This window comes from Ostrinia furnacalis, unplaced genomic scaffold (genome assembly GCF_004193835.3).
Source record: "Ostrinia furnacalis isolate ACB-3 unplaced genomic scaffold, ASM419383v2 OfSCF7441, whole genome shotgun sequence".
Lineage (NCBI taxonomy): Eukaryota > Metazoa > Arthropoda > Insecta > Lepidoptera > Crambidae > Ostrinia > Ostrinia furnacalis.
Genome location: NW_021137680.1, coordinates 110,347 through 244,731, shown reverse-complemented (window position 1 = coordinate 244,731; position 134,385 = coordinate 110,347). Strand labels below are relative to the sequence as shown.

Here is a 134,385-nt window from a genome sequence, read left to right as displayed (position 1 = left end):
AATTCGGTTGCGTCATTATTTTTGCGGGGTATGCTACAAATGTCTTTAATAGTTGACCATAGCTTTTTGGGATTATTTTTATTGTCTTCTAGTTGTTCATTCTGAAATTTTGATTTAACTCTGTGTAAAAGTTCTTTTAGGAAGTTCCTGTAGCGTTTGTACGAAGTTTGAATTATGTAGTCATGTGGGTTCTTCCTAGCTCGCAGATGCAACTTGTCTCGTGTTTTTTGACACCTAATTAAACCGGGTGTGATCCAGGGTTTAAGGTTACTTTGAGATCTACCCGACTTGACTAGTTTGGAGTTATCTTGTAAGACTTGGTGTAATATTTTAGCGAAGGACTCGGCAGCCACATTTGTGTCGTTACTTACCAGCACTGCAGACCAGTCAGCAGAATTCAGATCAGAGAGCAAGTTTTGAGTGTTAGTAGTACGACGGATTTTTTTATTTGACGTTTGAGGCTTTGATGTAGATAATCCAGCAATGCATATATCGTGATCAGTAATGTTACTACTGCAAACGAGTCCCAGTGCCACGTTAGGCGTGTTCTTTATATAAATGTGATCAAGACAAGCAGTCTGTCGTGTAGGCACTGTGATTGCTGGGATCAGTTGGTGCTCNACGTTCTCTCGGTTCAGGGACTGTGATATTTGTGACCTAGATCATTATTTCTGCCATAGGCATATTTCTTTATTGCGTTAAATTGATTTGTGGAATTATTGGTTTCGGTTATGTAATAAATCGATATCTGCTGGTGCCGTACATTACTTTTAAAAAGCACTCTCACCTCTGATCCTTAAGAATAGTGTAATAAACCAAAGTTACTACGACATGTATACTAAACTCAGTCTGGACTGAGTTACGAGCATTAGAAGTTTGATGATTTTACATACTAGATTGGCTTTTTGCGCGCAAGTTTTGTAAGAAATTGCAACAAAATAGTGACGTCTTTTTTATTGTCACTATTTTGTTCAAACTTCTGATGCTCGTAACTCAGTTCAGACTGAGTTTAGAGGTACACATGTCATAGTAAGTTTGGTTTATTACACTATTTTGTAATCAAAAAATAAGGTTTGGTTGATGGTCGCGCGAAAAAAAAAAGACGCCACCTTCTATACAAAATCTGGCATTGCCATTTGTCTTAGCTACATGGATTACTTGTATATTCGAATAATTCCCTCCTTTCTGAATACCACGTTATCTAAGGCCTAACTTATCTTATTTTTCAGTCACGCAATCTGCGGGTATTTGGTCAACAAATATGGGAAAGATGACAGGCTCTACCCTACAGAGCCTAGAAAAAGGGCACTCATAGACCAACGCCTACATTTTGACAGCAGTGTATTGTTTGTAGCATTGAAGACCACCGTTGTAAGTTCTGTTTATTTAATACTAGCTTTACGATACGTCTAGCGCTTAACTCAGCCAGTGTCTGAAATAGGAGCGGCACGGGAGTGTATTTTCAACCGACTTCAAAAAAGGAGGAGGTTCTCAATTCGACCCGTATGTTTTTTTTTTCTATGTTTGTTACGCGATAACTCCGCCAATTATGAACCGATTTGAACAAATCTTTTTTCGGCGTATAGATAATACCTCAAGGGTGGTCCCATTTAAATTTAATAATAGAAAAAACAACCCCCAAGGGTGGAAAATTGGGGATGAACTTTTTTATACGCAATATCTCCGCCGATTATAAATCAATTTGAACGATTATTTTTTTGTTGAATAGGTATTATCATAAGGGTAGTTTCATGCGAATTTGAAGAAAATATTTCACCCCCAAGGGTGGAAAATTGGGGATGAACTTTTTTATACGCAATATTTTTAATTTTTAGATTTTTTGTGTTCACGCATTTGAAGTCGGTTTTATTTTTTTAAAAAGTTAATTATTGAGACGTCAAAAGTCAGCGAGACTTCAGATATGCTTCAGATTTGTATGCTCTGTCACGACATAAATTATGTCAATGTCACCCCTCCCGTGCCGCTCTCATACCTCAGGCACTGACAGAGTTAACCTCTGCTAGATACATTTACTATAGTCTTTTTCAGCTAAGATGATCCGTATGACACTTATCCATATTACGCATACTACATATGCAGAATATTTTTGAAAAAATATTTGTATTTCATTAGCAATATAATAAAAAAAAATTAACTACTTGTCTTGAAATATATAGTTAAATCTGAGTCTATTGATTATATTTAAATTAAATACGATGTAAAAATATTTTTTATTTAATGTACGCAATGTGTGAAACGGAATAGATTTAGTGCTGGGGTATTTGTTGTATAACAAAATCGATTATTTCCGCGGTTCATTAATCGATTGTAGTGATTACTTAGTTATTAAAAACATCTCAAAAATCAACTATATTTTTCGATTGTTGACTTTAATAAACGCATTGAAAATAAATTAATAGTTTTTAATTTTTTTAAAGAAATAGAACCAGAACTTTTTAGGAATCGTTTTTTTGAACTTCGTGTTCAAAAATTTCCATGTGTCCATGGAATTTGAATATTATCAATAAAAACCGGCCAAGTGCGAGTCGGGCTCGCGCACAAAGGGTTCCGTAGCAGCAAATATAATAAACTTATTATGTCAATTTAATCAACCTATCTCAAAAACTATAAGAGATACTTTGATCAAACCAAAAATCGTTGAAAGAGTTAATTAGCATGCATCACCTCTATTTTTTTTAGAATTTTATACCCCGTAGTTATAAAAATAGAGGGGGGGGGACATACTTTTTACGACTTTGAGAGCTGATATCTCAAAAACCGTTCACTTTAAGAAAAATGTTTTTTAGAAAACTTTATATCATTTTAAAAGACCTTTCCATTGATACCCCACACGGGTATGTACATCGAAAAAAAATTTTCATCCCTCAGTTACATGTATGGGGGGCCCCACCCCCAATTCTTTTTTTTACTATTTAGTGTCATAATTTTGTAGCGGTTCATACAACACATATTCCCATCAAATTTCATAAATAATTCAGGTTCTGTAAGAAAATATCCGCCGTGAAGTTGCAGGAAAATTATTAGCGCGATTTGCTTTCGCATAGTTGCGAATGTAAGGGTCCGGCTGTGAGAGTGCTTATAGTAAAACAGGCATCATTTAAAAGACTAAAATCATATAAAAAAATAAATCCGCATTGTTAAACTCCAGTTTGCATTAATAGTAATAAATAATAAAAAATCATTAATTTATTTGTATGAATTATTTTTGAAGTTGAAAAATTCCCACTGGACACCCTTTATTTCTTCTTCACTTCCCAATATTTCAATATACACCGGAAATAATATTCTACTAAGAATTCATAATTCATTTTTTTGTGTTTTAATGCCGGTTTTCTTTAATCAATCCTTATCAAAAACAACTGTCAAACGTCATTATGTTTTTGTTCAAAACATTAACGGTTTTCGAAGTTTTTACATAATTTCAGATTGAAATTTGAGAGTTGAAGGTCATTTTCGTTTTCGTTTTCGGCCGAAAATGAGACTGCAGCCGAAGCTTCGTTTTCGTTTCCGTTTTCGGCTGAAAAATCCATATTCGGTCGGACACTACTCTTAGGCCAAGATAGGCCCGGTTCCCACTACGCCGGACCGGAAAATTTGCCGGAAACCGGACGCCGGACAGAGTGTTCACATTACGCCGGATCCCACAAGAAAATAAGGCAGTTGACAAGTCTACTTTTATCAAAATGTCGGATCCGGGATAATGTGAATAGTTTCATATAATTGTATTGCCACTAGCCCTTCCAGGGGTTTTACTGGACCGACAGATTTGCCGGACGAGCCAGCGTAGTGGGAACCGTGCCAGTGGTAGGGTTAAAATATACTGGGACGTGTAAAAGTTATAGCCATAAAAATTAGAAACCTCTACTCCATACCTATTCAAAACCAATAAACAACTATTGGTATTCTGACAGTTTTAGACATTTCTAGAATAAAGTAAGAACAATTTCATTAGTGTTTCATAATATCAAACAATCTCCAAACAAACACTATTACTCTTGTTCAGATTCAGCCGTATCCCGTTTATTTGCAGTAAAATCTTCAAAACGTCACCATCCAGTTGTTTATTGCCAAAACCGTTGAATGCTTTAAGTCCATAATGGCCCTTATCTGCAAAGATAACAAAATTTGGAAGTAGGAAATTGGAAAACATGAATGAACTTGAAAAGGTTAACGTTTGTGAACCTTACTGTGTTGGGACAAAGCAGAAAATTGGAAAAGAACAAATTATAATGATACAGCTAAGGGTCTCAGCAGAAATGCTACTTTTAGCTTCTACTTGTAGTGTCGATGCTGATTTACGTTTTGGCGACTCTCTGCGTTCGACGATCGCAGTATCTGTTAACTTCTATCGAGAATATTCTAAAACGTACGATTCCGATGCTGCATCGATATGCAGCATCGCAATTTAGCGACTTCTTGCGTTCGGACGCGGTATCGGTGCTTTTGTTAGATCGGCAACACTCATAGCACACTAAGCCATCTTCGGGTGCCTAAAAGATAATGACAGAATAACATTACAATAAATAGATGTTTTACATAATACCCAAATACAGATGCCAAATCGATGCGATCGGTAATCCGAATGAGTGCGGAGTACTGCGGAGTGTAACATTCAGGTGTAGAGCTGCGTGTCGCGTTTAGCGTTTATAAGCATTTAGCCGCTTTTTAGAAGCATTAATTTTTAGAAGATAAGTCGCCGCTCGCCGATGCTTAAAGCAGCATGTCTGCGGTGGCCCTAAGGTGAAGGTTGTATTTCTTTTAATTTATTTTCAGATACCCGAAGCTAACAGCCTGGTTGAAGCGGTGCTCGGAACAAGAGTTCTACCAAAAGGGAAACGCGAAGAACATCGTTCTGTTTCGAGAGATGATTAGGAACAAGCTGGGTGCTAATTAGCGAATATTATTGTAAAACATGAATATTGTAATATTGTAACATGAAATAAAATTGTCGCATGTTATTGGAACAAAATGAGAAAGTTCGGTGTGTTCGCTAAAGGTGCAGTCAATTTTCGACCCAATGAATTAAAAGTAATAACGCTCAATATCACACAATAAAATAAAGTAAGTGAATAATGTTTTACGATATAATTTCGATTTCATTATGGTTTTAACTTTTTCTTTATGGTTTTAATTTTTTCCGTTAATAGCACCCATAACACAAGCATAGTAATTGCTCACTTTGGGGTTAGATGGCACTGTGTGAAATTTTCCAAAGATAGTAAAAATAATCGCGGGTCAACACACGTGCTCTACTATTTTACTTTTGACCTTCATAATGGAAGTGTTTTTACACAATTTTCCTCCTCGACAACTTTCAGCAATTAATAAAAATTTACCATACTAAAGTTACTTTTAATGATTCGATTAGGTTTCCAGGGGCTCAGATGAAATAATAGCATTATAGAGACTATATCATTAATTTAGATAACGTAGAAACGATTTGTCTCGTCCGAACTCATTTATTACAATTATTAATGATGCGAGGCTTCCTTCTAAAAACAATGATATTAATGATACAAAGTACGGACAACAGGTATTGGCAGTGTAGTTGGTTGATTAATATCTACTTTAGAATATTCTTGTGCGATTCTAAGCAAGATAAATTGGACTTAAAACACAATCGATGAAGGTAGTCTACATTCAAGCTTAGGTACCTTAGGTAGTGTATAACCCACGTTAGGTAGAACTTGTGCTTGGTGGATTTATGTTTTTATTTCTTACAATTATTAAGACTGAGTTACACCATTTTACTTTAACCGAAGCTGCAACCATGACTGGTGTTTTTTGTATGGAGTTTGACAGACTTTTGACGTTTTTTACTAAGCCTAAGACATTTTTGTTTGATACTACTAACCCCTTGTCAGAAAAACATAAAGCTGTAGGTGCAAGCAGGAGGCAATATTATAATCTTTATATACAAGTAAACCAGACTACTCAAATAGATGGAACACATTCGCTTTGAAAATGATTTTTATACTATTTAAGGTTCTTACGATGATGGGTAGATACCCATAAAGATTTATAGCAATAGGTAAATATAGACAAACATTGTGACATTTGCTATTGGATATGCCATAGTGGTTGGAACATACTCGTACATATGACTCAGAAACAGAACTTCATGAGTATTACGAGTAAAATTATGTTATTTATGCACAATACTTCCAAATTATCTATCATTAGCAATTAATTAGGCAAAACAAATACAAAATGAACATTTATCACTTTACCAGAACTACCAGGTTAGCATAAATCACCAAGAGATCACATGCAAATGAGCGAGCAGCTTCTAACTACAAGTTTAAACAGTCTGTGTCATTAACTCGATGCTAACGGTTGCAGCTAATGAATGATCAATTCTAACGGTTAAACAGTTGAACCGGGTTAATTTGGTCTTTTAAAACCATTTTCATTTATTAGAAGTCGGTTAAGAGAGGCTGCGGATATTTCTATTCTTCATTCTAAATAGTGATTTGAATTGGCAGAAATATGACGTCATAGCTCAGTTTTTTTATAACAGGTTTTTGTCTGCAATCACACCTGATGTTGAGTGAGATGCAGCCTAGGATGGTACACATCTGCCCTGTAAGTGTCTATTCACTCTCGCCTTGAAGAGGCCCGGATTATAGTATTCGGAAAAGGCAGCAGCAAGCAGTGAATACCAGTCCCTAGCTATTCACGTTAAAAAAGAGTTAATACGTTTTAGCGAATTTGCTATACAATATAAATGAGATATTTATGTTTTGAAAGCTCATAAAAAGTTTGTCAATTGACTGTGGTATCAAGTACCTAATTATAATGCTCTCTAATTTACCAAAAGCAAATTGAGGAGTTGGCCTACATTCTCAGTTAGGAGTTGCCACGAGTTGAGGAAAAAATAAAAACGGAAAAAAGAAAATCCTCAAACTGGGAACCAGAAAAATATTTATAGATGCAAAGTTCCAAATTTTTAGAATCGATACGAGCCTGGTTTCTGAATTGAATTTTTGGCTTGTAGGTATCTTCTAATTAACTATTTCATATTAAAGTCTTTAAGTGGATCAAGTTCAAGCTTGCTCAATCTAAACTCAGAAACCGGGCCTGTAACTTCAATACAATTTTGCAATCTAGTTGAGAACGTTCTTGGGTAACTAAAAAAATGCTCTGCCTCGTTGCTGTTTTGTCCATCATACGAGGTAACATGGAGTGACCAAATTCAAAGCCTATTTGAATTGAGACATCTCACAAGACCACTGGCCCACTCAAGCAATTTGTATGTTAAACCTGTCTTAGGACTGAAACGTTTGTATGTCTGTATTGAAACGTTATCCGGTGCCAGAAAGCGCATCCAAATTGCAAAGCCTAATACTAATCGCTTTGAGACAGTATACGAGTACTACTTTTGTCTCGTACCTACTGAAAATTAAGCTTGGTTTGGGATTGGGAATGAACTTAGAAACATAGACTGTGAAATGCAATAAAGTAATGAGTATTAACTTACGCCCGTATTCATAAACTTCTCGTCTCACAGTGCGCGTGGACGCACAGGGTGACATACGAACCAATCACAGAGCTCTATTCAACGCTGTGCGTTCGATTTGCTGCTTCACTTTAAGCAAGCATCGTTTGTGAATACGGGCGTTAGTGAGTTAGGTATTAGTTATTCTTTCGCTAAATTTTAGCTATAAGGTATTACTTATATCGAAGATAATTTTAATAACATATTAAGTCGTGCAACAGGAATTGAGGCAATCAACACAAACAAAGATTTGTATATCTGTATACGCTCGTCGCGCTGACGTTTTGCGTATTCTGACTGATTTTTGTGTTCTGTATTCAAATACTACATCAGTGTGAGTATATTCGCCTCAACACTCATTGCGCGACCTATAAACTTTATTATTTGAAATAAAGAGAATGAAGTTCCTGAAATCGTTTTGAATATTACGCGTGTTCTGGTTTCCAACTTCAGGCAAGAAATTTAAAGACGAGGCGTGGGTAGTTTATACCCTTCTAAAGAGTTATAGCCAGCTAAAAGTACTTCAAAGTTATTTAGAGGTGATGTTTATTTTAAAGAGCGTTTTCGATACTAAATAACTTGAAATAAATTCAGACCGGTTGTGTTGGAAGAAATAACTTAACTAAATTAAATTTATTTTTGGAAATACAAATGCTCACTCTAAACTTTTTAAGGTGCTAATACTGTGTAAAAATATTCAAAAATCATATTTTTTATGCGTTCAGTGCGAGTTTACTTTACTGCTTTTCATTATTTCGTACACAGTACAAAATTTTCCACAATTACTATTTGAATTAAAACATTTCAGAGGCTTACCTTTAATAATAAACTTACTTAGTTTGTTTTCTCTTTGAGGAAAAATATAAGACAATTCCAAACAAAAAAAATATGTTAAAGAAAATCACTTATCATTCTAAAAATATTTTTTTCTAAAATAATTAATTTATTGGATTTACTAAAAGCGTCAAAATATTGATAAGAAAAGAAGTTTTTCGTGGAATTAACTTTTAACTTTCTCTTCAGACACCATTCACTCGTAATCTCATTAAAATCACTGTCAATTTGTCATTAACGATTATTCAGATTCGGACATCATTAAAAATCGTTCGAAAAATTTTAGCGAACCTGCCAATTTCGTTAATGGCCAATTAATAAAGATACGAAATGCATTTAATGGGTCTTTAAAATTAATTTAATTAATTTATTGTGCTTTGTCCCAAAGGGACCTCAATGGGCTATAAAAAGATATTAATTTGCCTTTCAATTTGCATAATTTCTTGATAATTAGCGGGTAAATATTTTGGAAGCATGCCAGTGTAGTNACAACGAATCTCCTCGTTGATTGGACTAGTGCATGAAGTGGCTAAGCGCTCAACAATTTGTATATGTATAATATGTTTAAAATTTTAAGGAGGCTCTAGTATAAGAATATGTCAGACATGTGTCAGATACGACCGCTTATTTCAATTTAACCCTACGGTGGTCGCGCTCTAAAATATTACGTTAGTGGTCGCGCGGATTACATGCGTAAGCCATTTTATGGAGTAAAAAAAGAAGACATCTCTTTATAAAAACCTGTTTCTTTATTTTTTATATTTATTATTATGTATTAGTTAATGAAAAAATCAATCAAAGAAACGAGCAGTTCCTCTCAGTGTTTATAAATTAACCAAAACATAAAAATCATCATTTTTCATCAAGAAAATGGCAACTTTGGCAGTTCATGAATCATTCAGTACTAATTGCACTTATTTATTAATCATATTTTGAACAGGAGATACAGGCCATCATGGAATGATAAGGACAAATAAATTTGTTGCACGAATTACAAGTATTACCAGTACTTTGATTTCGCTTTCTTCCGCAGTCAAAGTAGCGACCTAAAAAACTCCGTTGTGATGGTTCTGAGTTAGATGGCTAATCACTGGTCTGAGAAACTGGTTCTCTTGTGGAAGAATGTGCACTTCTTCATCAGAAACCGAAGAGTCGCCAGAAGAAACGCTTTCATTGTCAATTACTTCTAGCCATTCTGCAATTTATGGTTTTTGTCTATTGTTCATGATTTTTATCTCAAATACAATGATTTTATTGAAAACATTAATGTAAATACATACCTATGCCGTAGTTATTTATTATAAAGCATTGATTTACACTAATAATGCAAAAACAAACACATTAAGTAAAAAAGGTAACTTAAAAAATACTTACGTAATTGGTCGCGCGGATTACACGGGTAGACCATCGGCATTTACGGGGCTCCTGTGACACATCCACAAGCGACCTGGCACTCACACGTCATTAAGTGTGATCTTCGACTATGCAACTTAAAGTACACGAAGTATCAAAACGATCGCGTTGACCGATTTCAAAATATTCGACAATTTGCACGAGTGGATTACGGGTGTAATCCGCGCGACCACTGTAGGGTTAAAGTTTGGATATTTTAAAGTACTGTTTTCCCTTATTTGCACGCGACAGAAAAAACTTCTTATTAGCATTAAAATCAAATCAATCAATTAATCAAATAGCCACAATCACTATGAAAACAGTGTTTATAAAAATAATGATGCAGAATATTGTGTTTTTAATAGGTAATTGGCGACGTTGGATATGGATTTAACTAAGGTAAAACGAATCAGAGCAGCCCTGAGGCAATCTTACTAGAATACAAAACGCTATAAGTACCTACAAACGTCAAGTCTGTCAAACTGCATACAAAAACACCATTACTTAATGAGAAAAGTTATAGTTAAAGTAAAAGTAAGATAAATCAGCCAAAGTAAGCCTATTTCAGCTCGACATAGTGTGACTAGTAAGTAGGTAGAACATAGGAGTATTTACCAAAAAAGAATTTACTTATTTTGGACCTTCCAAAAGACAGTCCACGATTGCATGCATATAAGATAAGACGGCTGTAAAAGCGAATAAACCTAAGATAAGTAATTTCCGTTGGAATGAATAAGAAATTAGCTTCGAGGACACCTTTAATATTAATGAGATGGTTACAAATGCTTTGTTTGTGATTGTTTTATCAACAACGATGTATTTGGAAGTAGAGCATTAAGTAAAAGTAGAATGTAGACATTTTGGAAGAAAATCATTAATGGATATTTAAAGATGCTGCTGAAATTCTGAAGTTGGAAATGTTGAGTACAGCTGGACAAATTCAGCTTTTTTTTATCAAATAATATTATGCAAAAGTTTGAAAAATAAGAAGATTCAAATTACGAATATCAATGCAACGATTCACCATAAGAAATAATGAAGTTTTCTTATTTATGCGTTCACGAAACAAAGACTAAGTAATATTTTCTTGCATGGTAGTAAAAATTCGTTGCTGATCTTGAAAATGATCAATAAGCATTCTCATTGACAAAAATCCAAAAGAAATACATACGTACTCATAATATGCAGTATATTTTTGCATAAATTGCACAACGCATACCAGCATCAACGTTTTGCTGATTTTGAAAATGATCAATAAGTATTTTGATTGATAGTATAAATACATCAATTAAAATTCACATAGCATTTTCAGGAAAGACTACCCACTAATTGAGCCTATACGCCATTACTCGCAAAAGTGCGAATTCTTTCAGCATTTTATAGCGGAAGGGCACTTAAGTTTCACCATTTCTATGCCATTCGTAAACCCTTTCCAAATACACGCCCAATTCCAAAGGCACCGAAATTTCATTCGGACCAAAGCACCACATAAAAAGCCTAAATGCGACGAAAAATTGCTGCAAAAAGCTTAAATTGAAAACGACTGAATGTAAGTCTCGTTAGTGCCCACTAGTCATACCGAAACCGGTTAAACCCGATTCAGACCGGTTCGTGTACGTTTAATGAAATCAGGGAAATTAAATGTCTGGTCAAAACCAAGGTATAGACGATTTTAGGCCTTATTTTAAGGCAGCACAGCTTACGTTGGATTAGAAATGCAAATTAGATCTGCCACTCGCAAAGATTTTAAAGTCACTCGAAATTAAATGCAAAATCTTTCTTTGCGGCGACGACAGAGAAATTTAAGTTACTGTAGACGTGAGTGCCCACTTTCAGTACCAAAATAATTATGCAAGTTGGCAGCTTCAGAAAAGAGTTTGGAAGAGTAATATCTACTTCATTGATATTGAAATAACGTAGCGATTTGATTACAGTTTTCACCATAGATTGATATTTCGAACTTGATATAAGGGAAGAATTTCTTGTAAACCATTGTTTCACACCATCAAAATTTTCTTTTGAAGTATTCTTATTTACCTACTCGTAATAATGATTGGTTTATACTCTACTCATATGTTATTAAGATATGTTTGTTTACACTTACAAGTGATATTCAAAATGTAGCACGTATTTTTGGTAGCTTATCATTTTCTCCTGGAACACTGCAATCATTCATAGGTGACTCACGCCCGTATTCACAAACATTACTATGAGGTCTCACAGTGCGCGTGGACGCACAGGGTCACATACGAACCAATCACGTTCGATTTGCTGCTTCACTTAAGCAAGCATCGTTTGTGAATACGGGCGTCAGTATCAGACTTCAAAATCAAACTATCTACTTACAGATACTGTCCCATATTATGTGCATTAGATATAACAAAGATGGCTGATATTATCGTAGAAAATGTGCCTTAAATATGTTATACTTAAGTAACTTAAGTCAAAGCCATGCCCTATTTATTGATCCGCCACACGACCAAGCAACTCGTAAATTCATGTAAGTTTGCCATCTCCCAGAAACCAGCGTTTATCGCGAACGTGATCGCTTTGGCTGCATGCATAAAACGCCGTAACTTGCACGTCAAGATCTGACAGGCGCAGCGTGTCTTGCATCGGGCCGCTGGTCTAAGTCATGAAAGGCCGGGGTTCTTAAACTCTTCGGCCTCATGTAAAAAGTGTCCTCTACAGCAAACTTTTCGTGGACATTGTCCTAGACTCGCTGCAAATTATCGGCTGACAAAAATCATAAAACGCCGTAACTTGCACGTCAAAATCTGACAGGCGCAGCTTGTCTTGCATCGGGCCGCTGGTATAAGTCATGAAAGGCCGGGGTTCTTGAACTCTTCGACCTTATTTTTCATGTAACAAGTGTCCACTACAGCAAATTTTTCGTGGATGACCTAAGACTCCCTGCAAACTATTGGCAAAAACCATCAGCTGACAAAAAGCATAAAACGCCGTAACTTGCACGTCAAGATCTGACAGGTGCAGCTTGTCTTGCATCGGGCCGCTGGTCTAAGTCACGGAAAGTCGGGGTTGAAGGGTCTTCAAAGTAAAATTTAATGAAACTCGTTAAATAATAGAAAATTACCCACTCTTACTTGGCCTTCATTGGTTGGGTTTTTAGTTCAAGTAGCAGCAAGGAACCAAGGATTAGGACCAAGAATTTGGATCGTCCTGTAATCTTATCCTTCCCGTGGATGTTTGAGCAGGACCTACGATACAGAAAGTTGAATAAAAACTGCAACAAATCCTACGTTGTCTCTAGTAAATTAGAAAAAGTCATGCTTCTGCACGGGAGACAAAATGACTTGATGAAGTAAGTGATGACTCGTAAATGTCTTAGGTGGCGTGTGATATTCTTTGATCAGAAATCATAGGCAGAATTTATAGGTGACTAAAATAAAAACATAAGTATTAATATTAGGGGGAAAGCCGCGTTTGGTCGTCGGTATAGTATATCGGCCTAATATTCCATTTAAGTCTGGTAAATTAGAGTTGATCGTCCCGCTACAGTGGTGACCAAATTGATGATTTGATGATGCTGTTGATGATGATGAACGTCCAATGTCCACAGAACAGGGCGCATACATTATGTCCTATAACATTCTGTGACTACACAATTATCATTTTGCTCTTTGTAACTTTTGACTTAGACCCCAAGACGCTAGGTAAAGTGAAATAATGAAGCTGCCTGCAACCATCGCCTGATTAAAGGCTGGATTAGCGACACCTGACTAGATCTGTTTGTAGCGTCTTGATCTAGAATCTAGATCAGCTGATTAAGAGCCGCTCGCGTCACGTGTCAGGAGGCTTTAAGTTCGAGTTATTGGCGCTTAGCTAATTTTAAGTATACAGATATATTCCGGATAAGTTTTGAACCTTAGTAGTTGGCAATAGAGTTTAAGTTTAGTCAGAAGTGCAGGATTAGTTTTGTGATGCATACAGTAAGACTTAACTATGCAGGGTTGTGTGATTATTTGAATTCTCGTAGGAGTACTTTTGTGAAACGAGAAAATTGATCCTTTGAAACTTTTTTAGGTGCTTGTGATAAAATATGTTTTAACTTTCATAAACACACAAAATCATTATTGAATCAAATTAAAATGTCTTCACAACACCGTATAGTATTTTAGAGCAGTTTTACTGTCTTATTTATAGATATTTTTGTGTGTACTTTGACTTCGTTTTCGTCATATTGTAGACGAAGGATTTTCCACGTTGTTTGCATCTGACATGATTTTAAAAACTTATCCAATTTTTCAAATTATGAAAACCATGCGGATTTTAACGAATGCCATTTCCGCAAGCAAATGATGTCTTCAAGCAAGAATATGTATATTTTTGTCTGTTTTAGGTATGTAGGTATATTAGAAATATAATGATTTATCAAACTTGCGCCGTCAGTTTCAGTCGGTTTAAGTGACAATAGATATTTAAACCAAATATTACCTCCAAAATCCAAGAAAGCAAATTCAAACGGGCTTTGAATATGGCCCAAACGTCATTCAAACTGACCAATTAGGTATAATGGATTCATCACGGAGCCTTCCAAATCCTAAAGCATATTAATTTGGTATTCCATCAGCACAAATAGACATTTTGCAGGGATTACGAACTTAATAATCGTGCTTAGGAGATAAATTGATGGATTTTGAAGAAACTTTATTTTGGGAATGCTACTTTTGCGTAGAGTAATCTGAGATGGGTTTTTTATATTCTGTGTGGGGACTCAATTTTATACCTACATTTGCCGATAACGTTAATGGATAGAAGATGTTACCTACCTACTTACGAGGTATACAATAATGCTTCTTAAATAATTACGAATTTTAATTTCGAAAAGGGAAAACTGATTTTTCTTTCTAAACCACGATAAGTTTGCGAGTTGATAACTAACAATCAGCCCCTATTTACATAAATCAATTTTAGATTTTTACGAAACTTTTAGCTCCAATCAATCTTATCACAATATCGAGTACACTTGTACTTAACAACATAGCTGGGTTGCACCATCTTACTGTAACCATAACAAACTTCAAAAATCTTTCAAACTCCATACAAAAACACCGTTTATCATTATAGTTACGGTTAAAGTTAGGGGGTGTAATTCAACCTTAGTTATGGCGTCAAAACATAACAAAGAGACAAACGAAACTTACTTTAACTATATTCCCACAATTCAAACGCACAAATTGACGGCGTCACCACTTATCTATATCGTTAGGCAAACAATGAAAAACAATGGCAGGGTGGACAATGGGAGGGGTGGACTATGGGAAACACCAGGTGAAATCCATAGGAATGGGGAAAACGGGATAGTTGCGTTTGACAACCACTAATAGCTTTATGTATGCCCAATGGCGCGTTAAATAAACACGTGAGAATGGATATGATACTTCAATTAGTTTGAATAAAAGATGGCAGTGTTGCAAAATAAATTATATGTGAAATTATCACTTCACGGGATTTATTGCAACAATATCTATTTTAACGGTAAATATTATTTACCCTCCCGACGTTTCGGCTCGGTTGCACGAGTCATGGTCGCGGGCCGCGGGCAGACTGAGGAGATGCGGCGTCGTTTGCTCCGGCGCGATGAGTTTTCTTCACCCACCCGCCTTTGCACAATATTTTCGTCAGTGGTACAGTCAGTCCGACAAACTACACTAACAGTGTCCGGGTTTCTCTGAGACGGCCTAGAACGCGATTTGTACTTCGTTATCACCGGATTCCACTCTGATGATAGGTTAAATCCATCTTCTCGATTGAAATTCTTATGCTTTTTAATTTCAATGGCTTCACGTATCAACCTAACATGGTAATGCCTATCAGTTGAGAGGATTTTCGGGTCATGAAGTCTCAATCTCTTCAGTCTGCCCGCGACCATGACTCGTGCAACCGAGCCGAAACGTCGGGAGGGTAAATATTATTTACCGTTAAAATAGATATTGTTGCAATAAATCCCGTGAAGTGATAATTTTATAGTAAAACAATGCAACATAATAGTTTAAAATATTAAATTATATGTATTTGTCGAAAAAAACCTGTTAGGTTTACCTAAAAAGACACTGGCAGTTAGGAGAAGAACCATGGTCTGTTTTGACATATTTTTACCCGACTGCGCCTTAAGGAGGGTTATGTTTTTAGTATGTTTTGTTTCATAAAGATAAGTAGGTCAGGTACTTTTCAAGATATTGAAAATTTTGTAACTGACCCTTTTCTTTGGGGTCCAATGTAATCTTTTCGGAGTGGTAATACAGAAAAAACTTAAGTAGGATAGCACATCCAGGTAGAAAATTACCAACTTGTGTAAATAGGTACTATTTTAAAATGTATAATCTGATTATATGGTGCTGTTATGTTGTATTTTACCTCGTATACCATAAGATGTTTCAAGGAAAGGTAGGTACAATGTGGAAACGATGGACACTTTCTTAGAAGGCCCTAAGATAACATCGACGCCATTTTTATTAAAATGTGTGTAGTGCAAATTGAGTTTATCGTATTTTATGGAGCGACTTATAATGCGTTTCTTATAAAATGACATTTTTATTAGATTACACTTTTATAATTTTCTTCGATATTACGAGTTTCAAATTCCAGTAATTCAATATCATACTTATGATTAGTTTTTCTTTGAATTTCAGAAGTTTACATCTACGTATACAATTTTATTTTAGCCATAAATTTTTCAATTCAGGTTATCAGAAAAAGCTCGTTTTCCAGGGTTTCATGTAACGTAATTTTCGTAGCCAAAGATTTATTTATCTTTTTATCTGTTCTTCTTGTGAAAATTTTGCAAGCTTATTTACTATCAGATATCACAATCCTCATCACGCGTTGGTTCCCGCTGAAAACCAGCTTCTCGGCATGACGTTTGTGTCATGTCGCGATTTTTTCCGAGCGGGCGCCTGTTAAGCATATTTTTATTTTAAGCTAATTATGTCTACAATTGCTTTGTCCACCATATTGTGCTGAATAAAGACTTCTTATTATTCTAGATATTATATTATATCTCCCAATATATTCCGTTGAGTGATTTAGTTCCAACGGGACACAATTTCAACGGGACACATTTTCAATCAGACACATTCCCACGTGGACACAGTTGCAAACTGACACAATACAGTCAGTCGAATAAATGAAAGTGAAATGAAAAATATGAACATTAAGTTACCCATGAAAGTTCTCGAGTGGCGACCACGGGCTGGAAGACGTAGCGTGGGCAGGCCTCCTACTAGGTGGACCGACGATCTGGTAAAGGTCGCGGGAAGAGCCTGGATGCGGGCAGCGCAGGATCGTTCATTATGAAAACCTTGGGGGAGGCCTTTGTCCAGCAGTGGACGTCATTTGGCTGAAACGAACGAGTTATACCCATGATTAAAGTTACATTATGCCAGCTTTAATGCAACCGTGTTTGTCCAAAACAACTGCCAGTCCCAAAATCCCAACGTTAGTGAAATCAGCGCTTAGCCATGTCAATTTAGCTCACGAGATTAAAGCGTATCTCATTAACCGCTCGTTCCTATGTGTTTGCAGTACATACAGGGTGTTCAAATAAATAGACAATGTTTACTCTATTTAAAATCGGTCTCTTTGTTAAGATCGATGAACATTTGGTGTAGATAATAGCGTGACATTATTAGATGAAGTTCATACATCGGTCTAGCTTTAAATGGGTTGGTGTCAGAGGTATGGGAGTGGTCCGGGAGGGGTGACATTGACATAATATTATGACGTGACAGAGCATACAAATCTGAAAGAAATCTGAAGTCTCGTTGACGCTTGACATCTCAGAAACACCCTCTAGTGTCGCTCACTGACTCAGCAAAAAATTAAATGTGTCAAAGGGCTCAGTAACGTAGCAGACGATGATTTTAAAAGCATTATTGCTATTGTTCTAAAATAGTCTGAAGAGGGATTATTCTTAGAAAAGTTTACGACCAGGAATGAGTTTACTTAACGATAAGTATCATTACTGTTCTCTTTAGAAAGTCCAAGATTAATTACTCGACCAAAAGTTGGTCACAACTACCCTCGTTTATTAAAAACAACAAAGAAAAGCGCAAAGACTTTGCCACTATTTATAAATAACACCTGGCGACATACTGAAACAATGGAATTAAATATCAGTAGGTANTATGTGACTTTCTTTATTTTGTACTTAATATAATATTTCACATTATACCTATTCGTGTTTCATTATTCGTATCCAGGGTCCGATGATGGAGCTGTAAGGGGGCAGATTTTTTTTTCACTATGTGACTGTCTTTATTTTGTACTTAATATATATTTTACATATTATACCTATTCGTGTTTCATTATGAATCGAAATATAAAATACTTAATAAACTCTATTAAAAATTTAAATTAATTTATCAAGTTTGAATACCTCATTCTACCTTAAAATTAATAACTTAAATCAAGTCTTAATACGGTCACGGCTCAAGATGTTTTTGTCCATTTCAGCGTTCTTTTTACTCTTTTGACGTTGCGTTGACAGCTTTTACCTAAATTCGCGCGGAATATTTTTGTGAAATGGCTCTTAACTTACCACAAAACAAAAACAACACAATCAGTCACGAACACGAGTTCCAATCGGGAGCAAATAAGAAATCAATTGGGAGCAGTGGCTGTAGTATTTACTTGCCCGCTAAGCCGCGCTCATAGTTCGAATCCCTTCGTGATTACAAAGTAGATTGAGGGATCGCTTTCCAACTGCCGACACAATTGCACTGTGGAATTAAATGTGTCTGTTTTCAACTATAATAATATTATAGTAAGGGCATGAAATTATGTCATTTCAATCACTGGATACATACAGTAAGATACACCTTTTTTTCATTGCTGAGGGACGGCCAATGGGCTCGACTCTGAACGATATGATACACCTGGTGCAAATTTAGTTAAATAAAGATACTTAAACATCTCACATTTCTAGATTTTAAGTTGAATCAAAAGGAAATAACCCTGATTTCAGCCACTGTTTTAACAACTAAGAAAATAGCTAGAGAATTCTACGAATTTTTACTTTCATTTATTCACGATTGATTTACTTATTTTATAATCACAAATAAATAAATAAATAAATTTTAAAGCTCGATTATAAATTGAGCATACGTCAATCTTCAATCTTGTTGACAGATCCTTATAGGGCACTTAGTGGCCTTAGGCCTACACGTACACACAATCGACAAATACAGTAGAACTAATCAGTCTTGAATCTGTTTGGTAGAAGAACCTTACTCAAAATATTTAATTCTAGGTATAAAAGGCACTTACAGTTGGCCTACACATAGCCCTAGGCCTACACACAATAGACACAGAGCTCCACAGTGCCGACTGAGGCCATTTGCACTAAATCCCACCGACGGGCGCGATCGCACGGATCTGTGTGTGATTGCACGCCATTTTTCAGAGAGGAACGGCGATTACGCTATCAGAGACATTTAAAATTCCGTTCGGATAATTCGATTTAATTATACGAGCTGTAAGCTGTTGGCAATTCGATTGAGTTAATGTATTTGGCTCTTCCCGCGACCTTTACGAGATCGTCGGTCCACCTAGTAGGAGGCCTGCCCACGCTACGTCTTCCAGCCCGTGGTCGCCACTCGAGAACTTTTCTGCCCCAACGCAGCGCAGGACCGCGCATTGTGGAAAACCTTGGAGGAGGCCTTTGTCCAGCAGTGGACGTCATTTGGCTGAAACGACGACGACGAATGTATTTGGATGGATACCATTCGTGAGATTGGAACGAGTGAGGTTTAAGAAAAACGTTGTCAATAAACAAGATGCTCCTAAAACAATCAAGACTGAAGACAAGCCCTAACAAAATAGAATAATCTTTTGTTAGAACAAGTACCTACTTATTACAGCAGTATTTATTCTTCAGAGAAAAGTCTCTTATTACAAAAGTTCAAAAGAGTTTGTCATACAGAATCAGCATTCGACCTAATTGGAAACACCAATGTGAACAAAATAGTCTTCAAAACCAACTCACTTTTATGCTTTAACCTCGTAAGCCCGGATGTGCCTCAGAAGGAACTGAAACTTTGTAGTCAGTAACGCCGAGACATTTTCGGAGGTGAATTGTAAGTATCGCCGGATGTGCCCTCAGAGGAACTAAAACTTTATCGATAATTTTAAGTTAAAAAATTCGCGCTTATTGAATAAAAAGAGTGATAGTCTATGGCTTAAAGTATTCAAAATCAGGTATCCGGACTTATTAATGTAAAAAAAACAAAATGTCACTGTCAAATTATCATTTTTCTTTGACAAGGTGGTTTTTCCGAGAGGACGTGATGTACGATGAATTTTTTTTCTTCACGTAAACGTAGTTTAATTGAAAAACTAACCAGTACAATTTAAGTTAAAATACTGCTAAACAAGCAAAAAAAATATTTTTACCTATTCGAAGAAGTTTTTTAAGATTTTTTTTCGTTTGAAAATAATAGTTCTTTGCAAGGAACATTCGGTCTTGAAGGTGAAAGTTTTATTTTTGTATATTTTTTGTATTGAGATGGATTGAATATTGGACTTTTAAAATTATGATATGATTGAGAAAATTTACCATGAGAACGTTCTGATTTTTAGTTTAATCTATATATATAAAAGAAAGTCGTGTTAGTTACTTCGCTTATAACTCAAGAACGGCTGAACCGATTTAGCTGAAAATTGTCAGGGAGGTAGTTTAGAGCCAGGAGAAGGACATAGGATACTTTTTATCCCGTTCGAAATTAAAAAAAAGTCTGCTTATTTATTGCCATTAAGGCGGAACAAAGTTCGCCGGGTCAGCTAGTAAATATTATAATTAACATGAATATTCACTTTACTTCTTATACATTCTAACCTATCATTATTAGTATGTTATAAAACCGATAGTACTCTTAAAAGTACTAATAATGAAACATAAAATACAATTAAAATACTTGTGTCTTTTCAGTTACATTTATTTATATCATTATTGTATCTTTATGTAGTATTAATTTATTAAGGAGGTTACATTTATGTTTTACTTTAAAGTATAAAATACAATTTATTTACTTTTTCTTTTTAAAGTCTGTAATACCGAATGTTCTTTTAAGAGAAAATTTTTTTTTATTATTTTTTACCTAAAATAAGCTCTATGCACTATTATATAGGGTCCCTGAAAATATGGGTGCAAAAGAAAATCTCTAACATAGAAAATTTTTTACTCGAAGTGCTCGGCGTTTACGACTTCAAATTGTTCGTTCTTCTGAAAGCACATTCGGCGATACTTAGAAGTCGACAAAATTTGCTCTTCGGTCTTACGAGGTTAAGAGAATTTTAGACACCAGAGTAAATGAATATCATGAATCACACAACCTACCTAATAGTAGCCAATACCAAATAATAACAAGCCATTGACCTTCATACAAGTGTGAATAATCTACTCAACTCGACTAAAGTCTGAAAGATCAGAAACTATCTGAACTATTCTATCGATAACTATCGAAAACACTCGAGAGTAAAAGAAAGAAACCAACACAATCTCCGCAAAAACGTAGTAGACAAATTAAAGGTCCATCTGACGAGGATGTCCCATGTTTTCTATTTATTTTCCCATTACATTTCAACATTTTCTTCAAAGATTTTCTTCTCATATTTTCTTCCTGTCAAATGATATCAATAGTCAAGTAAAACCTTTGACAGTTACATTTATGGATGGCTGGTACTGGTTCAAGGAGTTTGTGTTTCCATTTTACATTCACACTGGACCATGGACAATTTATTGTCCTTTAGGAAGGCGTACCAACTTTCAGCAGTAAGATACTGAAAAATATTGATATCCCGCATTGAATAGAGTCAAAGAACGCGCCAATACATTATTGTTACACAATTTGAACTTACGCTGGCTTTTTTTTTTAAATATCAGTGAATACAAGAAGTAAGTGATCAAAATTTCAGACTTACGCCATTATTCACAAACGATTCTTGCTTAAGTGAAGCAGCAAATCTAACGTACATCGTTGAATAGAGCTCTGTGATTGGTTCGTGTGTCACCCTGTGCGTCCACGCGCACTGTGAGACCCTATAGTAATGTCTGTGAATACGGGCGTAAAGTCGTAGAAGTAATAGAAAAAAGCAATACCTAGGTTATAAGACTAAAATTAATTTAAAACTTAATCGGAATATTCTCGAGATTATCCCAAAAACCGTCTGGAATTCAGCCATTGTGCTGGCCCAATCTCATCAGTGCCCGCAGAATTCACCTTTACAAATGAAACTAAATTCTAGCAGACATTCCCATTGTAAAATTCAATAGATCCGCAGACCCGGTTTCCCCGTGCTATTGGATTGTCAAATAGGGGAATAGCCAATGGGTACATTTATGCAAAGTAGGGTTAGGGCACCTTTTTAGCCCCACATCCGTGTACCTTCCTGGAATGACGTTATTGGACTGGTGATTTACATCGGTCAGTTTACTTGCACTAAGATAGGTCTGATAATCACCATGTTTTGATACCTTAACTAACGGCCGCCTGAGACTTCGTACGCGTGGATCCCGTTTTACCTCCTTAGGGGTGGAGTTTCGTAAAATCCTTTCTTAGCGGATGCCTACGTCATAGCATCTACCTGCATGCAAAATTTCAGCCCGATCCATCCAGTGGTTTGGGCTGTGCGTTTATAGATCACTATGTCTGTCAGTCAGTCAGTCACCTTTGAGTTATATACATACATATATATTTACTCGTAGATTTCATCCTATTCCTAACACATCTTTATAAAATCTTCCTCGGATTTCAACCAATCATCATCATCATCATCATCATTTCAGCCACCGGACGTCCACTGCTGAACATAGGCCAATGACTTCCACATCACACGGTTGGTAGTGGCCTGCATCCAGCGCCTTCCTGCTGCCCTTATCAACCAATATTTGAATAAAAAAGTTTTAGTGCTTGGCATAGGTACCTACAATAACATTTTTTTAGTTTTATAACCATTAGAAATAGAAATACCTAGTCTTTTTTATATAGAAATGAAAATTCAAGTTTCGACTGTAGATTGTAAGATTTCTTTAAAAATCAATTTCGCTTTTGAATTACCAAGTAAACGAGCATGATTATATTCAAATTCAAAACGTTTATTTTAAATTAAACGTTTTGAGCACAATATAGTAAACAGGGTCGCATTTTGTTTGACCATAAACGTTTTTTAAGTTCCACAGTTTAAATAGGTAAAATAATTTCAACTCATAATAGCTGATTGGAAATACGTCGTAACCAGCAACTTCATTTTGAAAATGTTTTACACAATTTTTGCTATATTATTATTATGGCCGCCCCATTCTCACGTCGTGACAACTTTTTTCCAGTTAGCTTCCAAAAGGCTAAGTTATTACAGGATTTACATTATTATAACATAGAGTTCAGTATGAAAATAAATTATTAATTAATATGAATTATAATAATTACTAGTGTTCAGGCACACATACTTTCAATGAGCACGGTACGATTGCGCGGGACCTATTTAAATCTGCCGCCAACTCCGTCCCGCCAAAACTTACACGGCGAGCGCGCGCGACTACAGTAGCGCCGCGCCGCGTCCACGACGGAAAACGAACGAAAGCTATGCAGCTCGCCCTCTCGCGTTTGGGCCGGCTCCGCGAGTGCCACGCTTATTGTGTGCTCCAACGGAAATGTGAAATTTGGTGACTTTTTGGAAATGTTTTGTGTGTGAGGCCTCCACAGTACTTTGCTTGAAGTTAGTGACTCAAGTGAACCACCGAAGACACCGGGCGAAGCCCTAACTACCGGCCGGCGGCGTCCTACAGAGTACCTACCAGCAGCGCGGCGGCAGACAAGGTACCTGTTCGATTGTTGCTGTGTTTTGTTGATTGTGTTGTGCCTGGACGACACTGGGAAACTCATATTCGCTATCGAAGTAGTTAACAACTAGCTTTCCGCCCGCGGCTTCGCCCGCGTGGAATTTTGTCTGTCACAGAAAAACTTTATCGCGCGCGTCCCTGTTTCAAAAACCGGGATAAAAACTATCCTATGTTCTTTCCCGGGACTCAAACTATCTCTATGCCAAATTTCATCAAAATCGGTTGCGAGGTTTAAGCGGGAAAGCGTAACAGACAGACAGACAGACAGAGTTACTTTCGCATTTATAATATTAGTTGGGATTGTTGGTACCAGTACTTACTTAGTATTAGGATAAAATGGTACGAGGTTCAAAATAAATTACGGGTAGTTAACCTATTTTTTAAGTCTTAAAATTATCATAATTATTATAATTACATTTTACCATAGCTTTCATGAAACATACGTCTTGCTTTAATCTCCACACACTCTAGTAGGTACATCTGACTACCTAAATTTGTCACAAAACATCGTGATGAATACGTGTATTACAACTGCATGAGAGCCAAAGCATACGATGCGTTGCGGCGGCGGTGCGACGCCGGAGCGGTGTCGCTGCGTCGTCTTACATAGAAATATCTGTGGCGGGCACACGAGCGGTGCTGCGCCACGTCGTATAATATGGCGAAAGGTCATAGCAGACTTATCAACTCTGAAAGGGATCAACACGTCAACACCGTATCACATTTCGCGAGCTGTCAATCGCGAGGCGAGGCGTTTACGTTACGGATTTTTTTTATCCACAACGAGGAAGCTCTTGGCCTGTATCTCACCTGATGGTAAGCGACGATCAGGCCGAAGGTGGAAGCGAGCTTCACCCGAATCCTCAACCACGGAGGAACTGGCTATCTTTCTTATCTCTGACTGCCGGAACACAATAATGCTGTTAACATTGTTGTTAATTAGGTAAGATGGTGGTAGCTAGCCAGGCGGACTTAGAACAAGCCATACCACCAACCAAACCGAACAGAAAAATCTGCCCCTACTGGGAATCGAACCCGGGACCTCTGCGTCTGAAGCAGGTGGTCTTACCACTAGACCACAGAGGCGGTTTAAACGGTGCGGATACGTGTGCGTTACAGTATGGAATTTCATACAAAGAATACTGACCGCCTCGTGTTGATACGGTTACGATCCCTTTCCGGATTGATAATTGTGCTAAGTCCTGAAATCTTTACCGTGTCGCATCACTGCCGCAACGCATCGTGTGCTTTAAGCTCTAAGTTATCATCATAGTTATGTGCTGTCTAAACATGACTGTGGTTTAAAACTAAAAGAAAACGACGTAATTGTCGCACACTAACGTTTTCAAAGTTAAGTTTAATTGGTAATTTCAAGTTGGGTCAACTTTTGTAGGTCACCAAAAGTTTCTAACTACTAGTTTTCTCATTAACAAGGTAAAAGGTTAGAGTGGGTTACTCCTACTTTGTTTTAACATCCTAATCATTTAACTTGCATTTTGATTTCTATGCTTTTATTTTTTAATTCATCATCATCATCATCATCATTTCAGCCATAGGACGTCCACTGCTGAACATAGGCCTCCCCTAATGCTTTCCACTTATTTTTTAATTATGCCCGTTTTGAATACACAGATATAAAACTGAGAAAATGTTCGCATAACATTACATCGGGTGCAGAACATTACAGAAAGTACAGTGTAAAATGTCCCATTATTTGCCTCCAACGGGATTCGAACCTGCGACTGCGGTACATATTATAGTTGGATTGAATTTGTTTGAATCACTAGGTCGTAGAGTATGCGAGTCATTAGGTCGAGAAAAACAAAACACCATTGAAAAAGATTGATAGCCATTTTGACCATGTCTTTTTTCAATACTTTAGTTTGAAACAACATTATTTTCCACAAATGCTTACTAAAAAGGATTAGAAGGACTAAAAAGGAAGAACATTATGTTGAATACTGTAGTTTATAAGTAATTGTAGTCTTAAAATCTTTTAGTTAGAGCATAGGTACATAATAGAAAAGTTAAGTAATTCTGCAAAAGCGTGAAATCCCATCCCATCATCAAAATAATGCTACCCTTTTCTTACGACTGACGTTAAACCTAATCGAATGATTTCCTTCCAAATGGTCATTAATTGGAATCATTTGATTAAGTTAATAAAATAATTTTATCTCACATTCGTAAAATAAAAAAAGAAACTATAAGCTTATAACGCTTGTAAACTCAACAACTGTATTGTCAACAATAATCGTCTAACTATACTTTTGTTGCAAAATATCACCTAATACAACAAAATAAGATGCTACAGTGCTAAACTTGATATGCTGTCGGACTTTGATTAGCGTTTTCAGGAAATCACCTCTTAAGCGACGCAGAACAAGTAGTAAGTATACATTGCTTCCATCATGAATGATGGAAATTCGTTACCTGCGGTCGAAGAGTCAATGTATGAAGTGAAGCGAGGACTTCAGCAGGATATGGTAGTACACGCAGCCTTATAGAGACACTCAGTACGGCCTCAGCTTTCGCGCTGGGCACTCGTGTGTCGTGAGCAGGCGATTTCGCTCGTCAAACTTTCCTCTGGGAAATACGCGAGAATTTTTTTCAAAAATTTGTGATTTTCTCTTGTGATTCGTTAAAAATAAATTAATGAAATTATTTTTTGTTGTAGTGATGTGAATTTGACTGGTGTTTATTTAGGTAATGAGTTTAATTACGGTGATGAGAGGAACGCAGTTTTTGCCGATCTAGCCCCAGGGACTCCAATGAGGCGTTTCCTGGCATAGGTAAATATCTGCTAATTAGTATTATGTTATTATTAGTAATTAACATCCTTGAAGATTATAATATTATGTTAACTCTATGAATGGTTTCGAAAAAAAGGAACCCACTGGGTGGAGATTAGTTTACAAGTATTAAGTATTGTTAAACAACTTCTACCTTTTTTTTTCAATGAAAAATTTAATAAGATGACAAAATAAACATGTTTATTTGACTCTAGATTTTGAAAAAAACAACCCCTGAAAGTTTCAACATAGGTACAACTTAATTATTTAATAAAAAATACTACGAATATTGAATCAATATTGTTATATTTTTTACTATCAAAAATATCAGGGTAGTAACTACGTAATTACGTTTGTTAAAGCTTTAATTAATGCTTTTTGTATACGCAAAGCAGTTAAAATTTAACGATGGATTGTATAACTGCTATTTACTGTAAACCTACAACAAAAATCGTGTTTTTAAAATGAAAGTCGTTAAGCTTTAGGATAAAAATATGTTGAATTATGTAACCTAAATGGATTACACATAGTGGTTCATTTGGATTACATTTAAATGTAAATCTGTTCGCGATTCAATTGCCACGCTTTTATTTGCGGATTTAAATAACAAACTACATCATGATAATAATATAAAGGGTGTTCAATAAAATAAAAAATAATAATTAAATATCTTTGGACAATCTCACACAGCACCATCTAGCCCCAAAGTAAGCAATTAAGCTTGTAAATATAATTAATAATTAAATTAATAAAAATCTAGACAAATATCATCATCATCAGCATTTCAGCCACAGGGCCATTGCTGAACAAAGTCAGTGAAGATAGTCGTCTGAACGATTTTTCGCAGTTACTTTTGTAATAAACACTTTACTACTCGTTTATGTCGCGCAGTCGGGTAAAATACTAAATGGTAGACTGGGACTGAAACTGGGCGTAGGTCTACTTAACCTATGGATGGAACCCGAGAGGCCTAATTTATCTTTAAAATATTCTCTTCGTATTTTCAGGAGAGTTTCAGTCCGTTCAGGAGATATTTTGATATCAACATAATATAAATGCGATTAGCACAAATGCCTCTATTATTTCTTGTGCTACAAAACCATCCCATCCCAACTAATATTATAAATGCGAAAGTAACTCTGTCTGTCTGTCTGTCTGTCTGTCTGTTACGCTTTCCCGCTTAAACCTCGCAACCGATTTTGATGAAATTTGGCATAGAGATAGTTTGAGTCCCGGGAAAGAACATAGGATAGTTTTTATCCCGGTTTTTGAAACAGGGACGCGCGCGATAAAGTTTTTCTGTGACAGACAAAAATCCACGCGGGCGAAGCCGCGGGCGGAAAGCTAGTAGTTTTATATTAGACGAGCGGCCGCCCGCGACTTTCGCGAATTTTTCATACAAAAGGATTTTCCCGCTAATTCCTGTTCCCTTGGGAATTCCTAAGTATACTATAACCTGCCCAGGAGTATAAAGAATAAAATTCTACCAAGTTTCGTTAAAATCCGTCGAGTAGTTTTTGTTTCTATAAGGAACATACAGACGGACAGACAGACAGACAGACAAAAATTTTACTGATTGCATTTTAGATCACGATTCACCCCCTGATAGTTATTTTGAAAATATATTTCATGTGTTTCTCTATTTTATTTGAAATGGAATGCGAAAGCTTAAAATATCTTTACACGTTTATTAAACACCGTTTTTTTTCATAATAAGTAGGACTCACTTCAATCTAATATTACATACTAGCTTTCCGCCGGCGGCTTCGCCCGTGTGGAATTTTGTCTGTCACAGAAAAACTTTATCGCGTGCGTCGCTGATTCAAAAACCGGGATAAAAACTATCCTATGTCCTTTCCCGGGACTCAAACTATCTCTATGCCTAATTTCATCAAAATCGGTTCAGTGGTTTAGGCGTGAAAGTGAGACAGACAGACAGACAGAGTTACTTTCGCATTTATTAGTATAGATTTAGCTTGACATGGTCTTATATCGTATTTATTACATAACAGATGGACATTCCAACATTGTCATCAAGAAATGGGGAGTCTAAGCACAACAGACTGTTAAGAAATAGACGTAGAGCATGTACCTATTTGATATTTGATAACTTATACATTATGGTAGAGGCTGAGGATAGTCTGGAAATCGATTTATTCTTTACATCACACATACAAAAGAAAAACTTGCCTAATAAAAATTACATAAAATATTGTAATAAATAATATCTGCAACTCGGTAGGTCTACTATTATACTATATATATATACTATACTTAAATTATATTACAATAAAAAAAAAACATTTTTCTATGAACGAAGATATCAACTTTATGAAGTCCGAATTCAAGATAATGTAAAAAAAAAAGGTTTAGTATCATCATCATCAGCATTTCAGCAACAGGACGTCCACTGCTGAACATAGGCCTCCAATGATTACCACATCGCCCGGTTGGTAGCGGCCTGCATCCAGCGGTTTCCTGCTACCTCCATGAGGCCGTAGTTCGGTATGATTGTTATTAATTTTCATTATGTAAATTATCAGATTTAAATAATCTAAAGCACATTTAAATTTAATGTTAGACATAACATTTTAAAGGCTTTTCAAACGCACTAAATTTCACCATAAAATCGAACATCATAAAATGACACGTAAAGAGAAATTAAAAAGATCGTAAAATCACTATAACTATAAAGTTTAGAAGTTTTAATGCTCGCATACTCGTATCTGATCAAATTAACAGCTCATTAATTTTGATACGATCTAGTCTCGGATTCGAGCGCAAAGAACGTGAAATAAAACACTTTATAGTGTTGTCTTAATAGTTTGAATCATGCATCTACAATCATGCACAATCTCGCAGATTGAGTTATGTGTGGTAGTTCTTAATAAATTGTATTGAAACTTTTAAGTCTGCTTGTGACCACGGCTGCAACATCGCAGCCGAAACGTCAAGCCGTGAGTACATAATGTAACTCATTAATAAACGTCGCGTTAAGACTCGTGTCTTACTATTTTAGCTTAAATTGTGTTGGGCAAATAGGTATTTACACATATTATTTCAGTTCACCCTATGAATCATCATCAACCCGCTTTAGTTCATTCCACAGTGATGCAAAGAGTATCACCCTATCTTTCCCGAACACTTTATATGACCTTTTTTCTACAGGCGTGAATAAGCAAATGCCTACTGTAAATTATGGTGACAGGGAAACTCGAAATTGAAAACAATTATATTAAAGGTCATTAGCAACAAATTAAGTACAGTGAACCAGGGGTCAAAACTGGATGGTTACCAAGTTATTAGATTTTTTTAAATTTTCGACTTGTCAAAAACCATTAATTGTGAATAAACATTGAATTGATAGTTTTCTGAAAGCTGAATAATTAAATAAAAAGTGCTTGCCCATGACTTACAATCTCAGTAATAAAAGGTAAAAATAGTCAGCTCTGTTGTTGAAGTCAGTTCATAGAACTTACATATTGTATACAATTACGTCTACTGGGTCATAATTTTCCTTTGAGAGCCCATTTATTTTAACTTTCATTGGTTCTGTTTTTTTACCTTTTTTGAGTCTATAACTTTAGTCTACTTCTGAATGACTTCGTTCAAGATTAAAACTTATATGAGATGAAGAAGAAGGATCAACTTTAATGTCATACTCCACGTTTTGGCTCCCAAGGTCCGACCACATTTTATGTGAATATTATTATTATCTTTCAACGTATTTTTTCCATCGTCCCCATATTATTACTACATAAAAATATTTCGAATACTATCGGAGCGTTATGGCTTCCTTTATGGGATGCCTTTAAAAGCCTTAAACGTCTTTTGGGGCTTAAAATACCAAATATCAACGGCCGTAACTTCTTCGTAGCCTTTATAAGTAATTTCAAGTAAAAATTGCCAGCGGTTCGGTTGACCTTCTTGCTTTATAGCTTGAACGCTATCTCGCATTATACAGGGTTGCTTAATATTCATTTTGGCCCCTTTACTCCAAGGGTTATTTGATGGAAGCCATGCATAGTCTGTCTTGTTTAGTTGTTGCACATAATTTAGCTGTTTTAGAGACCGTCTTGAGTGCTAGCTATAAATAATTGCTTGACAATTCTGAGAACTCTGTCTTTGTTTCAATATAACTCATTTAAAATAAAAAGTGTATAAACACTTTAAAATGAATAGAAATCTATTTAAGCTACATGAGACCATATAGGTACGTACTTTTTGTACTAGTTTAACGATTTTAAAGAACTGTATCAAAAGCTTTTGTTTGCCCAAACAATGGCTTGGATACAACAAAAACCAAAATCTAGACAAAAGTTCCAAAAAATGCACAAAGACAATTCATTACGAGCGAAAATCATTATTTGAAACGAAAAATCATCCCGGCGGGTGTTGAAAACTCGACGGCAAGAATAGTGATGTGGGTTGTGCGAATTATCGGTAACTGTCTATCGACACATTCATACTTTTCAATTCCAAGATATCGTTTTACGAATTTACTGTACTAAGTATGAACAAGAGCACTTAAAAGGTAATACATTAAGATATCTTAAGGTGAGTTTAGACCTTTTTCTTGTAACACAAGAAAGAGCCGCTCTATCACCCTTTTACGAACCAAACGTGCTTTGGAAACTAAGTTTTTACCTGTTGTATCGTAAGAATCCAGAAGTGATCAAGAAAATGCTCTGTAGGTCCACCTGTAGGTGATATTTTTCGAGTTGTAAATCTTTTGGTAACTTTTTTTCACTTCTTCATTCTGGGCTTAAACTTGAATATGGCTAGTTACAATGCTATTGGTGCTACTATTACATTGAGTAATTTTAAAGACCTAGGCTATCTAAGTTAAAATACTCAAAGTTTTATTCGTATCTCGTGTAAATGACGTTTTGTACGAAGTTGAAAAAAGGCATAGTCGATACAAATAACTGTATCGACATTCTACAAAGTCAAACTGTCGACTATTCCCAACACTACCCAAGAGTGAAAAATAAAGAAAAACGTACCGTCTCACGCCACAGTTTCATTCACCCACTAATTGGAACTGTGGTGATTACGAACTAACCATAAATTGAATTTTAACCGATAATATGAGCTTAACGAAATTATTCTCGCTGGATAGCAGAGCCGGATTGGAGGTTGATAGAGACGCCATGAAATGTAACAAGATTTGCGAATAAGACTAGCATTTCACTGTTTTGATTGTTTGGAAAGGATATTTTCATTTAGTCCATAATTGAATGATCAAACGAACTTACCAAGTGAAGTTCGATCTAAATTATCCTGTTTTCGCCGAAGAGATTTATTTTACCATGTAGTACCCCTGTACGACAACCCAATCCGCACACACATATTCAGCGTAGTACAAGTAAAAAACAAAAGAGCGGGCAACCCCACCCCTACCACGCTGTGNCGTGCGCACAAAGGAATGAGACCGCTCGGACACCGAGCCCACAGCGTGGTAGGGGTGGGGTTGCCCGCTCTTTTGTTTTTTACTACTACTACGCTGAATATTGTGTGCGGATTGGGTTGTCGTACAGGGGTACTACATGGTAAAATAAATCTCGGAGGCGAAAGCAGGATAATATACCTCGTTTTTCAGTTGGTGGCATATTTTGATTCTAGCTTTCCGCCCGTGGCTTCCCAAGCGTGGAATTTTGTCTGTCACAGAAACATTATCGCGCGCGTCCCTGTTTCAAAAACCCGGATAAAAGCTATCCTATGTCCTTCTCCGGAACTCAAACTATCTCTATGCCAAATTTCATCAAAATTGGTTCAGTAGTTTAGGCGTGAAAGCAAGACTGACGTTTGTCTGTAGTAAGTCTGTCTGTCTATCTGTCTTGTATAGAAATATAGATTAATGCTAAGAAATTGGGTTCTATTTACTCCCTGCTGACGTGTCACTTTAAAACAGTTTTAACAAGAGTGTAAATAAGTATTAAGCAGTTAATAAGCATCTAAGATACGTTATCATCATTGCAATTCTACTTCGTGGGTTCGTTTCCCGCATTAGGCAGTTCGATTTTTACAAGTAGTTTTTTTTAATTCTTTTAATTTTTGTGTTTGAGTGAAAATAGTCACATCAATTGCCCCTTCCTACTTTGTTCTTCCAAAATCTTAATCTAAGTCGTACCAAAAAATTAATCCAATACGCCACTTTAAGAGGTTACTTTTTAAACAACCACTTTCAAACACATACCTTGAAATATAAACAAAACAATAAGGTTATAGCTACGCTGCTTATTAATTTAACGTAATAATTACCAAAGGGCCCGCGGGGACCCTAAATCCACCCCTGTGCAGATCAGTACGGGGCGTATCCCCTTTCCAAAGGGGGATATTAAGCCAATTTGCATCTATATGTTTCCCAAAAGCAATAAGAAGGGGAGCGTTAACGTAATAAAGGGAACTGTAACACCGCTAACTGGATTGAGGGAACTTTTAAAATATCCGACTGAAATAATTAATAAGATAATAAAGATGGTTATACGATTAGGTGAGGATGAAAAGGATCTTGATAATTTTAAAGTTACGTTTTAACATTTTCAAAAGTTTTTTTGGACATCACTGACAATCAGAACTTGCCATAAGACAATGTATTTTGACAATGTTTGTTTGTATGTTTCATGCACTGTGTAAATTCCGCTCTATGTCTTATGAACTGTGTACATTCTGCCTTTCGGCCGAACCAATGCCACTAACGCCCGTATTCACAAAAAATACTATGAGGTCTCACAGTGCGCGTGGACGCACAGGGTGACACACCAACCAATCACAGCGCTAACTGCTTCACTTAAGCAAGCATCGTTTATGAATACGGGCGTAAGACAGTTAAGAAGCTACTAAGCGAAGTGGTCGCTATGACCAAAATCGGATAGGTTAGTGTCCGTGACTCCCACTCGGCATGGAACACTCTAAAAACCAGCGTCGTGGCCTCCCTCACCGTGAGCCACGGCATATGCTGAGTCCCATTGAGATGGGCATCGCTGTACGACATGGTGGCACTGTTCACTTTCTCTTCCATTGTTTGTTTTATGTGTTACCTCTGATTTTTTTTATTTCCCATTGTCTTTGTGTGATGCCCATAGCAATAAATGTTTCTTTCTTTCTATAAAAGAACCAAAAAAAAGTATTTCTATTAACAGAATAGTCTACATTTCAAGACCGAAAAGCACACAAAGCCACGGCCATAAGCTAGTAAAGTGAAATTATCATATCGCCTGGAATGCTATCTTCTCATTTACATTGAAGCGAGGAAAACGATGAAGTAACTTTTACCAGTGAGCATTGGGGTTAAACAAGCATGATTTGGTTAAAATCTAACTCCCTCATGCATATGTATGAAGGTAGGAACGACAAAAAACTCTGATAAAGAATGTAATTTTATTACGTATTACGTTCGTGTCTTTTACCGAATAATGTAATTATTTCAAAATAGACCTTTTGTTCGTTACCAAAAATGATTATGTTACTGTAATTTTATTGTCGTAACAATAAATCAAAATTGTCTAATTACAACCAGGTTTTTTATCAGTAATTTACTATCACATTAATGTTTATTTATAAAATATTTATAACATAGAATGTCACCTGTCTGCGGTTTGCGTATTTAACTAGCTGCGGTCACAGGTTTAAATTCCATAGGAGACTGATAATAGTGTGATGATGAATTGAATTAATATTTTGACAAAATGCAACCAACTACAATTGACCTGTAGTTTTAATTTGGTCAATTCACTCAATATCATTAAAAAGAGCATAAAAACCTAATTTCATTCTGATGAATAAACAAGAAATTGTAGTAGAGTAGAGTTTCATCGAAATCGGTTTATTATTATACCATCCTAGACTGCATCCCACTTAACATCAGGTGCGATTGTGGTCAAATAACTGCCTTGTTATGCATAAAAAAATTGTTCGTAAAAAAGTAACACCAATATATGTAGATTGGTGAACTAATAGGTTCACCCAAAGTCACATTCATCATCATCATCATCATCTCAGCCATAGGATGTCCACTGCTGAACATAGGCCTCCCCCAATGCTTTCCATGTTACCCGGTTAGTAGCGGCCAGCGTTCAGCGCTTTCCTGCTACCTTTATGATGTCGTCGGTCCACCTTGTGGGTAAACGCAGCGTGGGACGTCCACCCACAAGTCACATTAATTATATTACATTTTTTGTAGTTCCTTGCACGCCAAGCATGTCAATTCTTTCGCATTAGTTACAAAATGACCTCAGCACGCGTGAAGTGAAGTGAGGCGTCCTAGTGATTGCAACAAAATGTTAGTCGAATTTTTCGATTCAAGTTACAGTCGGTATTTTAAAAAATCTAAGCACTGGTCAGGAGATCGGTAACACAGTTTACAACATACTTCGAACTGGGTTCCAACTTCCAACAAATGGAACTGTCTCGGACCATTCCGTACTTGGGATTGGATTTGCCGTGGAACTTGGTACCCGAAATGTAGCATGCCTTTTTACTGTATAATGGTGTAGTTTTAAAGAATTTTAAGTTGTCTACTTTTACTACACTAAGGCTGGGTTGCACTATTTTAATTTAACTTTGACAAACGTCAATCTGTCAAACTAGATACAAAAAGCACCGGTTATCGTTTTAGTTATGGTGAAAGTTAAGTGGTGCAACTCAGCCTATTAAATGTTTAAAAAAATCTGGTCTATTAAAAATTGTCGATCATTCGTTTCAGCTAAATGACGTCCATTAATGAAGAATGTAGGTACATATTAGTAAATATTAAAAGACCTGAAACGCGTGCAGCCTGGCCAAGCACTGACACTTGTATATCACTATGCCTCACTCAGCATAGGTAACAAAGCTCCGTTCTGGCCAAAGCTATACATTTATGTTACTAGTCTTAGTGAGCACTTACGTTCTAAAAGGAACCTCCATGTCCTCCATGCATTTAAGACTCCTACTTAGCACTTGTAGTTTCTGAGATTTCGAGATGAGTGAGTGAGTCAGTCAGAGACCTTTTGCTTTTATAGATATAAGAAGATTCTTGTCATCTGTATTTTGAAAAATATATTTTTTATAAGCTCCACTTCTGTGAAAAGGTAGCCTTAACTAGACTATCCTAATTTTGCCCATAAATCAAAACTCCATTAATTTAAACTTCGGCAGATAAGAAACAAAATTCATTAGCTGGTTTAATTGTGTAGGATTTAGGCTTTACTTAATTATCTTTTAGGCTTCCATATTTATAACTTTGAATATTTAGAGTCAATATTAGCAAATGCTGCTTGAAGTTCGTTCGTTTCAGCTTAATGACGTCCACTACTGGACTAAGGCCTCCCCCAAGGTTTTCCACAATGAACGGTCCTGCGCTGCCCGCATCCAGGCTCTTCCTACCTTTACCAGACCGTCGGTCCACCTAGTAGGAGGCCTGCCCTGTTTGACGTTACTGGAATCGTTTTACAAAGTCTGCCAATCATTGGACTAGGTAATTAAAAATCCTAAAACGTCTCACAGAGAAACTGAATCAAAGAGACTCGCTGACTGAGTCACTCACTCATCACGAAATCTTAGAAACAACAAGTGCTAGGAATCTCAAGTTTTTCATGGGGTGCTCACTAAGACGGAATTTTGCAAAATTCAACCCCTAAGGGGGTAAAACTGGTAAAACGGGGTCCACGCGTACGAAGTCGCGGACGGCCGCTAATTCAATATAAATTCTCACAAGATCCTTTACACTTTACCTGCCTATATTTTAACGATAAACTAAACAAAACCAAACGGTTTCTAGAAATGATATGAGATACGTGTTGGTGATATTCAAAATACTTTGTCAGCGAAATATTATGCTCTGTCACGTTATTATGTCAAAATCACCCCTCCCGTGCCCGTACTATACCTCAGGCACTCACTGAGAAAAATGTTTGACCTATAGAGGTTGGTCTAATATACACCAAACTTGACAAGTGAAATAGAAACCAAAAAAANAGGACCCTGGACGTTATCTAACACTAAAGTGCTCGAAAAGACAAATCCAACGAACCCAAACTCGATGAGTTTCCGCCGTTTTGTTTAGGAGTTCCTATGGCCACCTCCCGACTCCATCATCAGACCAGCTCAATGGTACCATAATATTGCATTGTCATCGTACTTACATAAGTGTATCAAATTTCAGCTCAATCGGTTGGGGAGAACTGGTCTTAAATTCAGTTGCAAGATTTGTCCCACACATACTAACAAGTGAAGTCAATATAAAGCTTGTAATAAAAAAACAGCTCCACCTTAAAACCTTTTGACTTTCTCCCCCCAAGGAATCACAGCAACGTCGTTTTATACCTACATTAATGTCCCCGTAAATCATTTTGTGTCATCCTGTCACCTTTTCGATCCTAATGAGATTCACGAGACTCGTACTTTTCGTATTTTCAGGGTAAGTGCTATTTATTTATCTTGGGGAAATGTTTCGTTTTTTGTTTAGGCGATTTTGGTTTTAAATAGATGAGTATACAAGAATTAGGTATTTACAGGGCTGGACCGTGAGTTTAAGGGCTGGGCTAATAAGAGGCTACTTAGGGGCCCACCTTATTACTCAAAGTATAGAAAAATGAGACAGTAAAAAATATTTGACTTGACTAAGCGGGGGGCCCGTTGAATCAACGGGCCATATGGTTAAATATGGTAGATCCAGCATTTAACAACTTTAGGATTTCAGTCGAAAACAATTATCTGCTGGTTAAAAGAATGTCAATGACTTTAAAAAGTCTCATGAGTACGATATCAATTTTTTTCATCCAGTCACTACCAGTTAGTCTTGAGGTCGTCGGTCCATCGAGCAGGAGGGCGTCCTTTATTTTACTTGCCGAAACGTGTTCTCCGTTAGAGTTTATTCATCTTTCAACGGTTCTGCGATAGATATCGCCAGTTCAATAATTATAGTTGCTTTAGTTACATATATGGAGTCCATTATGTTCATGTTCTTGACTTTTGGTTCAATTATAAAATAGCAGAGATATACATACTTACTCTAAAAAGAAATTCAGCTAGGACTGGAAAATTGACAATATTTCCTCGAAAGTAAACTCTATTTAAGTAAGGTAGTCTTATGAGAGTTTTTATTTTTATTATTTTTAAAAGCTGCTAACAAATGTTTATTCTATTATATTTTTCACGATAAAAATACATCTTCAGTACCTCTAGTAGGAAAAACTTTCGAGTTCGTTTCGTTGCGTATTCAAAGTGTCATCGAAAAATTTTGTATGAAAAATTTAACAGCGCCCCCTAGGGCGGCTATAATATAGGGGGCGCTGTTTAATTTTTCATACAAAATTTTTCGATGACACTTTGAATTTTCTTACTAGAACTTTTTCCTACTAGAGGTACAGAATCTCCTGAAGACTCGTAGCCGCAAGCAATTAAACTGCGTGTAACATTTTTATTATTTTTATTCTTTCTTTATTCAAGACTGTTTCAAATTTATTTTCTCTTTTATAATAAGCGCTATCAAAAATTGAAGACGCAGAATATCCGCCATTGTTTTCTAAGACTGTTCTGAACCAGTTAGAAGTTTCAAAGGTTTATTAAATTGTTTTAATTTACTCTTTTGTCTTTTGGACAAAGAACTTTCAGGGCGATTAGGTCAGGTAATTTTCATTTGATACTAAGAAATTTAAAGGTCCATTTGGAGACAAGCAACAAATGCCCAGGTTTGATCTGATAAATTGTAATTTAAGAGAGCCCTATCCTGTTCGCCCGTGATGAGTAATAATAGTAGAAATATCAGATAGGCGACGATTATGAAATTTATAATTTTCTAGCGGCCGCCCGCGACTTCGTACGCGTGGATCCCGTTTTACCCCCTTCGTCTATCTTACGCGGTTTAGATTTTTTCATACAAATGTTTTTTCCAGCTAACTCACGTTCCCGTGGGAATTTCGCAATATCCTGTTGTAACTAAGCTTTAAGTTTACTAAGGTACCTGCATGCCAAATTTCAAGCGTCTAACTTAAGTGGTTTAGATTTTTCAGTATATTTTTAAGTATACTATAACCTGCCCAGGAGTATGAAGAATAATTGTACCAAGTTTCGTCAAAATCCGTCGAGTAATTTTTGTTTCTATAAGAAATATACAGACAGACAGATAAAATTTTACTGATTTCATTTTTGGCATCAGTATCGATCACTAAATAATCACCCCCTGATAGTTATTTTGAAAATATATTTCATGTACAGAATTGACCTCTCTACAGATTTATTATAACTTATAATAAATCTTATAATTTATAAGTATAGATTATGCTTTTGTCAGGGGTTTCATTCGTTCAAAAAATCTAATAATACTCATAAAACTCATTTTATTTTTGCAAGTAGTAGGCTTTTAAAAGGCGCTTTTACACGTCCCAGTATTAACCCTACCACTGCTTCGGGACAACAAATGGGCCAGTGTTTTATAAAAAAAAACAAGTAGGTACGGGTTTTCTATCTACATAGTGTGGTTTGAAACTTGTTAGTACTTATACTTTACTTAGAAATAATGCGGACCTCTCTCGAAGGCTTTTCAAAACTACTCAGAAATTTCTAGAAGCAGGAGGCTTTAACTGTGCTGTAAAGACTTATATACTAGGAAACCATTATAATCTTAGAGTAGAAGCGAAATAGTAAGGAAAGCAAATTCTGCGTAGTGTTACCGATTCATAAATTTACTATTGTTTCTTCGAAGACGAGCCACTTAAGAGTAGGCGCACACCGTTGATTTTTAGTTGGCCGATAGTTGAGCCCGATTTTAAATTGTATGAAGAATCGGCCTAATCGAATCGGTGTAGTGTGCGCACTCCCATACATGCCCATACTGATCAACTGCCCGACTAAACTATCGGCCGACGGAAAATCAACGGTATGCGTCTACTCTAAAATACATATTTTTACCTTTGGAATGTAAGATGGAAGAATGGAAGATAAAGTAATTAATTCCGACTAACAATTAAAATAATAAACCACAAATAAAGCAGAGCTTACAATAATATTATGTTGAAATGATAACGGAAAATTGGTCTGTTTGAGCAGTTTTATCGGACACCTAAGTAAATGACTGTATCCATTAAGTACTAACGTATAATTTTGACTTTTGACAGACTATGTGAAAAAATTAGGCGAGTTAGTATAATTATGCTTCTATACTAATAATAATTCTTTAAACATTACCTAATTAAAAGAAGTAAATTACACACGCACGAAGTCACAGGTAGAGCTAGGCAAAAAAACATATGAAAAACATTTGTGTGGCTCCCATGCGGCCATGTTTGTATTCCTGTCACGCGTGACTTTAGCCCTAACCCACAGGCATTTGTGGCCAAATACCGAATTAGTCGTGTGCACATTAGCGACTTTTGATGTTCTGCGAAGTATAATTTGCGACTGACCCGGCAACATGGATGCTAAGCTGAACATTTGGCTCAAATTGGGACTGTTTATTTTGGAAATTTGTTTGGACTGTACCTTTAATTAGGACCCTAAAATCTGTCAAATCCGCTACGTTTTATTTTGTAACGGTTCTTTTTGAGTTTACTTAACGAGTGTTGTTTGTACCAGAATTTTGCTTTTGCTAGATTAACGTCTTTTGCACTTTGGCAATTTTGCAAACAATTAAAGTCGTAATAGCATTCGTTTCATAATATCTTAGGGCCCTAGCCCACGGTGACTTTTTGTAGCGATGCAGTCGCGCTGCTGTAGCGCGTTGGCATCACTTCTGTAGTAGTGAGTTGCAAATGCGACTAACGCGCGTTAGTAGCGATGCTGTCAAAAAGTAGCCGTGGGCGAGGGCCCTTATACAGCCTTCAAAATCACAATTTTAAATTATTGAATTAAGCACCTTAGTTCTAAGTGTTGGAAAGTTAGAAACTTTTTGGTTNTCATTCCGAGGCCAGCATCTCGCAGCAAGCACCTGACCTTCTCCATCACAGTCCTGTTGGCTCGTTCTGCGACGCCATTTTGTTGTGGACAGCCTGGTATGGTCTTCTGGTGTTTGATCCCACACGCCTTCATATAAGCCTGAAATTTAGAACTCATATATTCTCCGCCTCCATCACTTCTAAGTACCTTTATTTTCTTTCCGGTTTCATTTTCCACAAGAGCTTTGAATTGTTTAAAATATTCAAAAGTTTCATGTTTGAATTTCAAAAAATAAACAAACTGCTTCCTTGTGTAGTCGTCAATGAAACTAAGAAAATATTTAGCTCCCCCTAGAGATGGCTGTTGCATGGGACCACAAAGGTCAGTGTGAACTAGACCTAACACCTCTGTAGCTCTACTATACGACTTTTTGGGAAATGGCAGCCTACTCTGTTTCCCTTCAACACATGACACACATTGCTGAAAAGTCGAATTATTAAAAGAAATACCATTAGCCATACCTTTTTGTAAAAGTTGCATACTTCTCGAGTTCAGATGACCAAGACGCTTATGCCACAAATCATGGGATGTCGTGTCTACTGCTGGCGACGCCACTATGGTACACTCCTGTTCCACAGTACTGGCGTTGTCTGACACCGTGTCGAGTTGATAAACACCGTTAATTTGAGTACCAGTAGCTAGAATTTCATCACCATTGTAAATAATACAAGAATTTCTGTCAAATTTGACAACATAACCCTTTTTTGTCAAAGCACTGACAGATAATAAATTAGTACTTAAGTTAGGTACGTAATAAGTTTCACTTAGTGTCCTTACACAGTCTTTTAAACGAACCTGAACTTCACCTAAGCCCGCGGTCGATAGCATTTCACCGTTTGCAATGCTCACTTTAAAAACCTTATTACGATCGCACTTCAACACTAAGATCAGACTATAGAGGACGGAACTAGTAAAAAAAATCCAGATTTTTTCAGAGACTGCCCTTTTGTGGGATGCGGTATTTGCACGGCCAAAACCACTGGCTGCCACTAGTGTAAATATAATTAATGACGTATACACCAAAATATTCCCACAATTCTGCATTTCAAATTTCGCGGCAGACTGTTTATGTAAATAAGAGAACAACACAGCCTGAAAAACAAGATCCAGCTAAAGAATATATTCGGTGGTAAAAACAGCCTTGGAATGTATTTTCTGGAATTCTTTCCATTTTAATTTTCAGTTGTGGAGCAAAATGTTGTAACGGAAATTGCGGTTTTGCCGCGAATTTCTCATACGGTATTGAAATTAGAATCATGCAAGGTCGAATATGCTACGAATTCCAACTTTTGTTGAAAAAGGAGTTGGAAATGCTAGTTAAGTCATAAAGTCTGCTAGAGGTCGAAATCCTAACTATGTTATCACATACTAACAAATTCAGCATGTAGGTTAGTTAATGGAAAGGATACAATGAAACTTTAAGCCTTTCGAGCCTTATTAGTCTCTTAATTAGGTAACAATACGAGTATCACCGATATATTAATCTAGAATTTTTGGCGACTAAAAACGCATCCCGAAAAGAGATCACTTAGGTACGTTTTTTTTATAACGCGAAGTATTTGTAAGAATGTTGACACTAATCGGAACTCTAGAGTCGCAGGAATTAAGACATTCATTAAGTAGATCTGGGCAATCTTATTAAAAAAATGTATATAAAACAATGACACATAACAAACGACTCCCTAAAACTAACCAACGAATAAGTCACACCTTAAAAACTACATATCCACCCATTTAATCACTTTAAAAAATTACCAAACATGCACGTTAACATTTTAACGGGGTCTTATCATCCGTCATCCATCACCGTTACCGAAAAATTTAATTCAGGCATTCGCTAAAAGGTCGTCAGCCTACATTTCGACGTTTGCTCCCAACTTTAACTCCCTCGGGACCTACCCAACCCTTTTAAGTTTATTTATCAGAAATAGGACGCTTCGCTTTGGGATGACTCGGTTTTTGTAGATAATGATGTTGTCTGGTTGTGGATATGGGATTCAATCTAGCAAACATTCTGTTTTGAAAATTATTTTCTTGAAAAAATCGAACTGCCTAAGGCGGGAATTGAACCCACGACCTTTCGCTTGCCGGGCGACTCCTCTTCCAACTGAGCTACTTAGACACTGGATGAACCCGTTGTTTTCAAGTGTAATACGCTGTTACGGCCCAGCGTTCTGTTGTTGGGTAGTAAGCAACTTTAATTGATTTTAGGCTTCCCAACTACCAACTACCTTTAGTGATAAGACCGCCAAACTAGTGCAGTAGTGCCATTTCAAACTAGGTTGCACCTCTTACTTTAAGTCTGTCACAGTTATAGTAATGGTCAAATTTAGATGGTGCAACTCAGCTTGAGTAAATATTTTGTTAGTTTTCTGTGACGTGTAATTATATTAAGAAGTATCTATTTATTTCTTGACAAGAGATATGAATAAGTAGGTAAGGGTATAATCATTGGACGCTTACACCGTTTTGTTATTATTTGTATTTTATAAATCTCTGTTATTTTATATCCAATCAAGTGTGGCAGTTAATGCAAACCGCAGAACTTAATACCACTGCAGTCGAAGTTTTATGGGCAAAATAATTAAGTTATATTAACACTAATTGTTCTAAACTATCAAATTAATCATTAGGTTTAACCCTAAAACCCTCAGGTGAACTATCAAAACACTTTCAGGCTGTTAACGACATTCTAGTCAAGTTGCCTTCATCAATCCTTTAGCTAAGCCTTCTTTACGAAGGTACAATGATGGACAGGCACATAATGACGCCTTGATCCTTAAATAGTCGATAGGCGATAATGGTCCAAGCTTGTCGGTGTACCTTAATCTTTTTAGGGTTCCGTAAAAGGTCAAAATGGGACCATATTACTAAGACTACAATGTTCTGGCTGTTTGTCACCATACTGTACTTTATGAATCTAGAAACTAGACAGTTGAAATTTTCACAGATGATGGTATCAGTAGGCCTGATAGCACAATAAAAACTAATATTCAAAAGCTAATAAAATTAATGTTGAAGAGGGGCTTTTAAACAACAAAGGTGACTTATGCCCGTTTTCACCATCAACCCCTAATATTTTGTTATATGTTACCATACGGGTCACTTATAAATTAGGGATTGATGGAGAAAACGGGCATTAGTCTTTTGTTGTTTTTGCTCAAAAGACCTCAATTTCAAGTTTAGTACGAAACCCTCGGTGCGTGAGTCCGACTCGCACTTGGCCTGTTTTTATATACTGAAAAGATTTCCCATTATGGACAAGTTGATTTTAGGTAAAGACATTGATAGAGTGCAAGGTTAGGGCGAGTTTGTATACTTCTTAGAAATCAAGGTAAATTGTGAAGGTGGAGGTTAACAGTTCCTAGTAGTTTCAGAATTCTATGGAATCTAGCGATAGTTAAATCTTTTAAAGGGAAACTGTCTTCCTTTAAATTACTTATTAGATTAAAATAGGGCTGTAATCAATTTCATTGCCATTCCGCCTTGGTCATTGTCATTGTCAGTGGATCTAGTTTCAAACTTGAATCAGCTTGATTGTATTGATTGTAGAAAGAATGTTCAAGTTTTTTTTTATCTATGTCAATTAATATTATGTATTTTATACGTGACTTATTCTTATAACTCTACTTATGTTATTAACCGCCTCTGTGGTCTAGTGGTAAGACCTGCTTCAGACACAGAGGTCCCGGGTTCGATTCCCAGTGGGGGCAGATTTTTCTGTTCGGTTTGGTTGGTGGTAGGGCTTGTTCTAAGTCCGCCTGGCTAGCTACCACCATCTTACCTAAGTCTGTCGCCATAACAACAAAGTTAACAGCATTGTTGTGTTCCGGCAGTTAGAGGTAAGATAGCCAGTTCCTCCGTGGTTGAGGATTCCGGGTGAAGCTCGCTTCGACCTTCGGCCTGATCATCACTTACCATCAGGTGAGATTCAGGCTAAGAGCTTCCTCGTTGTGGATAAAAAAAAAAAAAATTATTTACTTTGTCCGAACCGCTTTCGTTGCAATGAAATCTTCTCATACGTTTTATACTTATCTCAAAATGTAACGCAGCGAAAGGAATGCATTATAACATTTCTAGAGGTCCAGGTCTTCTTTTTAAGTAATATTTTTATCAAAGGAATGAAAACTGATTTCAGAACTCTATTATTCACGTAGGTATACCAAGAAATGTGCGTATTTTCAAAACGGGAAGCGTATTTCAGGTTTTCAGTCAAGGCAACACGCGAGGTAGCAAAAACGGACGGACCGGACACCGTCCAAATTGGTCGGAAAAGCTTTCAAAAAGCTCTATCATGTTTAGCTTTTTGCACGCCCAGCTGGCAACTTCATAATGTTAAGCTCTGATTTTACTGGAAGCCAACATTTTAGGCAAGGGTTTTGAGCATTTTTACCTTATTCCGATTTTTTTTCAAGTCTATTCCGCTAGGTGCTTTAGCTATTCTATGACCATATTTATTTATTTATTCATTTTAAACTTCTGCACATAAATACAATGCACTGTGGCGGACTTAATGCCGGATGGCATTCTCTGCCAGTCAACCACGACCTACTACGACCATAAACGAATACCATACTTTCATCGACTTACGTATCGATGGGCCGATACTTTCGAAGAATCGAGGAAAAGTGAAGTAAATAGAATCTTGATTGGAGACAACGCTTGATGGACCGATGACCTCAAGATGATCGTTGGCAGCGGCTGGATGAAAAAAACAGTGAATCTTTCTTGTCGCGTTCCTATTATACTCGTACATACGAGTTTAAAAGATAAAATGACGATGATAATATTTATGTTACTCGAGGAATAAGAAATCTTGCTCTAATCTACTATCTACTATATAAAAATAAGTCAGGTTTTCCTCCCTGACGCTATAACTCCAGAACGCACGAACCGATTTCCACGGTTTTGCATTCGTTGGAAAGGTCTCGGGCTCCGTGAGGTTTATAGCAAAGAAAATTCGGGAAAAGGGGGTAAAACAGGATCAATGCGTACAAAGTCGCGGGCGGCCGCTAGTTATAATATAATGATGGCCTACCATAATGCGTACCTACTTGATTCATAACTTATGGATTGTGTTTCAATGGCCTTGTCTAGCTGTGTTTGTTTGCAACTGTTTATTATGAATAACTCAGTAAGTACAAACGGAGGCATATTAAGTGGAATGTATTATGTATGTATTATGTAGAATGTGCGAAAGAATTACACGAATTAATTCCACCAGCCCCCTTCCATCATCGGGGAACCAGACGCAGGTTAGCGTGCCATCCCTATATTGTTGACATTCCACCAGCTCGCACTAAGCGTTTCTATGACTCTTTTAGAGTCCCTAGGGACTGGAATTCGTTGCCTGCTGCTGTCTTTCCCGAAAACTTTAATCCGGGCATCTTCAAGGCGAGAGTGAATAAGCGCTTACAGGGCAGATATGTACCATCCTAGACTGCATCCCACTTAACATCAGGTGCGGTTGTGGTCAAATACCTGCCTTGTTATGCATAAAAAATATAAAAAAAGTTATGCAGTTGTAATAGAGGCGAGTTCGGAACAAAATATACAGTCTTATGTGCTTTTTTCTATACATATTGGATCCGTATCGACACAATACATGCCAGCATTCAGCTATTTAAACACAAATTATTGTGTTTTAACAGGCTTTTCAGGTCGAAGTTACAAGTATAATTATTTGCTATGCATTTCCATTAAAACTGATATAAAATGCAGTTAGCGAGTTGGTCGCCCAGTCAACCAATACTCTTTAATGGAATGGAATTCAATACTTTAATAGTAATATACTCGTACATACGAGTATGATCATGACTATTAAATTATAAATCAGGATTCAGATACCAGCATTAACGTTAATACATAATTATTTTCTTTTGAACAAATTCAGGATTTATTTCTTTGTTCGTTCAATTCAATTAACTGCGAGTCAGTAATGGCTGGTTTAAGTAGTTTAGTAGGTATTTAGTAGGTTACTAAATTTTAACTTAATTCCAAACGTCAAGCTCTTGTTTACTATGAAACTGCTTGAAAAAACGTGTCAAGTGACCAACCCCGCCAACAAATTGACAGACAAATCAAGTAAAAATTTAGTTACGTACTTATCTACTTAACATGTGTTAATCAGCCTTTAGTTTGAAATAGCGTCTTTTGATTTTTAAGTACATACTTACTTAGGTACCTGTTCGATTGTTGTATTTAAATTTGACGTAGAAAACCGCGTTCAGTGCTAAAAATCAAGACGTAGGATAAGATTATTTGAAATTACTGACACAATGACACTACAGGTGGGTTGCACCATGTTACTTTAACGTAAACAAACATCAAAAGCCCATACGTCAAACTCCATACAAAAATCACCTATTATGGTTATAGTCACGGCTAATATAAGGTGATGCAACTCAGCCTAAATTTTAAAAAGTAACACTTAAAAATACATACGGACAAAGTTCAAAATAACAATTTAGATTATTTCACACTAGCAAAATGCTTCAAAGTATTTTTACCCTAAGTTTAGAGTAACAAACACATTTTACATCCCTTAAATCCCGGTTACAAAGACCAAATTTAAAATCCGAAAGAAGTGATTTTCCCACACTCCGTATTCCACTCGTGTACTGTTCTGTATTCCCTGTGCTCCCCACACTTGGCATTGTACGTACAAAATCACAAATCACGCGAAAGTACGACAAAGTCGCGTATTTTTGGGTCGCACAATTGCCGATAAATATGTTGTGAGAACTTGAAAATTGTCTGTGAGATTCGACAAAGTACGTGAAATGAAAGTCGTAAGTTTGGGGGTTTTAGATTTTGGGCTTCATTTAATCTAATATGGAGATTATTTAGACGTAGTAGTGCAATTTCTAGCACATAATATCAGTATGTATTTGTTGCAAAACACCACTTACGAAAGCTATATGAGATGCTATAATGTAGGTAATCTAATATTCATCAATTGATATTCTCGCAAATTGAATTACGTCTAGCAAGAAAGAGAAAAAACTCATCTTCTTTGAAACAAAATAAAAACAAATCTAAAATACAAAAAAACGACCAAGTATGAGCTATTATGAGCATGGTATTCCGTATGTTTTTTTAATAAATAAGTAGAAATAAAAATAAATGGTAAGTTATGAAAATTGTATGACACTAGGTATTTTTTAATGTGTAGTATCTGTTATTTTAATAGAATTTTGTAAAATTTTGTTTTTAGAATTTTTATGAAGTTGTGCGGAATCAGGGTGGAAAAAAATCATGATTTATTTATTTTAATCAAAAAAATCAGATTTTTTTTAAAAAATCACGATTTTTTTTATTTATTTGATTTTTTCGATTTTTATTACGTTTTGCGATCATTTCTTTAGTTTTTCTTACGGAAAACATTTTTATTTACGTAGAATTGGTGTATAGAGCTGGCAACACCACCAAAAAAAATAAATTGTGTGGTTATCTAAAAAATCGCAAACATGTTTGTACGGAAAAAATATTTTTTTCTGATTCTCTATTCAAAACATCAATTTCATACATTAACACTTATTATTAACATTGTTTTCGAACATTACAGTTGATTAATATAAACTCCCAGCCTTTCATTAATTCCATTTTCGGCCTTTGATTTAAATCAGTGATTTTTATTAAAAGAATCATGCAATATAAATCGTGATTTAAATCATGATTTAAATCAAGTTGATTTAAATCATGCAACCCTGTGCGGAATCCTAATAAACATTTATTTTTGTGCAAAAGAAATCTAAACCTTAATATAATTGGAAATGTGATACAATTCTACGATTCATAAAAATATCAATATCATTTCTTCAACCAAAAATGTTGCAGAGTATCAAATAAATTACAGAAGCTTTTTCATTTATTCTGGAATATTTGAAATAAAATTTCTTTTCGCTTGTCTTTTCATTAAAATAACTCAAAAACAATTTCGTTAAATTTTGCAATGAAATCTTTATCTTTTATTCATTAAAGACGTGGTTTAAAAGCACAGTTTGAATTTAATAATGCAGGCATAAAAAATTGAGTGTACGACTACGAGTGAAGTTCTCATACTACGGTGTAGCGCCGTAGCGGTAATGATAATAAACTGTCGTAGTATGACGCTACGGCGTAGCGCTGAGAGTATGCTTGCTATAAGCTCGTACTCATTTGCTTTCGCTGTGATATCTTTTTCAGCTTTTAATGCATTGTCTTAATGAATAATTCCATGTCCTTTTAAGATTTAATGAATATTATTCATATTAAAATTTCTAGGTGGCACTAAGGCTGAGTTACACCGTCTTACTTTAGCTTTGACAAACGTCAAGAATCTGTCAAACTCCATACAAAAACACCGGTTATCGTTATAGTTACGGTCAAACCTAGGTGGTACAACTCAGCCTAAATATTCAACTGGTTACATGGATTAATTTTAAACATAAAATTCAGTTTTATTTGACTTTCTAGCTAAATTAACATGACCCTACACACCCATGAACCCGCACCCATATAATGCTAAACTTACTAAGAAATTAATCAAATCAAATGGTAGAGCAGCCTACAATTGATACTGAGAATCCTAGTAATACTGTTTTGATATTTATTATGCAGAAAATCAGAAGTATGCCTTGTTGGACTTCATATTTCTCCTAAAAATGACGAAATATCCTAATTTTTAATTAAAATCTTTTTTTTCACGATTCTTGACATAGTTAATCTAAGCTATACTTAGTTTTCTTTCTATACTAATATTATAAATGCGAAAATAACTCTGTCTGTCTGTTTTGCTTTCACGTCTAAACAACTGAACCTATTTTGATGAAATTTGTCATAGAGATAGTTTGAGTCCCGGGAAAGGACATAGGAAAGTTTTTATGCCGGTTTTTGAAACAGGGACGCGCGAGAAAAAAAATACTGTGACAGACAAAATTCAACGCAGGCGAAGCCGCGGGCGGAAAGCTAGTAGAGAATAATTTGTGTCACACGTTATGCAAGCTGATCACGTCGAGTCAATTGTTACGTATTTGATATTTATACAGCTACCATTACAATCACAAATGATGACGTCACACCCTAACCACTGAGTAGTCTGTCATGACTTCGCGGTTTTATTCAACCGAATAACTGTCCCAGTTAGCGGGTCACGAATCAGTTGTATACGGGGTGGAATTTTGTAATGCTACCTGGATTGAAAGTACTCTTAATATTGTAGATAGAAAATTGTACTCAAACAAAACTGCGACACCCGGAAATCGAAGCAACTAAAATCTGTTAAAAATGACACCCTGTATTTTAATTGCATCGATCGTTAGGGCTAAGTATAAGGATGAAATCTCTCTAACAAACTTGATAAATCAAATGAAAAGAAAATCATGAAATCTAGAATTATTTTTTTAACATAAAATAATGTATGGAAGGGTGGTGAATTTTCGAAAAAAAATATCAGAAAACTACGAATGCAGTTATCATTCTTTTAAAAAATAAAGGAATGATTTCTTTAAGTAAAATTTTCTATCCACAGTATTATGAGTACTTTATCTCCAGGTGGCATTAAATTAATTCCAAAGGGATTATTCCTTGTCTTCCAAAGGAAGACAAGGTTAGTTGTAACACAGGAGAGTTGTGACATATCGATATTTTGAAACTTATCAACTACTAGCGGCCGCCCGCGACTTCGTACGCGTGGATCCCGTTTTACCCCCTTAGGGGTTGAGTTTCGTAAAATCCTTTCTTAGCGGATGCCTACGTCATAACATCTACCTGCATGCCAGATTTCAGCCCATCCGTCCAGTGGTTTGGGCTTAATCACTATGTCAGTCAGTCACCTTTGAATTATAATAGCGAGCTCGTAACAGTGTGCGTATTTTAGTACAAGTCTCGAGCTCACGAATGCGCGCTGTTGTGGGTTCGCTGATTTAAAAGGTTTCCAAAAATTGGCAGTGTCACAACTCTCCTATGTTACAACTCACCTCGGTCTCCCCTAACCGGTTCCATTACTTTATAGACCCCAAAATAATTGGTTGGCTTACCCAGGGTATTGCTTTTTATATTGTTTCGGGAAGTTACCAGGACGTAACAACGGTTAAATTGGAATTTTGTAATTGATTTAAGTTCATTTAGAATTGGCCTCAATAAAGGCATTGGGTTTAAGTTGATTACTATTTCATTTATCTTCTTTGTTCGACAGTCGTCTGTAGCGTTTAGTGAAGCGTTTAATTGTGCCAATTGCGGTTACGGGTTTGAATCCCACTGAAGACAAATTATAGTGTGACGAGCCAGTTCATGGGATATCTTTGACTCGGTTGGTTATCCGTTATCTAGTCATTATTAAGGGATCGTCGAAATCTATTTTTGTTTATATGACACTATTTAGTACCAATTACTAAATGTACCATTTTTTTATAATTATTAAATTAGTTCATCTAGTTTAAACTAATCTGTTCAAACCGCCCACACGACCTTTTGAAACTAAATCTTAACGGATTTTACAAATAAAAATATACATATGTTATTATTTTACACTTCTCAAAATACTTCCATCGTGGCCTGTCTATAACCAATTATGTGATTAACATCAAAATATCCTACACAGACCTATTGCCCCATTTAAAGTATCATGTCTACTTAAAATTGTATTAACATTTCCTCACATTATCCCCAACCTTGGCGGGCCTTAACCTAAATTAATTATACAGGTGGTTACTGCGTACCCTTAAAATTTAATATCTAGATTTGCAGGGCGAGGCTTGGGTGTGAATGGAACACGCAAGCGTAATGAAAGTTGATACAGTAGACTTACTTGAATAGAATCGATCGGCGACCGGTTATTTGATAAGTAAATAGTTTTAACGCGATAATAGTACAGTCAACTGCACATCAGACTATGCATTTTTTCGGAAAATTACTCTTTATTAGAACCATATAATATGGTGCCACAGTGTGCAGGAACGTTGATTGATATGCTGTCGTCAATACTTCAATTACTTATTTCGTCCTTGCAAGCCTTTACAAAATTCAAATTGCTGATTTGCTTGAATGTCATACCAGGTAGGTTTACGTAATCATCAAGCTAAAAACTTTGGTACTTTAGGATAATAAAACTGTAAAAGGTGTCATTTTGCAACCAAATACTTTAGCAAACACTGAATGAGCTTACTGTATGTATTTTACGTTATGTTAAAGTATAACTGACACGACAAAAATGCTTTTTGACGCAAAATACTTACGCTTGATGAACACGGAAAAACGAGATATAAAATAGGTCACATTTTAATCCTTCTTTGTAGGACATCAATCATAAGAAAACTTTTGTTTCAAATAAAATTAAATGTGCATTGTAATTTTATTTTATCATCATGAGGTGTAACAATGTTCTTATCATAATTTTTAATCACAGAAGCATTTAATTTGGTTTAAAAACTATAGGGTAAAAATTACATACCTTCTGGCGCAGTCGGGTAAAAAGAAACCATCAACGTCAAAATAATAAGAGCCAAGTAGGTAATTGTTTCTTTACTTGGTTGTTTCCGCCTTAAAATTGCAGCCAAAATGAGACTAAATACTAGGATACAAAAAGCGAAAAACATGTGGTCACAAAACATGAAATTATCTTGTAAAATAAAACACACGTTAACCCAGACAAAACACGGAGTAGCTCGTCAAAAAACAAGCATTGTTCAAGCAGACGTAATCATCATTAGCTGCTTTTTATTCCTGACAACATTACTGACGCCCTTTTTATTCCAAGTCCCTTTGGGCCACAACAAATTGTACAATACCCTTGATTACAAGAGAAATGGTGCAGTAACTCTTTTCAACCGACTTCAAAAAAGGAGGAGGTTCTCAATTCGACCCGTATGTTTTTTTTTTCTATGTTTGTTACGCGATAACTCCGCCAATTATGAACCGATTTGAACAAATCTTTTTTTGGCGTATAGGTAATAATACCTCAAGGGTGGTCCCATTTGAATTTAATAACAGAAAAAACAACCCCCAAGGGTGGAAAATTGGGGATGAACTTTTTTATACGCAATATCTCCGCCGATTATAAATCAATTTGAACGATTATTTTTTTGTTGAATAGGTATTATCAAAAGGGTGGTTTCATGCGAATTTGAAGAAAATATTTCACCCCCAAGGGTGGAAAATTGGGGATGAAATTTTTTATACGCAATATTTTTAATTTTTAGTTTTTTTTGTGTTCACGCATTTGAAGTCGGTTTTTTTTTAAAAAAAAAGTTAATTATTCACTACACATAATTATTATCTTTATACACAACGTAACAAATGGTAAACGTGTATAAGTGCCCTGTAATGGGCCTATGTACTGAATAAACTATTTCATTTTGCATTTCATTTTATATGACGTATTCGCCGTAAAATTGTGAATCCCGTCAGAATATGATCTGACGAGGTTAGATTACAATCTCACGCGTAATATTATAAACTGACGGCGTTAACAATTTCACGTTGACATATTCAACATTTATGAGGACTCACTATGATACTATTTAGAATAGAATAGAGTAGAAAATCTTTATTGCTATAGGTAGAATATTTTTAATAGTAGGTACAGAAATAATAATGATAGGTATTATTGTTCCAACAGGCTCCTGCCTCCGCAATTTTAGCACTATTCATATTTTATGGTAAACCTTCTAGCTGATTAATAAAGTATTTATTTTCACGATCCACCGTCCACCATAATGGTCGACGGTGACCACAATATCAGCTATTTTTGGAATCGGCAGACCGCCACTTATTTTACCCATTTTACTATCATAATGTTTTTTTTATAGATTAGCAATATGGATTATTTTGTTCCGAACTCGTCTTATAAGAGTATCATAGTATACACATATATCTTTGGAGGTTTAAAGTGAACTTTCTGCACATCTCTTGATTATAATCCAAAACAATTTGTTGTGCAACTTAAAACCTTGTTCGTTCGACTTAAAATGTTTTAGGCAGACCCATTGAAAGGCGGGTGAATTTCGTCTATTAAAGTCTCTTGCTTTCTTCTTTTAATTTGTGTAAGTGGAAGGAGGACTTATTTCAAGGCCTACATTCTGTCTTTGTAGCATAATGGAGAATAATTATTTAGGCTGGGTTGCACAATCTTACTTTAACTAACGTCAAAAGTATGTCAAACTTCACACTAAAAGCACTGGTTATCGTTATAGTTACGGTTAAAGTTAGGTGGTGCAACTCAGCCTTATTTTTTTAGTTTTGCAAAAAAACTTTGGCTACGGATTTTTTAAAAATAGTTATGCCATTCTACCATAATATAATAAAAATACGCGAAGGTGTAATTGCGTTTTATTGTCATACTTTAATTTTATAGCTGTAGTAAAATAATATTGTATAATTACTGTCCGACATTTGTAATTCAAACTCACAAATGGGCCATAGGTACACCCACAATCGTTAATACTGTAATGCCTACGCAATTACTTAAATGAATACCAAAAAAGGTGTAACATACACACCCAACATCAAATTAACCGATGGCATACCGAATCACATCCATTAGCAACAATTCAATTAACAGTGCTAATGGATGCATACTTTAATTACATTTGTAGAATAAAAACTAATCAGAGAAGCTGAAAGGTAATGGAAACCTTTGTGGACAATTAACAAGTTCTGGTTCGGATTCCGCAGTGAAATAATTATTGTAGTTTTGTATGAAATGGGTTTAAAATGAGATTCTTAAGAAGTGTCATTTCGTATTACAGTTTACATGAATCTCAAAATAGTTTCAGAAATGTTTAGCTATAATAACACATTGATGGACAGTAACGTCCACGGGTGTTCGGGTAGTAAAGAATGATACGACAGAACGTCTATAGACGTCATAGTTTTTACTCGTTTTACATTGACACTACTCCCAGTGAAATGTATTTAAATAAGTAGTGTCGTATTGGGAATTCATTCTTAACTTGTACTGTCCACCTAAATGATAACAATAATAATCCGTGTCTCGCTAAACGTTAATCAAAGAAGTTAACGGTCTTATACGCAGTAAATATAACATTCATTTTACCACGGCAAGTAAGTATGAACGTGTCTGAACTAGGGTTTCTGATTTCTCGACTTATTTTTTTTCTCGAGTTTCGGGAATTCTCGAGGTCAAAGTCTCGAGTTTTCTCGGGTCTCGAGTCTTTTAATTAAAACTGTTGAAATCGGTTGAAATTTAATAAAAACACGGGTTTTTATTAATGTTATAATGTGTCTGGGTTATAATCAATAATACTGTAAAGTTTCAACAAAATCCGTTCAGTAGTTTTTGCGTGAAAGAGTAACAAACATCCAGACATCCACACAAACTTTCGCATTTATAATATTAGTAGGATAATTATAACTTAGTAATTAACTAAAGGAACAAAAGTCATAAAGTCGCGTGTACTTTAAGGATTAATAACCATAAATATCTGGAGCTCCAATTGAATCACTTGTTTTCCAAAGAACACAAGTACAAATTAATTGAAAAATTACGATAATAAACCTACATTTACAAACAAAAAAAACTTTTTAATAATTTTTTAAACTTAAAGATAACGACTTGAATAAACGTATTTACGAGTACTTAAACTAACAGATAGTTAACAAAAAAAATTCTGTCTTTAAATCAGTCAGTTATACAAACATAATAAAATATAGCTTACTCGTAGGTGAACATTATTAGTTTCGGTAAAGATCATTACTTTCAAATCAAATTAGTTAAAAAAAGGAAAGACTAGGCCAGTCTAAACGCAACGTTATCCTATTAAATAATTAAAAACTTACTTTTGTCTAAGAAAATAGGCTTTCAAGAATATTAAAGCTTCAAAATCGAAACTCGAGAATTCTCGAGCTCCGGTAATTTTTTTCTCGTCTCGATTGAAGCCAAATTTCTCGAGTTTTCTCGAGTTCGAGAAAGCTCGAGCAGAAACCCTAGTCTGAACAGAGGCATCCCGTCTCTAGGGTCGTTACAGCGATGCATCTGCCTCCTTGGGTTCCGTGCCGTCGGTCCAACATAAATCCTGCTCTAAGACGCATTCGGGACAGTGGTTTGACAATTTCTTGCAAGCAGGTGCTTAATGTAGGTCGTTGTGATTTGCTAAGGGTGACCTGCTTGGAAACTTTGATGAATATGAAAAGGTTTGTTAAAGGTTCTAGAACTTTTTAGTATTCTAGATAATTTAATGTACAATAGTGTTGTGTCAAAATGAAAAGGTTCGTAAGATAAAGTATTGTTTTGTAGATTAATGAAATAGTGTTGTAACTCAAATGTGTCTTACTTCAGAATGGTTAGAAAATTGTTTATTCTTGCATATCGCGATTAATGTCACGTATTCCCGTATTTTGTTATATTGAAATACACTAGCCTGTATTAAAAAGTTATTCAGGTAGCACCTAACTTATAAACCAGAGGTTCCACAAACATGTAAGCATTGTTCACAAGCTAAATACTTATCTACTTGTAAATAAAAGTGATTTTGAAACCAAAAACTACATTACATTATGATTGTTAGAAACGAAATTTTCCATTACCTAATTAGTTGTAATAAACTATGCAACAAAATGTCTTATGTGTTGTGAATTTTATCTTTTAAGTAAAAATTGTATTATTTCATTTATCTTCAGTTAGTTCGTTAGTCATTTAGTAGGTTCAATTCATACTTGCTATTTGCCAATAGGACTTCATGCGTAGTTAAAATAGACACGGGTCTTAACGCGACGTTTATTAATGAGTTACATTATGTACTCACGGCTTCACGTTTCATGCGTAGTTTTTGAAAATTCATTCAGTTCATGAATGCAAAAAATCTACCAACTGTGATAATTTTATTTTGAAATTGTTGTTGTGACTTCGTAAAAAGCGACTTAGGGACGAAATATGCCAACATTAGGCCTCCGCAATACCAGCGTAAGAGCTGCTGTCTCGCCAGCGTGGGAATGTAGGCCATAATCCTTTATTTTCCTATGGTTTATTAGGAAGGGGCACACTTCTAACAGTGCAGATCAAATGACCTGATGAAGTTGATGGTGAAACGTATTTAGTTTTCTTATTTAATTCGTAGGTACTTGTCGACTTATAGAGTTCGATTGATTGCCAGTGCAATGAAAAATAGGTAAGTAAAGTTAATAATGTATGTTTTAGTACGAATTAGCACTATCACAACTAAATAGGACGCCACAGTTTTAGCTTCATAATATGCTATCTGTACAAATGTGAATAGTAGGTAGGTACCTATTGCCTATCTAACTAACAAGTCAAGCGTCAGTATGAATGCTCTAGGGAGGGAGCGCCTCATTTTCCGAGAAATTCGTGACCGTACACCGTTTGGACAATACCAATTGTATGTGGGCATGTTTTTGTGATGTACGGATGTGGTACATAAAGGTAAATACTGTGGGACTTTATGTAGTTGGAGGTAAGGACTAGTTTGGAGCAATAGTGTAGTCCAATGAGCGGTAGACTGTACAAGTATGTACATAGAACGGTCATAGGCCTTTTGACGATGTTCTAACGAAATTAATAGGTAGGGCAGAAGTAATGTTTATCAGCTTATAACATGAATCTTGTCATTCGCCCTGTTACATAGAAACTGTTGTAAAAAAACAAATTGGTTCGTTAGTTCGTTTTAGCCAAATGACGTCTAAAATACTGGACAAAAGCCTTCAAGAGTTTTTTTCACAATGACCGATCCTGCTCTGCCCGCATTGAGCCTACTTCCCGAGATCTTCACCAGATCGTCTGTCCACCTAATAGGAGATAAGCCTGCCCTATATAATTTTATTGTATTTTTGCTAATTAATTTCGTTGTTCTTGAACAATTGTTCAAATAGGGATGATGACTGGGTAATGAAATCGAAATTCTATTTAGTCCGTCAGACAGATAATAAAAAAAATTTGGACACATGTTGGATGTAGCACTGTTATTATTTAATTATGAAAGAAAATAAAAAATATGAGTCTAATATTTTCTAATTATCTGTCCGACGGACAAATAATTGAAATTTTGTCATCTAGCCTTTTAGAACTATGTGGACATACACAGGAAAAAGAAATGAAATAAAATTTTCTTTTACAAACACTGAATGTGACATCACGAATTTTAGGTTTCCCAATTAACTAGTTCACAATGTCCACTAGTCACTGTGTATCAATAAATACTAGAAACATATAGCGCAGAGCCGTGAAAATGGACACGCTAACGACTCCTGGGACGCCACTCCTCACGTACGCGGAATTCGTGACTACGTACGTGTTGGGAAACAGCAATTAATAGCTAAATTAGAAGTTTAATTTGGTGTGGATACGGATGTCGTAAAAGGTAAAGGGACGAATATTTATTTATTTATTTATTTATTTANAAAGAGGAGAAATTGAATTAAATAATGTTTTTATTATGACATTATTTTTTTTTTAATATTTTTTATAATTATTATATTTAATTTTATTGCATTACATTTTCTAGATGTTTTATAGCAAGAGTCCGTTTCAGAAAAAATATACTATCATCTAAAGTCCGTTCAACAATTGGTCACAAAGCTTATCAATAAAAAAGTTAACCTACCTAATTAGGTGTATAAGTTTCACTTTTAACGAACTGTAAAACAAGTAGAAATAAACCGAAGCTATCATTGTCTGTTAAAGCCTTCAACATACGTGTTCAAACACATTCTTCATGCCAAATTTGGATCACGTATAGCACTCACTTTGACAAATATCGAACATGCAAATTCAGAGGAAACTCTTTCTGAAAACGTACGATTTGCATGCGGAGTGAAATTGTTCCTTTAGGGTTCTTTGGTGGTGATTTGTGGAACATAAACGTATGTTTTACATACCAAAACTGTAATAAACCTTAGTGACAATACCTACTTCCTACAGTTTTGCAATAAAAAAAGAGCACACAAGCTTAAAAAAAAGATTTATTATTTTTCTCTTGTTTAATGGCAATCTAACCTTTTTCAGCAGATTCAAAACAGTGACTTCTCGAATCAACATCCCATGCTGAAACCGTTTAACCACTTTAAAAGTCGATGTAGCTTCAAAAATAAAGAAGTTGGAGTGGATATTAGTTAAACTTATTCTACATTCGACTATCATACGTTATTAATTTTAAAATCACTGTTGTACGTTTCCACCCTCCGTAGGGCATATAAACTGGTGGCCTCTACAAGCCATTACAAATGTTTTAATAAGTCAGTTGTATAAAGTCCAAACAATTCACTTCTTTAGACCTATTTAAAGATTTTTCCTATACCAACCGGGTAACATGGAAAGCATTGGGGGAGGCCTATGTTCAGCAGTGGACGTCCAATGGCTGAGATGATGATGATGATGAAAGATTTTTCTTGTCTGAAAACGATCAAAGAATGACGAATGTCTTCATCCGTAATTAGGTACATTAACACTCCACTTAAAATAATTTCTAACAAAAACTGGCCTAGTCTTTCTTTCATTGTTTGTTACCTGGAACTCAATTCCCCTGATTCACCTTTGCCATTTCAAGTAATTCCTTGTAATTTTATATTTTATTCTATTTTCGCAATTTCTTATTCGCGTTTTATCTTTGTTTTACGCTCAAAAGCCGGCTAGCTTAAGCCCACTGTTTTTGTTCTTAGTTAAAATATTAACCTTGTTACATAATTAATTAGCTAGCCTTTATTATTTTTAAGTTATGTTATTTTTAATTAAAAAACAGAGCCTACTTAATTTCTTTAGTGCTTTTTATTATTAAAAGTAATTTTTTTAAAGAAAAATTACCTTTCAAAAATAAATATTATACTTTTCATTACACAATTGACCTTACAAATGACTTTACCTCCCTCTAGTTCTTTAATTAGGCGTCTTAATGCCTTTTGCTTGCAACTGTCACTCTTATCCACACTGACTCGTCAACAAGGTGGACCGACGACCTGATAAAGATACGAGAAAGGCGCTGGATACAGGCCATTACCAACCGTGCGATGTGGAAGTCATTGAAAAAGGCTTACTGTTCAGCAGTGGACGTCCTGTGGCTGAAATGATGATGATGATGTCACTCTTGATGTGCCATCAAGTGGTCACTTTTCCAATGTTTTAGTCATTAATCAAAAAACTTGATTTTTTATTAATCTGAAAAAATAAAATTGTTGTGCAAAAGTGTGCAAACTGAAACTGGTATATTTGAATACTAGAGGGTTACAGCTACAATATATATAAATTCCAGACTGGGGTCAAGTGGGGGCATATAACTTCTAGTCTTCCAAACATAAAATTTTGAGAAAAATATAAAGGTCAACATTTCGCCATACTTTTTAAAACTATTTGCATTATTACACACCTTATTGTACAGAAAATAAAAAGTACTTATCCTTATCTTCAAAATCCATCACACAAATATTTGGTCACCATAGTAAAAAATAATGTCAGGTGTTGTCGAAAGTCAAGCAAAATTAGGAATTAAAAATTACACTATCCTCATATCCTCACTTACCATGTTAATTACTCACGACTAGCTAATTAACAAAGTACAAAATTGTGGAATCCTTAATGTCTGGGATGTTGTTTATCGTTTTTTATAAACGATAATCAGAAATTCAACAATGACTTTTGTCCAGCTAGCTTGTTCTACACGAATCACAGTGCGACGGCGGGATCACGAGTCGGCCAATTTCGGATTCGCCTTCACTGATCGGCTACCGTCGCTTCAAATTCATATACCGGGTCGAGTTAACTGCACACCTGCCAGCCGTGACGTCACATCGACTTTCTGGTATCGACGGGGCGACCGCGGGGAGGTGTGCGGGAAGTAGAAGGGAGAATCATTCATCAATCAATTAATTCCACCAGCCTAGCCCCCTTCCATCATCGGGAAACCAGACGCGTGCCATCCTTATATTGTTGACATTCCACCAGCTCGCTTTAAGCGTTTCGATTACTTTTTTATAATGCGAACAGCTAGGGACTGGAATTCGTTGCCTGCTGCTGTCTTTCCCGAAGACTATAATCCGGGCCTTTTCAAGGCGAGAGTGAATAGGCACTTACAGGGCAGATATTATGTACCATCCTAGACTGCATCCCACTTAACATCAGGTTGCATTGTGGTCAAATACCTGCCTTGTTATGCATAAAAAAAGAAGCGCATTCTAGCGAGGTTCGCAGTTAGCTTGGTCGGGTTGTACGGAACCCTTCCGTTGATATAACATCATGGGTATTTACCTTTCGCCTCGGGAGCCTATCTAAAGTTATCTTCCAGTGATAAGAATCGCTCCTTGATTTTTGCCTCTTTGATGGGTTACGCTCACTGTCAATACGTTTTCTTTATACCCACGCCTGTGTTTGATGTTTTTAAATCCTTCTGAATGGAATAAAGTAGACAGATTTAAATGTAAAGGTCAGAATCCCAGATATCGAATATTATCCTTTTTTTGTATGGCTTTTATAAGGCGATTCTATCGGTATTTTTATTTACTATAGAATTTTGTTTACACCTACCATTTTCCATCTCAATAGAGAAGAAATATTTTATTTTTGTATGTTTGTAACAAATAAACTCTAAAATTACTGGACCGATTTCAGGTACATAATCCTTTAGTTACATGAGTTTTGTCACTAAGGGTTACTTTAGAATCAAATTCGCGTTACCGTACATAACAAGCGAACAATTTGCGTTATGTAAGATTCGGCTAGTACATAATTATTTGCGCCATTTGAAATTCAAACCCATATTTTCGTAATAAACCTAAGCCAAATGGGCTTCAATATTAATTACTGAATAGAGGAACGAACTAATTAATCTAAAACCAACTTACACCTCAAAAAGCAGCTCTGGATTTCTGAATTTTAAATGGGAATGGACTGGAAGTCATCTAGAATTTAAATGGTGCGCACTGGTTTTGGCGCACTCGGCACTTTTGGTGCCATCTTCATATTTAGACCGAGCAGGTTTAACCATTGATATTCGAGTTACTGGAAGGAGCAATAGCCTAAAGTACCAATAGATTGTATCATCCACGAAAACGCGCCCCACCATTCTCCCGCTAATGTTTGAGTGTTATCGGTACACGCTAAATCATCCATGAGTGCAAACGCACACTACAATAATGACGCTCGAATTGGTTGGATCAATCTCTCCGAACCTCGCGCTTCCCTCGACTAAAAATTAGTGGGGCGCGTATTCGTGGATGAAACGAACTACAGTTTTATCTTCTCTTTTTTTGGGCCTAAATTTAGCATAGTAATTTTACGGGTGTATGTAAGTACTGCCACATGCACTAAGTAAGTACTTAATGATAAAAAACGTGCATGTGGCATGTCGCCAAAGTTGGGAAAGGTTTGCCAAAACCCAATTTTAATTTTCAATTGTCTCTATAAACGGTTTCATTTAATTGTTGAGTTTATAAATGAATGCCGGTTGATTTCCAGCTTTGAGAAAATCTTGAAAGTATAAACACTTTTTACATTTTAGGCACAAACGAAGTACGTAGGTGTGATAACAGAAAAATAAAGATAATTATTTTATTTCACTTTTTTTATAAATCATGATAATCCACAATGTAGTCATCATGCCATTGCCATCAAATAAGGCACTGGTTTTAATATTTTGTGGCATTTCTAGGGGTCTTAATAAACTGCAGCTCTTACTCAAGATTCATACCAACTAATCTACAACGGAGCTCATCGGCAGATGTCCTTTATCCAGATTCCGCACTCAGCTGGGTTTTAACGAGGATTTCGGAGCCAAAGTGAAAAGTTTTGGGGGAACTCAAGTATGTTGGGAACATTGAAGTATTTCGTGTGTCGTCTAGTTCTTAGTACAGACATTTCATACTATAGCACATAAAGCGGTAAGGTAAAGTTCGATTTTGCAAAAAAAAATAATGTAGTTTTTCATTTAACATTGATTGTACAGCCTTCAAGTGGAATTTGTGGAGAGACCTTAATTTTGTTTAAAAACAATATTTTTGGCACTTTCCTTAGTAAGATGAGATGGGCCACCCAATGATACCACTTGGTATTTGGGATTGGGATTTATTTCTTACATGAATTGGTAGTTATTTCTTTTTTTAATTAATAAGGCAGAAGTTCTCTTTAACTCAAAATAGACAAACATAGGTCTTAAGGCGATATTTTTAGATGAGTTACATACGTAAGTACTCACATTTTGTCTGTGGGTACTTCTTAGCAGTACTTTTTTTCTTTTTTTTTTCTATTTATATTTGGCACACAGTCATTACAAAATATACACCTCTAAACAAAAATTAAACTGAGAAAAACTTTCTGAGGTGAACCCATAATATGAGTCCTAAATTCCAATTCCAAAACCTTATTTCGCAGCAGCCGAATATTTCTTCCCAGCAAGTGCCAAATAAGGGCCCTTTATACCTTTTGTACGCTTTGTGCGGTTCAGGTGGACATTTGTGGAACTCCAATCGTACTTCGACAGGCCATTTATTACCAATGAGTCAATTTAAAGTAAAAGATACAAGAATGGACTGACAGAGGAGGATGGGAAATTTAACTTTGGTAATTGAAAGACAATTTAAGTAAACATAACGAACAAAGCAACAAAAAAAATCAATTAAAATTACTCAATTCTCTATNTGACGAAAGACAAAACCCAACATTTATATGAATATGCGAACATCTGGCTAACGTGGGGACTGTAGACAAAAATATCAGGCCTCTTTAAACTAATCTGGCCAGAGAGGGGAATCCCTAAAAATATGTGAACGTTAGGCCCAGAACACACGGTGAAACGCAATTGCGACGAAACTGCAACTTCTAGTTACTTTTGAGTTGCATCTAAGTGTCTGCCATAGATTCCGTTGAGATACCACACATGACGCGACCAGTTTGAAACCGGTTTGAAATGGTCGCGTCATGTGTGGTCTCTCATTGTCATGTGTGGTTAAAGTAACTAGAAGTTGCAGTTTCGTTGCAATTGCGTTTCACCGTGTGTTCTGGGCCTTAGGCCTCTACAATCTTTCTCGCCAGCATGAGAAGTCATATAGGAAGGTCAGACCTCTCTAATGCACTTGACCAAGGTGGGGAGAGTAGACCAAATTCAATTTGCCTCTGGTAAATGAGAGAATTGTGGTCCTGCAGTAAAAACTATAATATGTTGTAATGACCTGATGATGTCTTAGGGATTTGCAAAGTGGCACCTATTAGGTACAATAAATACATGGTACCTGTGAAGCTCGTTGAACAGTAGCCGTCACGAGCTCTGCTTGATTTCAGGCTACGTTATGTGAAAGAATTTTGTTAAGATTTTCTTTCTTCTTACATCGCAGAGTTCATTCAGCAAATTTAAACTTGGCACTTGACATGAAAGTTAAGCTGTTTCAGCATTACTTAAAACTTCTGTAAACTCCTGGTTTCATGCATTAGTCGGTTAAAGCATTTGGGCTTAGGTTGGTTCGGGGAAAACCGTAATATTTCGGCAGGTGGTCGAGATAATTTCGTAATAATATATCATATTTGTGGTTTAATATTCAGAATGGTAAATATTATTCTCGTAAGGCTCAACCAATGCCCTAACCGTGATATTACTAGTGGTTGATTAAAAATGATTTACGCACGTGTAATCATCGTTTTTAATAAGGTTTATTCCTTTGCAGATGTATTAGAGATATATATGGATTACTAGCTTTCCGCCCGCGGCTTCGCCCGCGTGGAAATTTGTCTGTAACAGAAAAACTCAATCGCGTGCGTCCCTGTTTCAAAAACCGGGATAAAAACTATCCTATGTCCTTTCCCGGGACTCAAACTATCTCTATGCCAAATTTCATCAAAATCGGTTCAGTGGTTTAGGCGTGAAACCAAGACAGACAGAGTTACTTTCGCATTTATAATATTAGTATAGGTAGATCCATCCATCTCTAAGATGGTTCTAGAGAAAATATGTAATTTATTTACGATTTTAAAGATGAAAAGATATCAATATCTGAGTTAATTTTAATCATCAAGTTTCTGCGAAAATTTTGTTTTAATTAATGTGAAAACTAATTAATTATTTACTTAAAAGGACACACTCTAGCCGCCTTTAAGGGCTCTTTGCCTTTTAGGTTCTATCAGACGAAGATATTATTAAGTGTTTGGGAGAAGTAAATGATACGAAGTACTCTTTTAAAACATGACATTTATGTACTTGTTAAACAANGCGGCGAATAGACCGAAGCGACGGGCGGCGCGGCGCGTGCGGCGGTCGATGCTCCGCCTCCCGCGCCCCGCTCCCGCTGGATGACAGCGCGCCGTGTGCGCGCACATACTGCCCCCCCTTGAAAGCTAGCTTTCAAGATTTTCAGGAGAGGCATCATGAAGCAGACAGATGCGGTTGAGTGCGCGCCTGACGACTCCTCTTGAGGTGGCGATGTCAGCAACGCGAGGCACTCCATCTGAGCCTGGATGTAGCGTTGTGACTCGTCCCAGGCGCCACAATAGTGGGGGAAGGTTGTCCTCCTTCAGTATTACGAGGTCTCCCTGCTGTAGGTCCTTGCAACGTACTCTCCACTTTGAACGTTGCTGTAGTTCGGTGATGTACTCAGTTTGCCAACGCTGCCAAAAGTGCTGTCTGACTTGCTCAATTCGTCGGAATCGGTCCAGCCTTGTCGTGCTGACGTCTCGCAGGTCCGGAGCCGGAAGCGACATCAGTGGCCTGCCAAGGAGAAAGTGCCCTGGTGTGAGCGCTGCGTAGTCATTGGGAGATGAGGAGAGAGGGGAAATGGGACGACTATTGAGGATGGCCTCGATTTGACAAAATAATGACGATAACTCTTCAAATGTCATATGTGTGTTCCCTAATATGCGCTTTATATGAAATTTTGCGGATTTAATGCCACTCTCTACATAGCCGTTAAAATTAGGAGCGTAAGCCGGTGAAAATTTAAATTGAATATCATGATCAGATGCAAATTCTTGTAAAGAGACTGCATGGTGCTTAAAAAAGTCATTAATTTCCTTGGCAGCTGCGACAAAGTTCCTGCCATTGTCACAATAAATCTCTCTAGGCTTACCCCTACGTGAAATGAAGCGGCGTAGAGACAATATAAAAGATTCTTTAGATAGTTCACTAACAGCTTCTAAGTGTACACATTTAAATCTGAGACAAATAAAAAGACACAAATAGCATTTTGTAATTTTACACCCACGTCCCCGCCGATCAGTTATGAGGAAAGGCCCAGCAAAATCAACAGATACAGAAGAAAATGGGAAATCAGTGGTTACCCGTGGGGAGGGTAAGTTGCCCATAATGTTAGTCATCGTCTTACCATAGTGACGAGTGCAAGTGACACATCTGCGAGCCGTGCGTCGCGCCAGGTCCCTACCACCAATGGGCCAAAACTGCTCGCGAACCGATGCCAACATAAGCTGTGGTCCCGCATGTAAGAGACGTAAGTGTTCATGTGTGAAGATTAATTTTGTAAGTGGATGTTTTGCGCACAAAAGTATAGGATGTCGTTTAGAGAAATCGTATGTAGATTTACCTAGCCTGCCCCCTACTCTCAGGATTCCCTGAGAGTCAATAAATGGTGCAAGTGAAGTCATATGTGATTTAGGACTTAATTTCTTATCATGATGCAATATATCTAACTCTTTAGCAAATGACTGCTGCTGTGAAAGTTTTACTAAAATGGTTAATGAATTTTCTAGCTCATTTACACTCAATGGTCCTGTTATGTTTTGCCTTTTACATCTAACGTTAATGAAACGATTTACATACGCAACAATACGTTTCAGTTTATTGAAGTTTGAGTATTTTTCAAAATCTATAATTGAATCAGATGAAGTGACGGAGTCTAATGTGTGAAGTGATGAGATCTGCTTGAGTTCAGGCAAGTTCTTTATTTTTATGTCTTTGTTAAGAGTGGGCCAGCTCTCCTCTGGCTGCAACAAAAATGTGGGCCCGTGCCACCATAATTTTTCCGATTGAACGTGTTGCGGGTCTGTGCCTCGTGATGCGAGATCAGCTGGGTTCTGAGCTGTGGGGACATAACGCCATGAAGAGCTGTCAGTAAGCTCTTGAATAATTGCAACTCGATTTGCGACGTAAGTTTTTAGTTTGGATGGACAAGTGTTTATCCACGCTAGGGCTACACTTGAATCACTCCAATAAATACAGCGAGCTATGGGCTTTCGAAAGGCTGAGTTTACCGTTGCAGCGAGGCGCGTTCCCAGCATCGCTGCTGACAGCTCCAAGCGGGGTATGGTGGTGGACTTCGTGGGGGCGACACGTGACTTGGCACAAAGGAGATTTATGGTTTGTTTACCAAATAAAGAGATGGACTTGATGTAGATACAGGCGCCGTAAGCTGCTTGAGAAGCATCACTGAAACTGTGAAGTTCAATGTATGAAGTTTTATCATGAAAAATATTCCTAGGCACTATGAGATGTTTCAAACATTTTAAATTATCTATGAAGTGTGCCCAAGCACGTTGAATGTCAATGGGAACGGGCTCGTCCCAATCTAATTTATGTGCCCAAAGCTTTTGCAACAAGATTTTGGGCTTTACTGTACACAGAGTTAAAAGACCTAACGGATCGAAAATTTTAAAAGTTGCGGATAGAATTGAGCGTTTAGTTACAATGTCCGAGGCGCTATTATCATCTATATCAAAATGAAGTGTGTCTTGACTTGGATTCCATACTAAACCCAATGTATGAAGTGATTGACTCAAAGTTAAGTTACTATTGTCTATGTTCTGCGTTTCAGTTTCAATTATTGCTTGTGAATTGGATCTGTACTTTCTAAGATTGAAGCCACCTGCCATTAGGGATTTTGATACGGAGTTTTTTATAATTAGTAAATCACTCTCTGTATCAGTCCCAGTGAGTAAGTCGTCACAGTAAAAATCATTTTGAATTATGGTTTTGATGTTGTTGTCGGCCGTCTCCTCGCCAAGTTGCCACAAACATCTGGCTGCAAGGAAGCTGGCACTGGAGAATCCATATGTTACTGTGTTTAATCTGAGAGTTTTAATAGGCAGGGACTCGTTTTCCCGCCAGAGAATTAACTGTAGATCACGATCTAATTCATTCATTACAACTTGCCTATATTGTTTTTCTATATCACCTGACAAGACAAATTGATAATGACGAAAGCGCAGTAAGATGTTGAACAAAGAGTCCTGAATGTTTGGGCCTACCATTTGTAGGTCGTTTATTGAAAAGCCGGAAGATGTGCGAGCCGATGCATCAAAGACAACACGCAATTTTGTCGACTCGCTGCTATCTTTAAACACGGCATGGTGTGGTAAAAAGTAGGAGACGTGAGGCTTCTCGACTATAGCCTCAGAAAGATGACCTAATTCGAGATATTCTTGTATGAAGGCAGAATACATTTGTTTCAAATTATGATTCTGATTAAGACGTTTTTCTAGACTAAGAAATCGCTTCTTTGCTGGGAAGTATGAATCGCCAAGGCAATCCGGAGTGTCTATAAGTGGCAACCTAACACAGAACCTACCATTATTTAATCGGAATGTGTTATCAGTGAAATGCCTTTCACTATCTGATAAAAAAGGTTTTGCTTTAATGTGAGTTGGAAAGTCTTCATACTCCCAGAACTTAGTTAGTTGCGATTCTAATTCATTTTCATTAATAACAAAATTACAAGAAGTAATTTCAGTGGGTTTTGATCTCTGGTTACAGATGGGGCCTGCTATCAACCAGCCCAACTGTGAATTATGTAAGAAGGGTAAGTTATCCCCTAGAGGGCGCTGTTCTGAACCTATGAGTTCCCAAAAGACATCAGCCCCCAAAAGGACATCTATAGACGATGGCTTGTAAAAGGAAGGATCTGCTAATTCAATATATGATGGTACATTAAGATGATCAATTAAGATGCGTTTTTTAGGAAGTTTTTCAGTTATATGAGGAAGTACTAAGAAGTCAAGATTGCGAACGAATGTACCCTGCCTAGATCGTATGACCGCAGAGCAGCGTTCTGGAACGATATTAACGGATGTATCCCCAATGCCAAGTACATTAGTGGTACTAGATGATTGAGAAGTCAGTTGAAGACGTGATTTTAATCTATTTGTTATAAAAGAAGACTGACTTCCACTATCCAAAAGTGCGCGAACTGTTTCTACCTTGTTGCTTTGCGGATTAAAAATTTCAATTAAGGCAGTCGATAATAATATCTCTGAAGATAAAAGAGCTGACATGACGCTAGAAGAAGTGGAGGCTAGTTGCTCACAATTCTCAGTAACTGAGGACTCTTTATTTGACGAAGATTGTATAGAGGTATTTACTAATGGTGTGCCTTTCACATGATTAGTCCCTGAATGCGTGGGGTTTGTTGTGGTGTGTTTGTGTAAAATTGTATTGTGTCGTCTCTTACATACGCGACAACCTCCCAGTCGGCAGTGCGCCGCATCGTGATCAGGACGCAAACAGTTGTAGCAGAGCTTGTGTTTTGCAGTTTGGGCCCATTTCTCATCGGTTGACAGACTGTTGAAAACCTTGCAGTCGAATATGCGATGTTTACCCTGGCACACGACGCACGGCCGCTGACCATCCTTGTTAGCTGAAATTACGAAAGATTTGGTATTACTTTCACACTTAACCTGAGGTTTCGAATTTCTATCTCTCTTGGCTCTAAATAATGTTTCTAAAACATCTGCACGACTCTTTAGAAAGGCCTTGAAATCATTTAATGTAGGCAATGCCTTGAGATTGTTTCGATATTCTTCCCATTTTATACTCGAAATTTGATCTAACTTTGTTGTTACTAGATGAATGATGATCGTGTCCCACTGATCGGTGGGTTGACCGAGCGTTTTTAACGCACGTAAATTTTTGGTGACATGATCACTGAGATATCTCAATGATTTATCAGACTCTCGCTGTAAAGGTTCAATATTAAATAAACTGTTAAGATGGTTAGTAATTAATTGGCGTTCATTGTTATATCGCTCGCACAAGAGTTCCCAAGCTTGAGCATAGTTTTGATCTGACACCTCTAAGTTTGAAATTACGCGCGCGGCCTCACCTTCAAGATAGGAGCAAAGATAATGAAATTTATGAATGGGCTGAATACTCTCATTTTTATGAATAAGAGATTCATAAGTGTCACGAAACTCAAACCACTTAAAATAGGCTCCATCAAATTTATGAATTTGAATCATAGGCAATTTAAAACTCATTGAATTCTTACAATTGTGATTGTGAGTACAAGTTTGAGAACCTTGAGCAGCATCATGAAAACTTTCCTTAGGCTTCGAGGCTTCAATTAAATCTTGAGCTGTGGCAATGACAAGATGAAGACTTTCTTCTATACTGTCCCTCTCAGCAAGTTCATTCACGAGATCGGCACCATTCAGAACTTCTATACGAGATTGCATGATCTCAAACTTGTCTAAAATTCCCATAAATTTATCCAACTTCAGCGTTAACTCATTGACTTGAATTGAAGTTAATTGAAGTTTATCTAATGTTTTCAAACTATTGTGAAATTTGGTGATTTGACCTTAATGGAACTGCGTTTAACCTTAAGTTCTGATAGTTCGTCTAAAGATGAAATAGGTCGCGGAGAAGCGGGCCGCGGAGAAAGTGTCGATTTAGAATCTGGATTCGACATTTTAAATTAAATTACTTGAACTTTGCACAAAATAATAGTCAATGAATTAACAAAATGAAAGATGTAAGAAGTCGGTCAAATGTTGAGGAAGTTAAATTGCAAATAATAAATTGCGAACGGCTTACGCTCCTTATTTTTCCTAATGATGCGGCCAGCTGCAAGCGACGCGCGGCAGCGGGTCCGGTTTGCAGGAACGGCACGCGAGACCGCGGCGTCCCGCAGGCCTGGGCGCGTTCGGTGCACGCAGCGGCCGCGTGGCGCGTGGCGCGTATGCGTTCGGGCCTGGGCACAATCCCAAGGCCACTTTCACTGGAATTGTATGAAGAAAAATGTTTGCAGTGTGAACGTAAGCAAGCGGTGCAATAGATATGAAGAAGATTGATCGTGCAGACTGAAATTATAATTAATTTGATAGGAAAATGTAATGCAAATACTTAATCGAAGGCAAAAATATGTACTGTGAATGACTTAGTTTGAGTGGCAGAAAGAAGTAGGCAAGAATTGAGGGCTTTGAATAAATACGCCTTGAAATTAAGAAGGTAATTAGCGCAATATTTTAGGTAAAATATTTAAGAAGTTGGGGAATATGTCGTAGATGATGCTGTAATGCTGTAAAAAAGATGCAAATTATTAACACAATGATGTAGCTATCTGTAAGAAGGCGCTGCAATGAAAACACGTGGCAGTGTTAACCAGCAAAGAAGTCAGATAGCGGTTACGATGGTACAAAATAGAGGGATGCAATATTAACGATGGTGCAAAATGTACGATGATGCAAAATATTTTAATGTCTTTACGACGCAAAAGACGATGTATGAATAAATTTACGATGGTTCAACAGGTACGAAGAATTTTTCAAAGAAAAAACACTGAAATGAAGAGCTATTGCCTTTACGTTATCAAATCAAGAAGGAAAAAGAAGGAAATGATAAGGTAAGCTCACGGCACTCCCCTTGGAAAGCTGAAGCATGCTGCGCAGTGACCTTTGACCTCGATGTTGGCGGCGTGGCAACCGGTGTCTTCGTCTTGAGCGCCAGATTCTCGTAAAATCTCGATGCAGATGCGATAGATGATGCTTGCCCGATGAATTTCGCTGCGGCGCGGCGTGGCGAGATGAAACTTCTTCAGGCGTGACGTGATGTTCCGAGACCGCGTGGCGTGGACGTGACTCGACCGGTTTTGCGAAAGAAAGATGACACGCGCCCACCCGGGGGCGCCAAAATGTTTGGGAGAAGTAAATGATACGAAGTACTCTTTTAAAACATGACATTTATGTACTTGTTAAACAATGAAATTGTGATTATAAAGAATTAGGTGGACGCGTGCGATCGGGTGCCGGAGCGGCGGCGAATAGGCCGAAGCGACGGGCGGCGCGGCGCGTGCGGCGGTCGATGCTCCGCCTCCCGCGCCCCGCTCCCGCTGGATGACAGCGCGCCGTGTGCGCGCACATTAAGTATTGCTGAGAAAATTAAATCAAAGTCAATTGTCATAGAGGGCATTAATGTTAAGTACCTAGTTAAGCACTCAAAGTTCTAACTGCTGACTGAGCAACTACTGACTACCAGCTACCTATTATTATTCGTATATTCATCTAGTGTGTGTCAGAAGTAAAATACATAACAAATGAGTCTTGTAGCAGAGTTAGACATCTGAAACTTCAAATAATGTAAGTAATTTATGTAAGTTAACATAATGTCTAAACCTGACTGAGGACATAATCTTATGAATATTCTTTAATCACTTTGAGTAGAAAACCTGGGATTACGGATCTTTTTTGAAAAAAATATAGCACATAATAATGATAATGTTAACCCTAATCATTATTTATTAACATAATTTTAATGATTCAAATCACATATTTAACTCAATCTAGATTTTAATTGGTTTGTTTACGTCGAAAAAAACATGAATAAACCTGAAACAATTTACGAGAAAAGCTTTCATACATATCATTTAAGGCAATATACTTTGCATATACGAGTAAGTACAAGTTTTTTATGACTTCCATATTTCTTGCCTAAACGAAACCATTATTTTTACATTCAGCCAATTACGAGTGCAGTAAATTAAAATACCGGAATTTTCCACGAACATAATTCAATTAATGGTGACAGTTAAAATTTAACGTGCGATTGCAGAATTCGCCTTACCAGGGTTGGTTATTATGTTAGCAAGATACACTTTTGAAGAAGAACATCAGACCATTTAGTCCAGAATGGACGGTTACTTACTTTACATACCTTTAAAATAAATTGCTCCTAGCTTGAGATATAGACAGTACTTGAATTAATTTAAACAGATTTTGTCGCAATACGCGGATAGGTAATATTGAAATTTAACCTGTATTTGCCTGATATTTCGACCGGGTTACACCAGCCGTGGTCATTATATTATTAAAATTAATTATAGCGACAGTACATTTCGGTAACTTAAGAGACATTTATTACAATAAATTCTATAAGTATTCTAATCAGAAGACGGTTTCATAACATATTCAGGTATTTAGTTTTTGCTCTAAGCAGGTACTGACCACCAAATCACCATCTATACTTACTTCCTTTGTTCTTTTTATATGTAGGTACTACCTCAATAAAAAGTTCTCCAATTTCCTTTTCACAGCCCTATCTTCTTAACCAGGTAGCTTTCCAATACAAGAATTTGACCCAGTTCAGTACACAAGTAGGTATAAATTAATTAAATTTGCGCAGTGACTATCGTTTTACAATGTTTTCGAGTTTGTTCGAATTCAAGTTTCTTGGAAGCGAACCTGTGAACTACGGTCTTAGGAAATTGGAACACTTACTTTTTGCTCGGAACTTCGGATAATTATAAAGCAGCTTTTAAAGTTAAGTCATCGGTTTTTCCAGAAATTTAAGTAACCAGAAATATTAGCAGACTTTTGGTGTAGTGGTTTGCGTGCCAGTCTACTGTGTCAGAATTCACGGGTTCGATTCCCGAACAGTACAAAGATTTGTGTGGACAAACATATTTGTTTTTATTGGTGTAGGTGTTTTAAAGTACTTTATGTAAGTTTCTAACCGTTGTCTGTTACCCATACTCGTTCGTTTGTTCGTTTCAGCCAAATGACGTCCACTGCTGGACAAAGGCCTCCTCCAAGGTTTTCCACAATGAACGGTCCTGCGCTGCCCGCATCCAAGCTCTTCCCGCGACCTTCACCAGATCGTCGTGTACCTACCGACCTAGTCGGTACCCATACTCGTAGTACAAGCTTATCTTTGTTTGGGACTAGATGTCCAAAGATATTTATTTAAGGATTATTTATTTATAATAATATTCGTATACAGTCGTACACAATATAAAAATCTTTCAAAGGGAACCAAAGTTGTCTAGGTGAGGTTAGTTCCCGATTTTTCTTAGAAAACGTTTTATCCTTGTATGGGGGCAGGTCAACTTTCCGAATTGAGGTCAGAAAACAAAGATAGGGCCTTACATAATGGATTTAGACTCAGTAGAACTTTATGTTATAGTTTGTATATATTTTTTGGATTTTTGTAGTAGAAGTAGGAAATTTTCATAAATGAGTTTTCTGATGATTATGAAGTTTATAATATCTCGACTTTTGCAATATTAAAAACCCATAAGGTTGACCAACTACATCATAAAGGTAGTAGGATGGCCCTGGATGCAGGCCGCTACCAACCGGGCGATGTGGAAATAATTGGGGGAGGCCTATGTTCAGTAGTGGACGTACTGTAGCTGAAATGATGATGATGACGAAACACTACGTAGTTGACTACGATTGTTTTAAGCTATTACAACGAATTTTAGTCTATATTATACTGCAGCTATAATATGTTTTGATACTACACCTTTTTTTGTCGCGGAGGAAATGCTTTACGCACCGTCACCACTGCCGGGGGACAGGGTGGTGTGTGGGACTCCCGGCGCCCTGAAAAGGGTGCTGCTTCGTCCTGAAAATAAGGGGGTATATCCACTAAGAAACGGCGTTCCGTCATCGCCCGAGTGGGGAGTCGCGAGTATCCGGCCGTAGCCTTAGACTTCCGCGACATTTGATACTACACCTGCTGCATACATCTGTATTGTAAACCTACCAGAACGCAGGTCATAAACAAAAAATACAGGTCGTAAAAATGGATGCGAAGTACTTGCCTCTAGCGGATCCAAATTAGGTAGGTAACTTGAAATATTGCTGACTATAACGGCTGGGAAGGTTGAGGCTAGTTTTAGCATAAAATGGGTTTTGTTGGTATATTACATTCTTAACGCAATTTTATTTTATGGCCTTGAGAGCTAAAATCCTAATTTATGTGTTTGTTACTTTAATAGGTTTAATCATGGAACTGATTTCATCTTAGGCAATATTAGAACGAAAGTAGGTAAAATACCTTACATATAAACACCGCTTGCTTTAATTTCTTGTGACCCAAAAATTGAGTGGGAGATAATGCTATTAATATGATACTTATTAAGCTCACCTTTTAACCGACTTCAAAAAAAGGAGGAGGTTCTATGTTCGGTAGTATGTATTTATGAGCTTGGCACTAGGGCTTTTAAATAGTTTTTCTTCCAGTGACTGGGTGCACCTTCAAGATTCTAGAGTAGATGTTTGTTGATAGGTATGGTGTTTAATTTATTAACAAAACCACCGGAAGAAAAATTATTTAAAAATTCGAACCAGTGACTTGGCCCATGGACCAAGCTAAAAGTGGACCAATTCACTGGAGGACTCCTTTTGGGATAGTGTCAATTATGTTTATCTTTCTGATTTACATTAGAACTAACGTTGTCACTTCTACGTAAATTATCCTGTGGTTTTGCCAACCAATACGCTACGACGTTCATTATTGACTCTGCAATCGTCGAAGTTGAATCTTTCCTAACTAGCATACGATCCTACATATTCAACAGTTCTTGCGCATGTGAAATCGCGAGCAAACATAATAAGAACGTTCCGGCACATCCGACTATACATTTCTGTTGCAAAACCAACTTCAAAACCACTGAATAAGATGCCACAGTGTTAAACTTGATTTGCTTCGTACGTTCGAGAACAAAACCAACCTTATTACAACCGATTAAGAGTCACAATGTTAAACTTGTAGTTACGTTTGAGGACTTTCCCAGATATGCCTCGAGCAATGAGTATAGTTCTGAATTTCCTAATGTTATCTGATATTTGACAAGGAATGATAAATTAGGTGTGATAGATGAAAATTATATGAATAATTCTACGAAGGTATTATCGTTCATAAGGTGCGTATAGATTTACTTGTAACAGAACAACGACCGGCTTAATACTCAATACTCAATAGTTTATTGCTATATGTATAACTCGTTTCGTCTCAGCCAAATGACGTCCACTGCTGGACAAAGGCCTCCCCCAAGGTTTTCCATAATGAACGGTCCTGCGCTGCCCGCATCCAGGCTCTTCCCGCAACCTTAACTTAAGATATGTATAACTAATTCAATAATATTTATTACCGCTCTATGAAATACTCTAGTATCAGTGTCACCCTTTAACGAACCAAACTTCGTACATTTCACATGTATTTTATCATTTGAAAGAACGCTACATTACATAGAAATGCTCTAGTCTTTACTCACCTTTGGACTTTATTTCTTCTATGTATTTGAAGTAAGCTCGATGTCAGACATAAAGATGTATCATAAAGGCATTTGACATAACTCAATCAAACCAAAATGGTCCCTTGAAGGCACCAGGATTTGTTGAATGGATTCTAAGAATTTTGTTGTACTGTTAGATAGGGCCTAGAAGAAAGATATTATTATATTGAGTTGCTACTCGTCTGCCAACTTGTTTTCCTGCTGATCTACGCTTTCAATATCCTAATCACATTGGGAGTAAGAACCATGCAAAACCCATAATATAGACATAATGAAAACACCTCAGTTATGAGTTAAACTTTTACTATGGCGACTCTATACATGCAGGATAAACGCCCGTATTTACAAACGATGCTTGCTTAAGTGAAGCAGCAAATCGAACGCACAGCGTTGAGTAGAGCTCTGTGATTGGTTCGTGCACCCTGTGCGTCCACGCGCACTGTGCGACCTCATAGTAATGTTTGTGAATACCGGCGACAGATACTCAAACACATATTCAATATTAAGCACTATCATACATGACCTCCAGTAAAGAATTTTCCATTTTAACACGTACACTGCAAGTCTTATCAATAAAGATTAAAATATAAATAAAAATACGCTAGAACTAAGCAAAAAACAGACTAGTTACTCGACCTACGTACTTACGAATTTCATGAATACATAACAAATTCATGAATATGTATACCGTAGGTTTTAGCTTTAGGAGCAATTTGTGCGACGTCAAATCAACGTGATCGATCAAATTGTTTTGGTCATGTTTTTTGACAGGGTTTTAGTAACCATGTCAAAGTGATGTTGTTATACTTATTACATTGTATACTAATAATGCTTCAACCACACCAACGCGTGTAAATCGCCATCGCCGCGCGCCAGGCGATCACGGCGCGATCATAGGGAAATGACAGGTCGCGTAAACTGTCATGGGTCACTCATACTGTTATTGGTCTTTGATCGCGCCGGCGATGGCGATCTGCACGCGTTGGTGTGGTTGAAGCTTAATAGTATACATGCAAAATCTCCGTCTGTGGGTGAAACTACTGAACCAATTTAGATAAGTTATAACTTATACATATTTTAGGATAGTTTTTATCCTGGTTTGAAAGGGGGTTTCCACTAAAGCGGAGCGGAGAAATGTTTGAATTTTGATTAACCAATCAGATTTCATTATTTCCATATCTCTTCGCTCCGCACTAGTCTACTCCGCGCCGTACATTCGCCGCTCAAATCCTATAGAAAAAATCGTGTTGGAAACTCCGCTTCGCCTTGGTGGAAACTCCGCTTCGCCTTGTGGAAACCGGGCCTCAACGTCTTTCTGTGACTGACCGAATTTCTCGCAGGTGAAGCAGTTGGCAAAAGCTGGCTAGCACCTACTACTTTATGTGTTAATGGAGCTGGGAATATTACTTGTGGAATGAAAAGTGGTATCATTTTTCAAAGGTAATAAATACATATCCACGAAATTAATGATTTTGAACACATATTGCAATAAACCTGCCCTATTTACTGTGATTCAGCATCAAATATCATCAAAAACATCAACAAAGCATAATGAACATTATTTACACAAAATCTAGTCCGCACTCACTGGCACATGCAAATTTAATGGGCTCTGATTACAACCATATCAGCTGGATTTCTGTCGTTCAAAATTGATAAATGCTGGATTTCGCACGTGACGTATATGGATACTGTGTGCTGGCTTAATTATTAATTATTTTGCATTGTTTGATTGGATAACTATGCTTACTGATCAAGGCACGTATTCTCTTTCTACAAAATAGCTCTTACCACAGCATGCATGATGGTGTTGCGGTTAATCTTTAAGAACTTTGGGCTTTATTAAGAAAAACTCTATCTGAAGTGTATAATCTAAACTTAAGAGCCTTTGATTGGTCAACATAATGAAATTCAATCAATTACTGATCTGTGCTTGGGATCGAGATTGAGTATTCCTCACGAGAGCCAAGATTCGGCATAATACAGATTTGTTTCTTTTTCAACTTCAAAAACCTTATTTCCGAGTTATCATAATTATATCTACTATATAAAAATAAGTCTGGTTTTCCTTCCTGACGCTATAACTCCAGAACGCACGAACCGATTTCCACGGGTTTGCATTCGTTGGAAAGGTCTCAGGCTCCGTGAGGTTTATAGCAAAGAAAATTCAGGAAAATTTAACAAACGAAATTCCACGCGGGCGAAGCCGCGGGCGGAAAGCTAGTCATTTATACTTAGTTGTTGCAATTCACGAAGGCGAGTAGGCTTTACATGTGTGATGGCTCGCTACTGTTGGTTTTTCGAAAGTTTTGATAGACATAACACTATCGTTATGTGCATGTACACGTACATACACAAGTAAAACGCACTCGCCTTCGTGAGTTGCAATAACTGTTTATAGTCTCCACTACATCACGAATTTACGACCCTCGTTTCCCAGATGTATTTCTGTATGCACAAAGCCTAAAATTTCTAGTTTAGAAACAGTTTTACTGCATCTACCTCTATTAAGCTCGACACAACTCGCGTCGCCACAAATTAACAACTAACTTTATAGAGGATGCATTCCGTACGTAACATAGTGTTTGGTGAGAGAGAAAACTGTTTTAGTTAATTACTCTTAGTTACGGGTTTCGCCACTTCATGCATTTAAATGCTGTATCTAGGGTTATCTAATAGGTGTGAATCTAAATATATATAACTCAAAGGTGACTGACTGACTGACTGAATGACTGACTGACTGACTGAATGACTGACTGACTGACTGACATAGTGATCTGTCAACGCACAGCCCAAACCACTGGACGGATCGGGCTGAAAAGCATGCAGGTTTTGTTATGACGTAGGCATCCGCTAAGAAACGAAAACTCCACCTAAGGGGTTAAAACGATTCCATGCGTACGAAGTCGCGGGCGGCCGCTAGTTGTAGATATAAAATAGTTTTTGTCTCGCGTTTTAAAGTGGTTACGTGCAGTTGTCTTATAGAGACAGATATAAATTCTTTCGGGAATAGCAAAAAACTAGTAAATACTCGTAAATATAATTTACGCGATCTTTTTACTTTCAAATTTCAATAGGCTTAAATAATTGTAGCTTTATACATAGCTAAACCAAATATGTACCTACTAAATGATGATTTATCGATACTTTTCACATCGTTTAGAAGTAATCGATCAAAATAATTTCCTTATAACGTTTTTCTTCGGCTTAGTAATGGATGATGGATCTGTCTGGATGATGGTATTCATGAAGATTATTGGTTTTATTACTTAACGTTTAGTATTAAAACTGTTTAATTTTATTCCCAAGTGTACAGTTTCTTATAACTTAGATCATTCTTCGGTGAGACTGACGTCAGAAACACAGCAAGTCAAAATAAAAGTAAATTAGGATTAGGAAAGTTGTATATCAGAAATCTGCTGGAAATAGGACATAGATTGCCACAGAGAATTACCCAGTGCCATTTGCATTCAAAGGCATTTCACAAACCTAGGTGATCAGTAATTAGTAACTCGGGGGTTCCAATACATGGGCACCAAACAACGGGGCCTAGAACCTTTCGTTCCCGATTTGTAATAAACCTGAAATGTTTCCTGAAAAATACAGTAAGTTATATAAGATTTTAAACACAGTGAGTTATATCCCGTCAATATATGTATTAATCTCGGTGGACTGATGATCTTGTGAAGGTTGATGAAATCCTTGGGGGAGGAGTCCAAGAGTGAACGTCAGTTATTTGAAACGAATCTTGTCAAATATAATGAAATAAGTCATTAAATCCGCACACCACGTTAAGTCTCCATCATCATCATCATTTCAGCCACAGGACGTCTAATGCTAAATACAGGCCTCCCCCAATGACTTCCACATCGCACGGTTGGTAGCGGCCTGCATCCAGCGCCTTCCACCTTTATGAGGTCGTCGGTCTACCTTGCGGGTGGAATAGCCTCCATGAATAGCTGAAACTTGTATCAACTTGCTGTTAATTTCCCGTCACTTAAACAATGCGGAAACTACTTCAAGTTATCCTCACTAAATAATGGCACAAGTTAATTCCTTTCCTTTTTGCCCGCAATGAATAGGGATGTGGTAAGTATCGGTGTTATTGTATCGATAAGATTAAATTGTATTTATTTTATACAACTTCAGAGTATTTGGAGACCATCATTGTTTTCAGCTAATAATATTATGTAATTAGCGAACAGATCAGAAACAGAAGCTAAAAACAATCCTTTATTACGTTTTTTTGGCAAAAACAGCATAATCTGCCAGTGCCTTCAACCGTCTGAATTGCAATGCGCCAAGATTATATTTTATGTAGTTAGTATCGTGTGATTTTTTTTAGAATGAACATACATAGGCTAATGTTTTACGTCTTAAATTTTACCTACCTACCTAAAACAGGTACATTCTTTAGTAAAATTCTAACATAATTAAGGTTTTATAAGTTAGGGTATATCGATAACTTTGTCTTCTTGAAATCTCTATGACAAAGTACAGGTGTCACTATCAGACTAGTTTGTTGAAAGCTGAACAAAGTTGGCCACGTTTTTGCTAAGATTCCGGAAAGGAATAGAAATAGAAGGTGCATTAGTACGGGACGGGGTTAGAAGTTCTTTGGGGACTTAGAAAATAACGTGGCGAGGAAAGAAGGATTTTGGTTCTTTCAACTACAGGTATCATTTCATTCATTAGGTCCTCGTTGTAGTGAAACCACTCTTAACAAACACACTTACGCCGGTATTCACAAACATTACTATGAGGTCTCATAGTGCGCGTGGACGCACAGGGCAACACACGAACCAATCACAGCTCAGCTTTGCGTTCGAATTTGCTGCTTCACTTAAGCATGTATCGTTTGTGAATACGGGCTTACGCCCGAGCTTAGCTTGGATTGGTGGGAATTCCAGTAAATTGTGCACTAACTAGTACAAATCCTACTCTAAAAATTGTAAACAATAAAGCGCTAAAAACTGAACTCCTTAAAATAATCTCTATCCCTCCATTCATAAATATACGATTCCTTTGTCAAGATTAGTAAGATCCTAATCATACTGCAATGTCAAAACGTGTAACGGAAAAAATATATCCGATGTCGGTAATTAAATATACAAGCTCGCAGTCGATGAAATAAAAATGAGGAAAGACATGAGCCTAGCATGGCAAGAACGGTTTGAACATACAGAGGGTACACCGTAAAAAACCTCAATGATACGACTTCACAAATCTTTCGTCAAGACGTCAATAATAAAGCTCAAGATCACTCAAAACTCAATGCGTGATCGAATCAGAAATAAGAAGTTACGAAGGAAAACCTGCAGGAAAATCTGTGGCAGAAAAGTTCTCAAGTGGAGAACACGAGCCGGAAGACGTAGTATAGGCAGACCTCGTACTATGTGGAGACGCATTTTCGCGTTCGTCGTTTAGCCAAATGACGCCCATTGCTGGACAAAGGCCCCCCCAAAGATTTCCAGGTACTTCCCGCGACCTTCACCAGATCGTCTTGGTCTACCTAGTGAGAGGCCTGCCCGAACATATGAAATGATTCCGTTCTGACACACAAATTCACCCTTTGTAGCCGTATTGTTTGAGCTGTGTGTCAAACCCGAAATGTGCCGACTCGTACAAGACTGGGATGTTAACATTATTCGCCGGAATCCGTCTCCTAATGATCGATGTGGGTGCGAGCGACTGAGTAAGAGAAATTGTTGGTTAAGGCCAAGTTCTAACATGCCTGATATAAAAACTTGGAACAATACATCTCTTTAATAATATTTAGATAACGATATGAGTAAAAGAGACAAAAATAATGTGGGGTTATCTAAGCTTTTGCATGCGGCTTTGCAATGAAGAATTTCGGTCTGTCATAAGGTTTTTACAGCACATGTGTCTTTACACCCCTTTAAAAAACAGGATAAAAATTATCCATGTTTGTTCTTGGGTCTCTTTATCTTCTCATTAATGGTTTTAGTTTCAAAGAATAACAATATCCATCCACCATCCAGGAGTAAAAGATAGGTTAAAAAATTCAAATTACTCGTATATTTAACGTTTACCCTTTAACCTACGCATTATCATTAATCAAATAGACAAAAGAGAAAACTTTGCATCAATGTTTAGTGAACAAACAAAAATTTTACCATTTTTTAAACCCCTATTCATTGAAATTATTTCAACGTCAAACGTACCCTTTTATTCCACACAATTCACCAGCATTGTAATTTATTACTTTGTCTGGCACTCAGTACCAATATCTGATGAACTCTTTTGAAACTTAAAACTTCGAACCTCCTCTTAAGACCTGATTTTTTCGTGCTTTTAAGACAAATTACACTTATCAGAGTCTTCGCCCACACGTTTTAATTCAATTCGAGGCTGATTCCGTACCATTTGTTTGCCTTTCACGGTATTTTCTGTCTCATTTCGTCGGAAGGAATGACTTTTAAAAGGAGATGGATCACTCCAATTGTGAGGGTTTACTGTTCGAACAAAACGATTGTATAAATGAGGGTCTTGAAAGTGGTACGGTACTTTGAAGTCTACTGGGTAACTAAGTCTATAACATAGAAGTTAAGGCTATTGTCACGCATTAAGCAATAAACATTTTTATAACATATTTACTTATAAAAAACTCAAAATTATTTAAAATCTAAACTTTAAAAATGGGACAATATTATTTGATCCTCTAAAAACTAATTGATCTTTTTTGTATGTGCACTTTTAAAAATAAATGATGTTTTTTATTATATTTTATCTTTATATTAATTATTGAGTCTATATTAGTTGATCTACGGATAAATTATGAATGATCTTCATTAAAGGTAACATAATATTTATGTTTAGTATACTCTTTTAATATTTGGTAAACAAAAATAATATTTGATCCTCTTTTTTAGTTATTGATCTTTAATTTTGTTAATTTGATGATTTTTATATCAAGTTTGCCTTTTATTATTGATCACCTAATAAATACATTTCGATCTATGTATAACTTAACTTTAAAATATATTTGATCTAACAAAAAATATTATTGGTTAATATTTTTAATTAAAAAATATCTTTTAATTTACGCGGTACTTTGTGGTTGAGTAACAATCGTCCGTCATTGGTTACTGAGTTGGCCAAGGGCTTAGCGGCCAATAAGCAAGCAGAATAGTACATTGCCCTGTTTGTTTAAATTACAAGCTTTGCTTAGTTTGGGACTAGAGGCGCTATGTAAAATAATTTCTTACTTCTGACATCCCTGAACCCGACATCATAATTTTTACCTCTTTATTTTTTTCAAATCGCAAGGTTGATTTTCTCTTAGTATAGGTACCGATCTCGACCGTGATCAGTGACCATAAAGTCATCTGTCAACGGGTCGATTAGACATGCCTTTAAATAGTTTCCATCCTTTGACTACAACTTAATAAAAATAAGTACCATAACATAATTATTTTGAAGATTATTTGATATATACAAAAATTATTTTATACAGATCGAATTATTTAAAAAAGTATCACAATATTGAATATTTGGTGCTCATTTCTTTTATTTTTGAGGACCAACAAGTAACGATCAGATATAATTTTTACATCTCAATTTTTTTTTGCGTAGTTCAAAAGAGGTTAAAATATCGATCGATTTTATTTATTTTATGTCTCAAAGAAAGAGGATCAATCATTAAAATAGACGACCAAATAGATTTTTTTATTTGCCGTTTTTGCTAATTTAAAAAGATCATTTAAATACATGCCTTTAAAAATTGCTAATAATAAATACTTAATATGTGTTATTACAAAATTTTACAAAAAAAATGTCAACCCCAGCGCCGCAGTCGGAAATGGTACCCAAAATAAATAAATTAATAAATAAAAGGCTGGCAACATTGCCACGTTGTATGGCCAGGCTTATTCTTTGACCGAAATAACTGCCAGCCTTTTGATCACCAGTTACTTCGGTGAGCCTCTTTGCCAGTTCCTTATAAAAGGAACGAGCAATGAATATTACTCTAAGGCTGGGTCGCACCATCTTACTTTAACTTTAACAAACGTCAAAAGTCTGTCAAACTCCATACAAAAAGCATCGGTTATCTTTATAGTTACGGTCAAAGTTAGGTGGTGCAACTCAGCCTAAATATGAAAGATTCAGAGTTTGGTTCTGCAACAGGCAGTTTTTTTTTCTATGAAAAATCTAGCTAGATCAATATCTCATTTTTTTGCAGAAAATAATTTCCAGTAGTTACAAAGATTAGGTTACCTTATCTCAATCATCATAAATCAAGACCAAACGCTTCGCAGTAGAAAGATCGCAGTTTACCTATGGCAGTAATTTTTTACCCAAGTGTTTTTAATCAATTTTCTCATTTATTTTCGCTGTTTAGAACTAGCGAAAGAAATAAAAAATGATGATAACAGTTTATACTTAAGTTGCGAAGCTTTTGATTATCGTCTTCAAACTTGAAACTACGTGCGATATATTGCCTTCTCCACTATCCTTAAGACTCACTCTAGCCAACTAAGTTTCATGAACCTGGTTAGGACCCAAGTGAATTTTGTCAAACGCCACCGCACCGCTCGTAAAGTTTAACCTTTCATTAACTCCGTGAAGGGGCAGAGCCTAAATTCGCAATTTCAACGAAAGCGAACGCTCTAAGGGTTAATATAGACCCAACAAACGAATTTAACTCGGCGATGCGTATCTTTGAAACATTTAATTTGTTTACATTTTATTTTAGTAGCGTCATATTTCTGATGATTTTACAACCAGTAGCAAACAAAATTGTGTACTTTAATTTCAAAGACAACTTTACAATACGAATTTTCGAAGCTTTGAGTCCCAAATGGCTCACGAAATTACATAATCGTATACAAATTCCTTTACGATTTTAAATCAGTGATCAAAATATTAATAATTTTGACTGAGGTAAAAACAAAATTGACCTTTGTTTTAGAAGAACATTTTATTTTACTCTCTCTCTCTCATTTTAGCAAATTATTCAATTTTGTGGATTGTTTCTATTAAATTTCATCTTAGGCTGAGTTGCACCATCTTACTTTAATTTTGACAAACGTCAAAAATCTGTCTAATTCCATACAAAAAGCACTAAAAAAAATAAGGTGGTGCAACTCAGGCTGAGCAAAGTCTTCAAAAAACACATGCCAATATACCTACCTAAATTTCTTTTTCTATCGTAAATTTCCCTTTCAGGTCCCTCGTTAGATGTTAACTAGCAGTTCAAAGTGAAACATTGATTACAAGAACTGTGTGGAATGTACAATGGGTACAGTTTTGCCGCATGTAAGGCAAATTAAATGTCGACACAGTCGTTTGCCTTATATTGTACCTTTTGCTTCAATTTTTGCTACGTGCTAGTGGTGCTAAAATCCAATATAGGTAGTAGATACTGGTTTTTCACACGGGTCTGTCTGTGTAAATTGTCTTCAGGAGTCGAATAAAATGGAAAATTATACAGTGTCTGATGGAATAGTAAAGATTACACAGGGTGGCGGGGCACATAGCTCATAGAGCTAAATAGCCGCTGGGGCAGGAAAGTTCTTGAGTAGTGACCACGGGCCGGAAGACGTAGCGTGGGCAGGCCTCCCACTAGGTGGACCGACGATCTGGTGAAGGTCGCGGGAGGTGCTTGGATGCGAGCGGCGCAGAACCGGTCTTTGTGGAAATCCTTGGGGGAGGCCTTTGTCCAGCAGTGGACGTCTTTCGGCTGAAACAAAGGAACAAAGGAACGAACAGGGTGTTTGTAATTGGTTTACACAAACTCGTAGGGTGTGTAATGTCATTTTGAGAATACAAATTCTTTTGACCATGATTTGATCTTGATTTAGCTGTATCTTTTACGTTTTTTTTTTTTTTCAAATTTTCCAAAATCTGGTCTAATTCTTTTTATGCATAACAAGGCAGGTATTTGACCACTATCGCACCTGATGTTAAGTGGGATGCAGTCTACAATGGTACATAATATCTGCCCTGTACTGCTTCAATATTATTTTCCCCGTGTATTTTCAACAGATTTTTTGGTTGGTATAAATACATAATTATTTAATATTATTTGACCTAATAAAAGAGAATTAGTATAATTCTTAATCCATGTGTGTCATGGCTATGGTAACTCCTAGCACCAACACTTTCCCCTAAATTAACTAAATCAGACTACCTAGAAAAATATAGGCAATATTAGCATTACTAATTACACCATGAATATTCCTAGAACGGTCTACGAAGGTTCCATCTATTATAACGATTATAATCGTGTAATAAAACTCTAGAAGGTAAATTTCTCCTATTTTGAATAAAAAAATGAGTTGATAGCTTCGGTCGTGTTAGTTTTCGGTTTATAATAATAATACATCACAATATTTTTTTTACAATTATTTTAACTCCATTGCTAGAAGATCAAAGCAGTATCCCAAGGGCGTCGTAAGGCGATTGAAAATAAAATTTGGAGAATGGCAATTTCAAAGAGTCCCGTTTTGGGAAGATTATGCTCAGAAAAGCAAGCACATTCATGTTGGTAAAATTTTTTCTGATAATTTGTTGCTAGTTACTACTGCTTACTATACTACTAAGTTAGTGGTACTACTACAACTGGTATGGTAAGTACCTAGTTTTCAGTCAGATGAGGGAGTTAATTAGCGTCCATAATGTGGCTATCTGGCAGATATTCCTACTGATAAGTAGTGGAAACAAAGGGTTCGCCAAAGATTTACTAAGTTTCCAAATTCTTTCTTCAAGGAAGAAGAAAATTGTTTAAGTAATTTCCAAAAGTATTAATAATTCGTTAGAAATCAACCCATCAAACAATGTTTTCTGATCTCTAAATACTTCCTTTGATAAAGTTATTCAAGATCTCTTCTTTGAAGAATTACCAAATAATTTTAGCGTTCATTGAGATCAAAATATTGAATCTGCAGCTTCTAAATAATTTGTAAACAATATCTAAGTTTTGTTGAAATGGGTTTATTTTTGACGTTAATGACTTTAAGATCTTACTTTGATTGACCTTTCAAGACGCAATAAAGGTATCTTTGTTATTATTTTATAAAGCACTTATTTAAATAATGAAACTTCTGACAGCAGAGTACTTGACTGCTTACATTAAAGTATTTTTGGTTTATTTTTCTGACAGTTTGGTAAGACTAAAAAGGTCAAGAAGTTTCCAAAATTTCGTTTTTATTTGCTTGTAGTTTCTTTAGGTTTGGTATTATATTGATAGCTCCTGCATCTCAGAGGATAAAAAGTGATAATCAGGCCAAAGGTCGAAACGAGTTTCACCCGGAATCCTTAACCACAGAGGAACTGGCTATCTTACCTCTGATGAAACACAAAATACACACTGAGTTTCTCGCGCTGCTTGTTCTCAGCACTGGCCCATTTATTGTTCTGAAGCGGTGGTAGGGTTAATACTGGAACGTGTACTAAGTGCTTTTTAAAAGCCTATAAAAAAGTTTTCACAAATAGGTGAAAAATCTAAATCGATCTACATGGAAAACATTGGGGGAGGCCTATGTTCAGCAGTGGACGTCCTATGACTGAAATGATGATGATGAAGATGATGAAAAAAATCTAATAATGTTTTTCTTTGTTCCAGATAACCTGCTCAGCGGGTAGGATGCGGCGGCATGCACCGCATCGTGCTACTAATGGCGGTGCTTGCCAAGGCTGTCTCGCCACAGACCAGCGCCATAGGTGAAAATCTAGTTTCTTCATCATCATCATCATCACCATTATCATCGTTATTGTCATGATCTCTATTATCATTTACAACGCACAAAAAGCTCCAGCTCATTGATGTACGGGTTCAGTTCCTGCACGGTAATATTATCACGCCGTAGTATATTCGCATTAGATGAGCTCATTTGCTAAATTATTATTTGATCTTGTTTCTCTAAAAGTTGACACTGACTTCGTTCGTTTCAGCCAAATGACGTACACTGCTGGACAAAGGCTTCCCCAAGATTTTCCACAATGAACGCTCTTGCGCTTACCGCATCCAAGCTCTTCCCGCGACCTTTACCAGATCGTCAATCCACCTAGTAGGAGGCCTGCCCACGCTACGTCTTCCAGCCCGTCACTCCATTAGCCGAATTTAAAGCCTAAATTCTTGCTCCACAGTTCCAAGCACTGAACCAAGCATCTCCACCACCATGGCGCCCCCACCGACGGTGTTCCGCAACCCTCGGCCTGTCACGGGGAAGCCCCGGCGACCGAGGCCCGGGAAGGCTGACTCGCCCATGCTGAACTACATATTCGACTCGTACGCGACGAGCAACAAGCATTTTCATGACAAGTATGTACAAAAATGCTTTTCTACTAACATACCATTTCCGTGACTTCCCTAGAAGTTTTAGACAGGCCCAATTTAATGAAATTCGACTATTACGCAACAAGAAACCAGAATTTTCAGGACAAGTAAGAAACGGTTTGTTTTTTGACCACCAGTGTTATTTTCTTACAATCATCATGAAAGCATTGAAACAAGCGTCTTCATGACTATGGCGCCCTCATTGACGGCTTTTTCGGAACCCTCGGCTCGCTACGGGGAAGTCCCGAAGCCCAAGACCTTGGAAAGCCGACTTGCTCACTTAACCATGAGCGTAATATTCGACTCGTACGCATCAAGGAACAAGAATTTTCACGACAAGTAGGCAAATATCTCTTGGCATCTTTTGGAACAATACTGACTCGCCCAAACACAGAATGAATTTCCATGACAATTATTTTGTCCCCACTGATGGTTTTCAGAAACTCTCGGCCTGCTAAACTTCGTTTAGGTACTTTTTCAGCTGAAAATGTGTATGGTGAAGCCGTCCTCAGCTGAAAAATATACCTATAATAAAATTTTTGTACAAGTTATACCCATAAAGTTAATAATAATATACCTACCTAGCGAAAAGAATATTAACTTTATGGTTTTACCATAACACCACAGGGCTTCAAATTTTATGCATTCAAGTGAGCAAAGGCAACAAAAATAAAAGCTATTTTCTGTAGAAAACATTTTAATTTAAAATAAACCAGTCCTTTAAAACTTGGTCCGATGAAAGTTTTAGAAAACAAACATTATTGAACCGCTCTGATACTATCAAGAGCTATTATTAAAATGAATGGCTATATTTTATTTAAATTCTCGCTTTTAAATATACCGTGTTTTTGATTATAATGTAATACGATTTTATCGCAGTTAATTGCAGCGTGATAACATCTTGTTTCAACCATTTTTCTGTTTACATAATAAAGTTGGAGTCAGTAAGTTTACTTCAACAGGTAAACAATCGTCTTTTTGATTCCTCTAAAAGAATGTTAGACTTAGGGACTACACATCAAACAAAGAACGGGCAGCAGCGCTCTCTGAAAAACATCAATCTTTTAAACTGCGATCTCCAACCTGCCTGCCAAGCGTGGGGATTATTGCAAACCCTCCACACTATTAGTAGAGGAGGCTCATAGTCCAGCAGTGGACTGTAAAGGGATGATGATGATGATGAAAAGAATGTAAACGAATTGGCATTGTGATTGGTCACCATATAAAAATATGTTTATTATGTAGTTTCGGAAGTATTATTGTTCCTTTGGTGTCTTTTTTTATTGATGGCAATTAATCCTTCTCTGTGGGAGAGGTTTATTTCTGCCAATGTCGAGTGATTATTTTGATAAAGTTAACCAATAGAACATGGATGTTTTACTTCTATCGTTTTTTGTATTGCTTTATTTCAATTGTATCATTCTATTTTTGGTACCAAATAAATATTTTTTCTTTCTTTCTTTTATTGTGGATTCCGTGGAGACAACCCGTAAGCAGGTTTCAAGACGCCATCGGGTCCACCAAAACAGATTGTTAATACGAGACTTTCGGTATAAAGTTACCTACTGAATACACTTTTACTGTAATAATATCAGTTACCGCCTATTTCGAATAACACCTCAATCAAGATAAGGAAAGGGCGCAATTTTGGATTTTTTCCTTCATACCGTTTCTTTGTTCTTATCCCATGTCGTTAACTACAAACATTACTTTTATAACCACTATACTCGTAGCTAACGATTTTTCCCTTAAACTGTGAAGAAAATTAACCGTAAAAATTCTGAATGGTATCTTTAGGCGTCTTAAATACAGCCCAAGGTGAACAGATAACAAAATTAACCAATATTCATTCAGTTGTGTTTTTATTTTTTTAACAGTGGCTAAACTTAAAAAAAGACTCATTTCGTCATTTGGATCTTGATTTTGACCACTACTAGATACTTTTTAATCTGTATTTTAGGTACAGTCAGTCAAATAATGTGAACCCAATAGGTGCCTCAATCAATGTGCTTACTTTGACTGGTTACATTAATATGAAATATTGAACATCAGAATGATCATTTTGGCTATCTTAGACGCTTCGATCTATCTGACGCTGACGCCGCTCTAAGGCAAGGTATCCACCAAATCCCACGGAGAATATTAGATTTCATTCAGATTGAATAAAATTGACAGAATGAAATCTGATTGGTTATTCAAAACATTTCTCCGATCCGCTACCTACGCCTTGGTGGAAACCGGGCCTAGCACGTTCTCTTTCATGTGTAGAACGTTTATATACTATCTATCTATCTATCTATAGCAGCCTTTGGGTTCGCCTTCGAACATAGGCCTCCTCTTCAACCCTCCATCGACTTCTGTCCCTGGCCACACGCATCCAGTTCACTGCAGCCTGTTGCCGGATGTCGTCTCTCCACCGTTTAGGCGGTCTTCCCCTGCCGCGGGTGTTGTTGCGGGGTCTCCATTCCAGGGTCTTTCTGTGCAATGTGCCCTGCCCATCTCTATTTACGGCTCTCAATCACTTCTTCCACGTCACTAACCCCCGTCTTTTCTCTGATCCACTCGTTCCTTTTATGGCCAAGCATCTGTCTTTGAATGAACGTTTATGTACACAGAATCAAAACTTGGACTCACGTAGCAACAGAAAACTGGACTGTACTGGCTGATCTTCTTACTCTATGAGTTTAGTGACTATAAAGTTGATGGTTGCATCAAAATACCTTATCGCGATAATTTGGTTCGGTTACGGCACAACTTCATTACTAAAAGACATTTGGCCGAGATTAATCAACTGATATGAAGGTAACAGGTAATCTTTATGTTCAAGTAATGCTTGTACGAGTATACTGCAAATGATGCGTTGAGGTAACAGTATGATACTAAGGGCCCTCGCCCACGGCGACTTTTTGTAGCGATGCAGTCGCGCTGCTGTAGCGTGTTAGTAGCGCGTTGGCATCACTTCTGTAGTGCAAATGCGACTAATGCGCGTTAGTAGCGATGCTGTCGCGCGTTTCATAAACGCTGTGGGCGTGGGCTCTAAGCTGGGCCCCGATTACGCTAATTTTTAACGTCTCCAATACAGACACGCTTCTTCGATTCTGCGATATGATTGGTCAAAACAGCTGAAGTCAACTGTTTTGACCAATTCGTGACTGAACATTTTATAGAATTGGTAGGTAAGTCTCCGTATCTGATGAAGTAGATTACTGTGGGTTCTTCATAAAATCGTCACGTTGATCTACTTTAATATGTTACGTCACAGAATAAGTAATAGTACAGGTACAGAATGATTACTCCGCACGACGATTTAAATAAATGCGAGTCTTGCTGCGACGCGATACAGTGGAATTCAGCTCGCACAGCACTACGTACCTACAATTTTATTCACCTACAAGTTTTGTCTCTTTCTATCGCGTGCCTCTGAACTCTTCTTACGCTGTTAGGGTTGCTGTCTAGTGAAAAAATAATTAATCTACTTATTTGTAATGAGGTACGTATGTAGGTAAGTAAAAATAACATTTCAAATATACCTAATTAGGATTAAAAAAACTTGTTCTATTACAATGTCTTCATTCATACCTACCTATTTTAACATAAGACAGATAAATTAAACATACTATTACAGAAAAATAAAGAATCCTATACTATCCCAAGAATTTTATTATTGATTACCTACATGGCCAACATACCTTTCAGCATCTTTGGGAAGCGAAAAAAAAAGATAAATCCGGTAATTTCTCTTCGAATTTAAACACCCGAACGCCGCACAATATTTCTCTCTCTTTATGTCCATTTTTAAATAATACTTCGATCATAGAATTATAATCATACTAAAACGCAAGCCAGCGTCCTGACGGGCGAGCGCGTGACACTCGACTGATATAATACCCGCCGGCGGGGCGCTTCGCTGTAGGTAATTATCGGATGTACCGCGCGGAGTGAGCCAGGCCTGGTTACGTGCATAACGTTGTAGGACGCGCATAAAAACGTTCAGCTAACGTTTTTCAACATCACTAAGGCTCAGTTGCACCACCTAACTTTAACCGTTATTTTGACGATAACCGGTATTTTTTGTATGGCGTTTGACATATTTTTGACGTCTGTTAATGTTAAAGTAAGATGGTGCAACCCAGTCTAAGTTAAATTGAGAAATTGATTGCCCTAGACATTTTATACAACGTCATCATAACACTAGATAATTTTAGAGCCAAAATATAATCGGATAAATATTTTTACACACACATTGTGAGTTCTGACGTGGTAGATAAGTTGGTAACCACAGCACCAAATAATTTGGTCAATTATTGGCCGTCGTTGTTATATTTTTAACATCGTTACTGACATAAAAAATAAACAAAGTTATCGTAGTATCATAGCTATCTACTAGTAATTAAGTCAAGGTTAAACAGGTCATAACTAGAACCTAACGAGGGGTTATTAAATAAGCCAATGAATTATTAATTTTCAAGTCGTAAAGGCTTCCAAACTAGGCAGTTAATAGACCCTTAAATTGCCTTAATTTCACGGGCCAAGAGCGGGTGCGGCCAAAATAATTATCCGAAGTGATTATTACTGCCTATCTAATAACCTGTAGTGTTATAATTTGATAGTATATTATTATAAATTTTCCTGTTGGTATTAATATAATATTAAATGTGTTTTTGGTGCTACGAGCAGGTGAGTTGTTAATTGATAACTATACAACATTAGGATAAATTATACGTTTTATAGGGCCCTCGCCCACGGTGACTATTTCGACAGCATCGCTACTAACGCGCGTTAGTCGCATTTGCAACGCACTACAGAAGTGATGCCAACGCGCTACTCGCTACTCGCCGTGGACGAGGACCCAAGACATTACACATGCGCCCGTATTCACAAATGATGCTCGCTAAGTGAAACAGCAAATCGAACGTACAGTGTTGAATAGGGCTTTGTGATTGGTTCGTGTGTCACGTCACCTTGTACGTCACGCACAGTGTGACGTAACGAACGACGACGTAATGTTTGTGAAAACGAGCGATAGCTATTATCTCTTAGTGGGTACCTACTTACTTAAAATGAGATTTTAATGCAGAAAGTTTCTAATAGTATTCCAGTGTTGACTTACTTGGTAATGTCTACTGCATTACAATTCATTTTGACCGAAAAACTTCTGAAAATATCACGTGCCTTACATAATTCGTTTTAAAGAAGCTGTTTGTCCTCCCTGAAAAGTTTTACAGTTTGCATAACGATGTATCTAGGACGATGTTAAATTAATTTGTAAATCCAAAAGCTGGATTAAACTAAGCAGAAATTGTGTAGCATTATTACGTCGCAACTCGCAAAACAAACGAATTGGCCCCAGGTTTATTACATTATTACATTACAAAAAACCGCTTTCCTAAAAAAGTCATTTTTGAAGACACCTCTGTCAGGGACCAAATTAATAATATTAATTCAGCTTACACTGTGTTTCAGTGTAATATTGGAGAGTTAATTTGTACTCGTGGCACGTCCACAAAAATGGATCCACTTTGAATAAAACACCCTGTAGGGTCACATTTTTCTTTGTGAAAAAACGAGAGACTCGGAGTTCCGTAGAAAATTAACGACAATGAGAGGGATTGGGTATTGTCTAAGGGCATTTTCAGATTTGTTTCTTTCGGAGCTTTGTGGCAGACGCTCTTGTGCGAGTTTGGAAGTACAATAAATAAGCTTAAAATATAGAAAAATGTGCACTAAAATTTACCAAGGTTCGTAGCGTCTAACTATGTATGTATAGTAAGTAATAAGGGAATTAGGGCACGTGTAAGGTCATATTCCAAAATTCTCAATATTGTCAATGCTATAATAGTAGAGAACCAATTAAACTTTTCCCGTAAATCGCTTATTATATACGAATCACTTACCAAGTCATACGCATTTTTGAGAAGGTTCCATTTAATTTAAACCTACACTGAAAAAAATGTTTGGTTACTGCTTACACAACAAAAGTGACAACCGAACTAAGTGTTAACTATAACCAAACTAAGTCGTGCTCACTACCGAATTATTTGTTTAATTTACACAACATTTTGTTCCTCATAACCAAAGTGTTCGGTGGTCACTTTTGTTGTGTAAACAGTAACCAAAAATTATTTTCAGTGTTGGTAGAAGTTCGTTCGTTTCAGCCAAATAAAGTCCACAGCAGGCCTTCCCCAAGGATTTCTATGATGACCGGTCCTGCGCTGCCCGCATCCAGGTTCTTGCTTCCAGAAGTACTTAACTGTACTTACTATAATAGTTTGGGAATATGTGAAAAATTTAAAATATTAAATATAGCTCTTAGCATTTACAATATGCGATTAAACAAATTGTGACTTTAAGAGGACTTCATAGGATTCAAAATAATTTCAGACAAAAATGTAGGTATCTATAATATAAAAATGAATCGCAAAATGTGTTGGTAAGCGCATAACTCAACAACGCCTGGACCAATTTTACCAATTCTTTTTTAAAATGTTTGTTGAAGTCCAAGGATGGTTTTTACAGCGAGAAAAGTTTGAATAATTTCCGGGTAAACCCTAAAAAACTCGAAACTTCACCCCTAAGGATAAAACGGGGTCCACGCGTACGAAGTCGCGGGCGGCCGCTAGTTTCTAATATATTTCGGTAACAAAGGAACCCCAAAAACCCGTAACTTATGTACGCGATGTTCTAAACGAGTTCTATAAAAGGGACAAGGATCATAACTTTATATCAGATCATGTATGCCACTTTGTCTTTGGTTTCATTCTGAATGTTCGCAACGTGAAATATCTTTCAATGTAGCTTTAGAGGTCCCTATATTTTTTTATGTCAAGATGTCCTTTAAAAAACTTTTGTCCAGAGCTTCGCACGAGCAAATTTCGATCGAATGACGTCCACTGCTGGACAAAGGCCTCCTCTAAGGTTTTCCACAATGAAAGGTCCTGCGCTGCCCGCATCCAGGCTCTTCCCGCGACCTTCACCAGATCGTCGGTCCACCTAGTAGGAAGCCTGCCCACGCTACATAGGGCATAGCCCGCTCCATCGCCCTTTGGGTGACTTTGAGCCTTCTTACGAGGACCATAGTAAGCGACGCGACCACGTTTCAGAACCTAATATTTAATTTTTGTAAAAACTGTTAAATTTCGATCGGAACAAAAATAATTTATTGCGCACTTGTCCTCTTTCAAGAATCGCGGTAAAAACTATGCTTTGTTTTTACCCGACTACGCTAGAAGGAGGGTTATGTTTTTCAAGGAGTCTTATACTATCTCTATACCATCATTTAAATCATGGCACCATAGTGGTTTAGTTGTATAAGCATGAAATGGAATAGATAAAGTAAAAGATGAGAATTACTTTCGAATTTATAACATTAGTGTAAATGTCGCATAGATTGTTGTTTTAAAGAAATAAAATCACACTCTCAAAGAAGTTAAGTACTAAAATAAGGCATGTAGCATAAAAATACGTTCTTATTTTCTGCCAAAATGTGCTTCACTTTGGATAACTTTCGAAAAGTCTTTGACACGTCTTAATACGCTTTCGCTGTTATTTTCGAAGTTTTTTAATTAAATTAATCGACCAAGACTCGTTAACGCGAACATTGGCACCGCACGTATATTGTACAGTCTAGAACATTATTAGACTATACATTTTTGATGTAAAATAACACCTATTACAACTACATAGAAGCCACAGTGTTTAACCCTGATAATTATGCTGTATTCTGTATATTGTACATTCGACTATGCCAGACTAAATGTTTCAAGCAAAATTGCACTTTATATAAAGACCTATAGGTGTTTGTCGAAGCGCACTCATTTTGAGGCGCACCAAGTGACTTGACTGAAACTTGACTTTTGCCCGTTTTCACCATATATCCCTAATGTTTAAGTGACCCCTCCCTATAAAAACAAAATTCCTGTTATGTTATGTTATGTAGGGGTCACTTAAAAATAGGGATTGATGGTGAAAATGGGCGTTAATGTTCTATGTCCCCTAGATGGGACAGAGGGCGTCTACAAAAGGCGTCCACAACAGTCCTTCATCGCATTCGGTCTTGAATTACGCGTTTCGTCTCGCTCCAAGTCTTGCCGATTTTCTTCGCCTTTCATTGGACCCGCAACCAAATTAATCAGAAGAACATAGGAGGAGAACAAAGTTCTCAGGTATAGCTTTATTTAGTAAGCATAGGGGCGCTTCGAGGTATACCTCCTTAATAACCGCGACATAAGTTACCACAATGTAGAACTTGTTTTGTTGTCTGTACTTGGCCTGATAATTGTGCCGGTTCTGCAAAAGTAAGGCTTCATACAGAAGGCGTAATAATTCTAAAACTGTGGTTATGTATGTGGAAATGTCGGTTTGAATGTCCCGAAAAGTTTTAATTAGAATTGGTATTAACTTTAACTTCGTTACTTACTAACATAAGTAACACTTTTCGTAATATAAATAATAATAGAAGATCTTTGTACAACTTTAGTTACAGGAAACAAAAGAATAACTTGGATACTTATATTTCTTGGGTTTGTATTAAGGAGAAATAAAGTCTTTGTTATAACTTGGTTCTAATAAATACTATAATAATATTATGTGGTATGGAACGTGGGTGTTAACATATTCATTTGTTCGAACTTATTATTACTAGGTATATTTTGTTTCTAAACTTTTAATAAGAGTAAACTGATGTATATTTATTGTGAGCTGAATATTTTCTAGGTAAACGTAAACGGTTTGGTTTTATGTTAGTCGTATTTGTTTAACATTCATTTTGAGATCATCATCATTTTTTTTTTCAGCCACAGGACTGCTCTACTGCTGAACATAGGCCTCCCCCAATAGTTCCTATATTGGCAGATTGTAAGAGGCATCCAGCGCGTTCCTGCACCTTTATGAGGTCGTCGGTCCACCTTGTAGGTGGGCCGGTAGGTTTGTGGCCCCCACTTGAGAACCTTGCTGCCCCATCGATCGCCAGTTCTGCGTACTATGTGCCCTTTCCATTTCTCCTTAAAAATACTAATTCGTCAGGCTTTTCCATTTTCAGTATACCTTTCACAAATAGAGCCAAAACTGCAACGAAACAAAACTACAAGAAGTAATTTTTCGCAGGTTCAAGCCACCTTCGTTCGAGGATGGGAAGGCATCGGATGACACCCTCGTCAACGCTGACACAGGCTCAACGGTCATCTTTGACTGCCGAGTCACTTCCCTAAGGGATAAAACTGTAAGTACTCAAAAAGGGACTATTCTCACCTCTCGTTCCCACCGTTGCAACTCCTGTATAGCCAGGATCTACAGCTTTACCGCCAATAAAACTCCAACCAGAGACGGCCATGTTTGTACCAGGGGAAAGTTAAATGTCGTTGGACCCGCAACGAAACTAATCAGAAGAACATAGGAAGAATTTGAAATTAAGCGAAAACACAGTGCATCAGGCTCTCTTTATTATCGCCTTTATCACAACTGAATAAAATGCTACAATGTTTAGCTAGCTTGTCTTCAAAGCCGACACAGGTATCTTTGACTGCAGAGTCACCTCTCTAAGGGATAAAACTGTAAATACTTTTCGTCATCGTTTCTGCCAAATAACGTCCACTGCTGGACAAAGGTTTCCCCCAAGGATTTTCACAGTGACCGGTCCTGCGCTGCTCGTAACTTCCCGCAAGCTTCACCAGTTCTTGGGTCCATCTAGTGGGAGGCCTGCCCACGTAACGTCATCCTTTTTTATCGAGAACTTTACTACCCAATGGTCATCAGCTCTATAAGTACAAAAATCTAATAATAGTGTACTTTTCAGGTATCGTGGATAAGAGTATCAGAAGACGAGAATTTGGAGCTACTAACGGTAGATCTGGACACACATACTGCAGATTATAGGTTCGTACCTTGATTGTACTTCAAACTCACACTACACTTATTTAATTAGTTTCAGTAGTACAAGGTAGACTTTGATCATAAGTGGCAGCTTTGTGATTTTGCTTTGAGCTATACCTATTCTAATGCTCGTTTTCACCATCAATCCCTAATTTTTAAGTGACCCCTATGGTAACACATAACAGGAATTTGGTTTTCATAGGGGTCACTTAAAAATTAGGGATTGATGGTGAAAACGGGCATAATTGTCTCGCTAACTAAGCCCATAAAAATAACGCTAGCTAATTTCAAATTTGACAAACTCACACATTAAAAAACTTACCTACACAAACAGGACAGTCCATCCTAGTTAGTCTTTACTCCAGTGCTACAAAATAAATATTTGTCACTGCTGAGAAGAAGTACTTACGAGCACATCATTATTTAGGGTGGATTTGACCAAACTAGAGTAAATATTAATCTCAGAATAAATCGTCAGTTTTGACATATTTCCTATTCTGAAACTGTCAATGTGCCACAATACCAGGAGTTGTTCTCGGATAAAAGTTTCGTCGAATCGGGCCTTAATGATTAAACTTAACCCTGTGACTGCCACTGTCCTGTGCAAAACTATTGTCCCTGCACCTTTTCCGGTTCGCACTCGAGATAATACGTCACCATAAATTTTCACTTAAATCGGATTCACCTGTGCCGGTTTTTACCGGACCCGTATAAACCGGCAGAGATTCATGGCTCGTGTGAAGGGGCTTTTACTTTTAGTTTTTCGTGAATAATAAAATGTTATTTACGGCGAGGGTAGTTGATAGTTATGAGGCTTTAAGTTAAGCGGTGATGTATCACTTGGAAGTACATTTTGCCGCAATTTAAGGTGTTTTTACCGAGTTTCCCGCATTAAATGCCGTAATTTTACCGTTAACTGAATTGAGTTTTTTATTTTGCCGTTACTTAGGGTGAGTTGTACCACATAACTTTGACCGTAACTATAACGATAACCAGTGTTTTTATATGGAGTTTGACAGATTTTTGACGTTTTTCAAAGTTAAAGTAAGATGGTGCAACCCAGCCTTACAAAAGTTACAACATGTAAGCAACTGAAGCAAATAAGTTCTTGAAAGTTAAACTAAAAACCTTTTGAAAAGATAGCACTGCTATATTAAAATGTTTTTTTCTTATTTTTGTTACTCAGAGACCTTAATTCAGAAAAAAGTTAATGTTCATTTTTGCCTTCAATCCTTTTACTTAATACTGCTGTTAAATATAGTGAGCTGAATACAATCAGATTATTTCCGTCGGTGATGTGGTTAACCAAATAACTATTGATTTTTTTTAAATTACCCAGTTATTGAAGGGAAACTATTCAGTCAGCATTCATATAATTTGCTAAATGAATAACTATAAAAAATGTCCGATTTTTGATTTGTTTTTGCGCACATAAATTTTTATCATTTCACAAAACAACAATTTAAGGCAGAAAACTAAACACTGAGCACTATATCATTCAGACTATTTCCCTTTCATTATCGTCATCATCATCATCAGGTCATTTAGTCATTGCAAGAGCACAACTCTTGATGTAGAATGTAGAATGTAGCTTATACTCCTCACACTAGTCAGACGGGTTGGAGAGACTTACGATTACGAACGATTATTTTCGTAGTGCCTCCCCAACCCGTCTGGCCAACATGGGGAGTATAAGCCAAATCCTCCATTTACCTGTGGTGAAGGGAGTTCTGCTCCTGTAATGGAGACTAAACGTCATAGCAGACAGATCAACTCGGAAAGGGATCAACACCGTATTCCATTTCGCGAGCTGTCTTCGCCTTTCGCGCTGTCAACCGCGTGGCGAGGCGTTTACGTTACGGTGCGGATAAGACGTGTGCGTTTTATGGAATTTCATACGAAGTTTTCGAGTTTATACGATTACGACCCCTTTCCAGGTTGATAAGTGTGCTATGTCCTTTAGTATTTGCGTAGTGTCTCCCCAACCCGTCTGACCAGCGTGGGGACTGTAAGGTCAAATCCTCTATGGGAAATTAGAGAGGGTCGTGATCCTGTAGTAGAGATTAAAAATGTCATGATGATTATAGTAAAAACTAGTATTAAAATGTCACCTTTCCATAGGTACAGAGTGGACATAGCGGGTGAAACCTGGAAGCTATCGTTGTCAGACGCCAAGGTCCACGACTCGGGAATATACTGCTGTCACGTTTCCACACACCCGCCCATGCTGAAGAGGTTTAAACTTATCGTCCATTGTGAGTTTATAACAAGTATTACATTATTGTTATATCACTTTACATTACTATTATTTTGATTTTAGTAATAAAAACTCTAGGTACTGAAAAATAGATTCAAGAGTTTAATGTGTAAACTTTTGGTGCTGCGTTTGTAATCAAACACAACAAAAAAAATCTTTAATCACAAGTTTGCATATATTCTTGCGTACTGAATTAGTCGTAAGGCAAGGTTTAATTATTTATTAATTATCTCCTATTTTTTATATAAGTACCTACAAAATACGTATTTAAAAATTAATAATATGTGGGCCTACTTAGTTGCTAATAATATTCTTAAAGTTTTCTAAACTAACCACAACAACAAAACTTCACGTCAAACTAAATGTAGCAAGCCACTCAAATACTCAACAACGAAACTGCTAAAGCCTTTTAAAAGTACATTTCTAAATGCATTGCATGTTCGCAGCACCGGAAATAAGAATCAGCAAAGAGGCTTTCATGTAGAGAAGAGTCTCTCCGAGACGTTGTCACTTAAGTCATTGCCAAAGAAAAGAAGAAGAAGAAAAGAAGACTATAAATGTTAGAAATCAATTTAATAGGACATAAAATATTTAAAACATCCAGATTGTTTAATTATTATGGGAGTTTCTTACCAACTTTTAATACGAGTAGGTCATGATTGGCCAATTTTTTTTATGTAAAATGTTAATAGTTATATTCCATTACATTTACTGGCGAACATTTCATGGGTCAAATGTCATTTGGGCGAAAAGTAAGAGGTCAAAAGATTTTGTTGGTCAAAACGTTCATTGGCGTGCCGTTCTCTTGGCGAACGCTTCATGGGTAAAAGTGATCTTTCGGCAAAAAGTTAATGGATTAAAGATCCTGTTGGTGAGTAGTTCGTTGATCAAATGATTGTTGGTGAACGGTTTCACAATCGCGGTTTGTGAACCTGCACCCTGACCAAGTGGAACTAGAGATACTTAATAATAATAGGCTAGATGAAAAAAATTCAATGATTTGTCCGTCAGACAGATAATTAGAAAATATTAGACTCGTTTTTTTATTTTCTTTCATAAATAAATAATAACAGTGCTACATCGAGTTGAAATGTCGCGTGATGTCACTTTTGAGTAGATTTTTTACTCAAAAGTGACGTCACGCGAAATTTCAACTCAATATAATACTATAATGATTCGATTATGAAAAAAAATAAAATAAACGTGCCAATATTTTTTTATTATCTGTCTGACGGACTAAATAGAATTTCGATTTCATTACCTGAGTAATTTATGATGATGATCAGTCATCATTCCAATTGCAATAGATAGTAAATACATTAGTTTGAATAATCGAGTGAGATCACGTCTTATCGTTTTCACTCTGTATACCTGACCAGTATTTTTAAAAAATGCTACAATAGTATGGGCATTTATGAGTTGTCTCTCTTTTTATGTTTACAGCACCTGAAATAAGAATGAGCAAGGAGGCTTTCCTGGAAAGCGGAGAGACGTTGTCACTTAAGTGCGCGGTTTTGAACCTGCACCCTGGCCAAGTGGAACCTGAGATGAGGTGGTATAAAGGAAACACCACCACTCCGTTGGAAGATGTTAGAGGAGGCGTGCTGGTTGAAACTGACCAGTTGACGCTGACAAGTCATTTGCAGGTAAATAATTTGATTTTTTTATAGTGTGTAAACCCTTTTTAAGGGACTTATACACTTTCCATAACTTTTTAAAATTATAAACACTCATAAAGTATGTCTTACCACCCCTTTGGGATATAACAGATGATGCTGAGACTCTTTAATCATTTCAAAAGATTTTATTTTATTGTGCAAATCGAAACAAAAAAATAAATTTAAAAGAAAAATGTAGCTAAAATTTAATAAATGTGAAAATCATTTGACTGAAGCATAATTCTTTATTTTGTTGCCATAAACCCAAATACAGAAACATTAAACCAAAAAAATTACAAAGTCCGAATTTTATACACATCATAAAAGCCTTTATTGTATGCAAATAAACAAAACGAAATAAATCAACTGTTCACGGTAGTCAAACGCAATACAATAAAGCGATATAAATGCTTATGAGCCGACGCACACGATGCGTTGCAGCGCCGCATCCCAAAGGTTTCGCCGTATCGCGCGGTGCCACACCGCTCATGTGCCCGCCACAGATATTTCTATGTAAAGCTCATAGCAGACTTATCAACTCGGAAACGGATCAACACCGTATTGCCTTTCGCGAGCTGTCATCGCCTTTTGCGCGCGTTCAATCGCGAGGTGAGGCGTTTACGTTTCCGTGCGGATAAGTGTGCGTTGTACTATAGAGTTTCATACAAATAATTTGACCGCCTCGAGTTGATACGGTTACAGTCAAAGTCAATGTCAAAATTTCTTTATTTGTTTAGACTATTAGTACTTTCAAATCGTCTATTTTGCTCTTAAGGGCCTCTACATGTCTCATAATCTTTTTACCCTACCATACGATCCCTTTCCGGATTGATAAATGTGCGACGTCCTGTCGACGCAGCGACACCGCTCCGGCATCGCAACGCGCCGCCGCAACGCATCGTGTGCTTTGGCTCTTACGTCCAAAAATGACGGTAGGAGGTGAAATGAGTATGGGGGAATTAACCGTGTCCAGAAGGCAGCACAATTATGTCCGGGGCTTCATAAACGCGAGAGATAACAAAGCGTTGATATTTACCGTGCGATAGGTTAACTGTAGTGGGGTGGATTTTGAATGCTAGCGGAAACTTTTGGATAGTTTTTATTTAATTATGATCTGTGTAAATCCAGTGTGCAGCTGGTGATAAGGCTTAGTTGCACCACCTTTGACCGTAACTATTACGATAACCGGTGTTTTTGTGATTTGACAGATTTTTGACGTTTGTTAAAGTCAGTAACAGTGTGCAACCCAGCCTTAGTCCAAACTATATTAAATCAACTAATCACTAATCAATTCAGTTAAAGACAGACCATACGATAAAACCATGTACAATTACATATTTAAACCATCAAATTCTAAGCGGTCGCATAAGACCGCGTAATCATTGATTTCTATTGTGTTTCGATCATGTTTTTGTTAATTTATGTACTTGGTAATGAATAGAGAAATTACCTAGTTTGATTCAGCAGTAAAACAAAGCTTGTTTTCCAACATTTTCACTATTTTTTCTTAGAATTAACCCCTTAGCTGCTCAATTATTTCCTCAAGGCCGTTCCGATTGCGTTGTCTAACCACTTATTCCTCGGGTGCTATTACGACCTGGCTAATAACCCGCTGGCAGCCAAGCCCCGCCCCAAACACCCTAAGACCTTGTAATTTTACCTGCGTTGGTCCAAATTGCGGTAATATATTTGCTGAAAGTGTAAGTGGCGACTTAAATATTCCCCCCACTTTCTGAGTGGTTATGGGCATAAACAATTCTTTTGTTTTGGAGGTGTAACGTGTTAATTTTTGGGTAGGATGAAATTATTTGCTTGTTACTTTGATAATCGAAAACCCTACAGTTATAATTATAAATAGTCATTTTGGCATATAGCCGGCCATTATGGAAATAATTTGGGGAGGCCTATGTTCAGTAGTGGACGTCCTACTGAAAATCATGATGATGATGATTTTGGCATAATATGTATTGGAAATCTATGAGTATGACGTAGTTAAACAATCATAACTGATTCTGATTCACTCGTATTCAAATTCTAATTATTCAACAAACTTTGGCTTTTATATCAAAACAAATCATTGTCTATCATTTTTAATTATGAACATTATAATTTTGTTCTAAATTTCTATGAAGTAATTATAAAATGATCTATAGTAAATGTAACAGTTTTTAAAGTTTTACACGACTGTACTCTACTTTAGTTTCTCTTTATTTTTGTAATTTTCTAAATTCCTACCATTTTCTGAGATATCCATCTCACTAAGAACCACGAGAGCTGTACAATTTTCAAGGAATCTTCCGTCTTACCAAAGCTTGGCATTTTTCTTAACTCTAATCTAGCTAATGCTGAACAAAGGTGGCCACGGAAAGTGGACGATCTAGAAATTACAAACCTACACAGGACATCACACAATAAATTTTTGAGAATATAGCACTATACCAAAATTACAAATTGAAAAATAACAGAATCTTTTAGTTTATGAGGCTACAACGTAAACCACGGTTTCAAGATGAATAAAAATTATTGTGTTCTCTTTCCCATTAGATATTTTATTGAATTTTTTGTTTACAAGGGTGAAGTCGCCTGTTCGCGTCCACCACCCTTCGTTTGGCGGGAAATGCCAAACGAAAAATCACTTAAATACAGCGGATAAATTTACTTACTAGTTCACTCGCTATACGACCAAAATTGTTAGGGTATGACAGTGTGGTTATTTGCCATTGTTTACAAAGAAAACTTTCGCTTAGACGTAACCAGGGTGAAGAAAAATATTATGAGCTTAGTCCCAGAAAAAAAAACATACTACAGTCGAATTGAGAACCTCCTTTTTTAAGTCGGTTAAAAATACACTACAATTTGCTATTTTGAACGCAGGTGGCCCGACTGAAGGTGGAGGACGCGGGGAATTACACGTGCGCGCTGGAAGCCCCGCTTCAGATGAGGGCTGTCGCGAGAGTGCACGTCTTACAAGGTTAGTAAAGCAGCCCCATTATTTTATAATTATTTAAGTATTTTATAAAATAAACATCCCCATTACTGTTAATTTAATATTAAAAAAGGTCTTCGGCGTCCTATTTGGCAAATGATCTCATGACAAAACTATGCATTCTAATCGCACGACAAAATTATCTTAGTAAAACTCTTTTAGCTGTTTTAAACAAACATACATCCATCCAGACATCCAAACTTTCGCATTATAATTTTAGTAGGATTAGTAGGATCATGAAAGTTACTTGTTGAATGCTAGAATTGCAAACAGACTAAACCAAAGATTGTCACAAGCGTTTACGGTACAAATAATTCACAAAATCCTAGAGCTAGGCCCAACTTCTGTTAGCAAAACCCCAACAAATTTCCAGGACAAATACGTTACACTAGTTGTTTCGAATACACGTGAAACTTCAGAAACGTGTTCATTTTGCGTGAAACTTTTGTTTGAATTACTGAAGCAAAATTTACGTTTCATAGAATCCAACTTTGTTTCCGACACCCGTTATATTTTTCTGCGAACAAGTCTGAGTGAATACCTAGTTTTTCATGAAAATAAAGACGCACTTGCCTTGACAGAATATCAAACGAGAGGATTTTATCGACACAAGAAACTTTCCAACTTCGAAAACTGTTTACAGGGCACAGTATAAGTGAATTGAGTAAGCCTAACTCAATTTTATGCTCATTATTATTATTTTTATCATTATCATTAACGGCCTTCATCGTTCATCATTCATCCACAGTAATTCTTTTTCTATCACTGTACGCAACCTTATACACAAATCACAGTCTCATGCTACAAGTTAAGGTCATAACTTGTAGCATGAGACTGTGATTTGTGGTTACATAGCACACTTACCTATCAACTCGGAAAGAGGGAAGGAAAGGGATCAACACCGTATCGCCTTTTGCGAGCTGTCAACCGCGATGCGAGGCGTTTACGTTACGGTGCGGATTGCAGTATGGAGTTTCTTACAAATAATACAGCACCTCGAGTCGATACGCTTACGATCCCTTTCCGGGTTGTTAAGTGTGCTACGTCCTTACATTTACAAGACGAGGCTACTACCTATGGAATTGCTCTACAAAACCATGTAAATTCTCACTCAGAGCTGAAAAAAATAATGGGCTCCCTCATAAAGAAAAGCATAGTTCACGAGAAGGGATAAATTGTGGAATACGTGATTCAGTGCAGCGATGCGTATGATTTATTGCTTCCTTTTTACGATTCATATTGTTTTTAATTTTATTTTATTTATTTTATTTGGTGCACAAAACAGGGATACAACCATAACATACAAAGCTTTTAAAGCAGGCTATACAGTAAAACTTGTTGCAGCTCCAATAACAAGTGCACACAACATACAATGCTATTCGAGTTAACAATAATTATACATAATACATAAATTATAAATAGAAAAATAATTATTTAATGTTAATTAATAATATTTTAGTGTCACAAAAGTGTATTAATTTTCAAAATTTATTTTTAAGACAATATCACCCGTATTCACAAATGATACAAATAGGACGCACAACGTTGAATAGAGCTCTGTGATTGGTTCATGTGTTACCCTGTGCGTCCACGCGCTCGGTGAGACCTCATAGTAATATTTGTGAATGCGGGCGTAAGTTTTACTGCAGAATTTTTTTTACTGCGTCACGTAGGCCTACTCAAATATCTGAAAAGCAAAATTGAGCCTTCTGCTACTTGCATTTAAGTATGCTTTTACCGTGACTGAGCAGTGTCACGCCTCCATTGTTACGCGGGAGATCAAAGAAATTATTTTCAAGGAGATTAACGTTACAGGAGGAGGTTTCATCAAAGAGGAAGTGCTTTTAAAGTATTCTTACGCAACTATCGGTTATCCTTTGATGTACTGAATCGATACATAGTAATTGAGTGAGAAAGGTTGGGCTGAATCGATTGTTCTATCAGTAATAATGACATTATTACTGTCATCCTTCTTCTTTAATGACATTCTAACGCACGACCTCTAATTCTCTAATATTAATAATTACCTATATTAATATTAGAGAATTAGAGGTGTGTCCACGCGCACTGTGAGACCTCAATAGTAATCTACTATCTAATCTCACAGTGCGCGTAGACGCACAAGGTGACACACGAACCAATCACAGATATCTATTCAACGCTGTGCGTTCAATTTGCTGCTTCACTTAAACAAGCATCGTTTGTGAATACGGGCGTAAATCTCTCCACATATAAATAGACTTGTCCTACAGTAATTCCTTCCACTGATACGAGTAGTGTCAAGTCCGTTTAATTTTTTAATTTATGTCATTTTTAAATTCTTCTTGATATTTTGCATAAAAAAACAAAGCTAGCAAAATAAGTATATATCTCTTCAGATTTTAATGTTTAGTCAATAAAATCAACAAACTAAAGAGATTAAAAAACTGAACTTCTAAAAGGGTATGAGGGAAAAATCATCGCCATCTTTGAGGTATTAAAATTTTGATTATTTTTTTGTATTAGTGCGCCAATTTGTAAGGAAAAGTGACATTAATTTTTCAGCTTTTCAAGCAGGAAAATAAATTCATTAGAAACTTAACCACTTAGGACACCTTATTTAGCTCTGTAATAAACCTCAAGTGCCGCTTCACTTGGTATAAGATTTTACTGTCTCAGGACAGTTCTTAGGGCCAAAGTACACTTGCTTTTAATATCATTATGTTTGTTTGCAATTTAATCGCATTTACGAAGAAAGACGCCGCGACAAAGCTGTACCTATATCTTCTCTCCACAAACACAACAACGGTTGACTTTTCAGACTCATCCCCACTATAGGCTATAAGGCGCTAGCTAGTTTAGTTTAAATACAAATTATGTCATATTAAGGTGTAGATAAATAGCTATACGATTTGACAATAAAAAAATATAGTTTTATGCACTATCAACTGTACATTTGTAAAGTTCATAATAATTTTTAGTCTTATGGTGCCGTGAAAGAATGTAAGAAGTGACTCAAACAGGACCTGAATCAAAAACAATGCCATAATGACTAAGAACATTCATTGTCAGTTACATTGAAAGGATTTTTAACTAAGGAAAGTGAGCGCCATACCCTGAAAGCATGAACACTTGACTTACATTCTACATAATTATGAATTTTTTGGCCTATAAACTTCCTTCAACTGCAATGGTTATTCTGTCCCCAACGTTCACTCTTGGTTATCGATGTAAATGGAATAAGAATAATAAAAAAAAATGTTAAAACAAAATAGAAGAGTATTCCCAAAATCGCCGTTGTATCCTGACCCTTAGTTTCAGGTTACCCGCCAGTCGCCTTGCTATCGGCAAACTGCTCTAACAAAGCCCTACCAACGCCAACTCCGCAAATTACCTTTGAGGAGCACTTAGAGTTTACACCAGCCCGGCTAAATTATAGCGGTTTTGTTAAAATGTTTATCTGTTTAGCTAGGGTAATGTGGGCGTGTGTTACTTTTCAAAGTTAAATAAAACTCTTTATTAACCCTTAGTTGAATTAACAAAAAAACTGTTTAGCTAGGGTAATGTGGGCGTTTGTGTTACTTTTAAAGTTAAATAAAACTCTTTAATGAATTAACCCTTAATTGTATTAAATAAAAAATTAGAAAAAAAGAGCAGATTTTTTTGTAAATTAAGTGGAAAGGGTCTGTTAAAATCTTTTTGGCTTTTAAAAACAATATGGCATCTGATGAATTGGAATTGATGCGATGCTGAATGAGAATTCAGATAAACCTCAAAAGGGTTTGTTAAAACAATTGATTTGTCACTATTCATCGAGGACTTAAAAAGATAATATAGAATCCGCGGCATTCAGCGTGCTATTTTTTTCCAAATCTAAATTCAAAATGCTTTGGGGGTGATTCAGTAGTACTTTGAGAGCTGTTGACCGCACGTTCATTACTGTCAACAAATAGTTAATATAAAGCAGTAACAAGCGTTGAAGCGAGTAAAAAAACATTTTTGTAACCATGGAAAAGACTTAAATCAATCCTTGTCCACAGGTTCAAGCTTGGCCGAACTCCAGAGTGGTGTCAAGACCACCACCAGCTACTGCAGCCTGCTCCTCGCATCCATGGTGTTATTGTTCGGCATCCATTGTGACGTAAGGTGACCTATCTAGGAGACAGTCATGGACAGATGGGATCAAAGCAATATAGGGTGTTTCAAGCAGTGACGGTTTTTTATTTCGGAAAAAAGAATTTTTTTGTACAGACTAAGATTTGCTGTCTCACTTTAAATGTTGCTACGGCAAGAATATTAAAAATATAGAGTTCTTTCTGTCTTAAAGCATAATCACAACTTTCTAGGAGACTCATAACTGCTTAACAATTTAATTTTCAATTGATTTTGAACCCAATAAATTTTTAAAAGCAATAGCGCAACTGTATGCAAAGCAGATAATACTTTTGCGGATTAAAAAAAAAGTATCGTGTTTATGTTCGTTTCACAATAACATTTGTTAAAGGTTTTGTCAAATCTTAATAATCGTAATTTGTCTTGCAACTTTTTTCTTTGAAAGACGAGACATTAATTAATTTGGATTTTGTTAACGAGACGCAATTAACAAGTGTCAGAGAATAAATTAAGCTTTATTAATATTTCTGTCCATTTTGTCTGCTGTGCATCGTCCAAGGAGTAATTTATTTGCTTAATTTTATTTTCCTTTAACATTTTTGTGGATAACGTCAATTAATTAAGTAGCATTTTAAAATTATTAAAACATATTTTTTGCTTTATCAAATAATTGTTTAATTGAAGTAAAAATAAAATACTTGTCTCATGAAATTATTGTAAATTAAAGAAAGTTGTATTACATTATTTTGAACATGTAAGTACCGTCCAAGGAATGTTTGGTGAAAGGACCAGTGTACATAAATTGTACATTATGTTTGTACATAACATATCTATATAGAAAACATAGTACTCGACGCATATCTTGAATATATTACACAGAAGTGACATATCAAAAAATAATCTTCAACGCTTTGTGAATTAAGTTATTATTACTGTGATCAAGATCTTCATTTGTTTTCTATAGGTACATAGTTCAAAATAATAACTAATTAGTAAAAAAAATGTTAGAATGATGCCTTGTATTCACCAGTAAAAATGTTGTGCAGCATTGGCGACTATAATTATTGTTGATGTTTACGAACGTTTGTAAAAAAAATCATCGTCTATGGAAACCTAACGCATTGATACTTTTGGCAACGTTGTAAAACATCGTCTGACCTGTCTACGGACTTTCGTGATGCGTAACATTAGTCCTAGTGAATATAAGGCTCACCCCGTTTTTAATTTTTTCATAGCTTTCATGTTATCTGATAGGGTACATTGTAAATAATAAACTAGTAAAAATAATCACACTTGACCATTTTTCTATATTACGCACCATTGTATCATTCAGTTTGTCTGTTCTTCATGGAAATATAACTTTTGATTGACTAATTTGACGTAAGCGTAAACTTAAAGAAATCATTAAATAATTAAATTTTTCATCACAGTTTGAATTATTGTTTACGCTTTCGTTAAAATAGACAAACAGATCTATGAACTTAAAAATATCCACTTATAACGTATGTAGAAATATTCTTAGATTTGTAAATAATTATAAATTAAGAAATTTATTTACAAACACTGTTATGCAATAAATATTAAAGTTTTATAGATTATTTAATATAAAAAAACGTAATAAGTATTTTATCTATTAAAGTGAATACATAATAAATGTCCAAGTTAATAAAAAAAAACATCATTTTTTTTTCTGCAATTTAGTTACTATCCAGACTTAAAGATAAACGTTCAGAAAATTCGTTGAGTTTCTTGTAAAGCTAATAAATGAAAGGGTTTTAAACTCAATTGGTTTCAACCCTCAAAATATAAATTCTTATTGTTAACAAGATTATAAATATCTAATCAATACTTATTATGTTATTTAAAAAAATATTTTAAAAAACAAAACATCAATCAGTTCATACAAATTATTTTTTAACAACATTTAAATTGCTAGGTGTGTTTAAGGGTTAAGTTCTCTATTAATTATTTATTACAGTGTATTTGTATAATTCGTATTAATTTAAAATTTAAAATCAATTTGTATATTTATCTTGTTTTGTTAAAAGTAATTTTAACACGATCTATTAAATTATTATAAACATATCGGTGCTTTAGTTTACTGTTATTTAGCGTAATTATTGTGAAGTAAAAATATTTAAATGTACATTATTGTGATAAACGTAAGATTTTTTAATAAAAATGTATGCACATCATATTGTCTTTTATTTTAAGGTATCTCAAAAAATATTTTTATGTAGGTATTTCTAAAATATTAAAATTCAAACATTTTAAGATCCTGTCAAATTTTCACTTATTATTTTCACACGGGTGAAGCCTCGGGCAGAAACTAGCCTTGGTTTTTAAGGATGAGAGACAATATTAAAAAAATGTGCAGACGACATTTACCTACGTGAGTAGGTTACCATAATAATCTATCTATCTATATCTATAGCAGCCTTTGGGTTCGCCTTCGAACATAGGCCTCCTCTTCAACCCTCCACCGACTGTCCCTGGCCACACGCATCCAGTTCACTCCAGCCTGTTGCTGGATATCGGATATACCGTAATAATATTGCGAGTAAATCATTCCAGATAAATCCTTTATTTCCTTTACTATGTCTCAATTAAATCTAAGCATCAGATTAAGATCTTTTTTAACACTTGCCGCCTGGAGACGGATATAAACTGGGCAAGAGTGTTAACGGTCCCTCAAGGACACTTGAAGAAATAAAACGGGGGAATATTTCAGCCGTTTCATTATGAAGTCTTCAGTTGTCTCAATTTATTCAGAGATATTCATTTATTTAATTTTAGAGCTTTTCTTTTGTCTCAACTCTCAAGATTTTAGTTCGAGTGGTATCTTTGAGGATGCTTGTTTTATTATAATGGTAATGATTTGATCAAACTTTAAAACTCGGAGAGGTGCTCTCAAGCATTTGGTTGGTTGAATTTTAATATTTAGACTGTTCTAATAATATTTCTATTTCTAATCTAGGTGGGCTGTGTAGCCAGGACCAGCTTGACCGCCAATAAAAACCCAGCCAGTGAAGGTCAAGTTTGTCCCGGAGAAAATTAAACTGTCCTTAGACCCGCAACGAAATTAATCAGAAGAACATAGGAGTTCTTTTTATTATCTACAACAAGGAAGCTCCTTGACCTGTATCTCACCTGATGGTAAGTGATGATCAGGCCGATGGTGGAAGCGAGCTACTCCCGGAATCCTAAACCACGGAGGAACTGGCTATCTCACCTCTAATTGCCGGAACACAACAATGCTATTATTAACAGGAGTTCGAATCTTCGAGAGTCTAATTAAGGTGCCACTGCAGCACGTCTTGCTAAGTTTTTCGACTTTCTAGAGTGTATGTAACCTACAAATTCTACTTATACACGTGTACTTTCCAACACGAAACACTTTCGTAATTAAATTCACCTTCACCTCTGAAAATACGCCACAGACTGAAACACACTGCATACCTGAAATGCATAAGTTTTATTTCAAGGTTGCAAAGTTCAAAGTTGATCGCCAATAACAGCCGTCTACCAGAACTTTAACTGCCTATATGCACCATGTCACGGTAATACTATCTATACAGTATTCCAACTCGGCCATATTTTTGAAATAAATGTCAACAGCCCCGCGGTACGTCACGGTATGACAACATACGATAGGGCTGCCCACCTACAGAACCCATTCTAATTACATCTGTCTACTTAGAATTTCTATCTAGTTTTGTGATTGTAATTTTTTTTTATTTAGACAAACAAAATACTTTGTGAATGGAATAGGATAAAATGCGTGTTGTTTTGTGTTAGTAGATTTAAAATTTAAAAAAGTATACTGAAATAATTTTGAATCTACTAATCATAATGAGTACTTAATGACCTGTTACTTTAATTTCAGGCGGATGAAGTCGTGGGCAAAAGTTGGTTTAATACAATATAATTTTTATTTCAAATCAAACTGACTGAAAATGACCATTTTTGACTGTTAAGAACTTGTTTTTGACAAATTTGACCGTAAATGACGGTAGTCAAATTCAATCACCTTAGTCATTTTCAACACTAGCTAGGCCATCGACGTCCGTTCGGCACATTCGTGACACCCCTAACCCTAACTTTTGGATTTCGACCGCGTCCCGAGATTTGAAATTCGAAAGAAAGCTCGCGTTTCGTCGGTTTATATGAAGTTATAATACTGTATGATATTATTACCGTGACCATGTTAACCGTTAGTTAGTAACCACGAGTAAGCGGCATGATTGTGCCCCGCTTAACCCTTTATCCGACTAATGCCGCTTGGCGGTCGAAGTAAGCAAAGTTGCGGTGCCCTTGTAGACAGCCGCTCAGAGCTTTACCACAGGTAAGCCAGAGGTTCTATTCTGGAAAACGTTTAATCGACTTTAGTCCTTAGACACTTACATACTAGCGTATATGCCTGGAAAATAATGAAGACACTATCAGAATGGTCTGGTCTTTCAAATAGACCCTGTATTTTATGGATATATCCAGTTTATTCTGTAGCCTTTTATTGACATCAATAAAAGGTTAATAGATCTCATGAAACACTTTCTGAAGGATCAGTAACTGGTTTTTTGATATTATCTTGTTTAATTTAGAAATAATCGAATGAGAACACTTATCTTTTCCACCCTGTATAGATTTTTTAAATACTAAGGGTGGGTTGCACCACCCAACTTTGACCGTAACTTTGACAATAACCGGTGCTTTTTGTATGGATTTTGACAGATTTTTGACGTTTGTCAAAGTTAAAGTAAGATGGTACAACCCAGCCTTACTCTCCATATCTCTATTACTTTATGGTTAGAGGGTTGAGGTGTTATTTGCATTTTTTTTCACATAGTAATAAATTACTTTTAACGGCCGCACACCGCGACCGACTTTCATCTGCATATCGATTCAAAGAGGCTTAACAAATTATAGCCTTTGTTCTTTAAAAAACAAACTGGCAGTTTTTTCGTCAATCTTCCCTATCCAAGCTCACAACCCTATAATTAAGTAAGGTATGTCCTTATTGTTAAAAAAATAGCTGTTAATATGTGAGAGAAGAGGACAGAGTCTATATCGAAATACTTTAGCAGAGTATACCCACAGAACATGTTCACTGTTTGGCACGATGCCTTGCGTGACCATAAGATTAGCTTAGTTTTTGTGGGTAGATTCTACTCAGAATCTCTTACGTATCTAATGTGAGAAGACTAATTTTAACTAGCTTCTTGCGAGTTGTTAGTACTTGGATAGATACTAAGGTTGAGTTGCACCAAAAACTTTGACCGGAACTATAACGACAACCGGTGTTTTTTGTGTGGAGTTTGACAGATTTTTGACGTTTGTCAAAGTTAAAATAAGAGGGTGCAACCCAGCCTAAGATTTATAATATATTACCTACCATAAACTTTAACATGAATACGTCACGACGTAAAAAGCAATGGCTGAAATGATGATGAATATAAATATGAAATAGTTGTAAAATGTTTGTCCTGAGATGGCTCTAACTTTTAACGGAATGAGGGTTTTCGCGATTGAAAAATCCGCCAGATGGCAATACGTAGACGCGAGGTCCAAATGCTGCAGGATTGGTTATTTTTGACATGACATTGACAGATATGTCAAAATCCACCAATCAAGCAACATTTGGACCTCCCGTCTACGTATTGCCATCTGGCGGATTTTTCAATCGCGAAAACCCTCATTAGAACTACTTTTGTACAGCAAATGTATGATCTGCTGTCCACTTTACACCATCACTTCTTTTTCAAATCAATGGAAGAATTGAGACCACGGCTTTAACAAAACATTGATTTAACGTCGATGAGCAATCATACTTTTTAAATGGACCTTTTCTTTATTAGAAATCTAACCTCAGGGATGTATAATTAAAGAAAGAGCTGTAGAGCGAGCTAGCTCAGAATAATCAAATAGAAAAAGTAAAGGAGATAAATTAAAAAGTTTTATTGCTATCTCTCAGTAATGAGCAGTGAAAATTTAAATTTTAAATACGAGCACGTTTAATAAAAGTCTTGTTTTATAAAAACCATTGGGAAGAATATTTTAAATAATAGCGTCTTAGTCGTTGATTGAAAAAACGCCTGTAGAAAATTAATTAACAGTTCTAGTACTGAGCAATTAAGGCGCCACAGAACTGCGTTTTTAAAAACGAAAACTAGTTGTAAAATACTCATTAAAACTGCTTCGTTAATGCCACAGAGCTGTGATTGTTCTGAACAAAATAAAAAGATTTGGTGGAAAAGAGAAGTGTTATCTTCTAACACATTTTAAAGTCTACTGAATGTAGGTAGGTACCTACTATCTTTCTGTCATACTTATTTATACTTTCTGATAAAAACAAACTAAATAAAACAAAATACCTAATAGGGTATGCAAGGTATGTCTTTACAGTGCCATTGATTAATTTTCTTAATCCTCAATTTTTTCCTCCAAAGATTGGAAGAAAATCCCTAGATTTCTTCAATTAGATTATGCACAATCCAAAATTAGGTACTTTCCTTGTGTTTAACGACAAAATGAAGATTGACAGGGTGACATGGAAACTCACTCCAGAAAGCAGTGACGTTTTCTAAAAATAAACAAGGTTCTTCAGGTAAAAAGCAACATTTTGGTACATTTACGTGTTTTGAAGTTAGCATAAACTTTCAGACATGATGTTATGATCATGCTGGAAGCACCATGATGCGGGCAGGGCAGGACCGGGCTTTTATAAAAAAATATCCTTGGAAGAGAGATTTGTCCAGCAATGGACGTCTTTTAACTGAAACAAAAGAATAAGTGAACAGTAATTCACGTGATAGTTGTTTAAATTTAAGAGACAAATATCGGTACACGAAACTTGAATGAGTATTAATCTGATTAAACTGACTACCTAAACAAACAAATGTTTATACGTACTTACTTAAAAATAGCAGCTTTCTCATAAAACAAGTTATAAAACATCTTTATTTTTATTATTGGAGAGAACGACGCAATTTTATGCCGTCCATCTTAAGGCTCGGTTTACACCAAGGCTGAGCAGTGCGGAGCGGAGCAGAGAAGTTTTTTGAATAACCAATCAGATTCCATTATTTGCACATCTTCACTCCGCTCCGCTTTGGTGGAAATGGATCGAGCGAAGAAGGGCGGACTTTGTTGTTGTATAAAATTTAACAGCGGCGACGGCACGGCGCGACGTGGTGCGGATAAGAGCAGAACGGAGCGGAGATGTGCGGAGTGGTGAGGTGTTTTATAGACATAATAGACTGACAGCTACGCACAGCTCACACATCTCTTCTCGTCTCCGCACCGCTCCGCCCTCTCCGCTCCGCTTTGTTAAAAATAGCCTGCCAGCTTCGCCACACATCTCCACTCTGCCATGGTGGAAACCGGGTTTAAGGCGATTCGTAAAATGAAAACGTTTCAACAATCATTAAATTTTACGCGAATAATTTAAATAATTATAATGTATTGCCAGTGAAAATGATCATTTGTAACCTTAATTAATACTGAGAATTGTTTAGAATAGCCAAAAATAAAAAGCTGCTAAAGTGTTTTATCTATGACATCGGCGTTGGTTATTAATTAAAATTAACATTAATTTACTTTATCATAAGTTAAAACCACATACTTATTAAATAGATCAGCTGTCTAAGCACTTGGTTTAATTTATAATGAGTGGATATTAATTAGTACTAGTAATTTCAAAGTTAGGAAAGTATTAGTTATTTTACTGTAGGTCTTATGCGTTTTCACCATCATTCCCTAATTTTCCGTAATTATTTTCTTAAAAACAAAATTCCTTAATGTGTTACCTTAGGGCTCACTTAAAAATTAGGGATTGATGGTGAAAACGGACACTAGTCCCATAATGTTGTCGTATTGCTAGAGAAATGAACAAAACAAGTCCTAAAGATACTGTGAGTGTGAATAAAATGAAAAACAAAAGGCATTATTTTACATTTAAAACAGAAGCTGTAGCGACAGCGTAAGTTTTTTTTATGCTTATCAAGGCAGATAATAATTGACCACAATCGCACTTGATGTTAAGTTAGGCCGAGTTGCACCACCTCATTTTAACCGTAATAATAACAACAGCCGGTGCTTTTTGTAAAGTTTGACAGATTTTTGACGTTTGTCAAAGATCATAAAGCTACTCAGCCTTAATGTTTTAATGTTATAATGACCGTAGTACTCGCTTCATGCAATGCTTTTTATTAATCTTACCTAAGTCTTCTTCTTCTTCTTCTTTTATTTTGGCAACGTCTTGGTATTGGGAACCTTACCTAAGTCTGTCGCTATAACAACAATGTTAACAGCATTGTGTTATGTTCCGGCAGTTGGAGGTAAGATAGCCATACCACGGTGCTTGAGGATTCCGGGTGAAGTTCGGTTCTAACTTCGGGATGATCAACTGGCTCTTTTGAGATGTATGTATTTAAATTTATCTGTATTTTTTTGTAGCCTCAGCTGGGTTGCACCATCTTACTTTGACTTTGAAAAACGTCAAATATCTGTCAAACTCCATGCAAGAAACACCGGTTGTCGTCAGAGTTACGGTCAAAGTTAGGCGGTGCAGTGCAACTCAGCCAGCCTTTTTATGCGAAATCATCATCCGTTCAACACTTAACCCACCCACCAAAACATACTAAATCCTTTGACGTATTGTTCAAAACATAGCGTTTCTGACGCATTTCAATTTTCCACCCCGTTGTACGGTGCGCGAACAAACTTTACATTTGGGAATAGAAATCAGCATCTATTGTCTATAGCAGACAGTTGGTTATTGGTTTTATGTTTAGGGATTTAGAAGTGCTAGGATTTATGCGTGGAAAATGTTTTGCTTTGGCGGCTTAGGGCGCGTTCATATTATGCTCATATTGTAGGATTGCATCAACTTTACAATACTGTAACACATGTCTGTGCTTATGAAATTGATTTTTCAGTTACCTTTTATACATATTATTTAAAAGTGACCTTTAAATTTAATACTATTGATTGAAGAAGGGTTTTTCTGAAAATTGTGAAAGATAATTTAATGTTTAAAAGTTTAATTTTTTTCGCATTTCTCAGCAGAAATATTTTATTTGCTAATAAAACTTGGAATAAAATTGATAACAGATAAGCTTGAATAATTTATATTATTTTAAAAAATAAACACTACAAAAAGCTTTTTTAATGTGGGTACATAAATATTATTGCTATCTATCCAAAAGTAAGTTATTTTGAAATACCTGCCTTGTCATGCATAAAAAAAAAAACAAAAGTACTAGGTACTACGTACTGTACTACAAACAAACTCGTATTTTTACAAGCTTCGATTAACCCATCCAAATCCTATAAAGCAAACACCAGCCTTTATAAATAAAGGGCGGTACACACATAAATTTTATGAGATAATTTATAAAACCGCGAATTTCTTCGGCGTAATGCGAGATCTGGGATTGGAATTGTTTGTATACCCACGTCTTTCCACTCTGGTTGTTTAATTTATGTGTTGCCAAGTACAGGGATTATTAGAGCAGGTGCACACGTGAGAACAAAGCTTGTTTGATCCTACGTCAAATAAAAAGACGTGTATTTTATTTGTCTGCACTTTTATAGGGAGGCCGTTGATGTAAAGAAAAGCACAAGACTAAATAAGTTAATATTTTGGATCCTTTTGCACTTGATGTAACTACTACCACAGAATACATAATAGTAGTAAGATTATATGGATGATTGTCTTTACAATCTTTAAAACCTTTGTTTTAAGTATAAAACTTTTTAAAAACTTATTTTTAGAATTTAAACTATTATAATTAATAAATAATATCCTTGGATAGGTAAGTAATTATGTATGGTAATGAATGAAATACGAGCATAATACCATCATAAAAGAGCATAATACAGCAAGATTTATTTGCCCAGAAATGTTAGTCCTTACATATTGTTACATCGAAATCATTGCAGATAACTTTTCCATACAGTGTGTTCACGGCTTAATTTACAAGACGTTCACCACATTAAGGATTAAAATTAAATCCGATGACAACATGAAATGGCGTGTTTCCCGTACGTAGTACCTACCTTGTGTTAATGAATTTAGTTATAAATTAATCATATTATCTAGTATCCATTTCCTATTATTTACTTTCTATAGTCTGGGGTCTATAGCTTTAAGAGTTTTTATAAAAAGGCGGAAAACTATCCTTGCATTTTGGTTGTAATGGTTTTTTTTTAGTTCACAATAGAGATGCTATAGGCCTTTAACCCTCGTCATGGAAAATGATCAGACCGAAGGTGAATGCGAGCTTTATCCAGAGTTCTCAACAGAGGAACTGGCTAACTTACCTCCTACTGCCGAAACACAACAATGCTGTTATCATTGTTGCTTAGGTAGGAGATGAATTCAAGTATTGATAATTATGGTGCTTAACTCTGTCAGTGCCTGAATTACCTATGGTGCCGCTGCTATACTACAAACACTGACTAAGCACTTTATCGCTATACACATGATCCTATTTTAATATTGTCACCCTGTATTACTGTGTTTTTGGCAAATAAACGTTTTGAATTTGAATTTGAATTTGAGGGTGATTTGTATGCTCTGTCACATCATAATATGTCAATGTCACCCCTCCTGTGCCGTCCGGCCGTCCTCATACCTACCCCAGGCACATTTTTAAGTGCTAGACCAATAATTATATTTTGATTCGTCTAGCAAGTCTAGACAACGTGGTACTTATCTGTCACGAAGTGATTTACATTCTAGGTAAGTTTGCATGCGATTGCCACTCTCTATGTTAATGAATTAGTAAAAGTTGTCTAATTAAATTTTCACTTTGTTATTTAGTACCTGAGTTCAGTGGAGGACAGTTTAACAATGTTGGATTTGTTTCAATGCTAAATAAATCTGGTATTTTTAAATAAAACATGTATAACCCACTTAATTTTAAGTTGCATGTGTCAAACAAGGCTGTATGTTTCTTTAATAAAGATAAATAAATAAATAAATTTCAAACATTTAGGAGTCGAAAGTATTAAATTTACTTTATTCAATAATTACTTAGACATCCAGTTTTGCGGAAACTGGATTGCTGTGGGAACGAGCCTTTAACATGTGGACAACATGCTTCGGTTTGCGCTGTTGCCATCTTAACCCTGAAACAAACAATGATAATAAAATATCAAAAAAAGGAAAAAGGTTGTGAAAATAAATGAAAAGACCAAAAATATCACTTGACATTTCCAAAAATAAATCTGAAATAATTTTTAGATGCCATCAACAAAAAAAGAACACATCGTAACTGACATAAATTAGGGATATGAGTATAATGGAACGTAAAGAGAATAAACGAGATGCTTGAATATGTGACGAAGAAAGACATAAAAACGTACTTTACATTATTCTAAAAATAAACCATTAGATAATGCTCCGTCACCTCCCAATTTGTGCTTTTATTATTACACAAGTTAGCAAACGAATTTGTGTTTTATTTTTGACATAGTTATTTATCAACGCACAGCCCAAACCACTGGACGGATCGGGCTGAAATTTGGCATGTAGGTAGATGTTATGACGTAGGCATCCGCTAAGAAAAATTTTTACGAAACTCCACCCCTAAAGGGGTAAAATGGGATCCACACGTACGAAGTCGTGGGCGGCCGCTAGTTTGTAATAAAATTAAAGTTTGTTTAACTATCACGCAAGATAGCAAATATTGATACTCCACGGTCGACACTGAAAAATATTGCATACTAAAATGTTGGTAGACCGCAATGCAGGAAAGCAGTTATGTCCTGCTAACATAGTTTAAGCACGTCCAGGAACGTGGAAAAAATTTATAGCATGTACACTTAGTAAATTAAAAGCTGAATACGAAATCTTTTAAAGGCTTAACTGGACGTCGATTTAGGAATTTATTAAGGTCAAGGGGGTTTAGGTTTAGTTTTGCTTTGAACCGATCACCGATAGGTTATAGGTATTTTTAGTGTAGGTAGACTTGTTAAACAGTGGTTCTATATTGGCTCACATAAAATTCTAAATCCTATTCTTTGTCTTACTACCGATTTGTGTTCATAATAATCTCTCTTCATAATTTTATTTTTCATACTTTTTTTATTCATACATTTTTATTACTACCATCGGAGCTCATAACAGTTAGTAATCATAATTTTTTTATCAATATTGTTACTACCAAGAACCATTTAAAATACATAATTTTTATTTTCAGATCTTTTTTTCTTCATAACATTCATTGATCATATTGTTTTAATTAATAATGTTGTTACTAAGAACATACTTCAACTCATAATGTTGTTGTTCAGAATAATTTACTTTATAACAGACATACTCGTATCTTTAAAAAAATCATATATAATTTAATAGAGTAGATAAGCATGCAGAGCATGCAGCATGAAAGCAAGCATGCAGCATGCATTGGTATCTCCTCGTCTCCGGCGCTGCGGGATGTGCAGCCCTTCCGCCCTTGCGTAACGAGGCTCAGGCACCCACGCTTGCTTCCGCAGCTTCGGCTTTTTGGATCGCCATCGGCGCCTTCGGCGCCTCGGCGACCAGCCTCAGCCGCTCCAGCTCACCCGGGCGCCTGAGCCTCGTTACAGCGGGCGAGGGCTGCCCTCCCTCCGCGCCTCCGGCTTTTAAATTACACTCTAGGGGTAGGGCAGACAAGACTACGTGGAGTCGGTTTTGCAGCGATTCGTTTCTGTCACGTTAGTTTTGTGGCACAAAATATTGCCTGTTTTGGACCATTTCAAATTAATTTAATGTTAAAATACGATTTAATACGAATATAGACATCATGATTTTCAATAATATGGATAAATACACTTATGAGCAATAAATTTATGAAAACAAATATTAGGATACATCACATTTATGAATATTATAGTTATTTATTCGAATGATTATGAGTTTCGATCGTTAGTATAGAAAAATATATGAAAACAAATATTAGTAAAAACTAAGTGTATGATTAGTGATATTATGAATATCAATGATTATGTTTTTAAATATGTAGGTTTTAAATTTTTTATGAAGAATGATCATTATGGTATCAAATTGTATGAGAAATATTTTCGGACCTCCAATGATAGGAATTGAAAAGTTATGTAAGAAAATGCGCTACCTTAAACAGTACCTTTAAATAATTTGACACTTGATTTGGTTTCATTATCATCCCTACGTCTATAGTTCTAAAATTAGAACTTAGACGAAATTTTGGCTCAAAGGTCAAGTAGTTATTTTACTAAAATTTCATTAGCGTGAGTGTTTTTCATTTTTCAGACCTACTTACTCGTAGGTACTTAAAATAAAGACTTTTTGACTCAATATTTTCTGCATTTATATCGCTAAGTATAAGATGAGCTGTTAATTTGCTTACTATTCTATTCCTTAGTATTTTTGGTATACCAGGGACGAAAATATTGTGTAAATGCGGGTGGGTGAAGAAAATTCATCACGCCCGAGTAGGCGACGCCGCATCTCTTCAGTCTGCCCGCGACTATGACTCGTGCAACCGAGTCGAAACGTCGGCAAGGTACATTGAAGTAATATTACTACGTATACATTATAACTCAATGGCAAGGTAAGGCAAATACCTTTTTGCCTTTTTAAAAAGTGTCCGTGTGGCAACAGTAGAGTGGAAATTAAGTGTCAAATATGTTTCTGTGACAAACAAATTTTCATTTTCACACGGGTGAAACTGCGGGAAAAATCAAGTGAGTTTTAAAACGAAGGGAACTGTTTTACAGCTACGGGACAATTCCCACCTCTCGTTCCCACCGCTGCAACTCCTGTGTAGCCAGGATCTACAGCTTGACCGCCAATAAAAACCCAACTAGTGAAGGTCAAGTTGGCCCGGGGGACTGTTTTCAGCTAAGAGCCTAAGGATCAAAATCCACGCGCAAAAGCAAGTAAGTAATAAAATTTACATTTTGTCTCCATGCTGTTCCAAAGTAAACGTTGCAGTAAAAATAACAATCCCTCATAGTTCTGGGACCATCCATCAACGTTAACGAGGTATATTCCTAGGCGTTATTTGTCTTTGCTTGAGTCTGGCTGGTTTGAACCACAAAACGGGAAGGTTTAGAAGGTGTAGGTAGCTCAGTTGACAATTTAGTAAGTAAACAGTAATGTATAAATAAAGTTGTGTGTCGGTACGGGTTATACAAAGAAAGGTATTTCAAGGAACGTGCATTCGCAGAGCAATCTCAGTCTAAACGATTTATAATTACGGTATAAGCTCATAGCAGACTTATCAATTCGGAAAGGGATCAACACCGTATCGACACAAGTATCGACTTTAGCTGTCATCGCCTTTCGCGCGCTGTCAATCGCGAGGCGAGGCGTTTACGTTACGGTGCAAATAGGTAAGTGTGCGTTGCAGTACGGTGTTTCATACAAAGAACACTGACCGCTTCGAGTTGATAAGTACAAAAACTTTCCTCAGTTTGAGACTAGATGTAGACCTTGAATTGAATTAAACTGCCACATCAAGCTGTTGGAATAGATAAACCACGTCATAGAGAAGCCTTTGAAGCTTGTTACAATAGACTGACTCCACAGCTTTCGTTCGTTCGTTCGTTTCAGCCAAATGACGTCCACTGCTGGACAAAGGCCTCCTCCAAGGATTTCCATAACGACCTGTCACATGCTCTTCCCGCGACCTTCACCAGACTGTCGGTCCACCTAGTGGGAGGTCTGCCTACGTCTTCCGGCTCGCGGTCGCCACTCGAGAACTTTTCTGCCCCAATGGCCATCGTCTCTATGAGCTATGTGCCCCGCCCACTGCCACTTGATTTAAATTATAGTAACATCAGAACGCAGGCATACTCCACCCATATGTACTGTGTCTAGACCGAAAATGTTTACTTGTACGAATGAGGTTAAACGCGAAACTTGAACAGCAAGATATCAAAGTGCTATAGCTAGTGCAGAACGTTCCAGACGGTTTAAAAAGACATTAGTTATAGCATTTGTCTGTTATAGTCGCCTTCTGAATTATTCAGGAGCTTTCAGTTTTGTTTGCGGATGGAGTTTTAATGGTTCATAACTGAAATGCCGGGTTTTGGTTGGATTTTACGAGTGTTCAGGTAAAACTGAAAATGACAAGGTCATAAAACACGTCCTTGATCACTGCAGGTACAAATGATTCAGCCATATTCTCCCCTAATGACTTCGACAACGCCCGGTTATAGATCGTTTCATCCACGAAGACGCGCCCACCATTCTTCCGCTAATGTTTGAGTGTTATCGGTACACGCTAATTATCCCTGAGTGCACATTACAATAATGACGCTCGGATTGCTTGTATCAAATTCTCCGCATCCCGCGCTTCCCTTGACCAAAAATTGGTGGGGCGCGTCTTCGTAGACGAAACAATCTACAGTGGCCTGCATCCAGCGCCTTCCTGCTTCCTTTATGAGCTTGGTGTTGCTTTGCGAGATCGAGTTAGAAATGAGGTACTAGTGATTGAGTGAAAAAAATGATTTAACATTTTGAAGAAAATCTTGGTTGCAAATATCCAAGAACTACTTACCTACTATCAGTTGACCCACAAGCCCTCGTGACCTTCTATAAAAAGGTGTTTTTATATCAAAAGTCCCATTTACATGTAACTAGATTTGGCTCTACATTTACGAAGAATATTTACCGGATGAGAGCGAGAGAGGTCCGGCAAACAATATTACGGATAAATAGTACAGCGTCCACTGCAAGCGATGATAGCATTCGTTCGTTCTTTTTTAGCCAAATGACGCCTGGAGCGGGCAGCGCAGGACCGGCCATTTTGGAAATCCTTAGGCGAGCCCTTTGTTCAGCTGTGGACGTCATTTGACTGAAACAATGATACGAGTAGCATACAAATAGAAAAAGGGAAATTTGTATTTGTTTTTTATACTATAACATCACTTTCCACTGGGTGAGATCTGGTGAGATGCAGGCCACGAGCCTTCCCGTTTTGATTAAAAAAAACTCAATTTTGATCCCAGTTTAACGCTGGACTATCGTAGCTTTCCTTTACAACTGAAATGTACGTCGATTAATAAAAAAAGTCTGCCCTAAGGATTTCTACAACAACTAGTCCTGTTCTGTCCGTATTCAGGCGCTTCCAGTGACTTTCATCAGGTCGTCGGTCCATCGAGTAAGTTTGACTGTCTACAATGTTTCCAGTCTGTCATTGCTACTCAATAACTTTTCTGTTCCAACGGCCATCAGTTCCATGAGCTACGTGCTTCATCTGCCACTTAATTTTCATCATCGGGTCATTTAGTTTCCATCGCACGAGAACGATCCCCCTTGGTTGACCAGAGGCAAAAAAAGGTAGCTTGTAATATGAGCCACAGTTCCAGCTACCCATTTGTGGTCATGTCGTCTCGTTGTATCACAAAGAATCACCATCGTGAGAGCGAGAGAAAAAACAAAAATGGTAGCTGGAACTGTGATCTACTGAACATTTAAGATTTGAGCTTATACTGGATCCCTTGCTTTATAACAGAATGGAAGCTGAAATTTCTTTTGCAGGAAATTGTTGATTCCTATCCGTTCTTTGCCTGCTACTTTTAAGTACGAATGTGTGAAAAGGGATAAATGAACGGATAGCTTTGGATGAGGAAAATGACTTTATGTTATATTCTTGCTACACCTTATAACGTTTTCAAAAGAAGTAAAGAAAGAAAAAATCTTTTTATATACGTAACTTACCAACTAACAACAACTAACTTACTAACAAATCTTTAAAAACAAATGTACATATACAATGAATTTTGGTGGATTGTGTACTGAAGCTAATTTTAAAGTAACTATAACGGTAAGTGGTGTTTCTTGTGTGATGATCTTGAGCATCATTTAAAGAAAACTCTTCAAATCTTGGTATTTAATTTATGCCAGCAGATCGCGCTACCACTTAAATGATATTGAGCCTTGCAAAAGTAACGCAAAGATATTTATATTTGTAGCATCTATACCAAAAGCCAAAAAAACCCTTAATGTGCACATCCAACTTTGCTGGTTGTAACTTTATGTCAATATACAAACGGTCTATTATTCCCCTCGACCGAAGTGGTCGCATCACAATATTTTCCCACAACATCCAGACTGGGCCTAGAGTCCTAGACAGTTATTAGATATTGAGAAATTTTATCAATATTATGTTTGCTTTCAGGGTTCAAAGTCCCACGAATCAAATAGAAATTTCAAAAATAAACAGTAATAAAACGACGAAATGTGTATTCAATCTTTTTAAATGGCTTCTTTTTATCTGTCGTAAAAATAATAGCAAAGACCTTAGCCGAAACATTTTATATCTTTATTAGGTAGCTCTTATTTTTGTAGTCTGAGTTTGAAAGCAAATAAAAAACGGTCAAGTGCGACTCATTCTTGCAGTTCTATACATTTTGAGTTACAATGCCAATAAAAACTGAAAAAAAAAACATCAACAAAATGTGAAATCGAATAATATTAATCAAGTTAGTTAAAATAATAATTATGTTATTTTTCCAAAATAAGATTGAAATCTAACATCGTAGGGGTTTTAGATGCGCCAAACAATTTCTATGGTAGGTACGAGCCAATGTAACTTATAAATAAGTCCGAATAACGATTTGTGTAAACCTATCTTTGTTTCACATAGTTTTTTTTTTATGGAGAACAAAGACGTATTTGACCGCAATTGCACTTGATGTTAAGTGAAATGCTGCCTAGGATGGCACATAATCTGTCCTGCAAGTGCTTATCATTGTCACCTTGAGAAGACCCGAATTATAGTATTCGAGAAAAATAGCAGCAGGCAACGAAATTATCATCATCATCATCATCATTTCAGCCATAGGACGTTCATTGCTGAACATAGGCCTCCCCCAATGCTTTCCATGTTGATCGATTGGTAGCGGCCTGCGTCCAGCTCCAGCGCTTCTCTGCTACCTTTACTTTTTTACCTTTCGTCGGTCCACCTTGTGGATGGACGTCCCACGCTGCATCCAACGAAATTATACATTCCGATATAATTCGACGTCTGTTTAAATACATTTTTATTACAATTTTAACTGGAATAAAGGTCCAGTTGCTATTGGCGCTTACCTCGAGTTTTAGTACATACAAAGTACTGTTTAAAACTCTTATAACAAGCTCAAATACTCGTAAAAACTTATAAATTGCAAGTTTATTGCATCGGCTATTTAAATGAAGACAATTTTCCGGTATTTCGTTACATAAATTAAGTGATTCGGAAGCAACGACCGCCATATTGGATCTTGGCCAAATTTTACTTGCGGTTTGATTTCTGAACCACTCGATATTTTGTTACATGCAATATTAAGTGGATTTGAATTTGCATGCATATTATTTTATTTAGAAATAAGCAAAATAAAATTACTCAGAATTGGAACTGCCTACCTATCATGTTTCTATACAGTGAAGTAAGTTAGTTTAATAACAACGTAAACGAGAAGAAAATAGTCATTGACGTCTTGGAAAACTTTCGTCTTACTTAACAATTTATTGTTCTGTGACAAAAAATAAAAAATACGTTCGACTCAAAATCGCATCTTACTAAATAAAACTCATGGTCGAGTGTCTCCGGTATTAAAAGCGATTTTTAACCCCCACAAAAACCAGCGTTTTGCATTTGACTTGCAATTACTGTCTCCCGGCCCATTTGGGAGGGTTAACTCCGAAACAACAGTTATTTTGAACTTTATTGACTTGTGTTAAGGTCGAAGGAAAAAAATACTTGCTAAATTAAGGGTTAAGTCTGCAGTCACTTAGTCTAGTCACTCAGTTTCCGTTTTAGGGTTAAAAGGTTTGATGTTGATAGATCCATTAGTGTAAGTAACTTTGCACTGAAAAAGAGCGTGCTTTGTATTAAAAGTATACTTGATTATAAAGATTGATGCTGTGCTTTTAAGTTTAACAAAAGGTTTTAGCGATCAACATGTTCAGGAGTGAAAGATTTTTTTGCAAATAAGCAGAAAACTAAGGCTGGGTTGCACCATCTTACTTTAACTTTTTTGACAAACGTCAAAAATCTGTCAAACTTCACACAGAAAACACGGTTATGGTAAAAGTATCACGGTTAAAGTATGGTGTTGCAACTCAAACTAAGTATGAATAGGATACAATTATTTATTTTGTAATTACAAAGTAATAATCATACACTCCTAATAGACGACCATAATCACTAAAAATAATTTATTTTGGTAACATCAAAGACAAAACAATAAGAATAATGACAAATTTTATCCCTTCAACCGTCACAACACTTTCTAATTAAATATATACAAATCATATCAAGTGATGCAAATTAAAGCACCTTTCAGACTTTCATCATTCAATTGGGAATTTATTCTAGAATCGAATAAATATTTTGTCTTCTTTTTATTTTTAATTTTATGTTTGCTAATTATTTTTTTATAATTAAATTACAAACCTTTAACCAGTGGTTGAGAGTCAGTTTTTATATTTCTCCGAATATCGAATCACAAAAACTACAATTCAATTTAAGTTTTAAAATAAATTTCTCTTTCTACAACTAAATACGGGTTTGAATTATTCAAAGACCATTCTGGTAGACGAGGCAGTTACCATATTATCAGCAGTTAGGTATCACAGAAATGAAATGTTTTAGTTTTCTTTTATCTTTTGCTTTGTAATGGTCTCTCCGTCGAAAATATACTTGGAAGTTGGAACTATCCTTTTGATATTCGTTGTTGGTTTTAATTCAGTAATCTATCCTCCGGGACGACTCAACCTTCACTGGTTGGGTTTCATTGGCGATCAAGCTATGGACATTGGCTTTAGAAAAGTTACAGTTAATAATTATAAAGTGCATACAAACAATCATCATCATCATCAACAGCCCTTTACAGTCCACTGCTGGACTATGAGCCTTCTCCACTATAGTGGAGGGTTTTGACATAATCCCCAAGCTTGGCAGGCGGGTTGGAGATCGCAGTTTAAAAGATTGATGATTTTCAGAGAGCGCTGCAGCCCGTTCTCTGTTTGATGTGTAGTCGCCTCTTACGACACCCATACAAACAAATAACAAACAAATTATGAATGTTATACAGGGTGTTACTTTGCATTCTTGTCATATTTACAGAGGTTACTATATTACTGATACTGAACACAAATCCGTAAAAAAATAATGCCCGAAAAATTTTTTTTTAATCTTGAGTATTTTATTTTATCGACAATCTGTTAAACACACCACTAATTATCGTAACGCATGCACATCACTTGTTGGCGATGGCGATGGAGACTTTTTTACTTTTTATTGTATTTTTAAATATCTATTGCAATCTATTGTCTTTAAAATGTCTTTTTGACACTTGTAAAAAACTGAGAAATCTATCAAACACAAATCACGTTATAAATAATACAAAAATGACTGAAGTGTATTCAAACAACGAATAATTTAATCAAATCAATGCTTGATGACCTACCCTTAGCGTTACTCCAAATGCTCTACTACCAGCAGGATGGTGCTCCCCCACAATAAGGACGTCAAGTGCGCGAATAATACGTTTGGTGAACAGTGGATTGGACGAGTGGTACTAGCTTGGCCACCACGATCCTCGGACCTGACACCAATGGATTTTTGGAGTGACTTGAACGACTGGCATGCGCAGAAGAGATAAACAGTGTAAACGCGTTACATGAAAGGATTGTTTTAGTGAAACTGTGATACAAAACGTTTATGTGTTGCGAAAACTAAAGCGAAAAACCTACGCTTCGCCGTGCTAGACTGTGCCTTCATCAGAACGGAGGACACTTTGAACACTTGCTTCGCAGTACGTAAACTTTGTAAGTAGGAACTTATGAATAAATAATTAATTGTGAATAAGGTGATTTCATTTCATACTTAATTTATTAATTTGTAAAATAGGGTACAATGTTGCAAATTAATTGAAACCCTATTAATTATTACGTATTTTTGACGGTACTAAGCCCGTAAAGTAGAAAGGAAAATCTGAAATCAACTGAAGAGTATTTTAAAATAGTTATTATGACTGGATAAAAAGGCTGGTACCCAAAGCCATAAAATTAAGAACTAGGCCACGCCCACTAGGTTTATTCCACTTGCACCTGTAGAACGTGCGAGACAAAATTGGTTTATTCCAATTTGTACTGAAAAACCAAATTTACTAAAATCTTAGTGTACTTTCTTTATGGGAGTCTCTTGTTTATCTTAAATAATAGGTATTGTTACCTACTTTTATCTCTGTGAATATGGCAAGAATGCAAAGTAACACGGTGTATAGAGAGAAAAACATAACCCTCTTTCTGACGCAGTCGGGTAAAAACGGTCAACTCTCTTAAAACTTTCAGTCAGTCTTGAAGAAGTGTTTTACCTATATACCTATCCCACAAATCTAAGTTTACGATCTTAAAAGATAAAAATATCTTAAACAAGTAAAAGTTGAGCTATTTCTTGCTTAGTATTACTCTTATGAAGCGACATCTAAACCCGTCGAGTCATGACAAGCTAATTTTCCGATAACCGTATCAAAAGATTTCTGAGAACGACCCATTTGAAAATATTCTAGCTAACTAAATTGGATTTAGCAAAGTAAGGTGGATATGGAGTAAATTGGACCTAGTTCACTTGACAAGTAATCGGCATGTTCACAGGTATTGGCATTTCAATACTTGAATAGGTATTCGATCACAAACAGTCTAAAAATGGTCCAATTGTTATAATATCGTAAACTAGCGGCCGCCCGCGACTTCGTACGCGTGGACCCCGTTTTACCCCCTTAGGGGTCCGTTCCCATGGGAATTTTGGGAATTCCTTCCTTAGTGCACCTCTATGGTATCTAAGCTAAGTCCTTTCCAAATTTCAAGTGCCTTCGTTTAGCCGTTTAGGCTGTGCGTTGATATGTCAGTCAGTCATTCAGTCAGTTTCTCCTTTTATATATTTAGATACCCAAAAGGCTGGCCAGCGTTTAAGCCTAGCGACTCAACGCGGAAACGCTGCCAGCCTTTTGGGCACCGCTAACCTCACCGACAGATCTGGGGATAGGGATACTTTTTTAATTTAACTTTTATTTTCCTTTTTTGTAAAATAATATTGTATTTTTTTTTATATAGTTTAGTTTTTAAGTTTGCAAATTACCTGTACAAATTTAGTTTGTTGTTCTGTATAAAAAGTACGTGACCCCTCCAATAAACTATATTTAGATACTAGGCACATAATTTAGTTCTACACTAAGTAGTTACAGGTATAATTGAGTCAGTCAGTCTTAGGTACGGGAGCAGTACGGGAAGGTGTTTTTGTGACGGTTAACGTCAGCGAGATTCAAATTTGTATAGTTCCAAAATACTGAACTGTCCTATCCATGACATTGACAGTGGGGCGCCACCGTCAATACCGGATCGCTGGTTCCGATTTTTACCATGTTAACAACCATAATTATAGTTGAACGATGGTAGCGCCCCCCTGTCATTGAGTTTGCAGGGACAGTTCAGCGTGGGTCATCTATATGCTCGGTCACGTCATATTATGTCAATGTCACCCCTCCCGTGCCGCTCCCAGACCTCAGGCACTGACTGAGTCAACACTACACTTATACTTCGGTTATTTGAAGCACAGAATAATGTACTACGTTTGAACCCACAAGATCGACGACAAAGAAGAGAAATTAATTATCTACTATATAAAAATAAGTCGGGTTTTTCTCCCTGACGCTATAACTCCAGAACTCAGGAACCGATTTCCACGGTTTTGCATTCGTTGGAAAGGTCTCGGGCTCCGTGAGGTTTATAGCAAAGAAAATTCGGGAAAAGGGGGTAAAACGGGATCCACGCGTACGAAGTCGCGGGCGGCCGCTAGTCAGAAAATAAATATTATTAGATGAGACAAAAGACAATGAATGGGCATACAAATTCGTCTCTCAGCACACAAAGTTAATACAGCAGCTACTTTTAGAGATACAACTCACTAGGATACTTGGTCAATGATAGTAATCATTTAAAACTGGCGTCGGACTGTCAATTCGAGGGACGGTAGTTTAATCCCTGTCGACCTCTGGGCTATTGTTGTGAACCCATTCTTAACGCAATATACATTCGCAGGATAGCTAGATGGGTTAACAGCTTAGTAATTTGTGTACTATAAAATATTATATGAGACCAAAACGACCTTGTAAAGCCTAAAAACTAAGTAACATTTGGCTCAAAGTAACATTACACGCATAAAATGTTCACTAACTTTTCTTATGGCCTAAACAAGAAATGCGTTGGAATGTTACCTTTATGATACGTTTAAGGCTTTAACGAGGCTTTGAAGTAAAAAGGGTTGGATGCGTAGGATTTGACACATACCATTATCTTTATTAGGATAGTAAAATTCCACGGCAAGCCGTTTAGGGAAACCCTGGATGCCTTAGAAGATTGGGTATTTTCTAAACAAATAAATTAGCCTCTTTAGTATTCAGGATGTGGACGGAATGCGGCTTTGTGTAAATATTTTTATTGTGAAAAGAGTTTTGTTTTATTGTATGAGTTTTCTTCAAGTTAGAATAACATTTTAACCTTCTCGTAGATTTCATGTGCTTACATGATATGGTGAAGAATGCAAGACTAGAGGCCATTTAATACTCGTACATAATGTGATTTTAGAGCAAGCCTATCCAATCAATGGTCAACTTTGATGCCTCTTATTTGGTTACGTCATGGGGTTACGTAAGTTAAACCTTATACGAAAGAGGATAATTTAGAATATCTTTTGACTTAAAATTTCGTCTTTAGATACTGTCCAGAACATAGGCGACTTCGAACTAGAAACTCATCATCATCATTTCAGCCATATGACGTCCACTGCTGAACATAGACCTCCCTCAATAATTTCCATAAATGACAGATTAGTAGCGTCCTGCATCTGACTAGAAATTATGATGTTCTAAATTGATTCAACCAACAATCGACCTAAAGCCCCTAAAACCTAAGGCTGCAAATACTAAAATCCAATCTTCAAACACCTCCCGAACCTGGTAACCCTCAAACATGCATTTAATTCGGCCCAATAATAACCATCTGGTTTGTTCATGAATAATCAATCGGGATCGTTCTCACGCGTTCTCCCGAGCGGCCATTACGGAACGTTTTTTGCCTCCCAATACAGGGTGTCTATTTTTCAGAATTTGGTGAGAAAACATTTTACAAGGTGAATAAATACAGTTTGCGACAGTAGAAAATGGCAGTTTTTGAAAAATGCATTTTCGAAGTTGACAGTTTCTACTGGAGCAAGCTACTTAAATATTTTTTTTCTTTAACCTTTGTATACCCGCGCCAAAAAGCATTACACATATACCCGCGCACGGTCTCTCAGACCGAAAGTTGAGCTCGTGTTTTATAGTATAATTGTGTACTGTATTGTACTATAATTTGCTTTAAATTATACGTTAAGGTTATAATTGCATAAAAAAAATTAAAACAAATTTTATATTTATAGATATTTTGATTTAATCAGCCTTTAAATCAGACTTAAAATTTATACAAAATATGACATCAGCCTAAATTTAATAACAAAAATAAACTTTTTTTCTTTTGAAGCCTGAAAAATTACTATAAAATATAATAAATGGAAGTCTCCTTAGTAATATAAAAGAACAAAACAGTATTTATCGCTAGTGGTTTCAGTGGAATAATAACCGGAATATACCATAACTGCATGCTCGTATAATGACAAAAATACTTTTTGCATCTGACAAATCACCCTTCTGCTCAGAATCGGTGTTGTTCTCCTGCACTTCTAAATCATCCACCACCTCATCACTGTCACTCTGGTCATCATAGTTGGAGTCCGAATCTTCACATTCTAACAGCGCCCTTATCCTTTCTTCGCTCATTATGACGACAAAAATGGCTAAAACAAATTAATAATAATAAAATACAGTAATACTTAATTGATATGAAACGCCACTAAAATATGACAATACATTTTATTGAGTAATATTGTAAAATAAAACAATAGTAACATACCTGAAGTAGAAACACGTATACCCGCGTCGGTCTCACAGACCGAATAACAGTAAAAAGTGACATACGTACACTTGGCGGCAGCGATCGAACAACACTAAACAATGGCAGGCCACAAATCATGAAGCTACTAAAAACCGCAAAGTCATAGAGTTCATACTTTTTGAAAAAACTCCGAATTATTAGTTCGTCGGTCTGAGAGACCAACGCGCGGGTATAGGAAGGTTAACACGTGGCCATCTCTGCCATATCTTTACCATTTGCTGTGATGCCCTAAATTATTATCGAAAGCCCATTCATTACTAAATACTTTTTGATTGAAAATGCACAGGAAATATATTTATTGGATATTCAGATGTAAGAAAATATTATTAATGTCACATACGGATGTATTTGTTTCATAAATTCCTCAAATCCAAACTCACCTACAAACGCAAAACGCATCTAGCCGTATTCCAAATGTTGCTCTAGCGAACCGCATCGATTGCTATCAGAAATATTCCAAATCCGAGCTTCCTCACGCCTCCACACGATGATTGCATCAAGTCTAACCGTAGCGGTTTGAACCAGTTAGTTTTGGATGTCACCTGTTAGAGTCGGTTTAGACTAGTTTGTCAACTAGATATGAAATGGCTATAAAATTCACTGGGGAAAGGGGTTTTCTGTTTATCGACACATATTATTACAAATTTTTACTGAACTTTTGTTGGAAAATAAAAACTTAACCCNAGAAAACTCAGTCTATAATGGGTTAAGATACTGTACTTAAACTATACATT

At 36.4% G+C, this 134,385-nt stretch overlaps 3 protein-coding genes across 3 annotated transcripts; 2 read left to right on the top strand and 1 right to left on the bottom strand.

The window, feature by feature from the left end:
* Positions 1–1,218: 1,218 nt before the first annotated feature.
* LOC114364484 (glutathione S-transferase 1-like) lies at positions 1,219–4,943 on the top strand (the record flags this gene model as incomplete). Its single annotated transcript, XM_028320655.1, has 3 exons — positions 1,219–1,371; positions 3,757–3,830; positions 4,795–4,943. Coding segments are annotated over 3 exons (348 nt in total), but the record flags the coding sequence as incomplete, so codon positions are not given.
* A 21,400-nt stretch (positions 4,944–26,343) lies between these two features.
* Positions 26,344–108,938, top strand: LOC114364482 (hemicentin-1). Its single transcript, XM_028320652.1, has 9 exons — positions 26,344–26,395; positions 87,066–87,163; positions 87,590–87,764; positions 96,882–96,996; positions 97,570–97,649; positions 99,768–99,901; positions 101,347–101,549; positions 104,436–104,532; positions 108,567–108,938. The coding sequence occupies exons 2-9, from the start codon at positions 87,097–87,099 to the stop codon at positions 108,674–108,676; spliced, it is 981 nt and encodes a 326-aa protein (XP_028176453.1). The 5' UTR covers positions 26,344–26,395; positions 87,066–87,096; the 3' UTR covers positions 108,677–108,938.
* On the bottom strand, positions 64,453–71,149 carry LOC114364483 (uncharacterized). Its single transcript, XM_028320653.1, has 2 exons — positions 70,812–71,149; positions 64,453–64,941 (listed from the first exon to the last, which is right to left on the bottom strand). Exon 2 carries the CDS (start codon positions 64,932–64,934, stop codon positions 64,572–64,574), a length of 363 nt encoding a protein of 120 aa, XP_028176454.1. The 5' UTR covers positions 64,935–64,941; positions 70,812–71,149; the 3' UTR covers positions 64,453–64,571.
* Positions 108,939–134,385: the final 25,447 nt, after the last annotated feature.

Bases quoted from the DNA above. Each gene is read 5' to 3' on its own strand.
- LOC114364483 (XM_028320653.1), bottom strand. From the start codon at position 64,934: ATGTCGCTTCCGGCTCCGGACCTGCGAGACGTCAGCACGACAAGGCTG.
- LOC114364482 (XM_028320652.1), top strand. From the start codon at position 87,097: ATGCACCGCATCGTGCTACTAATGGCGGTGCTTGCCAAGGCTGTCTCG. The intron at 96,997-97,569 runs GTAAGTACTCAA...TGTACTTTTCAG, and splicing joins CTTCCCTAAGGGATAAAACT to GTATCGTGGATAAGAGTATC. The intron at 101,550-104,435 runs GTAAATAATTTG...TTTTGAACGCAG, and splicing joins CGCTGACAAGTCATTTGCAG to GTGGCCCGACTGAAGGTGGA.